The sequence below is a fragment of the Balaenoptera acutorostrata genome, chromosome 7, assembly GCF_949987535.1.
Source record: "Balaenoptera acutorostrata chromosome 7, mBalAcu1.1, whole genome shotgun sequence".
Lineage (NCBI taxonomy): Eukaryota > Metazoa > Chordata > Mammalia > Artiodactyla > Balaenopteridae > Balaenoptera > Balaenoptera acutorostrata.
Genome location: NC_080070.1, coordinates 61,741,396 through 61,885,574, shown reverse-complemented (window position 1 = coordinate 61,885,574; position 144,179 = coordinate 61,741,396).

Sequence of the window (144,179 nt, the reverse complement as noted above, 5' to 3'; positions counted from 1 at the left end):
TCAACCTTAACCTTCGACTGTTTGTATTCACATTCCCTGCTCCTGCTTTTGACCTGATGTCAGTGGAGCTCTTCAAATCAGTAACATCTTTATATTGACAGCTACATTTTAGTTCTTGCAGGAGAATCGGAATAATTTTTCCAGTTTTCCTAATTTCTTAACAGATTTTCCTGGAGATTTAGAAAAACACATCAATAGCCCAAGAACTACTAGGAAGGAATTCCTACATGGATGTGCTACCCAAGCCTGACCCCTCCAGGACCGACCAGGGCTGCTCCTTGTGGACCCAGGCTGGGTGGAAGGCAGTGACATGACGGGGCCCCACAGGACTGGGCTTCAGGAACCCTGGGTTTTAATCCTGGTTGATCCATTAACTATAGCTTTGGAACCTGGAGTCAGTTTCCTAACTTCTCAGGACCTCAACTTGCATCTTTAAAATAAAGCCCTCTCGTTAGTTTAAGAGAAGCTGAAAGTGTATAGGAGAAGAAAAAACGCTTCACGTCTGCGAGGCCTTGAGGTCACTGTGAGGGCAGAAGAACAAAGGTGTGTCAGGAAAGTCTCCTAGGTGGGAGAGGGGTTCTCCAAGCCCCTGGAGGAGAGGCTGGTGGCTGGTGTTGGCTCCACCGTACCTCGCTGGGTGTGCTCCAGCCAACTGTGCAATTGGGAGTGCAGGCTGCAGCCAGCAGCAGACTCCAGCTCGCCCAGCTGGTTAATTTCCAGCTTTCCTTTTCCTTTTCAGACATTTTAGGATCCTCTGTGCTAAATCCAGACCACAAAGAACCTTATCTGTTAGTATATGAAATAATGATAAAATAATAATAAAAATGTCTATCATTAAGACTAAGTTCCGAAGTTAAAACCAGCAACAAGTGTGATTACCTCAAATGTTTCTGTGGATTTGACAAGGTGGGGTGGTATGGGGAGCAGTGTGTTTTTCTTCATAAAGGTAAGGGGTTGGTGCTAAGTATAATTCAGTGAAAATTAATAATAAACATGTCAATTTGTTTCTGGGAGCAACAAGTATTGTTTAATGTAATTAGGTACTGTTTGCTAATTCTAGGTTTGTCAACTTAACTTGTTTTGAGTAGGAGGAGTCCTGAGCAGTGCAGGAGGAGCTAGATTAGAAAAATATCTTGGGAAAGAGCTATCTAGTTATGCCACATTTAAATGTTTAAATTGCTATAAAACATTTACCATCCACAGAGGAATTAAAACTTCCTGGTGAACAGTCTCAATTTCACATACATATTACTGAAGTGGATTACACAAAATACACACACACGCCCACACACACACACATGCACACCCTACATTCCCCATCTAGCCTACTCTTTCTCATCCTTCCAGTCTCTGACGGCTGCCTAGAGCCCCCAGGTTCACATCAGGCACCTCCTGGGTATTCCCTCAACACCTTGTCCTTTGTCCAACAGAGCGTGAATCCCAAAAGGCTGCGTGTTCTCTGAGAGCACAGACCCCAAGCTGTCCATTTCACAGCTGTATTCTTACCATTACACACAGAGACTGACATAGAGAGTGAACTCAATACATATTTACTGTGGGCCAGATGCTGAGCCAGACATATCACATACAAAATCTTATCCAATCCTCTCAACAACTTTATAGAAGAGATTATCATTACAATTTATCAATGAAGAAACTGAGGTCTAGAGAGACTAAGTAATTCATTGATGATAACAGGGCTAGTAAGTCCCAGAGAACTGATTTTTGAATATGGTTCATTGGCCATATGACTGTATTTGCTGCACTGATTCAAAGACATGAAGGACGTATTCACTGGCCTTGAAGAGCTTACTCCTGAGTAAGAGTTCTGTGTACATATTCTGTCATAGTTAATAATTCTTGAGACTAAAATAAAACATCTGATGTGTTCTTGAGAGATTTTTAAAGAGGCACACATTAGGAACATTTTGCATAATAAATTTTTTTCCATAGGTTTCCTATAGGTGGGGTAACTATTGCCTTTGTAATTTTGTTATAAATTTTTCAAGAGGATACCACATATTTGGGCCTGGACATATATTGACTGATTCTTCATAGCTCATTGACATTTACTATTCTTTCTTAAAATCCGATTTTGATTTTATCAAAATCTGCTCCAACCAACTTAAATGAAAAAGCACAGGATGATCAAGTTATCTAGTTACACAAAAGAGCACATGTTAATAATCACATTCATAGTTGGATATTTCATGATTACTTTTGCTCGTAGGTGCTGAAAGTAGTTTTTTAAGGTGATATGATAAATTTCAGAAGGACGAAATCGATAGCATTTTGCAAAAGAGGTATTTTTTCAAGAGCTAGTTTAGTAAGTAAGGAGGTTTAGGGGCTCAGGAATCAAGACTGAATGGAAGAGGATTTAGAGATAACCCTGTTTCTTGGGGAGAGAACCAAGTCAAGGAAAAGAGTTAAGAGGCCACTCTGGGATGATAATTGGAGATTTTTTTAAAAGGGCAGAAGCGCATGCCTTTCAAAGGACCTGTCTTTTGAACCTGGGGCAGAGCTTCTGACCTTCATAAGCCTTCCTTCATGATGAGTGCTATACACAGCAATTCACCCAGCTGGCTTTGGTCCTAGTTACTGTACCTTGCTTCTTGTAAATCCATGTGGCTTTGGATTAGATTTCCCACTCATGAATTTGCTCTAGGACTCTCAGATTCTAGGCTGTTTGGAGTTGAAGTGTCCTAATAATGTGGCCTGGCACAGTCCATATTCAAGGCTATTTATTTCATTGGATGGTCAATGTTTTATTACCTCATGTTTGACCTCAAGCAGCTGATCCAGGCCTTCCCCTGGGTCAGGTTTTTCCTCTGCTATTTTGTAGCAGATAGCTCTTAGGGATTTCATTCTACCTTGCTGACCATGATGGAACAGTGCAGGTCTGAAGAGGGGTGTCACCATCTAGAATGGAAAGGTTGGAATTCAGAAGTATTTCAAATGAAAAGTTAACAGGATATTGTAACTAATTAGATGTGGGTGGTAAGGAGAAGAATCTTTGTAAAAAAAGGTTTTGAGCTTAAGAGACTGTGAGGAAATGGTGCCACCTATGAGAGAAGTAAGAAGGACTTAGTTTGGGGTAAAAGATATTGACCTTGAGACTTCTTGTCAGGTATGTATAGCAGGAATTTGAGGCTTTACATGGAAGCCTGAAATAATATTTTCTGGAGATAGAGACTGATGATTGCTGATATTCTACGGCTGGAAGGGATTTCAACTAAAAGAAAGGGGGAGGTGGCTTATGGTGGAACCTTGAGGCATGCTCACACAATGAGATGCAAAGAAGACAGGAGTCTTTGAAGGAGATTAAGCCAATCTTGTGAGAAAGAAAAGAGGAGAGCAAAGTGAGGACTTTGTAAGAGAATCTGAAGGAAAAGGCAGTGTCAAAAAGTAAATGGCCAAATGTCAAGGACTGCAGAAAGCTCAAGCAGGAATCTAATGATGGGGAAAGCGCTGATCAGCTCAGAAGAGCAGTTCCAGGAGAGGGCCACCTTAGTTTATCTTGGTGCCCTGGAGGAATCAGCTCTTCCAGGAGGAGAGGGAGGACAAGAGCTTGGAATGCTATCCCAGGATGAATCTGAAACCAGCATGGGTGGCCATGGAGAGTGAGGTATCATGTGGGTCGAGGAAAATGAAAGCAATACATAGCTAGCCTTGAGACAGAAAGCCCCTAATTCTATAAAGTTAGTATTCTTTAACCACTAAGCCAAATAAAGAGCAAAAAGGTTGGAAGCCAAAAGAGACATTGCAATGGCCTTGTAATATAAAGTTAGCCACACACAGTTATTGTTATAATTTAATCTGTTTATTTTAATCCAACGAATCGACACATTTCCAAGAATAAGCAAAAGCAGTTATACAAATTTGCATAAACTTAAGATCCAGGGCCAGAAAGGCTAGGCCCAAAGATTTCAGTTGGAAATGATAGGGAATATAAATGTTAATGATGAGTGAAAACTATGTGATCCTAGCCTGAGATGCATTCTTTGGCCTTTTCTGAACTAAGAGTATTGCAGAGATCATGCAACTGCCATGGATACTGCAGCAGGCACACACAGTAGCATTTGATTAGAAGTCGATATGACATACATGGCTGGTGACAGGCAACAAAATCAGCTGTGTTCATGTTATGACTCGAGTAAGCGTGGGCAGAGATTTGATGGCTATAGAAAAAACACCAGCTCTTTTTCACCATTGGGCAAGTGGAGGTCACACTGTCACTTAACCTCTCCAGGTTAAATTTTCCTTGAAAGAAAAATGAGGAGGTTGGACAGATTATCTCTAGTTCCATTCCAGAAGTAAAATTCTGTGATTTTCTGACTCTAAGATTCATCTTCTTATATCCATTAAAAATTCAACATAAGATGTTTGCTGAGCTCTTGATTAATTTAAGTCTGAGAATAGGATGGACTACAGCAGCTTTTGTAGACAGACAGACATTTACGCAGAACGCTAGTCCTCAAAATTCTTGATTTTGCACCTCTATTGTTAAAAATACTGTTTGAGCACAAACTTCAAATGTATGCATATTTATTTATAGTTACATATATATATATACTTTGGACTTATACATACATTACAAAAGAGACACAAAAAATGAGAAAAGTATGACATAAGAATAAAAATAAATCTAAAGCAAACATCTAAGGATCCTTCCCTACCCTACATCTTAAGGTATTATTTTGTGCACTCCATTGGGCAAGCATGGTCTTTGGAGACCATTTAGAGATAGGTATTTGCCACCTTACACTAAAGACTTAGTAGTGTGGGAAATAACTTTTCCAAGTCAGCAATTATGCTATTTGATAAGAAAGTCTTCCTAAAACCTAAATATATTAAATTAGGAAATAAAAGGAAATTAATAAAACACAGTAATCCCTTGCTTTTCAAAAAGACAAACTCTTCTAGACAGCATATCTGAAAGTAACATGGTGAATCTGATTTTTACCAAGCAAAGTTAGCAAGAGAATCTGCATTCAAATGAGGAAAAGCCATATTAATAACGAAAAATCTCCCCAAATCTCATCTGCTACACTTGATTGAAAATTATCGAGTAAAGAGGTTTAGTATTATCACATCTGTTGTGTAATAATTATTATTAATCACCAGAGGGGTCATTTCTGTTGGTAGGTCGATCTGCTTCCTAGACATTTCATTTTCCTTGCTAACTTTTGTCAACACTGAGCTTGTTCCGGTGCTGTCAGCCATATCTCTGCTATGAATGTTCACATTTGAGATTTCAGATTATGTAGAACAGAGTCACATTCTACTCTATTATAGATGGGGGCACTTATGGAGTCTAAGCTATCTAAACTGTTAATGACCTTCAAATCCTGTTTCTAATTCTCCTGTCAGAACCAGAGGAGGCAAGAATGATTTTCTCACAAATCAAATACAAAATGTAAATGGTAGAAAGAAGGTTAAGTTTACAGGTCATTTCTTTAAACAAATCTAAATAACTTGACTCAGACAAGAAGAGCTGATTTATATCTACCACAACAAACATAAGACACATATCTGTACCATCTCTTGAATGGCTTTAAGAAGCCATTAAACCTGTTGGCCCTTTACTCTAAAAAACAGTAGTTTAAGACAAGCTCTATTAAAAATAAATTGCTGTCGTTAGCAAATATTATTCATTAAACAAATAACATTCATTAAAGTAATTGATTCTCTATATTAGGATTCATCCTCAAAGCATGTAACTCACTTGCTGCAAAACAGTATTGACAAGAATGGCTGGGTCTGTTCGGGGACCCAGCATCCTGGGCCAAGGAGATGCAAGGTCAGTTCAGGAACCACATAGGCTCCCTCCCAACAGTCAACATTGATGCATTCTGACCTACTCTGACCCATCCTTACCCACTGTGGTCCATCTTTCTTATGGAGAAAATAACATCTTCCATGTTCTATGGCACAGAACTTGAAGGTCTCAGTTGAAGACATGTGCAAGGATGTGGGAAGAATAAAATCTCTTTGGGGAAATGTACTATATACTGTCTTTGGGCATTTGGCATCCATTTATATCTCACTCTCTGTCTCCTTCCCCTATACTGAAGGGCTGAGGGTAAAATTTGCACTTTTCAGATTCCTCAGCAGCTAGGATTCTGGATGTATTATGATATGCGCTTGGAAGAGATTTGGAAAGTAGATGGAAGTTGAAGGCTGTCTTTTTGCAAGAGTGGCAGCGGACATCTAAGCTCTGGACTCTACATTTCTCTTAGTCAGCAGCTTCATGAGTGGGAAGCAGCCATGTTCACTGCAACAGATGTATGAGTAGTAGCAGTAATTTCCTAAAAGCTGGTTCACAGCTGACCATGAAACCAAAAGACCTGTGGCAATCCCCTGACTTATGCTTTTCTAGCCCTTCCAATTATTGTATGATCATCTGGTTTCCTGTACTAAATCCCTTTCTGCTGGAAATACCTAGAGTGGTTTCTGTTTCTTGCATTAAATACAGAGAGTCAGAAAGACTTTTGACCCTATGCATAGATAACCTCTGAAGGCCACTCTGTGGCTTGGAGTGACTCTCTCTTTAGGCACAAATACAAGCCCATTGGTTTTCAGAGCAAAATGTCAGTTTTGCTACATCAGATCTTTGTTGGGATATTAAAACCTTGAATGCATGTTCTCCAGTACCTACCAAAAGCAAATTTACAAAACATATATCTGAGAAAGATATGTTAACTCTTCTTTCCTCTGATCTTTTAAGCTTTATTCCTGTAATATAATTTTAATTGAAGTTACTGAAAGTTAAGTAAGAGTTTTTCAAATAACCCTTATGTAAGAATCTGAGTGACCAATTTCTACTAGCATTTATTGCCGGAAAAGCATTTGTTTCTTTTGGTGATCTTCATAATAAGAATGATGTAACCCTCATTTTCTTTCCCTTATTTTGCTCTCTCAAAAGCTCAAAGTCAAATTAGGAATTAATTGTAAGCACTCTTCCTGGCAAAATTACTTTTATCCTCTGTCCTCTTGGTTTCCAATCATTTACCTCTATTTTAATTATTGTACCCATTAGGAAATGTGTACATGGAATTTACTTAGAAATAAGGAATAAGGGATATCTGTACTATATATAAATAAAAATAGAACCATTTCCTCCCTACTCTGTATTAGTAACTGCTATTAGCCTTAGTGCTGTTTTCTATGTAAAGTCTAACAACATCATTTTATATTTCTTAGACATTGATGCAAAAACCTCTTGGATGGTGTGTCTTACGCATGAAATAAAGAGTGCCAAGGAGCTCTTCTGAAAAACAATTATTTTCTCAATGCTTTACAATTCTTTAGTCCTAAAGCTGATTCAGAAAACCATGAGTCAAAGCAAAGCAAACAAGAGTACTGTAAACAGCAAAGAGTTAACTTGAAAAGGATGAGTAACAATGAAACACAAAAATCCCCCTCAGCTTTTTTCTTTCTAATATTCTCCACACACAATTTCCTGTTAGTCTCTCTGGCTTTTCTGAGAGATGTTATTTTCCTTTCCAGTACCAATTTCAGCAGTGATGGCCTAAAAGGTTCTGGTGCCCCAAGTGAGACTAGATTATAGGACTCCATATGGGGTCAAAGATAGGAGGGTTCCTAAGGATTTTTACCAACAAAACAAACGCGGCGGGGTTTCACGTCACTTTAAGTAAAGATGCCAATACAAGCAAATTCTCCTCTTGTCATATTGATAAAGAAGCCAAAGACTCCTCCCATCACACTGGTGGGAGCACTGATAAACTGAGTGGGGAACTGAACTATGAGCTGGGGTGTTTTGTGAAATTCTCCACTCTGATGTATATACACCAAGTGGAGAATGTACACACACACATACAGATATTTGAGATCAAGAAAGAGATTTTAATTTTTTAAACAATATGTGACCTTTAGTAGGTGTCCAGGAAGTCTAGCATAAGCACAAGAAGTTTCTGGGAAGAGTTCACCATCAATGACGAATTTACTTCCCGCCGTGACATAAGGGATTAAACGATCATAAAGGGGAGGTGGGAAGCAATGAGAAACACACTATCTCTTGCCTATTTTTTCTTCTTGAAGGGCTCATGCTTTCTGTGAGTTCCAGTGTCTTGCTGTCTGAGGACCAGTATGCAAAGGGGCTCATAGACTTCTTGTACCTTTGTCTTAGTACTTATTGTCTCCATACAGGCAAGCTGCTTCTAACAATTGTTAGTAATCTCACTCCTTGGACTGTTGTAATCTTGAAGGAGGGAGGAAGTAATTAGTGCTTTTCAGGATGTTGGAGAAGTGCCAACAGAATATTTGTATTCATTTTTCCACTCCAATGTCCTGAAAGCCAAATATGAGTTCCATGAACTATGAATTGTTCCCCTTCACGTAACAGTTGTGTTCTCAATTCCATAATAGGTAGAATCAACACTAATTCAGAGAAGCCTTGCTTGCTCTACAAAACACTGCTTTACTTCTTCAGGATCAGGAGGAAATGGTGCCTAGGGTTGTGACCAGAGGCTCTGTCTGGCTGTATTCCTAGCCGGCAACAGCACAGGCTTTGCAATCAAGCAAACTGGGTTGGTGTTCTGGCCACTTCACATCTCTCTGTAAACCTCAGTATCTTCATATGAGAAATAGGGACAGCAATTGACTCTCATATGGCTGTGAGGATTAAATAAAATGATGCAGGTAAAGTATTTAACCAAAGCCCAGCACCCACTAAGACCTCATTAAATATGAGCTTCTGAGGTAGCTTCAGGGACTAACTCCTGCTGCCTCCAATCTCCTGCTCATGGTGTCTTGGGTTCTGTCTGTAATGTACATCTGTGCCTTGCACTTTGCATTGCTGACTGGCTGGTTCTTCCCATATGTTTTATTTAAAATTAAGGATTTAATTGTGATTAGTCGACAAAGCTAATTACCATCTTTTTACTGAGTGAAGCCCTTTCAGATCATCTGTCAGTTAAAGGTAATTTTATTACAAGATACTTTATTCTGGGACCATTAGAAAATGCCAGTCAGTTATTATTAATTCTTCCATAACCTCTTCTATTAATTAGTCTTGCTTATTCAGGTCTAAGATTAGGATTATGATCTGGATAGTATTTGTATTATTTTAAAGACTTGTTTCCACCTGCTTGTGTCTAATTTCAGGGCCAGTTAGAATGCTCTTTGTTGAGGATCAAACAAGGGGCACCAACTCTTTAGTAAACTGCAGCATAGACTCTCTTTAGAACTGGTTCTAGCCTAACCCTTGACTAGAAACCAGGCCAAACTCTACTCCCTCATCGTGTTACATTTCTAATTAGCTGCAGAATTCTTTCTACTCCAAATGGCCCCAAGCACCCAAAGGCAACAGCAATCTAAACTAGCTTTTAATTTTTTGGAAGTCATATTAGTGAAGTTCTTGTTATGTCATGTGAAATGTTGCCCAGTTGTTTGCCAGAGATGTTTAGAGGCAGCCTGTTACTTTATGGGTGGCTAATACCTGAGGTAAAGTCAAGGAAACACGAAAGTTCTTATATTACTTGAGGTTAATTATCTGTGTGGTAAGGCTTAAATATTCAGTTTAACATTTCTGATTTGTTCATCTCTCCATCTAGATGGGCGTTAACTTGAAAACTGAAGGCATGTTACTGTCAGTGGAGTTTTGGGTACTGATTTTTATGAGTGCTATGGATGATGCACTTTTATTTTTTTTGTATTGTGTTTTTTGTACAACAGAGCAGCCAAGAAATAAAGCAGGAGTCCGTGAAATTTCACATATATGAGAAAATCCAAAGCATCTTCATATTAGGGTTAGGATAATTTCCATTTCTCTGAAAGTAAAAAACCTAAATCTCAATTTCCTTAATGTACCTAATGTCTTTATGTAATGTATTTAAGGGAATTATAGGAACAAATCAGTCATTTTAATTGCCATTAATTGTTCTTATTTTTTACACGAGATATGCATTGATTTCTTTGTGGCATTATTAGTTTTAAAGTTGAAACAGCTAGGTTTTAGCTTTAGTATCTGGCCAGGAGTTAACACACAGCTGGGTAACTATGCAATCATCTTAAGAGAATTTATCAGGTTGCAGGAAAACTGTGAAACCAATGGATATTTTCATAAAACAGATTATAGACTCCTGTGGAACTTATAGATAAATATTATCAGGAAGGTTCTGAGTCATCTAAAGAGAAAGTGTTAACCAAATCAGCACAGAAATGTCTAGTTGTTTTTCTCTTCTTGGTATATAGAACTAAACCAAGGATGAGGGCTATGTGGGCACGGACTGTCTCTACTTCCCCTTACCCCACAGATAACAATTTGTGGACAATATGAAATTTAAATGAAAACTAATATGAGTGATAGTGATTCTTTATTTCTTATACCTTTGCTGAAAGTCAGCTTGGAGTAAAATGGCTCAAACGTTGACTTTGTGAAGAAACAGTGGTCACAGAACTGATGGCAATTAGGATCATGACAAGTGTTGAGAAATTTTAAGGATTCTGCCATGAGCTTGTCACTTTCACAGCAGGGCATGTCATGCCATTTGAGTTGGATTTTAAATGTACAGTTTGAAATATTCAGAATCTTTTTTGTCTGAATATGGGTCCTAAGAATGTCTCTGATGTGAATGAGAGATGGGTGAATGCCATGGCTTAGAATGCCTACTTTGGAACTGTTCTATTTTTTCATGTTTACTGCACGTGAACACAATAACTCCCCATCTAAGTAGGTGGAGAGCTGAACATAATTTAGGTGAAATCTCACTGCTCATTTTTGTGGACACTGGTATCACCAAAACATCAGTGCTCAGATGAAGCAACTGGGGAAAATAACCAGTGCCAAATAGGTCTTGGTTGGGAGAGACTGCAGAGCATAATTGAATTTGTTCCTGTGGCCTCCAGAAATCTCAGTCACCTGAGGTCTTCAGTGTTAACTTTTCCATTTTCTCTTTCAAGAAATCAAACCCGAGAAGAACCAATTTAAAGATGTTTCTGTTAGTGATGATTTCTTTGCCGAGATGTATACGGTTTTCCCATCTAAAAGAGGCTGCCCAGCATGGAATTGGGTGGAAAGGTAAGGGAGGGCAGGGAGATTATTAGGTATGTCCTTCTGCTCCTTTCTGAGTGTTATGAAATAGTCGTACGGACAGTAATAGTGACAGGCGAGCCTAGCAGAAAAAACCCAAATAATATACAGAAACACACAGTACCCAGAATCTATTATTTTTCTGGTGTGTGTGAAAAAGATATGCAAGAAGAAGTCACACAGCCTGCTTGTATTAAAAAAAACAACAACAAAAAACAAAATAAAAAAACTCCACAAACCCTACTTCCTAAAGAACAAGCTAAAAATCAAATATATGGAAAACCTACAGGAGTTAGTACAGATTTTCCTATTTATCTTTTCTATGTCTATCTCAGTTTCCAGGAGCATGAGGAGTATCTAGTCTGAGAATACTGCAGCCAAGCTTAAATGATGGTCCATCACACGAAAGTCCCTCTAGTCTGGCCGCATATTTTAATACCTGAGCAGAGGAGGCACAAAGGAGGGCCAGCTGCTTGACACTGTGAGCCATTCCCACCTGATGTTTTTTCAACACCCTCTGTGTGTGTAGCTCTACTAGGACTTTGGCAAAGGTCAGCTTTCTAAAGATCTTTTGTTGGCAGGAGACTTAGAGAATTTACATTCTAGAAAGTGCACATTGACTAGGAATGTAAGATCAGCTCGACTTCCCTGCTCCTTCATCTTGCTTTTGCTCCTCTAGCATCTCCCCCATCAGCACATAGCTGTCTCCAAACTGCTCCAGTTCCCAAACCAATCCTCACCAAGGCAGGGATGAGAGCAGCAGCTTTCAGTGGTGGAAGGAGGCTTTGCAAGAGTCAACTGCACTTCTAGAGTTAGGGTCTAGGGGTCCAGACACAGCCTTAGTTGCTACCATCAAAGCTCCTTGGAATCACCTCTCCCCCAAACACACTCATACCGTGGTCACTGAGCCTCCTTCCTGACAATTAGACCCAGCTGCTGTTCCTTAGGCCTGGGGCCTCACCTGAACTCCATCCGTCTCAGCTTGCAGGGCTACTGCTCAATAACACATTTCCTGCTGAAAACTGCTCGCCCTCCTAACTCCTCTGCACAGAGCATGGGCAGCCTCCCCTTCCTCTAAATGGCCAGGGTGCTTGATCTTTTCTTTGCTGGTGGAATTTATCACACTGTACCTTATAATACAACTATTCAAATTTTAGAATGTCAGTTTGTCAATGACAATACCATTTCATCTTTGATTCCCACACAGTGCTACTAAGGAAGGAGCTAAAATTCTCCATGTCTTCTCTGGGCCTAATCTGTGCTTTACAGGAGGAAAGGTACAAAAAAAAATTGCTAAATAAATGATTTTTATGTCCAAGTGTTCCTTCAGCCTCTGGTTCTCAAGCCTTGCTAACGGCTATGAGAAGGTAGTTGATCCTACATGCAGAGTTTTAAGGAAATAATTAGGTGTTCGAATGCATACTGTAGAAATGAAATTTTAGATTTTCAAACTCTCTAGCCAGGGACCATCTTGGAGGAGTCAAGAGTGAGTAGATGACTGACAGCAGGAAAATGAACATTCATCCTGATGCTTTATTGTACTTTTGCAAGAAAAAATGAAGACACTATAAAATTCACTGTGGTATTTAGGCACTCATTCATTCACTCATCCATTTACAGGTTACTCATGAAAAATGATTATTTATCAGCTGGTATTATACAATGTATTAGTCACAAGTTTAGTTCAGCATGTTAAGAATTCCAAGGGTTATTAAATGATTCAACGTGTGCTCCGTGTAAAACAGTTATTTTTCCTAGAAGGGTGCATCTCAAACTTTAACATGCATACAAATCACCTGGGTGGTCTGGTGAAAAGGCAAATTTTGATTCCACTGGATGAGATGGAACCTGAGATTCTAAATTTCTGACAAACTCCCAGGTGATACTGATCCTGTTGGTTCATGAATCATACTACTAAGAGGGAAGCCTTTAGAGGAATTTGTTCTGCTCTGAGTAACTTTCTTTAAGAGTCTAACAGAAGGAAGACCTGTGCATGATCTAGGTTTTTCCTTCCCAGTATAACGCCGTGGGCAAAAGAGCATCAACTCTTTGAGCATCTATAAAATGAGATAAAATCAACTCTGCCTATCTTAAATGAGTTGTTACGATTGTATGAGATGTATGTGAGTGCACTCTACAAATAAAAAGCACCATGATTAATGTTGATAATGACAATTAAGTACTAATTTCACACTTCAGTTGAAATGTGGAGTCCTGAATAATGAAAACTTCAAATGCGAAAAAGACAAAAGGTTTCATAACACAGATATCTCACTGGTCTGATTTCTTGACTGACAGTAAAGTTGGGTGGCTCTGACACAGGGTGGTGCTTGGGTAAGAGACACATTAAAGACTGTTTTCAGAAAGCTTTGCTGTGTGCTGAGTGGGGGTGATTTTTCCTTTGTTGACACGTAAATAGGACGTCAGTAAAGAAACAAATTCCATACAAAGGCTTTGGTGTTAAATTTTGAATTTACATTTTTATCTCATTTGACTTGCACATTAACCCTAGGCATTGATATTATTTATTCCTATTTTAAAGATAAGGACCCAAGAACTCCATGAAGGCAAGGGCTATATTGTTTTGCCCATCAGTATATCCACAGCAGTAGCACAAAGCTGAAACATAGCAGGCATCCTAAACTATCTGCTTAATGAATGAATCAGACTCAGAGATGAGGTGCCTTGCTTATGGTGACATGCAATTAAGTGGTAGAGCAAGGCATTGTCCCAGATCCATTTGGCTTGATCCCTGGAGTTTCTCATTCAGCAGGTCTAAGCTGAGCCCAATTATTTGTGTTTTTATGAGTCATCCCATTGGATCCCTTTGACTCAATCATTTTTGAACATGTATTTATTAAACACGTAATATATATCAGTCACATTCTAGGCGCTAGGGCTCCATCAGCAAACAAAACAGGCAAGAACCTCTGCCCTCATGGAACTTAAGTGCCAGTGGGACATCAGGCCAGTTTGAGAAACTCTGCATTACACTGTGATGATAATAGGTTCTGTTTATTCAGTTAAAATCAGCATCCAAGGGAGATTTCATTCACCCCTTCACCAAATTTGTTGTGAGAGCTGAGCATTCTGGGCAGATGAAAGCAAATACAAAAGGTCTTCTTTTGATAAGAAGTCAGGGCTTTTGGGGTGGAGCAATCTTTTTTTCGTGGGCCTGTTTGGCATCCCTGGCCCCTGGCACTAAATGCCATGAGCACCCCCTCATTTTCAGTTGGGACAACTGAAAATGCCCAGTCCCCCTTTCTTGTTGAGAACCACTGGAGGCACTGAAGGAGGAGTGTACTGGTGGGAGGAAGCTCTGGCTGAGCCTCAGAAGGCCTTTGAAGTCTTTGAAGGACTTTCAGCCCCTAGAGGATTTTTTGGTTCCCCCTTCTGGGGATCAGGCTCTATTTCATTACGTGGAGGTACTTTATTAAGACAATGTTGTATTTTAATTATCTGTAAAGCTCCCACAGATCATCATTTTAGATTTTTGAATTGTTGCATGAAGGGTCTTGATTGCTACCATTTAACATGCATTGCCTCCCTCCCCCACTCTCTTATTCAAAATGATGAATAGAAATTTCAGGCAGGTGAAAGAAGGGGGCAAATGACTCCCTGAGTTTTAAGTGTCTGCTACTTAAAAAACCTGTAGTTACTTATTCGTTTAAATGAGTAACCTGCATAATTGCCATATTTTTAGTCCTTAAAAATCTGTTTTTGCAATGGAAATCTTCATGCAATCAGTATAATCAATTGCAAAATTAATAAACCTGGGAGATCCTCAACACAGCTTTTTTTGCTTTGAGAAATGAGGGGAAAAATATCTCCATGTGTGGTTTAGACCTGGAAGATTTTTAGTAAATTCTGAATTTTATGGCCTTACTTTGAAGTTGCTGATGACGCTCATTTTTCTGTCATTTTCTTAAATGTTTTCGGTGCCAAACTCAGCTTTTAAAATGGACAGAAGGCAGCAACTCAGGGAACCTTTTGCAGTGGGGTGGGGGGGGGAACCAATTTCTGAAAGAACTTTGCATAAAATTTCTGTATTAACTATTCCTTATTTTAGAAAAATAGCAAAGCTAGTTACATATTCATGGAAACGTGGAGGTAAATGGGAAATCAACTGTTCATCTCAAGATTTTCATCTTGTTAAATAAGAGGTGTGCTTCATTCACTGTCATAATATCAGGAACAAAGTTGTTAATGTAGGTGTTATACAACAACACAGAAAGTTCAGATGGTTGAGGACCGTGACTTCCTATTTGGAATCTAAGCAAGCATTTAGTGGGGTTTGTGCTGGGTGGGTGGCAACTCATATTGCTCTAAGAAATGCAATTAGTTGCTGAAAAATGGCTCTGTTTAAACAGTCCCAGTGTAACCACTGCCAAAATGTCTTTGTCTGGAAGGCACTATCCAAGTAATGCTATCGGAAATGTCATAAAAGAGGCAAGGGAGGTGTTTTTAGTTCTCCCCGGGCATTGCTTGTTTTGTGAATATTAATTTATTGCTTATTGCATGATGTAAAGCGAGTCAAGTGTCCCTCACTGAATGCTCCATAGTCTCGTCCTCCTGAATTTTGCTGGCTCTCACGTGGTACTGGAGTGCCTACTCCTGAATAGGTATAGCCTGCTTGAAGTCACCATGGGGAAGCTAAGTTCCATAATTTCTTATAGTCCGCGTGTAGTCTGAAATCAAAGTCTGCAGAAAATTTTAGACATCTATATCTATAGTTATAGTATATATAAACCTGGTCAAATGATATAACATATTTTTAAAGGTCTTTTTTCATCCAAGTCAACAACAAAGCATGCTGTCCAAATGAAGAACACTTTAATTGTCGATTTTTTGAAGTTTTTGTTTACTTTTAGTCACTCTCTAAGTGAAAGTAATAAAATGAAAAGGGAGGGGTACATTTTCTGTTCATAATGGGCCTCATTTTGTTTGGCATAGCACAGAACTACCTCCAGTTTAAGTTCTGTTAATGAAAAGTCCAGTAGTGTAAAAAGACAAACTCAGGAGTAGTTTGCTATGGAAAACCTAAGTCAAAATTGGTTACATCCACAAAAGAGTTGGTTTTCATTTTGCTTGGTTGGGGAAAGAAAGAAAGTAAATTAATAATCCAAGCCCTAAGCTCAACTGCTAATACTGATATTCTAAAAGCGTTAACTAAGTAGAAATTTGCAATAAATATATATGTAATCATGATATATTTTATAGAGTTGAAATTTAATTTTGAATTATTTTTCTATTTAATGCCAAATAAGAAACACAGTAAATTAATGGACAGCACCTTTTAAAAATACAGCCTAGTGGATTTTTAAAAAATCTGTTCATACTATTGGAAATGTGAAAGTAAAAATAAGGTTTTTTACTTTACAGTTTTTTTCCTTATTTCTTTCATGTCTTTGAAAGCAGAACTGTTTTTTTCATGAACAGTTAAGACACAGGACACAATGAAATACAAGTGCTATGTAAAGACATATCCTCATTTAACAACTAGCTGCTATAAAAATAAATTATACCGTATGACTCAGGGAAGTTGTTAATAATTCTACTTTGTTTACATTATGCTTAGAAAGCAACATAGCTTAATGAGATCAGATATTAAGCTAACAGTGTATCTTGGAGTCATAACGTTTTCAAGCTCTGCCAAAACCATAGGCAGATTGAATGTGGGTAGTTTTTCCTGATAGCGTTTTCAAAAGCGGAAATGAATAAGGCCCTACTTGGTATAGAGGTTATGCATTCATTACCTAGGAAAGAGTATGAAGTACACACAAATTACTAAGCTGCTTTGAAAGGACACAAATAACATAAATGGGGAAAATTCAAGAACCATGGAGGTATTTTTATTTAAGAACTATGAATAATAATCATCATAAAAACCTATAGAAAGCCCATAATAATAAGTGACCAAGTAACCAAAAAAATTATGTGGTCATGTTCTAAAGCAGGTGACCAGTGTTTAGAATTCCGATTTTCTACAAAATAAAATTTCTTCCTACTCCCAGAGCTCTTTGGATGAATTAGTTAAAATGAAGTGGGCCATAGTCAGTTTTTCATTTTTATGGTTCAGAGAAACATTACACTTCTTAACCTTGGAGTTGCCTACTTGATGTTTAAAATAAATGTGATATTCAAGTAGATAACACTCACTCTCATCCACCTTTTATTAAGGGCATGACTGATTGTTCATGTGCTAGAGCAATTTCTCATTGTTTTCATGAAAAATGCAAAAGTAAAAGTTGCTGGCTGTAATTTTAGTTGCCATAAACCTGGATGTCTAACTTATAACACTTAATTAGAGCACAACCACCCAGCACAGCAGAATATCTAACAGCAAATTCTTTGCAGGTTTGTTTTTTGCTTTTTCAAAATCAACTTGGTATTATTTCCTCTCTCTCCTTACACTCAAGCTTTGCAAAGTGCCAAAAAATAAAAATAAATAAATAAAATAAATAAAAAGAAGCAATCCCAAACACCCACTTTGCCAAATTAGTGAGAAGGCAGGATCTGTGAAATGTAGAAATTATCCGTTTGCACCAGTAGAACACGTCAGCTGTATGCGCACAGCTGCCGTGTCAAGCAAATGCACTTTTTCTAAAGGAAAGGTACGGCATGTGTCAATACTTTCAGCTTTACATAAAAATAAATACATTTCAAAATAAGTAAGACAAGGGCAACAAGAAAAATGTTTTGCAAAGCTTCTTGCTAACTATTGAGAGATGACGTGATGCTACCTTGTTCTTGCATCCAGAGAGTGACAGAATTTCTAGGGATGGAGGGAATGTACATAGTATAATTTAAATTAGTTCTGGATCCAGAAAGGCATTGCCTATCTTGAAGACAATGCTGTCAGATGAGTATAAGCTGGCAAAATTTGGTGCCGTAAGATGTGTGTGTAGGTTATTAAGCCATATTACCTCCCAATTTTTCTATGAAACTAATTCTAGTTAAAGGAGCAAAAGGAAGTGAGTGTTATGGATGGTGGTTAGTCCATCATCCCTTCAATTCCTATCTTGTTGGTGATTACAGAAGTCTCAGAGAAATGAATTCATAGATAGTCTCTTCTTCTTTATAGAACGGTATCTGTTTTGGTTATTATTGCTGCATAACAAATCACCCCAGGAAGTTAGTGGCTTAAAACAACAACAATCATAACAAAATCTCATAGTTTCTGTGGGTCACAAATTTGGGATAGGCTCAGCTAGGTGGATCTAGCTTGCAGTCTTTTACACAGTTATAGATAACTAGTAGTTGGTGCTGAAATAATGGTCTGGAGCAGTTGCTGGCTGGCCTGGCATATCTCTTCCTATCTATCTCTCTATCTTTCCATCTGTCCATCTATCTATTGTCTTCACATAGCGTCAGGGCTCCTCCATGTGGCCTCTCCTGGTGGGCTAAGTTGGGCTTCCTCACAGTATGGTGGCCTAATGGCAGTCTGACTGCGTACATGGTTGCTTAGGACTCAGTATGAGTGTTCCGTCAAACAAGGTGGAAGATATAACAGTTTTTTTTTTTTCTGACCTAGGTTCAGAGTCACACAGACTTCTACCACATTTTATTGGTTACAAGGAAAGAGGATAATTAAATTCCACTTCTTGATATGGGAGTGGTAAGGTTTAGAAGATCTTGTGGGAGCAGAGATATTGGGATGGCCATCTTTGGAAAATACTGCCAGTGTTTTTTACTCTGAAAAGGTTATTTTTGCAAAGTTGGGGATGGTGATATTTTGAGTAAAAGTAAATGTACTCTTTGCTAGTAGGTAACTGATGATGAATTATTATAGTAAAAAATTAAAATAATAAAAGGAATCTAGTAGTCTCTTGACTGCTTGAGGCAAGATATGTTATTTGTTAGTGATACCTCTATTCCATGGAAATTCTAGTAATTTCCCTCATCATTAGTAGGTCTTTGTTATTTCTTCTGCCTCAGGCCTGCCAGTAGGTCTGGAATTACACCCTTAGTTGAAACAGATTCACTTTTATTACAAAGATCCAGCAACAGTGGGAATAACAGAGAAGTAAAGGCCATTTGGCTCAGTTAGGTTAGGAAACAGGAGAAAACTCATGTCGACATTGAACTGACAGAGGGGATAAACTATCTTATGCCAGTCTGGTAATCTCTCTTGGTGCAACTTTCCCCTTCTGTGAAATAGAAAGGAGCACTCCTGACAAAACAAACGTGAAGCAAAGCTAAGAAAAATATTTGGGAAACAGTTTGCAAATACCTGGTTCTATCTGATTGCCAACTGGAAGATGCAATTATAGCTCTTGGATTGGCTTGCCTACATGTCTATGGCATGGTTTTTGTCTTTGGACCATGGACCCATCACCAGGACACTTCCTTTGAATTTTTTTTTCCTCTAGTTGGGTTGGATTTCTGCTAAGACACCCACATTCCTACCTGGTCTTCCTCTCCAGCAGTGGAATGTCCTCACTTGGTAGCTGGCAGGGTGAGCTAAACCCCTACTAAGAGGAATAAAATACTCTGAATTTTCTGACACTTTGGTCTATTAACAGCAAATTTTCACTAAGTGAGAAAAAGAAGTCTGATCACAAAGGTCTGCAAAACCTCCAAGGCAAATGCCTACTGAAATGTGATATAAACTTGAGAGTGAGCAGTACATAGGCACTTGCATACTTGAAAGCAGAAGCAAGAATGTGGTAGTGTAAGAGGAATGTTTAGTCCACAGGCATCAGAAGCCTACCTTAAAAGGGTAACCCAAAAGGACAAAGATTGTTTCACTACTTGGAAGTCAGTGAAAGCTCATACTCTGCAAAAGGATTTGGTGGTGCCCAATGAAGGGCTACCTGACTGATTATAGTACTACAGAATATATGAGTTGGAACTCATCTCTTCAAGATCATCAGGGCTGGCAAACGGAAGCTCTTCTGAACGTGATGTTCTGAGATGAACATTGCTCCAAAATTCCAAATCTATGGGATATCTAAAACACATTTACTGCAAGGCCTCAGAGGCAGGTTGCAGTCAGCTTCATGCTACAGGATAGGAAAGGTAATACTTCTTGGTGTTTAGATAAAGATGACCACTTATCTTTGACACTCTCAGCTACCTTTCCATTCCCATTAAATAATTCCTGATTTTAAGATATTTGGAAGGAATCAAACCCCAACCGATCTTAAAAAAGCATATTAGAGATATAGTAATTATTGCCCAGATAAGGAGATAAGAAAAGTTTCCTACAATCCTTTAAGTCAAATTATTTACCTGCAAGAGGCTCACCTGTATGGCAAGCACAGCTTGGTGCTTTTGTAAAGTCCTCGAACTCTCTTCTAAAAGAAGCCGTGTTTAAGTAATCATCCATTTATACCATTTATACTGGCAGATAACTGCACACCAAGCAACACTTTGTACTTTTCAGAGAAAATCTGAAAGAAACAGATTTTCCTAAAATGGGATTTCAGTGATATTTTGAGTTAAACACAGTGTTTCTATTGTTTCTGTACTTTAGAGTCTTTACTACCAGTGAGCAAAGAAAAGCAGTGATTCCAGAGACTTTCATAAGGCAGATAATATAGATGGTATTCACTCTTTTGCATTGTTCCTAGTGAAAAACTTCCACTGGGCTAATTCGTCTTGGAAAAAATTTCAACTGTGTACTGCACTGTTGAAAACTGGGCATAAGAACAAGTAAGGTCCTCCTTGAAAACATAATATTTCATGGATTCAAGATGCATCAAGGAGGCATAATCCCAGATTGAAAGACTGAGTTGCTCTGGATAGAAAATTGATACAAAATGTAGAACTTTGAAACCAAAAACCTGCCTACTTTTGCTTAGCAATTGCATACTGTGGTTTCTCAATGTGAGCTTTGTATAAACAGATTAACTTTGTTTTCTAAGTGTTTCCAAAGAGCCTGGAAACTAAGGATCAAGTACTGCTTCTGCCCAGCCCTCAAAAACCAACGAACTCTTCCCCAAGCTCAACACCTGTTGTTGAAAATCTGCCACACAGTGGCCTTCATCTTCTATGCCAACAGATGTGAAGATGCCCAGAGGTACCTCAGATGTTTGTGCTTCTAAGTCTCCTGGGGCACCAGGAAGGGGAGGGAAAATGATTCCGGAATTCCAAAGGTCACTGCTGGATCAAAATAATGAAAATTGCCCACATGTTGGAAAAAACTCAGATGTGATTACTGGAAAGTCTGGCAATCAGACCAAGAAGAACTAACTGGGTTAGAGTTTCATTTATACTTAAAAAAAAGGGAGAGAGAGAAAGAAAGAAAAGAAAGGTGTGCCAGGGTGAGAGAGAAATAATTATCAGCCTTCAGGCTACCATAATTAACAAATTCAAACAGAAAATGGAAGAACTCTTAAGGGATCAAGTGTGAATTGTCACACCTAAACAATTACTCATTTCTGAAAATAAATTTAAGAATTTAAGTGATTGAAGAGAGTGAAAATTAGAGTATTTTTTTTTTGCAATAAAGGAAGACTACAATATATATTTGAATTTTCTTTCAAAGCACTTATAGCGTCTGATAATCATTTCCTTACAACTATTTTTTTTTTTTTTACAAACAACATAAAATCTTTTAATGTAATTTATAGCATTATCAGGTTGAAGGAGAAATAGGATCATTTCAATAGATGCAGAAAAATCCTCTGGTAAGATTTAACACCTATTCATGATAAAGACTGTTGGCATGGAAGGAATAGAATGGGATTTTCTTAACATAATAGAGGATTTTTAAATCAAAAATATACATTATTGTGAAACTCTAGATCCTTACAACTATTTTATTCTAAGGACAGCTTTTCTAATTTCTCACTACTCTTTACTTAGCAGTACTGGAGCTCTGCATGGTGATGCTAACATGATTATATATGTAAAAATATGCACTTTCTGCATAAAATAAACTTGATGATTATATGTTACAATCTCTGCTTTGAAATCCTTTTACTCTGGTTATTTAGGAGGTTACCTAGAGGCACCGTGGGGTAGTACCCACGGGGTTTGGAGGCTTAGTCAGAACTTGGCTCTAATCCCAGCTATATGGTCTTGGGTACAGGTTTTCCTGTATGTATTATTCCTTCACCTAGCAAGTAAAATAGGCACCTGAGAAGCGACAGGGTAGGTGTATGTGCTGTAGTTACACAGAGGTTGCCACCTTACCCTCACAGAGCTTTTAGGCAATTTCACTTCAGTGTGCCCCATTCTAGAATAGAAGCATGACCTGGAGGTTCCCAGGAAGGGCCGCTGAGCGCTGAGGGTGGGATGGGGTGGGGTGGGGTGAGGAGGGGAGGTCAGGGAATACTCCTCAGAAGATAAGACTGGGACCAGAGGCTCTAGTAGGAGTTAGCCAGCAGAAGAGCAAGGAGGGGTTGTGGAAAGAGAGCTTTAGACAAAGACAACAACATGTGAAGACCCAAAGGCACTTGATCTGCAAATACTTTCTGAGTGGGCTTTCAGCCTAATATATGTGTTTTGAGACAAGAAAAGACAAGAGTTTTGTGGAGAACTAGAATCTTTTGGAGACACACTGAAAAGATGATAAACTTTTGAATAGTATCTGTAGTAGTTATCAATGGTTTTCATTTTTTTTAGTCCAAAGGTTTCATGGAAAAGCACACAGGTGAAGGCCCAAGGCTTTGCTTAAAGTGACAAGTGGAAATTTCTTATATGACACCAGCACCCCTGAAGCTGGTGAGGATGCAACCCAGGCTTCCCCAATGTCTGATGCATTTTCCAAAATAAACACATATTTTAGGGTGAGGCTTCTAAGCTTTTAGTTTGTATAAAAATCACCTGGGGGTTTTGTTAGAATGCAGATTCTGATTCAGTCTGGGTGGGCCTAAGACTGGGTGCAGACTTCTGATACTGAGACTCTGGGTAGGCCTCAGAGTCGCTATTTAAGTTCCCAGGTGATGCTAATCCCTGTGATTGAGGACCTCACTTCAAATAGCGAGGTCTTAAAGCACTTAAGGAAGGCCCAATTCAGGGAGATCAATGTACTGAAAGTTTCAGTATTTTGAAATAATTTACCTAAAATACATTCTGTCATTCTTTCTCTCTCTCTCTCTCTGACACACACACACAGGTGTACATACTTAAATTCATCCTGAGGACTATACACAAATGTATAACAACTAACCAACCAATAGAGAATGTAGCAAATTTTCTGGTTATTATTATCAGTCTACAAATGGGTTGAACACATATCCTGTCGACCATCACCCTTTTTAATGTTTATGCACTTATACTTTTCTTTCTGTTTTGTTCTAGTGTTATTAGTATCAGAGTAACACAAATACATGTTGCCTCCAAAGTCCAAGAAGGTCCACCAGGTGTTGTTTGTACCTTTATCTTTGTAGGGGAAGGCTCAAGGTGCATCAGTATGTCTCTTCTTTAGAAAAAATATCCCAATATGCCCCAGAACACTGAACTCACAGAAACTTCCCCACGGGGCAGACCTGTGAACTTTCTTTACGTCCCCCTCTCTGGCACACATATCTTATTAAGGCTTTCAGATCCTTGCCTTTTCCCACCCATCAGATCCAATTAGTATACTGTCCCCAGAAAATGGACTGGGGTGATGTTTTGTGGGATACCAATTCAATCAAGGTCCCTGTGAGAATGATTCAGAGATAAGTGGGTATTTAAAGCTATCAGCCTTGCCTGTGTTTCTCCAAATATCCCACCCCAATCATGAAAGCCCTACTCCTTCCCAGCTAGTCTCCCATGTTAGCAAAAGAGACCTGGTGGCCTGGTATATTTAAATGAAATAGCAATTCCAACTCTTCCAGTCAAGCCCTGGCCTGATTCTCAGCCAAGTCTGCCTTTCAGCTACATGAGATGAGGAAATTATACTGCACCATAGAGGCTTTCTGGTTCTCTACAACTGCCTTGGGTTGGAAATTGAAGACTTTATGTTTATCTTTTTCTTTACATACACTCTCCAGAGCAGCTGTAAGTAGTCGCCATTCCCCCACCCCCCAACATCTTGGTAATCACTAATATTACCACAGCCACTACCTGCCAGCGCCTTGGTCTCCATCTTCACTCGAGGCCACAATTGGTGATAATCTGAGTGACTGTGATGCTATGCTGTGGATTACCAGTGTTTTCTATTCCTCTGACACTCTGTGCACTCTTCAAATAGGAGCAACTCAATCCCAGAATCCCATTTTGAGGATCTATTTGTCACGCCCCCATACCTGGTACCAATTACTGCCTCGGTCAGAGTCCCAGCAGCAAGCACAGCACACACATGAGGTTTAATGGTAGTTTAAAACAGGACTAACCCAGTTGTCTCCAGAAATGCCCATCAATCTGTGCTGGCTGCAAAGAGCCAACATTTTCTTCTATTAACTATATAGTATTACCTTTCACAGGTAAGTTTTATAAACCATCTAGAATTCACTTCTGTATATCATACAGATTCATTTTTTCTCCATAGAATAAAGCCAGTTTATCATGAACCTTCCTAAAAATCATCACTGATTTGTGATGCCACCTTTGTCATATATCAACTTCCCATTTATGCAAATGTCTGTTTCTAGGCTCTGCATTTTATTCCATTGGTCTATTTGTGTGTTGCTTTTATTATTCTGGCTGTGTAGTGTGCCTGAATATCTGGTAGACAGTTCATGTGCCTTACAGTCATATACATATATGTCAGATTCAGTATATTATGATCGTCACACAATCCTTCATGCTCAATTACCAACAGATGATTTTAAACTACCATGTAGAGAGGATGAGGGGTGATCTTTAGTACTTCTGTTTTGCTGAGTAAGGTGTACAACAAAAAGATAAGCTGAATTACTCATTGGTCATCTGTGATTTTCCTTCTCCACCCTTTCCTACACAGTGCTCCATCTTTCCTTTCAATAATACTGACTATGGGCTGAATTATGTCCTCCCCCCAATCCCCCACCCCCGCCAAAAAATGCATATGTTGAAGTCCTAATCCTAGTACCTCAGAATGTGATATACTTGGAGATAGGATCTTTAAAGAGGCAATTAAGTTAAAATGATGTCATTAAGGTGAGTCCTAATCCAATATTACTGCTGCCCTTATTAAGAAGAATAAATTTGGACACAGAAATGTACAGAGGAAAGACAATATTCAGACACAGGGGGAAGCTGGCCATCTACAAACCAAGGGGAGAAGCCTCAGAAGGCCTCAAAACAGTTGACACCTTGGTCTTGGACTTCTAGTCTCCAGAACTGTGAGAAAATAAATTTCTATTTTTTTAAGGCACCCAGTCTGTAGTACTTTGTCATGGCAGCTCCAGCAAACTAATACAACCAGGTATTGAAAGAATATCAGTTTAAAGGGGTGCACCAGAAAAGTTAACTATGTGAAGTGATGGATGTGTTAACTAATCATATAGTGGTAATTATTTCACAGTCTGTCTGTATGTCAAATTGTCATGTTGTATACCTTAAATTTACACAATGCTACATGTCAATTGTATCTCAATAAACCTGGAAGAAAATAGTCATGTTAAAAAAATAAAGAGGTGCACCAAACTTTAGTCTAGTTATCATGCCCATATACCTTAATCTTGCCCTGTCCAAACCTATGGCTCTATTTTGGTCTTTTTTCTGAGGAGTAGACCCGCTCATCAACTGTATTTTTGCCATTCCTCCATGGATATCTATCTAGTACCTGGAACTCAAGTGCTCCAAATCTAAGTCGTGATGTTTTCCTCCAATTCTGCTAATCTCTGGTTGTCTCTATCTTACATAATGGCCATGGAGAGGCCTAAGAGTCATTCTAGACTTCTGCTCCTGCCCTCCTATACATCCCTTTGAATACACATCAAAAGAGTCAGTTTATCCTACTTTGGATCTTTTCTCAGGGTGTGCTGTTATTCCCTTGATAGGGAGGGTCTAGAGCCTCAGCAGGGTGTGAGACGGGACTTGCTCTCTGCTCCTTGGCTGTTGCTGCCCTGTCAGGGGCAGGGTCTGCTCCCCAGTTGTTGGAACGAAGCCCTAAGGGTTGGCTTGATCAGGCTCTGTTGCCCTTGAGTGCATGCTCTGCCCCAAAGGAGGCGATTGCTGTAGCAAGTGAGGCCCTTGCGCTCACAGAGAACCTATGCACTGCTTGTGTAGGCGCCTGTGGCTCTGTTCAGAAGCAGCCCAAGGCTGCATCCCTTCCTCTGTTGTGCCTGTCCCAGATCTGGTGCAAAGCTGTGGTGTGGAGTAGGCTGGGGCTGGGGGTTGAGGCACTGTGGCTGTAGAAATTGAGGTGGCTGTGCTTCTGCCAGAGATCTGGGCTGCCTCTGTGGCAGTCTTGTCCCAGCACCTATTTTCCCCAGATCCAGCACTAAGCTGCAGTGTGGAGTGGGCGGGCAGAGCCGGGGTACTGTTGCTGGGAGAGGAACCGCTGTGTGCTCCTGTGGGCACTGACACTGGCCACTGCCGCCCCACCCAGGTCACAGTCCAGAACCCCTGGTCTGTCTCTGCATGACTAGACTGCCTCTTTTCCCGGGGCTCTCAGTTGGCCCAGATCTTACAGCAGGCTGTGGTGTGGAGTGAGTGGGCCTCAGGTGTTCACCCTGTTCAGACTGGGAAGTGCAGTGAGTCGGCTGCCGCCTGTGCAAGGCTCTCTCTGCCTTGATTGTTGGCGAGCCAGGACGCACACACTCCTCACGGGTGGAGTCTAGGCTTCACCAGCCCTTCTGTCTGTCCCAGTGATTCTCCCAGCAGCCACGGGGGCTTGTCTCCTCCACACAGGATCCCAGGACTGTGATGTCCAGATTGTGGCTTGACCTGTTGGCTCCCCAGGGTGAGGGTCCACCCATGTGAACCTTCTCTTCCTTACAGACCCTTCCCTGGGGTGCAGCTCCCGACCCGATGCCTCTTTTCTGTCCTACCCAGTTACATGAAGATCTTTCTTTTTTTTTTTTAAGATCTTTCTTGCAGCTTTGATTGTTTAGGAGTTCTTCTGCCGGTTTCCGGTTAGTTTTCTGTGAGAATTATTCCACACATAGATGTATTTTTGATGTGTTTGTGGTGGGAGGGAGCTCCATGTCCTCCTACTCCACCATCTTGATCTATGATTCTATTATTTAAATTAAAAAGTTCGAATTCCTCAGCAAGGCGTTCAAGGTCTTTTATAATCTGGTCCAAACTACCACTTCATCATTTTTATTACCACATCTTCCTCTTGGCTAAGTACCCTTCACTCCTGCCACACCAATAGATTTTTTTACATCCTCCAGTACAAAATATATTCTCACACTTTGTTTTTGGTCATGTTAGTCACTGCCTGAGATGCCTTTCATTCCCTATTTTACTGTTAAGACTCCACACATCCTTTGAGGCCCAAATAGATGGGTATTTTCTCCAAAAAACCGTCCTTGTAAATTGGCACTTCCAATTGTGATTGGCAGTTTCATACTTTGCACCTCCTATTGTACTTTTTGAATCCCATTTCCTTCATATTTATTACATTTTGTTTTAGTTTGGTTTCACTGGCCTTCCCCAGGAGGTAGGAAGCTTTGTGAAAGCAAAGGCAATTTTTTTGTTCATTTTTCTATACCAACCCACTATATAGTGTAGGGCTTTGTACACTATAGGTGATCTTTAAATGAGCTGAATGAGTATAAGAGTTTGCCAAGTATCAATTCTATAAGAGTTTTGAGTTTGAAAACATGTTACAATTTAATTAACTTTAGTTCACTTATTTTGTGGAAAATATGGTTTACTTGTTCACAGACCCAAAGGCTGATTTCTCTTTTTGGCCATAAAGTAGATCTTAGAAAATATTATGAAAAATGAAGTGCAAGTTAATCAGAGAAGTGAAAATTAAATTTTCCTTGAAATGTCCTCAGAATTAAAATTCAGAGAAACCATTCAGAAGGCAAAAATGTGGTTACATTTACCAAATCTAAAATATTTTTAGTAATATTTTATGGTGATTGTCAATCTTCTCAGGGCTCAGACACAGACTATGGAAGAAGCAGGTCTACTTTTCTGAATCTAGAGAAAATGCTATTTGGAATTGAAAGTGGCCTTGCAATTTGAGAGACTATATAGCAAAACATACAGCACTTGAGATGTAGCCAACACTAAGTAGATTCAAACCTTTCATTATCTTTACCCTTTCCCCCAATTATTTCTGAAAGCAAGTCTGGTATAAGTACCATTTACTCCTAGGACAGGATCCTGGGGAGTCACTGCCTAACCCATTACACACTCTCAAGTTATGGTATCCTTTTGCCTTAGATTTAGTTGTTGTGTTTTTGTTTCTTGCTTTAAGGAAGAAACTTCTTAAAGTTTCTTACTGTAGAGTTGTGTTGGAGAAACAGACGCTGTTCTAATTTAAATGTCTAATATGATTACTGTGTGTGCCTTTTAAGGACTCCTCAGTGATGCCTTTTAGAGCCCTGGGTCTTCAGAGTCCACGATTTGAAAATTGCTGACTTAATAATTCAATTTAGCTTTATGGAGGAAACATAATAGTTATTTTGCTCTGACAGCATGAGTTCTGAATGTTTCCACTCCCTAGAAGGTGATAAGGCAACTCTTCACTAGATTTCTTAAAACTCAGCAAGGAGAATCTCTCTTAGTGGTGGTTAAATGAAATGCAGTTAGAAAATTTGACAGGAGAAGGTAAAATATTTGACATCCTCTACATACTCATATATAATGCTCTCCACACATGTGGATTCCATTTCTCCACCCAATTCCATATTAAATGTATAGAGTACTGAGTAGAGTTCTCTTTGCTATACAGTAGGTCCTTAGTAAAAATACTTAATGTTTTAAGTTGCCAAGGCTGTGAGTGGCTGGAAGGCTCTCACACTGCCTTTGGTTTATCTCTTATGTTTTCTCCCTTAGAATGTAAATTGCTCAAGTACATCTACAAGTTCTGGACTTGTGCAGTGAATAACAGGAAGCGGTGCAACATACCTTGGGCTAATCCCTCTGAAGTCCCACCGCCCCCCTCCATTAACTTCCTTGTGCTATTTCTAGTTGGCAGCCACTGCTCAGCATCTCAAAGAGATGGTAACTGGATTTAGTGGGACTTCTCTAAATCCCACAGTCATGGTGTCATTAAACTCTCATGATTCTATTTCCACTTATATTTATCCTTTATTCTCATAAATAATATCAAGACACTCTGTTGAATCAGCTATGGAGGATATTAAAAAAAATAAACACAAAGCTCTCACTGGATGCATGACGCCCTTCCTTAGGTTGGCTTTTACATTCTGAAACATACATGGAAGAGTGCATATAATGTAAATGTACAGTACAAAATAATAAAATGAACAGCAATATACCCTCCACCCAGTTTGAGAAATAGAACATAACAATACCTCTGAATTTCCCTATGTCGTGGGTCCCTCCCTAATCCTATCACCTCTTGCCTTTCAGAGGTAACCACTATCCTTAATACTGTTTTATTAATTCCCTTGCTTTTCTTTATGGTTATACCACATATGTATGTATCCTTAAATAACAAATCACTTAATTTCATGAGCTTCTGAACTTCATGTAAACTGCATCACATCTACGTGTATGCTTCTGTGACCTGCCCTTTTTTGCTCAACATTATGGCTTTGAGATTAACCTGTGTTGTTGTCTAAAGCTGTGTTTTGTTTATTTTTATTGTTGTATTTAATCTATTGTTTGATCTCAATTTTTATATCTATTCTCTTATTGATGGACATGTGGGTTGTTAAATTGTATACACTAAGATTATACATTATACCTTACATTAAGATATTAAATAGAAAATTTCTAAACAAAATACTTTCAAATTGTTTAATCAGATTTCCTTTTTGCCTGAAATGGCTATATGCAATTCAACTGAGCTTTTCTCTAATTCGTAAACTGCTCAGGCATTATCATAGCAGTCACTTTGAAAAGATACTAGTGATATGCCGCTAAAAGGGCTCATCAGCCACAGACAGACAGAAATATATTCTGTAGTGGGTTGAATAAGTGTTCCCCCTGAAAGTCCATGCCCACCAGGAACATCATTATGTGCACTTATTTGGAACTAGGGTCTTTGCAGATGCAACTAATTAAGATGAGGTCATACTGGATTAGGGTGGGCAGTAAATCCAGTGACTGGTGTCCTGACAAGAAGAGAGGACACAGAGAGACACAGATGCATGGAGAAGAAGGCCATATGACTATGGAGGCAGAGATTAGAATAATGTAGTTACAAGCCAAAGTATGCTAAGGATTGCTGGGAGCCACCAGAAACTAGGAAGAGGCAAGGAAGGAAGGAGTCTTTCCTAGAGGCTTCAGAGGGAACATGGCCCTGCCAACTGATTTCAGACTTCTAGCCTCCAGGACCGTGAGAGAATAAGTTTCTGTTGTTTTCAGCCACTCAGTTTATGATCATGTGTCATGGGTGCCCTGGGAAACTAAAACACCCTCTATGAGTAAAGATGGATGAGATGCACCTCATGGAGCTTTGTATTCTAGAAGACCCTGCCTAGTTTCCCAGCTTCAAAACTCTCAAGTAGCTGCGTCTTGGTTTGCATGTGGGGCTCCTTGGGCACCAGGATCATGACCTCCTACAACAGTTCCACAGGCTGAACTGCTGTCCACAATGGTCCATCTGCAGTTGGCTGACGGAGTTGATGTCAGGTTGTAGAGCTCCTGTTGGGCTGTACTCAGTGAGCTCAGGCAGTGGTGAGCGGCAGCTGACATTATAGGGCTTGTCCTCTGCAAGGACTGTGGGCCCACCCACTCACTGTGCCTGAGCAGTCCTCCTCAGTCCTGGAAGAGGCCGTATCTGGATGGAGGTGATTAGCCTAGTGGAAGCTCTGGCTGCCCCAAGTCCAGCAGATCACCCCAAGGGTTGACAGGATTTTCACACTGGCTGGGAAGCTCAGCTCTCAGCCAGAAAGCCTCAGCAAGTACCTGTAGGGCAAAAGTTGCCTCCAGTGTTTAAACAAGCACTGTTGGCTCTGTTGGCTCTTATTTTCTTATTTCTGGCCTCTCAGGGAATCCTTTACTTCTCAACAGCTTTGCTATAGATTTTAAACATTTTAAATGTTTTATTTAGCATATTAACTTGTGCTGTACTAGAAGGTTTTCTTTGGACATTTAGTCTATCATTTGAGCCTAGCCACCGAGGGCTAGAATTTAGCTGTCCCTTGCAAAACGGCATTAGTGGTTAACCAAGAATCACATTCTACTGAAGAAATATAGGTATTGTAATCTGTTAGCTGTCCATGTTCATTCTTTAATTCAATAGTCATCTATATAGGTAAGCCAGTGTACTAGATATCGTTAGGAATCCAAAGACAATAGAATCGACCTAAGCCTAGCAGACTATCTATAAATCAGATAAGTATCTGGTAATTTTTTTTTTAAATTTATTTATTTTTGGCTGAGTTGGGTCTTCGTTGCTATGCATGTGGGATCTTCCTGGACCAGGGCTTGAACCCATGTCCCCTGTGTTAGCAGGCAGACTCCCAACCACTGCGCCACCAGGGAAGTCCCAGTATCTGGTAATTTTGTTTATAGTTTACCCATGACATAATTCTGTGTATTAATTTATTTAATTACAAATTTCAAAATAATAAAAAGAATTTCCTTCCATTGTTGTTAAAGGAGAAACATCTAGATATGGCTATAGATTTGATTGATCATAATGTCTAAATTTGGGATTACTTATGAATTAATCTGCCAGTTACAAAGATATCTGTAACAGGGAATGCCCCTACTTTAATTTTATTTTTTATTGTTTTGAAAAGTTAAAAATTCCTTAATTTTTTATTCCTGGTACCACTACCACAATTTACAGGGAAATATACCTGATATAATGAAAAGAAAAAGGACGAGACAAAGCTACAACAGATAAAAGACCTCAGGAATGTACATCTACTTGACACTACATTGCATTAATCAACAGCTGCACTTTTTGCAAACTGTGGCTATGACAGTCCTGAACAAGAAGGGTTTCCTGTTAAGCTGTAGTGCCTTTTATAACTATGGATCATCGTTCCTTCTGTGGCAGATTTTTACAGTTGCTCTAATGCTTTTGGGACGACTGTCTCAAAGTAACCTGCAGCTTTCTTGACAACTCCTTGCTCTCTCTCCTGCTAAGAACCGTAGCCCTTTTCTTCTGAGTTTTTAGAACCTTCTGCTACCATCCACCACTTCTACCACCAGATCTATAACCACCACCATAGGGACTGCCCAAGCTTCTTCCACCAAAACTGTCCCCCTTTATGGGTCCATAATTTGATTGCTGTTGTCCACTATAATTTCCAAAATCATTATTGTTCCCAACACCACCATAGTTACCTCCAAAATTTCCTCCTTCATTGTAACCATCATATCCTCCACCACTGCCTCCGTATCCACCACCTTGGTTTCCATATCCAGGTCTACCACCACCAGCCTCCTCTTCCACCAAAGTTTCCACCACAGCCAAAGTTACCTCCACCACCTCCAAAGTTTCCTCCACTACCCATAAAGTTGCCAGATCCACCTCCACGAGCTCTTTGTGATCCAGCAGACTGCATTTCTTGTTTAGAAAGGGGCCTTTTTCACTTTACAATTATCCCCATTAATAGCGCGGTATTTCTGAACAACAATTTTATCAACTGTATCATGATCATCAAAAGTTACAAAAGCAAATCCTCTCTTTTTTCCACTCTGCCTGTCTTCCGTAACTTCTATGGTTTCAATCTTGCCATACTTTTCAAAGTAGTCTCTCAAATTATATTCTTCTGTACCTTTTTTTTTTTTTAACATCTTTATTGGAGTATAATTGCTTTATAATGTTGTGTTAGTTTCTGAGGTATAGCAAAGTGAATCAGCTATACGTATACATATATCCCCATATCTCCTCCCTCTTGCATCTCCCTCCCACCCTCCCTATCCCACCCCTCTAGGTGGTCACAAAGCACCGAGCTGATCTCCCTGTGCTATGCAGCTGCTTCCCTGTATCTTCTTTAATACCACCAACAAAAATTTTCTTCACTGTTAGATGGGCATCAACCTTGTGTGGCTGAGCACACATTGCTGCATCCACCTCTTCAACACAAGAGTTAGTCACAAAACCAAGGCCCCTGGAACGTTTTGTTTGGGGGTCTCTCATCACCACATAATCTGTAAGTGTGCCCCATTTCTCAAAATGTTCTCTTAAGCTATCATCTGTAGTTTCAAAGCTCCGACCACCAATAAACAGTTTTCTCAACTATTCTGGTTCCTTTGGATCATGGCCCTGCATTTTGAGACTGGACTCACCTCTTCCAAATTGAGTTCAATATCGCCTCTACTTTAAGTGTAGTCAAGTAACTTAATTTCATGTAGGCAGCTTCCTTTTTGCTTGTAGGGAAAGTAGGTGTTGGCTCTTGTATTCTTTTTGAATGTTATTTCAAAAGCTATTTCTGTGTACCATCTGGTACACCATTATTCAGTTTCTTTAACAATAAATAGCAAAGTTGTCACTAACCTACAGAAATGAGGGCTGTTGCAACTCCGCTTTCCTGAACTTGAGGCACCAACTTGATTAGAGAAGGGAAACTAAAGACTCCACTTCTCTCCCCTCCTATCCCTCATCACAGCTGATCAAAGTCCTTTCTCCTGTACAATCTACCAATGGGGGAGGGGTACTGGTTTGCATGAAATTGTACAGTGAGTGATTGAGAGATCAGTCTCTGAAATTCAAGTCCTGGCTTTGAAACATCCTAGTTGTGTTACTGTGGTAGGCTCTAACTTCAAGCCTGGGTTTTCCTCATGTATAAAACTGGGTGCAATAGCATGTTTTGCAGGAGTCGAGTAAATATTAAATAGGATAATGTATGAAAAGTGATTACATATATTATCTGGCATTAGTTCAGTGTTAAATAAATGTTGATATGAAGCTATGACACATGTGGTCCAGTCTTACAGCAGTATAGCAGTCAAAGCCTGGAAGTTGAAAAAAATCTAATATGCTCAGTCTCCTTACTTATACTTAACCAACCCTCTGAAGAGGACACATAGCCTTTTGCAACACTTCTTAAACCCTCTTTGCTTTCACACCTACTCAGTCAGTTATTTGACTCACGTTAAACTCCTGCCCCATAGACAAAGAGCCTCTCCTCCTTTCAGTCCTCCCTCTTCTCCCAATTTTGAATCACCTAATAGCAAGGAAAGACACTTCTATAGGGAGATCTGAAGAAGAAAATGAGTGGGCAAAATCAAAATTCTCTTAGTGGTTGTTAACCACTGTTTGTTTGATGGTGATAAAATGGCCAACATACTAATATACAAAAACTGCTTTCTCCCAACATGTTTTATCAACTCTGATGTCCTTTTAAAAAGTATCATTCATTCACACATTATTGTAAGATTCTGCAGCCAGAAAACTGAATCACTGACCAATCAGATTCAAAGGACTCGTAGCTTTGATGGTCAGGGGAGCAGGTAATTTTGGAGCAAGATGCTCCAAACATAGAGTGATAATAAGAAAACCATAATATCATTTAAAGTATGATGTACATTTGTATTACACTTTACAATTTTATGAGTGTTTTCACATAAGTTATTTAATCTGATTCCCCACAAAAATCTTGTGAGGTTGGCAGACTGAGGATAATTATCTCCTTTTTAATAAATGCAGAGACTGTAACATAGGAGACTGACATGGGAGGTGCTGCAGTGAGTGGCTTCAGACAGTCAGAGAGTCAGATGAGAGCCCTGGTCACCCAGGAGGGAGGCCGATGAGGGGCACAGGAAGGGAGGGCCCCTCTTAGCCCTGCCATGGACCCTGAGGAGCAGAGCATCCCATTTGGTACTGATGCCTTAGCTTGTTGATTCTTGCCGTATATCCTTCCAGGCATTTTGTGGCTATCTTATGATGTTGGCACCATAATGGAATTTTATCTGCAAAACACGTTAGCCTAAGAGAAAATTCTATTAACGCTTGCCTTTCCTTTCTTCTACGCGGATATAAAAAAAAAAAATGAGTTAAAGAAAAATTATGTGTTTTTTTTTAAGAAACAGGAAAGATTTTCTTAGGTTGATTTTTAATAACTAAGGATTGTTAAACATGTCTGTTGTGGTTTTTAGAGCACAAGGTACCACAGTCAAGTAAGACCTTTTATCCCCCAGTAGAGAGCAATGGTACATTTTATTCAATACATTAAATTATGTAGACATTAGCCACAACATGTTGATTCAGCTTCACAGGAAATGAAAATCAATACCATCTGTGTGGATAGCGGCTCTACATTACCACAGCACACACTGTAATGTGTTCATTGCGTCTCAGCTCCGAAACCTCACTTCATTTAGAATGACATTATTGTAAGATTTTTTAAAGTCACTTTAATATGCATATAAAAATCCAAATCAAGAAGTCAACAGATTTTGAATCCAGATTTTAGAAGCAATATTCTCCAGCTGCTTTGAATTTACCTAGAATCTGATAAATTTTGAAACTGTCATGAGATACAGATCTTCAAAGGCTGTGAGATATGGCCCAAGTGCCTAGCATTGAGCCCGGTACACAGCAGGTGCTCAAAAAATGTTTGTTGAATTAATGAATCAGAACAAGATGTACTATCAATTTCATAACATATTCTTGGGGGACTTCCCTGATGGGGAAGAATCTGCAGTGGGTAAGAATCTGCCTGCCAATACAGGGGACACAGGTTTGATCCCTGGTCCAGGAAGATCCCACGTGCCGCGGAGCAACCCAGCCCACGCGCCACAACTACTGAAGCCCGTGTGCCTAGAGCCTGTGCTCTGCAACAAGAGAAGCCAGCACAATGAGGAGCCCGTGCACTGCAAAGAAGAGTAGCCCTAGCTCGCTGCAATTAGAGAAAGCCCGTGTGCAGCAACGAAGACCCAATGCAGCCAAAAAAATAAATAAATAACATATTCTTGGGAAAAAAGAAACCTTAAAGTAAATGTACCCATTGACTGCAAGATGCACAATGATTTAATTTTTTAAATATTTATTTATTTATTTATTTATTTGGTTGCCCCGGGTCTTAGTTGTGGCAGGCGGGCTCCTTACTTGCGGTTCCAGGGCTCTTTAGTTGTGGCTCGCCAGCTCCTTAGTTGTGGCATGTGAACTCTTAGTTGCGGCATGCGTGTGGGATCTAGTTCCCTGACCAGGGATCGAACCCAGGCCCCCTGCATTAGGAGCATGGAGCCTTATCCACTGCATCACCAGGGATGTCCCACAGTGACTTTTAAAATGTGAAAAAAACTGTGATTAAGAATCTAGGGAGGGACTTCTCTGGTGGTCCAGTGGTAAAGAATCCGCCTTCCAATGCAGGGGACACGGCTTCGCTCCCTGGTCGGGGAACTAAGATCCCACATGCCGCGGGGCAACTAAGCCCATGCGACACAACTACTGAGCCTGCACGCCTCAACTAGAGAGACTGCATGATGCAAACTACAGAGCCCACGCGCTCTGGAGCCCAGGTGCCACAACTAAAGAGCGAAAACCCGCATGCCACAAGTAGAGAGAAGCCCGTGCGCTGCAACGAAAGACCCAGCATGCTGCAGCAAATATCCTGCGTGCCACAACTAAGACCCAACACAGCCAAAAATAGTAAAATAAATAAATAATAAAATAAATAAATATTAAATTATGTTTAAAAAACAAGAATCTAGGGAAAGCAGTAGTTGTTCTAGGAGAGGCAAGTATAAATGCATTGGAAGTCTGAAGGACAAAAAATTTAATTTCAGACAGAGGGACCAGATAATTTTTTTACTATAATTATCTGGAGGCACTGTTAGGATGGGCCCTTTTTTGAGAGCTCCAGAATTCCTGAGTAGGAGTGGCTTGGAGGAAACAATCTGGTTGGGAAGAGGATGACTGAGCAGCTAAGGGACTTGTTCTAAAAATGCATATGTTTAGCGAGCACACTGATTTCTTTAGATTGTATGTTTATTATCTGGAGGGCCTGGATTGGACTGGAGGTGAGGAGGGGTTGATGGTGAGTATGTAGAATTTAAAACTTTTCCATTTTGGGCATATAGGAATTTATGTCTAGATCTGTATCTTTATCTGTCTACTCTCTATCTGTCTACTTGTCTATCTCTCTTTTGCTTTTCTAGTGAAAGCAATAGACTCAAGTTATCTGTCTTTATTGAAAATAATCAATGTTTATATTTATTCTATACTATTATACTTCATCATCCTCTTCCATATTCAGGGAATTTCCTGACTGAGCATCTTTGTCTTCTCCATCTCCATACCCACAGCATTAGTTAGCACAGAGCCTGGCTTTCAGTAGGTGTGAAATAAAGTTATTTATTGAAAAGGAATGCCCTTGAAAAGCATAGATGGTATGGTTAATTCTTTTCAGCATGATCACATATCAGGTCATCTTTCATTTTGTAGACAGAATGATGAAGCAAGATTAGAGGCCCAACTTAGAGTCATAAATAAAAGTCAGAAGAAGAAAACCTGAGCTAGAATCCAGAGGATTCAAGTCCCAGTAATGTATTTTGCATCATATTCTCCAAGTTCCAGCAAAAATCACATGGATGTTCCTTGCATATGAATATGTCCTTTGTGGGAATTGGGACCGTTTTATTATTATGTCAAACCTTGAAAAGTCAGACATGCACTTTAAATTGATTTTGGGGGGGGGCAGGTTTTGACCTCTCTTGTTACTACTGTCACATGCATGTGCAAGACGGCTGATGGGAGAGGATGTGTACTTGCCTCCAAGTAATTACATGCTATGGATCCTCATCATTTCTGGTTCTTTAATCCAAACTTCTTAAACAACTCCTTTCAAACTGGATCTTTAGTACAGCCATTCCAATTCTATAGCTTCAAAACAAAGTCATTTTTAAGCTATTTGAACTTAAAATATTTGGGAAAAAAATCTGAACGATTTCTGAAAGCACAAAGCAGGTATTTTCTTCAAACTCAAGTAACTGAAATAACTGAAGAGATTTAGTTCAAACTGCAAATAAATTCACCTTTGGATTGAGATGAGGCAAGAGAAATATCAGACCCAAAGGTCAAAAGGAACATTTTGGTGTAAGTTATAAACAGAAAATAGGGATTTAGAATGGAAAAGATGAACTCAACAATAAGATGGGGTCATGGCATCTTGGTAAGTATATTTTATTATTTTTTAAAACTCACTGTGCTAACCCAGGACTTTATTTTCACTGACTCTAATTGAGAATATTTTAGTGATTTTGTGTGTGTGTGTATGTTTAAAGGACCAGGGAATGATACTCTGTACTTTGTTATGTCTTGGTTCAGAGAAATTTAAAGCATATAGAAATCTTGGGCTAGATCTCTTCTCCATTCCCTGACTCTCCCTAGAACACTTATGCCAAAAATTACCATTCTCTGTGGCTAGTATGGTATCAGATTCTCAGGGAGAAGTAACTGTTTAGAGGAATTCATTTTCCAAATGCCCAAATTTCACCAGATTCAAATAGTGCTGATGTAAATAAATAAAATTGTAAACTTGAAAAGTGGATAAGATGATTAGATGTGCCTGTCGATAGGTAATTAGCACAAGCACATTTGTGATTTATTGGAAAGTGCAAGGGCAACTGGAATGACTTCTGTTATTCTGCAGTTGCATGTTGGAGTTAAATCCTGTGTTTTCTGGAGCTGCAAAAGTCTGTAGTATGATATTCATCATCATTTTAAATGTGTTTATTGAGTGGGAGGTCTCTAATTAGGAATCTGCTCTCATTCCAGTTGATGCTGGGTTAAAATTTACTTTTTCACCAGCTACTTAAAAAGAGTTCCTAATCCAGCAACTCCACTCCTGGCTATTTATCCAAAAAACAAAAACAAAAGCACTAATTCAAAAAGATATATGCACTCCTGTGCAGCATTATTTACAATAGCCAAGATATGGAAGAAACCTAAGTGCCCATCAATAGATGAACGGGTAAAGACGATGTGGTATATATAGATATACACACACACACACACACACACACAAAATGGAATATTACTCAGCCATAGAAAGAGAAGAGATCTTGCCATTTGTGACAAAGTGGATGGACCTAGAGGGAATTATGCGAAGTGAGATAAGTCAGACAGAGAAAGAAAAATACTGTATGATTTCACTTATATGTTGAATCTAAAAGACAAAACAAATGAACAAATATAACCAAACAGAAAGAGTCACAGATACAGAGAACAAACAAGTAGTTGCCAGAGGGGAGGGGAGTAGGAAGAGGAGAGAAATAGGTGAGGGAGATTAAGAGGTACAAACTTCCAGTTACAAAATAAATGAGTCATAGGTATGAAGTGTACATTGTGGGAAATACAGTTAACAGTTATGTAGTATATTTGTATAGTGACAGATGGTAACTAGACTTATAATGGTGATCATTTTGAAATGTATAGAAATATTCAATCACTATGTTGTGTACCAGGAACTAACAATGTGTTGTAGGTCAAGTATGCCTCAAAAACAAACAAACTCACAGAAAAAGAGATCAGATTTGTGGTTACCAGAGGGGGGTTGGGGGGGGAGAGGTAACTGGATGAACGTAGTCAAAAGGTACAAACTTCCAGTTATAAGATAAATAAGTACTAGGGATATAGTGTACAACATGATAAATATAATTAATACTGCTGCGTGTTATTTATGAAAGTTGTAAAGAGAGTAAATCTTAAGAGTTCTCATCACAAGGAAAATTTTTTTCTATTTCTGTAATTTTGTATCTATATGAAGTGATGGATTTCACTAAACTAACTGTGGTAATCATTTCATGATGTATGTAAGTCAAATCATTATGCTGTACATCTTAAACTTATATAGTGTTGTATATTATATCTCAATAAGACTGGAAGAAAAAGAAAAAAGGAAAAAGAAAAAGTTCCTAAAGCCAATCATCAGTGTAAAAAAAGATTTAGGAGAATATCAAATAATATTTGTTGACTGACTGAACGGAGAGGGTTGGGTCGGAACATATAATAAGTTTACCATTCTTCCAACTCAAAAAGTCTACACCCTATCAGGTTTATACTTTATCTATCCTCAGTGGAAGTGGGGTGGCTCTTCTCACTTTGCAGTGATTTGTCACTCTGCCTAACTAACTGGCCAGTCTCTTGTGATTTTCCCACAATTGCACTGTAGCTTCTAGCAATACCAGGTGTCTCACTTTTCTGCAACCTGTCTCCATGCCTGTACCCTTGCTGTTCTTTCTCTGTCTGAAGTGTCCTACTCATTAATCTCAGCTTTGAGTCAGGACTCAAATGTTATTTCCTGGATAACTGGACATTCTCCTCTCACTCCCAGCATACGCAGGTAAGGTAATCTTCTGATTGTATTTGCTGGCTGGTTTGCATGTCTGATTCCTCAGTAGACTGAAACATCCTTGGGGGCAGGTGCTTTGTGTGTCTGCATTTTTGTAACCCTGAAACCTGGCATAGTGCTTTCACACATGGTATGTGCCCTTGAAATATTTACTGAGTGAATGAGTATATTCCTTGGTATAAATCATAAACATAACTTTATACTGCCCATATATCTTGTAAGATTTCTCATGTCTATCTCTTTCAGGTATAATTTTCTTTATATAAGTGATGTATGCCTAAAAACATATTTTTAATTTTGTGAATTTAATAAAATTCTAGATCCATGCTGCATTGTCCTATAAAGGAGTTGCTAGCCACATGTGGCTATTTAAATTTAAACCAGTGAAAATTAAATAAATTAAAAAAATTCAGTTCCTCAGTAGCACCAGCCACATTTTAAGTGTTCAATAGCCACATGTGGCTTGTAGCCATTGTATTAAACAACACAGACAGAGAACATTTCCATCACTGCAAAAAACTGTATTGAACAGCGCTACCTTAGAGAAACTGGTTACCTTTGGTAATGTTTCAAATTCTTCTGTAAAGTAAATAATCATATTCAAACTAATTACCTTTGAACATCTGAATGCTAATATAGCCAGGTTTTAAAATACTAGTCTTAGATATGTTACATTCTCTGGTACAGACAAACCTTTTACAAATATTTTAAACAGTCTATATTTAAATGTAAAAAGTGTTCAGAAAAATAAAATATTGAGACCAGTGAGTCACATGATGACCTAGGTGCACCATTTTCTTACTTCTCCCTCCTGAGACACCAATAAAACTACAGCAAAAAAATGTTTTAAGTGCTCTCACTCCACAACATGAAGAGAGTAAGACAAGGATCATCAGTGGACAAGGGGATTCAAGAGGTTTATGAAATATAGAAAGTTGATGAAGCATATTGGAGAAAGTGGCAGCCTACACTCTACCTGGAGGAGTATTAAGTCACCACACTTGGAAACATTTGATGCAGAGGAGGTCAGGAATGAGTTGTGCAGCAAAACAGGAAGATTTGTTAAAAGTCTGTCAGTTGGAGAGAACCTACAGCCTGGCACAATAAAGGAAAAATTACCTATATCTGTCTCATTGAGGCATTTTAAAACATCAAGGGTAAAGAGAGTATGGAGAGAGACAGAAAGAGGCACCTACAAAATAACTGCCTGGCAAGAAGCTTCTCATCAGCAGCACTGGGTACTGGAAGATAATGGAGCAAGGTTCTCAAGGTTTTTTAACCATTAGGTAGGAGGATAGAATACATTTTCAGACATGTTCCATACATCTTTTCTTAGAAAGTTACTAGAGGGTATTCTCCACCAAAACAAAAGAGTAATGAGTAAGGCATATGCTCCTTTGGTGGACTGGACTATTGCTTCCTATTGTTCACATCTCCCCTGTCACTGACTTATACATTCATGTCTACATTTCCCTACTCCTTTGATGTTGGGGTTGCACATATGATTTGCTTTGGCTAGTGGGACACTGGTGGATGCCGCATGAGCAGAGGCTTTCAGTATGCTTATTTGGTGTGTCTTGGTCTTTCTCTTTCTTCTTCCATCTTCCATGAGAAGAGCGTGCCCCAAATAGCTGCTGGTACCACATGAAAGACACATGGAGCAGTCCTGAATTTAACCCACATTCTGAAGCAGAGTGAGAACAGTAAATGTTTGTTGTTGCCACTGAGATGTCAGGGCTGCTTGTCAGGCAGCATTATGGTTACACAGCATTTTTGTAGTAATAATTATTAAGAAGCTTTCAGGAACAATTAATCCAATTTGAGAGTACTGACATTCCTCCTCTAGAATGGTAACTGTGCAGCAGACCTGAGAGCAACTGGTCCAGCTGGGAATATGAGGATTAGTGGCTCTGGGAGGGAGATCTTCAAGAAATAAGAAGAATCAATAGAACAGAAGGTATGATTGAGACCTTGGGAATATAGTTAAGGCAAATGGAAGAGCACAAAAATGGGAAATCCATTCCAACTGAATTGTAGGAGCACAGCAGTCATGATATTGGACTCTTTAGAAAAGGGGTCTTGATCCTATCAGATTATTAGCTCTGTAGTGAACACTATTTATATAGATGTAATTAAGTAAGCTCCATTTATAGTTTCCACCCCCACCATGGGTATACACTTATATCCAAACTCATCAGGTTGTGAACATTAAATGTGTACAGCTTTTTGTATGTAAATCATACCTCAATAAAGTGGTTTAAACAAAAAAAAAAAAAAAAGAAAAGAAAAAATGAGAAAAAGAAAAAACAAAGCAGAAGAAAAAAAAGGAAACAAAACAGACAAAAAGCCAAAGAGGGAAAAAGCTAACTATGGTAAAAGTCCCTCAGGTCATCAAAAACCAACTTCCTGAGCTAGAAGGACCAAAAACCTAGGCCCAGCCAGGGATTTGTATAGGTGCTTGGGATTCCATAAAAATGGCTCTTTATGAGGTAATAGCAAGAAATGAATATCAAAGCTAGGGATAAAACACAGTGGTTTTCTCACTTTTTGGTCTCAAGACTCTTATTCTTTTTTGAAAAAAAGGGACACCTGAAGCGCTTTCTTTTTATGTGGGTTATAGCAATTGGTATTTACCTTACAAGAAATTAAAACCTATAGGATGCTTCAGTGGTCTTTTCATTTCTAGTTTGAAAACCTATTATAATTTTTGGTTTTTAAAGAGCTCATTAAAGTCTACACTTAAAACATTAATTCTTTTGTCCTTAAACTCTGAATGATTGGTCTCAAAGGACGACTTAGCTGGCATCATGATACTATATGAAACTGTTCCATTGTGTAAGACACAATAAGGTATATCATTAACACCTGTAAAGTTAAGAGGAAGATAGCTTTCAGCATAATTTTATTTCTTATTTACAGTTTTGTCCAGTTTCTTGCAGTAGATTCCTTTTCCATGAGCCCAGATAGCCTGCTATGCCCATTCCTGTATCTTTATTTATTTATTTATTTTTTCAATAGGTTTGTGGGGTTTTTTTTTTTTTTAACATCTTTATTGGAGTATAACTGCTTTACAATGATGTGTTAGTTTCTGCTTTATAACAAAGTGAATCAGCTATACATATACATATATCCCCATATCTCCTCCCTCTTGTGTCTCCCTCCCACCCTCCCTATCCCACCCCTCTAGGTGGTCACAAAGCACTGAGCTGACCTCCCTGTGCTATGCGGCTGCTTCCCACTAGCTATCTATTTTACATTTGGTGGTATATGTAAGTCCATGCCACTCTCTCACTTCGTCCCAGCTTACCCTTCCCCCTCCCCGTGTCCTCAAGTCCATTCTCTACGTCTGTGCCTTTATTCCTGTCCTGCCCCTAGGTTCCTCATAACCATTTTTTTTCTTTTAGATTCCATATATATGTGTTAGCATATGGTATTTGTTTTTCTCTTTCTGACTTATTTCACATTCCTGTATCTTTAAAGGCAGAGGTTGCAGCTGTGGGGCAAGAAAGCAGCAAGTTGTCTCCTCTTTCTTTTTAAGCCCAACAATTCATCGTGCTCGTGTCTGACTTATTCAGCATGGGTAGGGGAATCTGGGTGCTGGGCATGGCTCCAGTACCTCAGAGAAGGGAACTGAGAAGTCCCTTTATTTATTCCTTCACTAATGCTCTTCCTTTCTTCATGTAGATCTGAGTTTCTGACCTAATCATTTTCCTTCTCTCTGAAGAATATTTTTTAACATTTCGTGCCAGACAGATCTATGGATGACAAATTCCTTCAATTTTTGCCAGTGAAAGTCTTTATTTTTCCTTTACTTTTGAAGGATAATTTCACTGGATACAGAATTCTAGGTTGGTGGTTTTGTTCTTTTCTGCATGCATGGTTTCTGAAGGAAGGTCTGACGTCATTCTTATCCTTGTTCCTTTATAGATAAGGTTCCTCCCCCCACCTCTCTGGCTTCCTTCAAGATTTTCTCTTTGTCTTTGATTTTATTATAGAGTTTTAGGTATTTTCCTAAATAGTGTTCTCTGAGCTTCCTGGATCTATGGTTTTCTTTCTGTCATTATACTGCTCTTTATTATGAAACTTTATATCAGATTTAAGTTTTTAAAACATAACATGTAAAACTAATTTATTTTTAAAGTAACTACAGCATTTTCCAACCGAATAATGTTCTATAACATCTTTCCATATTTAACATTCTTTTTCAATCTTTTTAATGATTCCCTTCACATAAATATCTATAAAAACACCTAATTCACTTTATTGTTTCTTAAGAGTCCAAACCCTCACAGTAGTTAAATCTGAGTCAGTCACTTTCCATTATTTTGCAATAGCCAAAAAAAACAAACAAACAAACAAACAAGAAAACAAAAACCCTCTAGGCTGAAACTTGACTTAAATTTATTTTAGCTGCAAAAGAGCAAAATAAAAATTTCCTTTTTTGTATTGGCAAAATTTAAAAATATCATACAATCAAGTTATCCTTATAGTTTTAAAAACATGATTGTTTTTAATGTTGCAGTAGTTGGATGTTGGGTAGCCCATGGGAACAGGTATCAGGGTAGTGGGGGAGGTGGGCTCTTATTCAGGTCTGTTCGAAGGGGAGTATCCTCTTGAGCCTTGGTTTTCCATCTGTAAAATATGCATAGTGCCTACTCTGACTCTTCACAAAGAAAGAAAAGAAAAATTCCTGATTTTTGGAGCTGTAATAGCCCTGAGAGATCATTTTGTCAATTTTGATGAGAAGACAGAGGCAAAAGTGGGTTGAAAACTTGCTCAAGGGCAAATATCAAGGGAACACATAGAATCACTGTATTTACATTTGGCATTGACAGTGCAAAGCTAATGTTTTTATTTTTATAACCCCAGTGCATCCTGTGTAAACTCATTATAACAGTATGAGCCTTATGGGCCACTTACATTACAATAACATATTTCTCGGACAGAAATCTGCCGGTACGGAAAATGTCTGCTTTTTAAATGGGATCAATCTCCAACTCCATAAGCTGTCCAATAACTGCATTATCAGTTCCTACATCTTATCTTTTCTGATAGTTACCAAAAATCTTTGGGTATATTTTTCATAATATTTATAAGCTGAGTCAGGGCCTGTGAGTTGAAAGCTGAGGTAGGAGTTAGCAAGATGGATGAGACGGGTACTCTGGACATAACAACCCTGATGGTTGAAGGCACTGAGATGGGAAAGAGTAGTGTGTTCACTACATTACAAGTAATTTGCTTCTGAACTCATCCTCTTTTGTTAAAGCCATTCATCTGTGCTCTCCTTCCTAGAGGCACAAGGAAGAATTTGGTGGGTGGGTGGGTGTGGGCATCCTCGATTTCTCACCCTTCTCACTTAACAGACGTCCTACTGATTCTGTTAAAGATTCTGGAATGTGCCCCCTTGTGTTGTTGATTTTACCACAGTCTTAGTTCAGGTCAACACTTTTGCTTAAATAACTAGTTACTAGATTACAATTAGCCTCTTAACTAGCTCACTGCCCTCACCCAATTGACTCTCCACAAACATCATTATGCTTCTCAGTCACTTAAATGCTTTCAACCTAAAGATAAAGACCAAATTCTTTATTGTGACATTTAAGGCTGATTCCCAGTGCCCGCTCTGGCCTTGCCCTGTGCTCCTGCCCTGCGAGCACTCACACTGCTCTAGTTTACTGGCCTTTGCTGAGTCACCGGCTCTTCCGGTGATGCGCTCCTTGTCCTCCCCCTTTTCTCACATGGCTAATAACAAATTAACCTTTTCTCTCCCTCCTTCTCTCTCTCTCTCCCTCCTTCACTTCTTCATTCCACAAATATTTATTGACACTCTTCTATGTGCCAGTCATTGAAGGTGCATTAGTGAGCAAAACAGGAAAAGCTCTGCCCTCAAAGACCTTACACCCGTGTGTTTGTGTTGGGGGTGACAGAAATTAAGTGTATTACCTAATAAATAATGCTGTATGTTAGAAGATGATAAGTGTTGTGGAGAAATAGTAAGCTGTAAGTGGAAGGGGAGGATGCAGGGAGAGATGTCATTTTAAATAGAGTGGTCAGAGTAGGTCACACACACAGAAGATGGCATTTCAGCAAAGAATAGGATGAAGTAAGGAAGGGAGCCATTAGGTTATTTGGAGGAAGGATGGTTCAGGCAGAGGAAGCAGCCAGTGCAAAGGCCTGGCATGTTCAAGGAGCAGCAAGAGAGCTAGTGCATCTGGAGCACAGTGAGTGAGGAGGACTCACAGAAGAAGAGGTCAGAGAGGTTCCTGGGGGACCTGACAGCCATCTAGGTAGTGGTAAAGACTTCAGTTTTTATGCTGAGAGAAACTGGGACCCAGTGAAGGCTCTGGAGCTGAAGAGAGACATTATTCGACACATGTTTGAAAGAGAAGAAGTAGGGAGACCGGTAAGAAGGCTACTATAGGGGCTTCCCTGGTGGCGCAGTGGTTAAGAATCCGCCTGCCAATGCAGGGGACACGAGTTCGAGCCCTGGTCCAGGAAGATCCCACATGTCGCGGAGCAACTAAGCCCATGTGCCACGACTACCGAGCCTGCGCTCTGGAGCCCGCGAGCCACAACTACTGAGCCCATGTGCCACAACTACTGAAGCTGGCACGCCTAGAGCCCGTGCTCTGCAACAAGAGAAGCCACTGCAATGAGAAGCCCGTGCACTGCAACGAAGAGTAGCCCCTGCTCGCCGCAACTAGAGAAAGCCTGTGCGCAGCAACGAAGACCCAACGCAGCCAAAAATAAATAAATAAAATAAATAAATTTATATAAAAAAATAATGCAATAGATAGATGGTGGTAGCCGGGACCAGGTGGCAATAGAGGCTGATGAGGATTGGTCAGATACTGGGAGTGTATATATATTTTTTGCATTTTAAACAATTTTAAACAAAATATCACTGAATAAACTTGACTCTTTTTGGTGTACAGGTCAGTGAATATTAATACCCATACAGATTTAAATAGTTACCACCACATTCAGAATATAGAACAGTTCCTCAAACTCCTAAAACTCTCTCAACCTAACCCTTGTCAAACACTGTTCTCTATCACTATAGTATGGTATTTTCAAGAATGTCATATAAATAGAATCATATAGTAGGTAACATTTTGAGACTGGCTTCTTTCACTTGGTACAATGTCTTTGAGATTCATTCAAGTTGCTGCTTGTGTTCATAGTTTGTTCTTTTTCATTAATTAGTAGTATTCCATTATATGGCTGTACCACAATTTGTTTATCCATTCACCTGGTAAAGGACAGTGGGTTGTTTCCAGTTTGGGGTGATCATGAACACTGCTACTATAAAGTTAGTGTATAGGTGTTTGAATGAACATACATTTTTATTCCTCTGGGATAAATGCTCAATAGTACAAATTCTAGGTCTTATGGTAATTGCATATTTAACTTCATAAGAAACTGCCAGACTATTTTCCAGAGGGGTATACCATGTTACAGTACCACTAGCAAAGTAGGAAAGTTCTAGTTGCTTTATATTCTTGTCAGCACCTGGTGCTGTCAGTATTTTTTATTTTAGCCATTCTAATAAGTGCATTAATAGTTTTTCATCATGGTTTATATTTGTGCCTCCCTAATTCCCTAATTTGGGAATTAGATGGCTTCACAGGCGAATTCTATCAAACATTTAGAGAAGAGTTAATACCTATCCCTCTGAAACTATTCCAAAAAATTGCAGAAAGAAGGAACACTCCCAGCCTCATTCTATGAGGCCACCATCACCTTGATACCAAAACCAGACAAAGATATCACAAAAAAAGAAAATTACAGGCCAATAACACTGATGAAAATAGACGCAAAAATACTCAACAAAATACTAGCAAACCAAATCCAACAATACATTAAAAGGATCGTCCACCATGATCAAGTGGGATTTATCCCAGGGATGCAAGGATTCTTTAATATTTGCAAATCAATCAGTGTGACATATCACATTAACAAACTGAAGCATAAAAACCATATGATCATCTCAATAGATTCAGAAAAAGCTTTTGACAAAATTCAAAACCCATTTACGATAAAAGCCCTCCAGAAAGTGGGACTAGAGGGAACTTACCTCAACATAACAAAGGTCAAATATGACAAACCCACAGATAATATCATTCTTAATGGTGAAAAGCTGAAAGCATTCCCTCTAAGATCAGGAACCAGGCAAGGATGTCCATTGTCACCACTTTTATTCAACATAGTTTTGGAAGTCCTAGCCATGGCAATCAGAGAACAAAAAGAAATATAAGGAATCCAAATTGGAAAAGAAGAAGTAAAATTGTCACTGTTTGCAGATGACATGATACTATACATAGAAAACCCTAAAGATGCTACCAGAAAACTACTAGAGCTCATTAATGAATTGGATAAAGTTGCAGGATACAAAATTAATATACAGAAATCTCTTGCATCCCTATACACTAAAAACAAAAGATCAGAAAGAGAAATCAAGGAAACAATTCCATTTACCATCTCATCAAAAAGAATAAAATACCTAGGAATAAACCTACTTAAGGAGACAGAAGACCTCTACTCTGAAAACTGTAAGATGCTTATGAAAGAAACAGAAGATGACACAAACAGATGGAGAGATATACCATGTTCTTGGATTGGAAAAATCAATATTGTCAAAATCAGTATACTACCCAAGGCAGTCTACAGATTCAATGCAATTCCTATCAAATTACCAATGGTGTTTTCCCCAGAACTAGAACAAAAAATTCTAAAATTTATATGGAAACACAAAAGACCCCGAATAACCAAAGCAATCCTGAGAAAGAAAAATGGAGCTGCAGGAATCAGACTCCCTGACTTCAGACTATACTACAAAGCTACAGTCATCAAAATAGTATGGTACTGGCACAAAACCAGAAATACAGATCAGTGGAACAGGATAGACAGTCCAGAGATAAACTCACACACCTATGGTCAACTAATCTATGACAAAGGAGGCAAGAATATACAATGGAGAAAAGATAGTCTCTTCAATAAGTGGTGCTGGGAAAACTGGACAGCTACATGTAAAAAAAATGAAATTAGAACACTCCCTAACACCATACACAAAAATAAACTCGAAATGCATCTAAGACCTAAATGTAAGGCCGGACACTATAAAACTCTTAGAGGAAAACACAGGCAGAACACACTTTGACATAAATTGCAGCAATATCTTTTTTGATCCACTTCCTAAAGTAATGAAAATAAAAACAAATATAAACAAATGGGACCTAATTAAACTTAAAGGCTTTTGCACAGCAAAGGAAACCAAAAACAAAACAAAAAGACAACCCACAGAATGGGAGAACATATCTGCAAAGGAAGCAACCGACAAGGGATTAATCTCCAAAATATACAAACAGCTCATGTGGCTCATATGAAAAAACAAACAACACAATCAAAAACATGGGCAGAAGATCTAAATAGACACTTCTCCAAAGAAGACATACAGGTGGCCAAAAAGCACATGAAAAGATGCTCAACATCACTAATTATTAGACAAATGCAAATCAAATCTACAATGAGGTATCACCTCATACCGGTCAGAATGGACATCATCAAAAAGCCTACAAACAATAAATGCTGTAGAGGTTGTGAAGAAAAGGGAACCCTCTTACACTGTTGATAGAAATGTAAGTTGGTACAGCCATTATGGAGAACAGTACAGAGGTTCCTTAAAAAAACTAAATATAGAACTACCCTATGATCCAGCAATCCCACTCCTGGGCATATATCCAGAGAAAACTCTAATTCGAAAAGATATATGCACCTCAAATTTCACAGCAGCACTATTTACAAGAGCCAAGATATGGAAGCAACCTAAATGTCCATCGACAGATGAATGGATAAAGAAGATGTGGTACTTATATACAATGGAATATTACTCAGCCATAAAAAAAACAATGAAATAATGCCATTTGCAGCAACATGGACGGACCTAGAGATTATCATAATAAGTGAAATAAGTCAGACAGAGAAAGATAAATATCATATGATATTGCTTATATGCAGAACTTATTAAAAATGATACAAATGAACTTATTTACAAAACAGAAATAGAGTCACAGATGTAGAAAACAAACTTATGGTTACTGGGGGGAAGGAGTGGGAGGGATAAATTGGAAGGTTGGGATTGACATGTATACACTACTGTATATAAAACAGAAAACTAATAAGGACTTACTGTATAGCACAGGGAACTCTACTCAATACTCTGTAATGACCTATATGGGAAAAGAATCTAAAAAAGAGTGGATACATGTATATGTATAACTGATTCACTTTGCTGTACAGCAGAAACTAATACAACATTGTAAATCAAGTATACTCCAATAAAAATTTTAAAAAAGAAACTGCCAGACTCTTTTCCAGAGGGGCTGTACCATGTTACAGTCCCACTAGCAAAGTATGAAAGTTCTAGTTGCTTTACATTCTTGTCAGCACCTCGTGCTGTCAGTATTTTTTATTTTGGCCATTCTAATAAGTGTATAACAGTATTTCATCATGGCTTAACATTTGCGCCTCCCAAATTCCCTAATTTGCATTTCCCTGTGCACCTATTAGAATGGCTAATGATGTTGAACATCTTTTCATGTGATTATATGTTATTTATATATCCTCTTTGGTGAAGTTTATAGTCAAGTCTTTTGCTCACTTGAAAAAAAATTGAGTTGCTTGTTGTACTACCATTGAGCTTTGAGAATTCATTACATACTCTGGATACAAGTTGTTGTTTGATATAGTTTTATAAATATTTTCTCCCAGTCTCCAACTTGTCTGTTCATTCTGTCAACTTCCACAGAGCAAGCATTTTTTTTAATTAAATTTAAAATTTTGAGATAATTGTAGGTTTATACACAGTTTCAAGAAATAATGCAGAGGAACCCCATATGCCCTTTACTTAGTGTCAGTCAATGGTAACAGCTTGCAAAACTGTTGTACAATATACAGCCAGAATGTTGGTATTGAAATAATCAAAACACAGCCATTCCATCACCACAGGTTCTCTCATGTGGCCCTTCTGTAGCCTTACCCACTTCCCACCCAGTCCTACCTCCTCCTTAACCCTGATGACCGCTAATCTCTTCTCTATTTCCATACATTTTGTTACTTCAAGAATGTTACATAATACAGAATCATACAATATGTAATTGTTAAGATTTACTTTTTTTTCACTCAACATAATTCCCTGGAGATTCATCCAAGTTGTTGTGTGTATCAATAATTTGTTCCTTTTATTGCTGAGTGGTATACTCCATGATATGCATGTACTATAAATTTGTTTAACCATTCACCCACTGAAGGACATCTAAGTTGTTTTCAGTTTTATTATATTATATTATGAACAAAGTTGCTATGCATATTTGTATACAGTTTTTATGTGATAAGTTTTCATTCCTCTGAGATAAATACCCCCAAGAGTGTAACTGATTGATGACATAGTGGTTGCATATTTACTTTTTAAAGAAACTACCAAACTGCTTTCCAGGATGGCTGTACACTTTATATTTTCACCAGAAATACATGAGTGATCTAGTCTCTCTGCATCATTGTCAACAGAGAGTGCTCACTATTTTCCATTTTAGTCATTCTGATAAGTATGTAGTGATATCTCTTGTGGTTTTAATTTGCATTTACCTAATCACTACTGATGCTGTGCTTTTGTTTGCCATCTGTATATCTTTTTTGGTGAAATGTCTATACATGTCTTTTTCCCATTTTCTAATTGGATTGCTTTCTTTTTTCTGTTGAGTTTTGAGAGTTCTTTATCTATTCTCAATAGCAGTCTTTTGTCAGATATGTGGTTTGTACATTTGTTGTTTGCATTCTCTTTAATAGGGTCTTTCATAGAACAACATTTAAAAACTTTCCCCCTCCAGCTTTATTGAGATATAACTGACATATAACATTGATAAATTTAAGGTGTACAATGTGATAATTTGATGCATGTACATATTGCAAACATTTTAAACCTTGTTGAAGTTTGATTTATCTAATTTTTTTCCCTTATGGATCACGTTTTTGGTGTCAGGTCCAAGAGCTCATTGCTTAAACTCTGATCATGAAAAGTATCTTCTAAAATTTTTATAGTTTTACATTTTACATTTATATCTCTGGTGCAGTTTGAGTTAATTTTTGCATATACTATGAAGTTCAGGTTGAGGTTCATTTTTGGGCATATGGATATCCAACTGACCCAATACCATTTGTTGAACACACTATCCTTTCTCCATTGAACTGCCCTGGCAACCTTGTCAAGAATCAGTTGGCCATTTATTGGTGTGGGATCTAGTTCTGCATTCTCTGCTTGGTTGCACTGATCTATGTGTCTGTGATTTATCTCTTCATCAACACTACACTGTCGTAATTACTGTAGCTATATAGTAACTTGTAAAATTGGTTAATATGATTCCCTCAGTTTATTCTTCTTTTTCAAAATTGATTTTGCTGTTCTAGGTCCTTTGCCTTCCCAAAAAACTTTTAGAATAAGCTTTTCTATATCTAAAAAAAATCTTGCTGCAATTTTAACTAGAATTTTATTAAATCCCTAGATTAGTTTGGTAGAGAACTGACATTGTTAGGATATTTATTCTTCCAATCCATGACCACTGTAGGCCTTCTTTGATTTCTTTCATCGGCTTTTTGTAATTGTCATCATACAGGCTCTGTCGTATGTTATACTTAGGTATAAATCTAACAAAACATTTAAAATCTAACATTTTTCTTGAAGCTATAATAAACATATATGTATTTAATTTGTCAATACATATATAAATTAAAGTTTTAGTTTCCAATTGTCATTGCTACTAGATAAAATATATTGATTTTTGCCTGTTGATCTCATATCCTGCAACCTTGTTAAAGTCACTTATTAGTTTTAGGAGATGTTTTGTTTTATTTTTAGAATCTTTGGAATTTTCTTATAATCTTCATATATAATCATGTCATCTCAGGATAGAAACAGTTTTATTTCCTCTTCTGTAATGTGTATGGCTTTTATTTATTTTTTTTCTTGCCTTATTACGAGTGGCAGTATGAGTGGTGCTCACTGACATCCTTGCTTTGTTCCTGATCTTGGGGGAAAGTATTCAGTCTTTTACCATTAAATATGATATTAGCTGTAGGTTTTTGTAGATGTCCTTTATCAGGTTGAGGAAATTCCCTTCTAGTCCCTATTTGTTGAAAAATTTTGATCAGAAATTGATGTTGAATTTTGTCAAATGCCTTTTCTGCATCAATTGATATGACTATGTGGGTTTTCTTCTTCGTACTATTGATATGGTAGATCACATTGATTGATTTTAAATATTAAAACTTCAGCCTTGCATTCTCAGTTTAAAATCCACTTGTTCATGCTGCAGTATTCTGTTTACATATCGATAGATTTGATTTGTTAATATTTTCGTGTCTGTGTTTATGAGAAGCTAACTTTGGCAAGCCGTTTAATATTTCTGAGTTTCAGTTTCTTCAGTTCTAAAAATTAATTTTGTTGCCCCTACTTATGTCACAGGGTATCTGTAGACGCAAAATAGAGATCAGCTAAATGATAGCATTTTTTAATATGCAAAGTGCTAAAAAAACACAAGGAATGAGGATTGCTACTTTAACCTTTGATTTCCCTCCTCAACTAAATAGCAAGCCACTTTTTGTAGTCTCCTTAGGAGTGGCATTCTTTTTTGTTGTTGTTGAAAGATCCCTATGGGAGTGATAATCTGTATAAACTTCTCAGCAAATCTGAGATAATTAGGGCAAGTCACCAGGATCTTGGGAAATAGGTATAGAAAGCTTTGGAACTCCTAGGAGACCAGGAATAACATTTCCAAGTAAGGAAAGGACATAGTGGTCCAGGACACCTTTGGAATGTGGTGTCCCTAGTAATGCAGGAAATTTACCTGGAGGCTGTACTGTAGAAAGGCAAAGATGGATGCCTTACTGTGCTACTCTGGCTGACTCTCAGCAGGGAAGAATACAGTGAAATGCATCACTGGGTGGTGTCTCTCAAACACCTCCAGCCCAGCCTCTGTGAACTTGCTTCAAGGCCTTAATCAGGAGGGATTGTAAAAGCTAAAAAGGGCCAGCATTTGATCTGGGCCCATGAAAGAGTTTAATCACTGTGGAAGCATGTACAGGATTTGGGACAGTGATGGGAACTGCTCACACCAAAAAACCTCTACCTTCCTCCTTTCACCAAAACCAAAACTTTCATGAAAATCAGTACAGACAAATCAACTCCTCTAGGACTTGTACCACCACAGCTAACAGGAGCCTAGTAGCTGCAGCAGCAACCTCAGCTAATGCCCCTCTACAAGCATTTTTTAAAGTGGCAAAATATCTGTTATATTGAGCAGTTTGTCAGTTATTATGGTTCTTTCCCCATCTAAAATGATTCTAAATTTATACTCAGAGATCCATGCCAATTCCTTTGTTAATCAGGATGGGAGGACAGGTGTACAATCTTTGCAACATCATTATCCACAGCATCACTGGGAATTTAAAATCCAATGTCACTATAAATAAAAATAACCAATAAAATGATGCAGGAAATAAATTCTTAATCTTGTAGAATAAGGTAAGAGAAGGCACAAACATGTGAAGCTAATTTCTCCACAGGTTTACATGGAGAATGCCCCTCTCTGGATGAAAATCAAAGACTAGTGTTTGCTTCCTAAAGCATACTGGGAAATTGAATTTAATATTATAATTGCTATTGTTTTGGGAAAAATTGTTGTAACTTCTTTTAGCAGCGCTCTCTTGCTAGAAAAAAAAAATTTTATCTTCTTGGTTTCATAAAAAATCCAAAGGTTTTAGTAGAGGAGGGAGTTTTGAAAAGAGGATGTGCATTTTACCTAACTTCTCTATTGTTAGCTGGAATCTATATCTATACCTATATTTAGCTATTTTTCTTTTAAAATCTTTCTTGTCCTCTTATGTTTCCCACTTTTTCAATTTTATCTGTTTCTCTTGTACATTGGCAAAACAAACACAACTTTAACAAAATTATCCAAACCATCTCTCTGAGAACCCAGGATCTAATAGTAGAGGCAGTGTGACTGAATTGACTGAGCAGGATTTGATAGAAGAGGGGATGTTTCCAGATTCATTTCTTATCAGAATATCAACCTACGTGGCCATCCAACTGACTAAGAAATATTTTGCTAAAGACTCTTACTTTAAGGTCCCATCTTAATACATAAGCAACTTTGTCATTTTCTGGTTGTTAAGGGCAGTGTGGCTTCTTTAGTACCAAAGGGCTATGGAGGGCTGCATACTCTGATATCCACTCCCTTGCAAAGCAGAGGCATGTTGGAGGAGATCATTGTTTAAGGGAACCAGGTGTGCCAGAGGGAGCCCTTGGGATGTCAGACCTACCACTGAGCTCTTATGAGATGTGAGGGGGTCCAGTTGGCTCCTGACAACTCACAAAGTGCAGATTAAGTAATAGAGGCAGAGTGAGCACTAAATTCCTTCTGTACTTTTCTTTGGAACTACTGGAAATGTGGCAGAATGTGTAAACAAAGTTTTTAAAATACAAGTAAATAGGACAGAGTTCAGAGAACAAAAAAATTGATAAAGGGTTTGTATAAGTCAGCCTCCAGAAAAGGAGGTGCAGCGTATTAAGCATACTCACTTGAGAGGGGAAAAAAAAACTGAAATGAGACATAATAACAGTCTATAAACACATTCAAGGATGTTAAGAGAGATTCCAATTACCCTCATTAGTCAATAATGGGCTTAAACTTTAGAAAAGTCACAAAATGTAAGATATTTGGAAACAATGATCTTTTAGAGACTCAAAGACAGGAAAAAAATCCTGCAGTTCTCCAACTGAGTTAGTTAAATTAGGAGCTACACATTTAGGTTTGTATGTTTTTAACACATGCAAGATGAAGAATATTTAGGTTTATGGCTCAGCGTTAAATTACCTATTTGCTTAAATAGACATTGTGTTGATGAAAACTACAGTTTGGAGGAAGGAGAAATACAAACTCATCATCCACGGAGATGATTTAAAATCTTAGAGTCATAGAGAGCAGGAGAGTTAAAACAGGACCGAAGCATATTGAATATTAGTACAAACTAATCAAAAAGAAGGTTAAGAAACTAAGCAGCATGGAAACAATTATGATACTGAGAGTTCCCGTAAAGGACAAGAGAAGTTTATTCACTGTAGAGAAGAAAAACCCTTGTAAATTCATTAAGGCAGTTAAAAGTTACAGATGCAAGAATCTTAGACCTTTGCAAGAGTTCTTAAGCCCTATAATGGCTGTGAAAACCACGCTGAGAAAGTGACACTAATCGTCTACAGTAGTCTAGATTGTAGGGAAAGTCAAGAAAGATGAATAAACCACAGTGTACAGCTGAAATGAATCCTAGAAGCTGAGCAGAAAGTGGGTCAAAAAATTGAACTTGACAGATGTTTCAATCAGATTGGAAGTATCTAAACAAGTGCAAAATGGAACCATAAAGAAAATCACAAAAGAAAAGCTAAAAATCAAAAGGTTTTGAAAACCTACAGGATGCTATAGAAAGGAAAGGATATTAATACAGACTATTACAAAGGACGAGTCTGCAGAGCTGACCAAGATTACAAAGAAAATCTCTCTGGAGTGATAATGGTGAAAAGGGACACAAAGATTCAAGGATATGGGCTCAGGGTATATAGTCAGGGGACTTTGAGTAAGCTCACCACATGCAGGGAATTAAAGAGAGGGTGGTTGACAGAAAAGAATAAAACGTTATTAGGGAATGTGTCTCTTTGTGCCAAGTGCTATCTTCTGAATCCAAACAAGTGGATGAGTGAAGGGAAAATTTGCAGTTGGATGAAGAGCCTGTAAAAGGCACATGCCTGAATCACAGAAATCAGACCCTGGCAAATGTCTGTTGGGTGACGGAGTTCACCTGCTATCTCATTGCACTGTCACTCCCAGCATGTGGTTGGCAAATGCTGTGTCCAGTCAGGTTCCAGGCTAGCAGAACAGAGTCTTGTGCACAGCAGGCAACCTTTCAATTACTATATAAAAAAAGGGACGTTAATACTCATGTATTAACCATTTTTGACAGACAGAATAGAAGTTTAGGCCCTTTGGAATATCAGTAGAGAGTCTCTAAGGAAAGTGCTCGGGGAGACAGTGTACACTCACTATAACTGGAAGTGAAAACAAACAAAAGGCCAGGAACAGAGGAGGATACCTGAGGGAGTGGTCAGAACTAAAGGACTGGTGACTTCATAGGTGTCTCGGTGAAACTATAAGTGGGCAGATATTTAGTATAGTGGAAACGACTCCATCAACATTGACAACTAACTTGAATGAAAGACTCATCCTAAAGCAAAATAAAATCTAATCTGGAATTAGATGAGTCCTCCAGTCCATGCATATTTAATGTTGTTAAAGAGGAGGTAACATGATATACTGTTTATTTAAAATGACAGTGGGGTGGGATCATGATGTGTACTTGTGGAATTTTAGTTCTGTTCTAGAAACTACTCCCCCTCCCCCCTCCCCCCAAGGTACAAAATAAATCCTCTTCTATTTTGCACAGGGAGAACACAGAGGGAAGTGGTTACAGCAGTGCTCTGAGCAAAGTTAAGGCAAAAAATAAGAGAGCAGGCATTCCTAGCCTCTTATGTAACCAAAACAAAATTTTCCTGAGGAAGTTGGGAAGAAGCAAACATACTTAAAATACTATTAATAGATAATATAATCCCTGTTTCAAGGGAACTTGGAGCAACTGCAGCTTCAATGACTGAGCAAACCCACCAATAGTTACAAGAGCCCTGATATAAGAAAGAAAGCAGCAGAACCAGAGGAAAAGGGAACCCAGATCCCAGGGTCTCCCATTAACCACTCCTAGCTAAGAGTTTTACAACTTCCTCGGCGGATAGGAGCACTGGAATCATCAGAATCTCATTTGAAGTAAAGCGTCTGAAAATAATTATTCATAAATACATGTGTATATACATATATTGTATACATATTTATAGCATATGCATAGTTATTATTCCTTAGGATAGGAACTTTTGTTGTCTTCATAGCAAAGTCATCTATTGCTGAAAATAAGTATCTGAACTGAGCAAACTCTGATTATAGCAGCTAAAATTCTATGTAGAGGTGGAAAAGCTTAGGACTCTATTGGAACTACAGGTTGTACTGTGACAAACTGTGACTAAATTCACAATCTTGTCAGTGGGAGAATTTTTTTAGCAAATGACAGCATTGGTTTCTTGGGACATTAGTTTTACTTTTATCTGTATTAAAACCCAACGTTTAACAAAGACCTAGAAAAATTAAAGAACAAACATCTAGAAGAATTAAAGAACAAACAAGAGAGATGAACAATACAATAACTGAAATGAAAAATACACTAGAAGGAATCAATAGCAGAATAACTGAGGGAGAAGAACAGATAAGTGAGCTGGAAGACAGAATGGTGGAATTCACTGCCACAGAAGAGAATAAAGAAAAAAGAATGAAAAGAAATGAAGACAGCCTAAGAGACCTCTGGGACAACATTAAACGCAACAACATTCACATTATAGGGGTCCCAGAAGGAGAAGAGAGAGAGAAATGACCCGAGAAAATATTTGAAGAGATTATAGTCAAAAACTTTGCTAACATGGGAAAGGAAATAGCCACCCAAGTCCAGGAAGCGCAGAGAGTCCCAGGCAGGATAAACCCAAGGAGAGACACGCCAAGACACATAGTAATCAAACTGACAAAAATTAAAGACAAAGAAAAATTAATAAAAGCAACAAGGGAAAAATGACAAGTAACATACAAGGGAACTCACATAAGGTTAACAGCTGATTTCTCAGCAGAAACTCCACAGGCTAGAAGGGAGTGGCATGATATATTTAAAGTGATGAAAGGGAAGAACCTACAACCAAGATTACTCTACCCAGCAAGGATCTCATTCAGATTCGATGGAGACATCAAAAGCTTTACAGACAAGCAAAAGCTAAGAGAATTCAGCACCACCAAACCAACTCTACAACAAATGCAAAAGGAACTTCTCTAAGTGGGAAACACAAGAGAAGAAAAGGATCTACAAAAACAAACCCAAAACAATTAAGAAAATGGCAATAGGAACATACATATTGATAATTACCTTAAATGTGAATGGATTAAATGCTCCAACTAAAAGACACAGGCTTGCTGAATGGATACAGAAACAAGACCCATGTATATGCTGTCTACAAGAGACCCACTTCAGACCTAGGTACACATACAGACTGGAAGCGAGGGGATGGAAAAAGATAATCCATGCATATGGAAATCAAAAGAAAGCTGGAGTAGCAATACTCACATCAGATAAAATAGACTTTAAAATAAACAATGTTACAAGAGACAAGGAAGGACACTACATAACGATCAAGGGATCAATCCAAGAAGAAGATATAACAATTATAAATATATATGCACCCAACATAGGAGCACCTCAATACAGAAGGTAAATGGTAACAGCTAAAGAAGAGGAAATTGACAGTAACACAATTAATAGTGGGGGACTTTAACACCTCACTTACACCAATGGACAGATCATCCAGACAGAAAATTAATAAGGAAACACAAGCTATAAATGACACAATAGACCAGATAGATTTAATTGATATTTAATTGACATTTAACTGACATTCCATCCAAAAACAGCAGATTACACTTTCTTCTCAAATGCACATGGAACATTCTCTAGGAAAGATCACATCTTGGGTCACAAATCAAGCCTCGGTAAATTTAAGAAAACTGAAATCATATCAAGCACTTTTTCCAACCACAACGCTATGAGATTAGAAATAAATTACAGGGAAAAAAATGTAAAAAACACATACACATGGAGGCTAAACAATACGTTACTAAATAACCAAGAGATCACTGGAGAAATCAAAGAGGAAATCAAAAAATACCTAGAGACAAATGGCAATGAAAACAGGATGATCCAAAACCTATGGGGTGCAGCAAAAGCAGTTCCAAGAGGGAAGTTTATAGCAATAAAATCCTACCTTAAGAAACAAGAAAAATCTCAAATAAACAACCTAAACTTACACCTGAAGGAACTAGAGAAAGAAGAACAAACAAAACCCAAAGTTAGTAGAAGGAAAGAAATAATAAAGATCAGAGCAGAAATAAGTGAAATAGAAACAAAGAAAACAGTAGCAAAGATCAATAAAACTAAAAGCTGGTTCTTTGACAAGATAAACAAAATTGATAAACCTTTAGCCAGACTCATCAAGAAAAAGAGGGGGCTTCCCTGGTGGCGCAGTGGTTGAGAATCTGCCTGCCAATGCAGGGGACACGGGTTCGAGCCCTGGTCTGGGAAGATCCCACATGCCGTGGAGCAACTGGGCCCGTGAGCCACAATTACTGAGCCTGCGCGTCTGGAGCCTGTGCTCCGCAACAAGAGAGGCCGCGATAGTGAGAGGCCCGCGCACCATGATGAAGAGTGGCCCCCACTTGCCACAACTAGAGAAAGCCCTCGCACAGCAACGAAGACCCAACACAGCCATAAATAAATAAAAATAAATAAATTTAAAAAAAAAAGTTGTCTTAAAAAAAAAAAAAAGAAAAAGAGGGAGAGGACTCAAATCAATAAAATTAGAAATGAAAGAGAAGTTACAACGGACACTACAGAAATAAGAAGCATCATAAGAGACGACTACAAGCAACTCTATGCCAATAAAATGGACAACCTGGAGGAAATGGACAAATTCTTAGAAAGGTATAACCTTCCAAGACTGAACCAGGAAGAAGCAGAAAATATGAACAGACCAATCACAAGTAATGAAATTGAAACTGTGATTAAAAATCTTCCAACAAACAAAAGTCCAGGACCAGATGGCTTCACAGGTGAATTCTATCAAACATTCAGAGAAGAGCTAACACCCATCCTTCTCAAATTCTTCCAAAAAATTGTAGAGGAAGGAACACTCCCTAACTCATTCTATGAGGCCACCATCACCCTGATACCAAAACCAGACAAAGATACTGCAAAAAACAAAAAAGTTACAGACCAATATCACTGATGAATATAGATGCAAAAATACTCAACAAAATACTAGGAAACAGCATCCAACAACACGTTAAAAGGATCATACACCATGATCAAATGGGATTTATCCCAGGGATGCAAGGATTCTTCAATATATGCAAATCAATCAATGTGATACACCACATTAACAAATTGAAGAATAAAAACCATATGATCATCTCAACAGATGCAGAAAAAGCTTTTGACAAAATTCAACACCCATTTATGATAAAAACTCTCCAGAAAGTGGGCATAGAGGTAACCTACCTCAACATAATAAAGGCCATATACAACAAAACCACAGCAAACATCATTCTCAATGGTGAAGAACTGAAAGCATTTCCTCTAAGATCAGTAACAAGAGAAGGATGTCCACTCTCTCCACTATTATTCAACATAGTTTTGGAAGTCCTAGCCATGGCAATCAGAGAAGAAGAAGAAATAAAAGGAATACAAATTGGAAAAGAAGAAGTAAGACTGTCACTGTTTGCGGATGATATGATACTATAAACAGATAATCCTAAAGATGCCACCAGAAAACTATTAGAGCTAATCAATGTATTTGGTAAAGTTGCAGGATACAAAATTAATGCACAGAAATCTCCTGTATTCCTATACACTAATGATGAAATATCTGAAAGAGAAATTAAGGGAACACTCCCATTTACCATTGCAACAAAAAGAATAAAATACCTAAGAATAAACCTACCTAAGGAGGTGAAAGACCTGTACTCAGAAAACTATAAGACACTGATGAAAGAAATCAAAGATGACACAAACAGGGCTTCCCTGGTGGCGCAGTGGTTGAGAATCCGCCTGCCAATGCAGGGGACACGGGTTCGAGCCCTGGTCTGGGAGGATCCCACATGCCGCGGAGCAACTAGGCCCGTGAGCCACAATTACTGAGCCTGCGCATCTGGAGCCTGTGCTCCGCAACGAGAGAGCCCGCGATAGTGAGAGGCCCGCGCACCGCGATGAAGAGTGGCCCCCGCTTGCCACAACTAGAGAAAGCCCTCGCACAGAAACGAAGACCCAACACAGCCATAAATAAATAAATAAATAAATATTAAAAAAAATCTATTTATTTAAAAAAAAAAAAAAAGATGACACAAACAGATGGAGAGATATACCATGTTCTTGGATTGGAAGAATCAATATTGTGAAAATGACTATTCTACCCAAAGCAATCTACAGATTCAATGCAATCCCTATCAAATTACCAATGGCATTTTTTACAGAACTAGAACAAAAAATCTTAAAATTTATATGGAGACACAGAAGACCCTGAATAGCCAAAGCAATTTTGCGGGAAAAAAATGGAGCTGGAGGAATCAGACCCCCTGACTTCAGACTATACTAAAAAGCTACAGTAACGAAGACAATATGCTACTGGCACAAAAACAGAAATATAGATCAATGGAACAGGATAGAAAGCCCAGAGATAAACCCATGCACCTATGGTCACCTAATCTATGACAAAGGAGGCAAGGATATACAATGGAGAAAAGACAGTCTCTTCAACAAGTGGTGCTGGGAAAACCGGACAGCCACATGTAAAAGAATGAAATTAGAACACTCCTGAACACCATACACAAAAATAAACTCAAAATGGATTAAAGACATAATGTAAGACCAGACACTATAAAACTCTTAGAGGAAAACATAGGAAGAACACTCTTTGACATAAATCACAGCAAGATCTTTTTTGACCCACCTCCTAGAGTAATGGAAATAAAAACAAAAATAAACAAGTGGAACCTAATTAAACTTAAAGGCTTTTGCACAGCAAAGGAAACTATAAACAAGATGAAAAGAAAACTATAAACAAGATGAAAAGAAAACAACCCAGTCAAAAAATGGGCAGAAGACCTAAATAGACATGTGTCCAAAGAAGACATACAGATGGCTAAGAGGCACATGAAAAGCTGCTCAACGTCACTAATTATTAGGGAAAATCAAATCAAAACTACAATTAGGTATCACCTCACACCAGTTAGAATGGGCATCATCAGAAAATCTACAAACAACAAATGCTGGAGAGGGTGTGAAGAAAAGGGAACCCTCTTGCACTGTTGGTGGGAATATAAATTGATACAGCCACTATGGAGAACAGTATGGAGTTTCCTTAAAAAACTAAAAACAGAATTACCATATGATCCAGCAATCCCACTACTGGGCATATACCCAGAGAAAACCATAATTCAAAAGGACACATGCACTCCAATGTTCATTGCAGCACTCTTTACAAGAGCCAGGTCATGGAAGCAACCTAAATGCCCACTGACAGACGAATGGATAAAGAAGATGTGGTACATAGATACAATGGACTATTACTCAGACATAAAGAGGATGAAATTGGGTCATTTGTATAGACGTGGATGGACCTAGAGACTGTCATGTAGAGTGAAGTAAGTCAGAAATAGAAAAACAAATATCATGTATTAATGCATATGTGTGGAATCTAAAAAAATGGTACAGATGAACCGGTTTGCAAGGCAGAAATAGAGACACAGATGTAGAGAACAAACATGTGGACACCAAGGGGGGAAAGCAGGGGGAGGGTTGTGGTGGTGGTGGGATGAATTGGGAGATTGGGATTGACATGTATACACTGATATGTATAAAACAGATAGCTAATAAGAACCTGCTATATAAAAAATAAATTAATTAAATTAAATTAAATTAAAATTAAAACATCCCATTTTCCTAAATGTAAGGAGAGTAGGATTAAGTTAAATAATCTTTAAGGTTTTTTACTTTAAATATTTAATGACTTCAATATATGTCATGGTGCCACTTTCTTTTTCTTTTCTTTCTTTCTTTCTTTTAAAGCAAAGAATTGTTCCTATTTTCTCAGAAGCCTCAAAAGGCAAAGGAAAAATCAGTGTATTAATCCCTACAATGGATTCCAATGTCATCCTAGTTTCAGAAGGTGTCCAGTTACAGAGAAATATTTTAGTAATCGTAAGGTTCAGACAGACCTTACGTGACCCTACTCATTCCTGACCAGCAAATAGTTTTTGTTTAATTTCGAAAGAAACCAGACAAACCCTGCAAGGTTACTTGTAATCATGACACCATTCTTAGAATTGCCATGTGCTGGGAACATGCCTTCTCGCTTCCTCCTTCTATCTACAGTGTAAATCTGAAGGACTTTGTTGTGGCTCTTACACTTGGCACATCTCAGGCCTATTTAGAACATCAACACCATCAATCACAAAATATGGGGCCGACCAGCTGGATGAACCCTGGCTATCATGCAGGGTTATTTGTCATCTGGGCATGTCTGTTTGGTATATAACACTCCTTCAGTCCCAGAACAATTTTCCCCCTCCAAAAATATTCTCTTTCATTCAGGAAACACGTGATTAATAAAGGACAAGGGTTTAAAGCTGGAGGTCAAGGCTAAAAGTCTTAACCAAACAAGTGCATTGCTTACTTACGTTTGCATCAGCAGTCAAAAATTCCCTTGAAGAGCCCCCGCACTGAAGAAACACAGTCTTAAATGCCATAAATTTCAAGGGACTCCAGCAACTATATTCATCTTGAGGGATTTATTGTAAAATAATGTTGCACATCTGAAAAATGTTTTGCTGCAGAATAATAACACTGCATCAAGCATTTAAAAGGCCCAAACATTTACAATTTAATATAAAAAATTAAGGTTGAAAAGACATAGTTTAACCAATACGATATGCAAAGGAAGTTTGTACTATAACAGTAGAACAATTTGCATTAAAAATAAATTGTTTTCTAAGATGTCTGTTTATACTAAAATGGATTTAAAAGCAACACTCCTTCCTTCATATTTTTTGTCTTATTTATATGTCAATCTACAATACTTTATGGTACTTTTCCATTAGACAGTTTTTCTTTTATCCTTGTTTTCCCTTCTTCCACCAAAAGAACCTTGTTACTTGTTTATAGAATATTGGGTTTTCTTCTTTCTAGGCAATTGTTACAGTTCCACTCTGTCTTAATATTTATTTGATATTTATGAATTGTTTCTGTGTGTGTGATGACATTAAAAAAGCAAACTTTAATAACAAAAATGAAAAAATTGTTGGTTAAGCCTTAAAATTATCCTAATATTGACTTAACTGGAATCAACTCCATTTCTCAATATGGAAAAATGGATTAAACAATGTTTATTTCCCCGCTATTCTAAAGGGAGTCACACACTCCCACTGGACATCTAAACAGAATTTCTCAGAAGGAAAGTGATAAGTAGACTGTATTATAGGGCTGATGATGTTGCAAGGCCTAAGGAGCACATATCAGTCATCACGTGATTCATCTTGTACAGACTTCTGAGCTCCTGCACATGTGCCACCTGAGGTAACCAGACTTGCTGGAATTCAGTTTCTTTATCTCTCTGCCAAATGCCAAAGTAATAAAAATAGAAACTCAGTACAAAACATACTGTATTAAAACTATGTTTCCATTGAAATTCATAATGGCAATGCATTTATCCTGTACACTGCCTTAGAATCATAGCCTTGGGGGCATAAAGAGGCTTTCAAAGTCATCTGGTCTGACTTCTCATCCTATTGCTGTGTAAACTGAGCCTTAAGAGAAGAAGTGGCAGAGGCAAGACTAGCACCCTTGTCTCCCATTTCCCTGTCCAGTGCCCCTGTGCCATGCTATAAATCCTTCTTATGGCTCAACTGTTGGTGCAGAATCTTTGGATAAATCTGACTTGCTCACAGCTGGGCAATCTGTCGCTCCACTACTTATGCTAAAATGATAACACTGTATATTTGACTGTTGATGGGGTCTTCTTGGCGCTGTACATGCATAATGCTCTCAGTTAACTCAGCTGACCCTGTTAAACAATGACAGTGTGTGTGAGGCCTGAGTTTGTTAGCATTCATTGTTACAAAAACAGGGTTACTGACCTTGTCATATTGATCAGCACAGGGCAATGTGGATCCTGAAGGCAAATAAAGAATTTCTGGTGGTGATGTAAGAACTATGCTAATTAGTTTCTCCCTCCATTCTGCTCCTAGGCACTGAATAACTGTACGTTTCAGCTAGAAGACTCACTGAGCCCTGGACTAATAAAACCTAAGAATTTTTATAAATAATAATAAAAAAGTTTCAACATGCAATTTCCTTTCAGAACAAGAGTGGCTTTTGCAGAGCAGTGTGCCTGCGGGGAGGGACCACTTTATTTTTTGCTGTTGCATCCCTGCCCCCAGCAGAACTGAAACAACAATGCATATGGACTTCTCCCCCCAAAATCCCATTAAAATAATCATCTACCTATATTCTCTTAAAATTATTTTCTTGAGAATGAGTTTTCAAAATGCTACCACACTATGACTAAGACAAGAACTGTATGTGAGACCTAATTTACATATCTAAGCATTTGGATGTGGGTAGTTTTGCCTCAGTAGAAAAACAAGCTAAGTTAATTTTTTAACAATACAATATTACCTTGGTACATCTTGTTCTCCCTTTCCCTCGGGGTCTTACACGAATGAATCAGAAAATTGCTCCCTTATGTTAAGCCTGAGTCTGCACCTGTGTTACATTCACATGGAATTGGAATTGGGGGTGTGGGGGTGGGGATAAATGTCAGAGAAACTAATAGGATGATATATCTAAGTCTGAATTCTCAAATGGACTAGCCTCCAGTGCAGAGACCATCGATGGGAACATCTGTGTAGGCATATTGCTTCACATCTAGAATTGAAATTAAGGATATATAATATATAGTCATGTTGATTAGCTGTCCTCAAGTTCTCAAGTTTAGTATTAGAAGCATCTGCCTCCAGATTTTAGGAAATTCAGATTACCGGGTATTCTGGAAATTTGGGCATGCCAAAATTTCTACTTTACTTTCTTTGGGTATCCTAGGTCACTTTCCAAGTATTAAAACAATCTCCATGTTTTAGACATCTTAAGAGAGATCATGAAAAATAAGCAAGTCACTGAAACAAAATATAGACAGCAGTGAAGAGCTGAAAGAAGGGGAGAGATGAATGACCTTTAGATTTGCAAAAACAAGGGGACTTTTGGATGTTGTGGACAGATGGGTGAGTGGGAGGTGGAGAGAGCATGGGTCAGTATAAAAGTGAGAGGAATTAAGTGAGGAAAACAGAGATGTGGAGAGAGTTGTGTCCATATTCTAAGTCTGCTCTTATGGAGATGGTTGGAAGGAGTCCGTTTGCCTCACAGTGAGGCAACCTTGTTAATGAAATTTCACTTCTGCTTGTTTTATGTTGTGCAGTACAGCACTGACGTTTTTAGGCAATATTGGCCAGCATTTGAGATGCATTCTGGATGAAGACATCTATCTGTTTGAAAGGTTTTGCTATCAGAGGAAGGAAGGAAATGAGAAAGAAGTTTGGGGCTCTGAGAATAAGACACCTCAGTTTTATCAGCCATGAAGTACATACCACGGAGGACGATTATTTGCATACTGCAATGGAGGCTGGTTAAAGTCCAATCAATTGAATCCAGATGTGAATTTCTTTTGAGATTTTTTTTTAAGTGAGGGTTGCCAAAACTTCATGGGAGCAGAGACCACAAGCTATTATAAGCCAAAGGACTCTCAAAGTACAAGGAACGGTTTTTGGCTTATTAGAAGTCCTACTTCTTTAAGGTTGGTATTTGAAATCGAACAAGTTTGTCTGCGATAAATTAGAGGATATTACAAATAGCTGGCCCTTGCCTAAATAACATCTTCCAAAACAAGTCTACAAAAAGTGTTCCTGATAATCATCACATATTTAGGGAACACCACAACTGATAGTTTATGCTCTTTTGGCAGGAGGCAAATTCTAGGAAAAACAATCCATGAGAATCCATCGCCTGGCACATACCGGTAATGAATGGAGTTTGAATAAAATGCCAAAGGTATGCTTTTAAAAAGGTATAAATGTTCACAGGAATCTTAGACCTCTTAAGAAACTAACAGGAAAGTCCACTAATCTTAGAAATTGATTAGTTAAGAATATTAGGAAATCATCTGGTAGGGGAATTCTGTTGTTCTTGTGTTTTCTTTTCAAATGTGACTAATTTTGATTAGTCAAAACCTTACCCTTCCCTTGCGACTGACTAGTATTCGTGAAGGAATAGTATACTCGAGGACTAAAGTAAGTAGCAGTATGAATAGAAACATTTCGTTTTAGCTTATTTCCTAAATGTACTGAACACAAAAGTAAAGAAATAATTTTTCTATAACCCCATAATCCTGACAAATCAATGTCTTTTCATATCTCTACATTCTCTTCAAGTCCATATCATGCATTTTTTAAAGAATATTACACGTGTGCTAGGATAGACACTTTTTCCCTAAATAATAACTTAATGGAAGCCTTGTCATTTGACCATTTAAATATCATTCAATGTCTTGAATTTATGGAGTTTCACGTATGTACTTATCAATCTGGCTAATTATCATTTGGTAAGAACATTTTGTTTGTGTTGGACTAGAACTTTTTTCCTGAAGTCGCAAATAAAACCCAGAATTCATTTAAACTCATTTTAGAGCTTTGGCTTTTTCCTGTATTTGTTTTAGGTCACTTAGTGTTACTTTAAAAATGTATAACCAAATTTGGGAATGAGAAACTCAGAAATTAGAAAAGTGCTTCCTTAGAATAGATAGAATCCATTTCAATTCCATTGAATTTAATTCAACCCCAAATTTATTTTCATGTGCTAGGTATTATAAGGACGCAATCAGATGAGGCTAGCTTGTCTCCCAGGGCCTTCTGATGTCTATAGTCCAACATGCCTGGGTTGCACTAAGGCAGAGTTTAAATACAGGAACAAGCAAAGTTCTTGGAGAATTTCCACCCGAGGAAATAGAGGGGTTAATTCAAAAGCAAGGCTTATTGAAGTAGATGGAAATTAAGCTGGGTCTTGAAGGATGAGAGGGCATGGTTTATTTTTGTTTGGATCCTTTGATAAACTCATTTTGATAAGTGACAGAAGTCCTACGAAGGCACTGAATTATGCAAGAGTAATTTTAAGCTTCCTTTAATGAACGGGAATGGAGAGAGACACTCTTGTTCTGAACTCATACTGTGTATCAGGCTGTGTTAAGTAAGTCTTTCTTAGGCTATTTAGCCGTGAGCAGTGGCTTCATGAGCATGAGATCAGCACGTTCGCAAAGGACACTATGCTCAGAAGGGCCCTGTACTTGGGGCTTAATGCTCTGCAGTTAGTGTTTTGAAATTGTTAATAATTTTATCTTTGAATTTGTGGTTTGTAGGTGAAATCTGATAGAACATTGAAGTATGCGCTGGGGACCTGAAGCCTGAACTCACATGCTGTCCCATGTCTCACCACCTCCACACCTCTCTGGACAGGTTCTCAGACCCCAACTCCCCACTACCTGGAGCTGCATGCAGCACTTGACCTCCCCCTTCCCCCATCCCCGCACATAGGAAATAAGCCACCCTTCTGCGGTGGCAACCAGGTTGCATCGACAAGCAGAGGCTGTGATCCATCATTGCCGTCTGTTCCTGCTGGAGACCTGGACATGACCATGGGGGAGGATCATGGTCAGGCGTGTGTCCCCTGGGGCATCTCAGTGCAGCAAGGAGGTAGCTGGCAACTGGAATGACTGGCTGGAGGCCTTTCGCCCAGCCCTGATCCAGGTACTACCTGTGTTCTAGTACAGAGGTAACAATCCCTTGGGTGTTATCCATTTGCCAGTGGGTTGGGAAGACTGACATCCCCACCCCAACCAAGGCCCCACATTTTCATTTTGCTCTGAGGTCAAAAATGTATGTAGTTGGCCCTGACCCTGAGGCAGGTATTACTGTCCTACTTCAGATGTAAAACTAGAGCCTAAGGAGAGCTGGGAAGTGGCAGAGAAGGTGGTCTCACGCTAAAGCCCATCCCCTCTTCACCATGGTGTGTCATACCACCTCCCTTGAGGTGAATGAGAGGGGTCTCCAAGTGCTGACTTTCTGTGCATGCCCATTCCCTTGGAGTGGCCTGGAGGTGACAAGGAGCCCTCATTTACGAACACAGATCTGCACTTAAAGGACTCAAGGTCTTTATGGTTTCTTCTGGTGGACAAGTGTGAACATTTAAAGAAAAATTTGAGCTCCAGGCTCATTCTTATGACTGAATTTTGTCCCTCTAAAATGTATATGTTGAAGCCCTAATCCCCCAGTTCCTCAGAATGTTACCATATTTGGAAGCAGGGCCATCAAAGACATGATTAAGTTAAACTGAGGCTGTTAGTGTGGTCCCTAGTCCAATTTTACTCATGTCTTTATAAGAAGAGGAAATTGAAACACAAATTGCTGAGTGTGCACATGAGAAATACCATGTAAGGACAAAGCAAGAAGATGGTTATCTGTAAGCCAAGGAGAGAGGCCTCACAAGAAACAAGAAACAAGAAGAGGCCTCACAACAAACAAAAAACAAGGAGAGAGGCCTCATAAGAAACCAAACCTTGATTTTGGACGTCTAGCCTCCAGAACTGTGAGAAAATAAATGTATGTTGTTTAAATCACCCAATCGGTAGTATTTTGTTATGGTAGCCCTAGCAAATTAATATAACCACTGAGACCCTGATATATTTATTAATCCATCAATATTTGCTGGCCTAAAAAAGCATAGGAACATGATTCTATGAAGTGTTATAAAAATGAAGAGGTATCTATAAAAACCCCTAGGAGAATGAGCAAGAGAAAACAGGATAAGGTGAAAAGAAAAAAATTAAGATACTAATAAGGTAAGGAACCATTAAGTGTTGCTCTTCACCTTTATTTATTTTTTATATAAATAAGTGATATGTGAATAATATATGTTCATTGTAAAAACATTTTTTAAAAGCCTAAATCAGTGCAGTAAAAAAATCTAGGTCTTTCTTTTCCCCTTCATTCCCCAACTCACTTTCCACTTCGGAAGTAACCACTGATAGGAATATTCTCTCAGACCATTTAAAAAATGCATTTAAGAATATTTTCTGTATATGCGTAATGTTGATTATGAAATAAATGTGATTATACAATATGTATTGCTTTGCAATTCGTTTCTCCATTTAACAATATGTATTAGGGATTTTTCTCTATCTACCACACTCCTTTATCTTATATAATCTCCCTGTCTACCACACACCATGGTATGGTGGTTGTATAATTAACCTAACCATCATCTTACTGATAGATATTCAAACTGTTTCCAATTTCTTATGATCACAAAAAATACTGCAATGAACATTTTTGTAAATATATATTTGTGACATTTAGATTTCTAATCGCCGTATTTCTCAGTCACTCCCCTGATTCCACTTTTACTTCTGGATTCCTTTTTGGAATTTATGGCTAAGACTGTCTTTTCCTATCTGAACTAGGTATGTGAAAATAGGCTGAGATGCTTTTTCTTTAATGCCAATACATCCAGAATTATGTATGATTTCCTGTTTCCTTGGTAGAGCATAAAGAAAATACTTTAACTGTTAAAGCCACACTGCACACTGCACCAAGGGCCAGGAGTATGCAGTAGGCCACAGAGGAAAGTTTAAGCTGTTGAGCTTAATACATAAATTCTCTGTGGTTTGAGGTGGAAAGACAATAAAGCTTTGAACTGGGGCATGACTCAGTCTCCTCCATGTACCCAAGGGGACCATGCCAATTTAGGATGACACTAGGGATTTTCTCTGGGATGGACATGCATGTATGATCTTTATTACTGGGAAGGTGTAGGAATACCCTGATAAAGCCTGGGCTGGGCAGTTCTTCCCAATTTCAATGTTCCAGTTCAAGAAGCCCCTGCCCAATGAATAATGGTGCCTTACTTTATGGCTGTATGAAGCAACTAGTGGGACTTTCCCAAGAAGAGCCAAGTTAGTGTCACTGTGAATTGGTAAATACAGTCTTTTGGCAAAAAAAATAAATACCTGGAATGACTTATTCTAATAGCCTAACGGATGAAGAAGCACACATATTAAAGAACAATATTTAAAAATTGTAAGCATTTAAAGATGGGTTAAATATATTCTATCACTAGATTTTGGCCCTTCCTTCTTAAGTCTACAAAACAATAATTCTGAATCCCTTCTGTGTCTGAAACCTTCCAGTCTCTGTTCTCTTTGGCAGAACTTCCTGCCTCTTGGCTTCAGGCAGCAATTTTTCAAGAAAGCTTGCCATTTTGGCTTACTTCACCTTTATTTCTCGTTTCCTCCATCCACTCAGGCTTCAAAAGCCTCTAATTAGCTGTTTACCTTAATTATTCCAACTAGGACTTCATCTGGTCTCAGGTTCTCCCACTTCTGAGGATCCAAAGTGCCAGTGCCTCCCTTTCTAGGAGAATCTTTCTGCTTTTCTGAAAAATGCATTTCCTCACCTCCACTGTGTCTTGTGGCTTCCACAGCAGGGAAGGGGGGAACAGAAAGAAAACTGGCAGTAGTCTTGGGTGCCTGATTCTGAGCCACACCTATTCCATTTACAGAAAACCGAAATCTCTTACATAGACCCTAGCAGAAGAAAGGGCTTCCACTCAGGCCAGAACTCACAGACTAGCTACTGTGGCAAATATAAGACCTCAGCACTGCATGGGATTAGCTCACCTCTAGGATCCCCAAGACATTGGCGGTACGGTGGGTTGGTGCCCTTTTTCTTTACCAGACATCCTTTTCTATCATGTCTTTTAGCTCATGAGCGTATACAGGCAAATTAAGCTGCCATATAACTTGAGGACAATGTCTAGTAGTTGTGAAGCTGGTTTAGGTCAAGGCACTACCACGAATAGACAGAGATTCCCTGGGGTGACCTGTGTTGCTACTTACCAAATAATTAAACATGTGATTCTGGGTTTTCCTAGGCTGTCCAGAAACAAACCAGACTCATCATTTTACATAGATGTATTTGCTTACTAATGAACTAACTGTTAGCATCTTGATAAATAACACTTTGTATTTAAACTTTTACATATGGAAATGTTTTGGCAAAAAATATTGTCACTAGCTTGTGCCCTGATTAACCTAAGAACCATCTTTCTCAGTAGGTGCCATCGTGAGCTGACACAGTCTGGCCAGTTACACGTTTAAATCTGATAGAAACAAAAGTCTCTGCCACAAAGCTTCTGAGCATCTTGGTATTAAATTTGAATTTGGAATTGACTAAGCCCAAGATAGAGTATGAAATGCAACACTTAAACCTCCTCAGGCGACATGGAGCATGAATTCTATTTACTATCTTCAAAAAGAACCAACTTCTTGGTCTACTGTGAGACTGTCCGCCTAAGCTTTCCGAAGGGTGGTCTGCCAATCACACCAAAAGGAAAGACTCTGAAGATTATTTTAAGCATGATGGGTTATTTTACTTGGAAGTGTTCTACCACTAAGTTCTTTAAAAATGCTCATATATTTTAAAATGTATTTAAAATTCAGATTCTCTATTTCTCATTTTATCACCACTTTAATTAGGCATAGCAGATTAAAATTAGGTATCATAGAATAGCTTAGCTTGTTGAGACTAACAATACTGCAGTTTATTCCACGTGATGATTTTTTTCTCCCCCGTACCTGTCTGAGTCACCAGGCATAAATGAATATGCAAAGAACAGGCCTTCATACTTTTGGATTCTCAGATTCCGAAATAAGAAAATTAGTCATCTAGTTCCAAGACTTGTGAACCAACAACAAGTGTAGAAGTCTTTATTTTGTGCCTAATGACTGAAAAGCAAGTTTTGATGTGCTGCTGGAGAAGCACTCCACAAAATAACTGGTGTGGATAAAATATAAATAAATAAAAAAGGGTAAATATGCCACAAGCTATTTGCATATGATAATTTTATAAAACATTCCCTGTGAGAAATACCTGAGTGGAATTAGTTCATAATCAGTAGGAACCCAGTGGGAATGTGTTCGTCGAAATAAGTAATCCAAAATTATTCTTGGGCTGTGAAGTTTGTTTACTGCCTTAACTAAAGTGTGTATCAAACATAAGTGCATCGGCACTGGCTGAGGGTTGGGGGAGTCACGCACAGCCTTTACCTCCAGTGTTTTTCATCCATTCTGTTTATATTTCTTGGCAAGAGGTCCAAGCCACAAAAAGGTTTGTCCCAATATTATGTGTGTGTGTGTTTTGCATAGTGATGGACACTGCTCCTTTTCAGAAGGAGCCTCAAAAGTGCAGGTGAATTCTTGAAAACTAAATAAGAGTTGCCAATTTTAAAAATTATTTTAAAACTCAACACCTCTATAGGCAAAGACCAATGAGTATTCTTCATCACAGAAATAAAGAACATTTCTTCCCACTTAGAAATTCCCAGGCTCCTTTCCACCCTTCAGATTATCCATACCTGTATGTACCTATATGTATGAATGCCTTGTTTATTAAGCACCTTGTGCCTGGTGTTGGGCTACAAAGAACTTAGCAGACATTGCTTCATTTAATTCTCACAACAATGTTGAAAGGTATGTATAATTATTCAGATTTGAGAGCTGAGAAGACAGGCTCAGAAAAGTACCTTGCCTATGGTCTCACAGCTATGGAGTGGCAGAAGCAGAATTTAAGCTCAGATCTGTCTGGATTCCAGAGCCAATGTTCCTAACCACAATACACTCCTTCATTCCTTGTACTCTTCTCAGGCTGCATAACTCTCTTTGCAGAAATCTTTCCCTGTTTTTTGGGTTTTTTTTTGATTTTATTTATTTTCATTATTTTTTTTTATTGGAGTATAATTGCTTTACAATGCTATGTTAGTTTCTGCTAAACAGTGAAATGAATCAGCTATATGTATACATATATCCCCTCCCTCTTGGACCTCCTGCCTTCCCCCATCCCACCCATCTAGGTCTTCATAGAGCACTGAGCTGAGCTCCCTGTGCTATACAGCGGGTTCCCACTAGCTATCTATTTTACACTTGGTAGTGCATATATACGTCAAGCCTAATCTCCCAGTTCGCCCCACCCTCCCCTTCCCCCTCATGTCCACATGTGCGTTCTCTATGTCTGCCTTTCTATTCCTACCCTGCAAATAGGTTCATCTGTACCATTTTTCTAGACTCCACATAAATGTGTTAATGTACGATATTTGTTTTTCTCTTTCTGACTTACTTCACTCTGTATGACAGTCTCTACGTACATCCACATCTAAGAGGATGATTTTGAAGCCAGAATGCCTGGGTTTAAATCCTTACACTAATGTGTGATCTTGGACAAGTTATTTATCTCCTCTGTGCCTCCACTTCCTTATCTATACAATGGGCATAATAATTGTACCTGGTTCATAGGACTGTTGTCAAAAAATATGAGTATATATACTAAGTACCTGGCACATAGTATGCACTCTTTAAGTATTTGCTAGTAGTAGTAGTATAATGCTTTGTATTTGATCATTCCTCTCTCCTAATATCTGACTATGGTCCTAAGTAACCTGGTATTCATTGACATATAACTCTTGGTACCTCCTTAGTAGTTTTGGGTTACTTTGCACTCAATGCCCCTGCTATCAGCCTACAACCTAATCATTCCAATCACAGACTGAATGTGTAGCTGAGCTTTAAATATCTAGTACTGAATCCCTTCTCCATGCCCAAACTGGGAATAAACGTCTGGCTTCAAACTATCTTCAAGGGCTGGAATATTTCTCCTTTGTGAAAAATAAAGCAAACAACAACAACAACAACAATAATTATAGCAAGGAAGGAAGGAAAGAAGCAATTTTAAACAAGAAAGTGAGAGTGAGAAAGGGAGGGAGGGAGGGAAAGAGGAAGGAAGGAAGGAAAGGGGAAGGGAGGGAAGCAGAAAGGGAGGGAGGAACAAAAGAAGGAAGGAAGGATATGTTAGAGAGCAACACAGCAGGGAGCTTGCAAGGGGAAAGAAGAGTCTAATGCATGTCAAGTTTCTGTAACAGTCTTTAACAGGCTCAGAAACATACTATTTGTGACTACCTGTGTACTTCCATGATGATGCCCTTCTAGTTATCAGAAGAGTTTGAAAGGGAAACGAACACCTTCTGGTGCAAAACATTAGTTTTTCCTCCTTATTATTCCTAGAATGTTTTCTCCCAAATCATAAACTTCCATTCAATCTAATAAAAGAACTGGAGATTTTTTTTTTTTAATTTTGAAAAGTTTTATTTTCATTTTCCTTCACCCCAAAATATTTCCTAATTTCCCTTGTGATACATTCTTTGACTCATGAGTCATTCAAAAGTGTCTTATTTAATTCTCAAATACTTGGGAATTTTCTAGGTGTCTTCTTTTCATTATTTTCTAATTTAATTTTCTCTGTGGTCAGAGACACCTGTGTATGATTTTAATCCTTTAAATTTATTGGTTTCGAGTTTTGTTTGCTTGCCCAGAATATGGTTTCTTTTGCTGAAAATCCATATCTGTTTAAAAAGACAAGCGTACTTTGCAGTTGTTTGTTATTCTTTAAATGTTAATTGAATATTTGGTTGATAGTGTGTTCAGTGTTTGGAGATTTTATTGAAAGACCCGACTTCACAAATTTAAGGAGCTATCTAAATTTCAGTTTGGAAATCTTGGAGGCATCAGAGAATACACTCTGGGTGCTTTACTCTTACTGACATTCAGTTAAATTCAACACTGTGAAAAAGCTCTCTAAGGAAATCCCATTAATATATTTTTGCAAATATGATTGTCCACAAATCAATGGAAAACTACATTTAAAACAGCCTCACTAAATGATTCTCTTTTCTGCTAGTTTTTATTATAAATCTAAGCAGCAAAAAATGAAGAAAAATGATGATGAAGGAATAGTTTAAGACAACTGCATGACTAGGATTTATACTTAATTTCTATCAGACTTCACAAAGAAGCTTTCTCAGTTAATTCATGCCTCTGTATTTTAGCTTTACTCAATCATGTAAAAAAGCAACATCATTAATTACACAAGTGAAAGGAGGCATTGAAAAAATTCTGCATCCTTTCATTAACTTACAAAAATACAATTAGTAATTATGAGTGATTTCCTGGAGAAAGTCCAGAGCTGAATTAAAAATATCACTAACCACAGAGATCTTTATTGGTCCCTTAGAGGAAAAAATGCACTGCTATGAAGCTTATCTGCTGTACTTGCTTTTAAAACATTAAAGGACTAATTCATAAGGCAGCCACACAACTTTTGTAATGTTTTAAATTTTCTTTTGTGATCTCTGGGAAATGTGAAGAATGTTCCTTTCTCTAAGTAAAATGCATTTAGTCTAGAATGAGAATAGTTATTTCTTCATTCAGAAGTCATGGATATTCTGCCCCCAGAATGAGATTTTTGTTTTATTTTATTTTTTATGATTCTTTAAAACTTTAATAAAAAAATTTATTTATTTTTCATCGAAGTATAGTTGACTTACAATATCATATTAGTTTTAGGTGTACAACACAATGATTTGATATTTTTATAGATTATATTTCATGTAAAGTTATTATAAAATATTGACTATATTCCCTGTGCTATATATTACATCCTTGTAACTTATTTATTTTATAGCTAGTAATTTGTACCTTTTAATCCCCTTCACCTATCTTGCCCCTCCCCCACCCTTCTTCCCCTCTGGTAACCACTGGTTTGTCTTCTGTATCTCTGAGACTGTTTCTCTTTTGATATATTTGTTTATTTGTTTTATTTTAATGAGATAGTTTTTTTAAGGTATGTTCTTTTTTTTCAGTTTTGGCATATCAGTTTTTTCTTTTTTTTTTTTTTTTTTCTCACTGCAGCATTCAGGATAAGTGGAAGGAGAGAGACCTATGAGGAAGTACTGTGATAGCAGAGTGGTTTTGTTTTTTTTTTAATAAGTTTAAGCTAACTTTTATTTATTTATTTATTTATTTTTGGCTGTGTTGGGTCTTCGTTTCTGTGCGAGGGCTTTCTCCAGTTACAGCAAGCGGGGGCCACTCTTCATCACGGTGCGCGGGCCTCTCACTATCGTGGCCTCTCTTGTTGCGGAGCACAGGCTCCAGACGCGCAGGCTCAGTAGTTGTGGCTCACGGGCTCAGTTGCTCCGCGGCATGTGGGATCCTCCCAGACCAGGGCTCGAACCCGTGTCCCCTGCATTGGCAGGCAGACTCTCAACCACTACGCCACCAGGGAAGCCCCGGCATATCAGTTTTTAATGGGCAACTTGTTTATGCTGATTTGAGAAAGATAGAAACAAATTTCCTAAAATATCTAAAATCACTAGGGCCAATTGTACTACTTGTGTCAAATGTTATTCAGGATCTTGTCATCTAAATCTGTTAAAATTATTAAAATGGGTTGTTAATTTCAACTTGGTGCAGTTGTGGAGACAGGCTCCTGGGTATCCAGTCAATTCTTCCATGTTGATGCTTTGGGACTGTCCCTCTTTGCATCCCTGTTTGAAGAGACATATGGTACAGACTTTCCTCAGGGTATGGCAAGAGATGAACTCTTCCTGTCAAATGTATGGCTCATTGAAGGCAGCTGTGTTTTGACTGGGATGAAGCAGGGTCAGCAGAGCTCTCTACTGGCATCAGGCAGAAGGGGAAGTTTGGGGAGCATTTGGAGCAGGACTCCAGAGAATTCTCTTACTCATATTCATCTGCTTGCTATTTATGTAAAATTTCAACCTGTTTGATGATCTCTCTCCTTTTTCTCTATTGCCTTTTGTAAAAACAACAAACTCAGTGTTGGGAGACTGCTGAACAAACTATAAAGTTCAGTCAATTCCTGATTTTTTAGAATGCAGATGACCTGCTTTGCTGTTTCTCTGGCATCAGGTTTTAAGCTCAGTTTATATTCTGTCTGTTGTCAGCCTGATTCCCTGCTCCATTTCTTCAGTTGGGGGGTTGAAAATTTAAGGTTAGATGAGGAAATGTCAGGAAGTTAGTCTTCTACCCACCTCGAGGAGGAGGAGGAGGAGAGGAAGAAGGAGAGGAAGAAGAATGTGACAGAAGTCCTCCTTACACCCTTCACCCTTCACCCATTCCAAACTAAATATAGAACTGTCCTATGGTCCAGCAATCCCACTCCTGGGCATATATCCAGAGAAAACTCTAATTCGAAAAGACACATGCACCTCAAAGTTCACAGCAGCACTATTTACAAGAGCCAAGACATGGAAGCAACCTAAATGTCCATCGACAGATGAATGGATAAAGGAGATGTGGTACTTATATACAATGGAATATTACTCAGCCATAAAAAAACAATGAAATAATGCCATTTGCAGCAACATGGATGGACCTAGAGATTATCATAATAAGTGAAGTAAGTCAGACAGAGAAAGATAAATATCATATGATATTGCTTATATGCAGAATCTATTAAAGATGATACAAATGAACTTATTTACAAAACAGAAACAGAGTCACAGATGTAGAAAACAAACTTATGGTTACCAGGGGGAAAAGGGGGGGTAGCATAAACTGGGAGATTGGGATTGACATATACACACTACTACATATAAAATAGATAGCTACTAAGGACCGACTGTATAGCACAGGGGACTCTACTCAGTACTCTGTAATGACCAATACGGGAAAAGACTCTTAAAAAGAGCGAATGTATGTATATGTATAACTGCATCACTTTACTGTACACCTGAAACTAACACAACATTGTAAATCAACTATACTCCAATAAAAATTAAAACAAAAGAAAACAAAAACAAAAGATTTGGAATTATCTGTTTTTCACTTGCCTCTGTTGGCTGGAATTTAATAATTAAAACTTAAATCTTTGCTAAGATACACCAATATCTATCCCAAACAAAATACAAAGCAACACTGCGTGGTTGAGGTGGGATTCTATAGTGAGGGCTGAAAAGTGAGGTATCACCAACTGCACAGGGACGCCTACCTCACGGGTCTAGACACAGTTGCTGGCAGGAGAGGAGAGGAGAGGTACAAAGTGTGTTCAGAACAAAGGCCTTTTTGAAACCACAGGGTTTTTTTTTTTTTTAATTTAATTCTAGGGACTAAAATTAAGGCTTCCTTAGTGTAGTTTTACAACTCTGAAAAGAACTGATTGTTCTAAAGCCACACCTTGGTTACTTCCTCAGCAATTATTACAATGAAAGATCATTGTCAGATGCATGTTCAGGAGGAGGAAAGATACCCACATTGTAATAGGCCTGGATTCGACAGGGGCTGGTGCCGTGAGGCAGCGTATCTCACACAGACCTGACAGTCCTTTGGGCATGCATCACAGCGCTGCTGCATGCCCTGCAGCCGGCAGACCCTTAGAGTTGTGAGCAAGAGCTTTTCAGTCTCAGAAATAGAAAGGGAAGTCAAGAGGAGTTTGCTGTCGCGCACACACACACACACACACACACACACACACACACACACACACACTTCCAATTGCTTTTAGTGGAGAAAACATTTTATTTTTATCATGTAGACATGGACAAAATTACAAATCTTGCAAGAAGATGCAGCTTCTGCTCAAGAAGCATTTGTTCTTTTATTCTCCGATGGAGGTAAGTGTATACAAGGGTCCTTAAGATGCTATGACTTGAATGCAAGTTCCTGCTTGGAATAACTACTGGTTTTGAGGAAATGGAAGAAATATTACAAAAGGGAAGCAACTCCAGGCTTTTTTTGTGGGTCATTATAAAAAAAAGTGCCCAAAGAGGACACACCTACTCTAGACAATGAAACTTCAGTTTAAGTTCCAGTTCTACAATGAACTGGTTGTGAATGATTTTTTTCAATTAAAATTTTTTTTTTTTTTTTACCTTTTTGACCCCCTGCACCCTTTCCCCCCCACCTCCACAGCCCCTGCCTCTGGCGACCACCAATCTATTCTTTGTACGTATGATTTTGGTTGTATTTTTTGTTTGTGCTTTTTTTTTTTTTTTAGGATTCCACTTATAGGAGAGATTACACAGTATTTGTCTTTCTCAGTCTGACTTATTTCGCTTAGCATAATGCCCTCGATGTCCATCTGTGTTGTCATAAATGGCAAGAGTTCATTCTTTTTATGACTGAATAATATTCCATTGTATATATATATATGCCACAATTTCTTTATCCATTCATCTACTGATGGACACTTAGGTTGTATCCATATCTTGGCTATTGTAAATAATGCTGCAATGAACATGCGAGTGCATATATCTTTTCAAGTTAGTGTTTCTGCTTTCTTCAGATAAATACCAAAAGTGGAATTCCTGGATCATATGGTAGTTCTATTTTTAATTTTTTGAGGAACCATCATACTGTTTTCCATAGTAGCCACTAATTTATATTCCCAACAACAGTGCACAAGGGTTCCCTTTTCCCCTCAACCTCACCAACATTTGTCTTTTTGATAGTAGCCATTCTAACAGGTGTGAGATGATATCTTATGGTTTTGATTTGCATTTCTCTGATGATTAAAGACATTCAGCATCTTTTCATGTACCTGTTGGCCATCTATATGTCTTCTTTGGAAAAATGTCTTCAGATCTTCTGCTTATTTTTTAATTGAATTGTTTTTTTGCTATTGAGTTGTATGAGTTCTTTATTTATCTTGGATATTAGCCCTTATCAGATATACGATTTGCAAAATACTTTCTCTCATTCAGTTGGTTGCCTTTTTATTTTGTTCATGGTTCCTTTGCTGTGCATAAGCTTTTTAATTTGATGTAGTCCCACTTATTTATCTTTGCCTTTGCTGCTCTTACTTTTGGTGTCAGATTTAAAAAATCATTGCCAAGACTTATGTCAAAGCTTACAACGTCTGTTTTCTTCCAAGAGTTTTATGGTTTCAGGTTTTACATTCAAGTATTTAATCCTTTTTGAGTTAATTTTTGTGCATGGTGCAATGCAGTTTTCCTGCTTCATTCTTTTGCATATGGCTGTCCAGTTTTCCCAACACCATTTATTGAAGAGACTGTCCTTTCCCCTTTGTATATTCTTGGCTCCTTTGTCATAAGTTAACTGACAATATATGGGTGGTTTTATTTCTGGGCTCTCTATTGTGTTCCATTGATCTCTGTGTCTGTTTTTATGCCAATACCACACTGTTTTAATTACTATAGCTTTGTAATATAGTTTGAAAACCGCGAATGTGATGCCTCTTCTTTCTCAAGCTTTGTTCTTCTTTCTCAAGATTGCTTTGGCTATTTAGGGCCTTTTGTGGCTCCATACAAATTTTAGGGTTGCTTTATTGTGAAGAATACCACTAGAATTTTGATAGGGATTGCACTGAATATGTAAATTGCTTTGGGTAATATGGATATTTAAACAATATTAATTTTTCCAATGCATGAGCACAGAGTATCTTTCCATTTATTTATGTCTTCAATTTCTTTCTTTAATGCTCTGTCGTTTTCAGTATACAGGTCTTCTGCCTCCTTGGTTAAATTTATTCCTAGGTATTTTATTCTTTTTGATGCATTTGTAAATGGGATTGTATTCTTAATTTCTTTTTCTGGTAATTTGTTTGTAGTGTATAGAAACAGAACAGATTTTTGAATATTGATTTTGTATTCTACAACATTACTGAATTCATTAGTTCTAACAGTTTTTTTGATGGAGTTTTCAAGGTTTTCTATATATAATATTATGTCCTCTGCAAGCAATTACAGTTTCACTTCTTCCTTTCCAATTTGGATTACTTTTATTTCCTTTTCTTGCCTAATTGCTCTGGCTGGGACTTCCAATACTATGTTTAATAAAAGTGGTGAGAGTGGGCATCCTTGTTCTTGTTCCTGATCTTAGAGGAAAAGCTTTCAGCTTTTCACTACTGAGCGTATGTTAGCTGTGGGCTTATCATATATGACCCTTTTTTATGCTGAGATGCGTTTGCTCTACACCTGCTTTGTTGAGAGTTTTTATCGTAAATGGATGTTGAATTCTGTCAAACATTTTCTGTATCTATTGAGATGATCATATGATTTTTACCCTTCATTTTGTAATGTGGTGTATCACTTGACTGATTTGCAGATGTTGAACCAGGCTTGCATCCCTGGAATAAATCCCACTTGATTATGTGTATGAGTCTCTTATTATATTGTTGAATTTGGCTTGCTAATATTTTGTTAAGGATTTTTGTATCTATGTTCATCTGGGATATTGGCCTATAATTTTCTTTTCTTGTGGCATCCTTGTCTGTTTTTTAAAAATTTTCCTTAGACTGTTTCATTATATGTAAAATAGGCACATCAATAACCTTATAGGTACTTCCCAAAGTTGTCGTGAAGGTCAAGCGCAGACCACGGTGTTAAGAGTTCTCCAGAGAAACAGAACCAACAGGATATCTATATATCTATGTCCCTATCTATCTATCTACCTATATACCTATAGATAGATATAGATAGAGAGACAGATATAAAGATTTATTATGAGGAATTGGCTCATGTGACCATGGAGGCTGAGAAGTCCCATGATCTGCCATCTGTGAGCTGAAGAACCACAAAAGCCAGTGTTGTAATTTTAGCCCTATTCCAAAGGCCTGAGAACCAGGGGAGCTAATGGTATAAATCCTAGTCCAAAGGCAGGAGAAGACCAATGTCCCAGCTCAAGCAGGCAGGCAGGAAACAAAAAGACAAATTCCTCCTTCCTCTGCCTTTTGTTCGATTAAGGGCCTCAAGGGATTGGATGATGCCCACCCACATTGGGGAAGGCAATCTATTTTCCTGAGTCCACCTGTTCAAATGCTAATCTCATCTGGAAACACCTGGACATACCTGGAAATAATGTTTAATTTGGGCATCCCATGGTGCAGTCAAGTTGATATAAAATTAACCATGGCAACCATCCAGGCTGAAGTATAAACTAGTTGTCTATGCCCAATCGTACCTTAGTAGTAGATGAAAATTGTTGAAGAAGTGAAACTGGCAATTTGCTCTACTGTAATTGGATGAAACCCTGAACATACATAATGCAGTTTCAAGGAAGACAACTTTGTGCCTTGAGATCAACAAACAAACACATAAACAAATGGAGTTCCTCATCTAATACTAGTCTCCAAATAGGTAAAACCTGGAGCTCTTTTTCTATGACTTATTGACTCACTAATAAAACAACCTTTTGCCATTCTGATATGTAATGACTCTTGCAGATACTCTTGGGAGAAGTCATGTATTTTTATTCATGGAGCCAGTCCCCAATTGACATTAGGAGGCTAGCCTTTATACCCTCTGAGTTCACCAGTCAGTACAGGTGGGCTGCCCCTAGGGAGGAGACACAGCCTAGGGTAAGACAGCTTCCTTCTGTGGAGGAAAAATTCCTGAAAAGGGACACAGCTGTGAGCCATCAGCAGGCAACACTGCTGGCAGCTGGGTGAAGGAATGCTTCAGTCAGCATCCCTCTCTTCCCTGGAGGGAAATCCAGGGGGGTAATCACAGATTCCACTGCAAACAGTTTCCCAAAAGTCAGATTGCTAATTAGAGAGTGTAACTATATTTTAATACATGTTTGCAGATTATTGTCCTTAAAAGTTATTGTAATTTGCACTTCCATCAACAACGTATGAGAATGTCTATTTCCCTGAACACTCACTAGCACTTGATATTGCTTTTCAAAATATTTGACAATGATACATTATTGTTATTTTAAGTTGTATTTCCCTGACAATTACTGAGATTGAAAGTCTATTTATTGGTGATTTGCATTTCTGCTTTGATAATATTTTTGTGTCTGTAAGTGTATGGCCTTTACTCATTTTTCTGTTGTGTTTCTACTCAATTTATAGAAGCTCTTGCATATAAATGACATCCATTGTAATGTGTTGTGGTAGTCTTTCGGCTGCCTCTTAAAATCTAATTCTCCACTTCTTTGCCTTGGCACATGGCTAGAGTACATTCCCTAGTCTACTTTGCTGTAACGTGTGTGTGTGTGTGTGTGTGAGTAACTGTATTTATGTTCCAGACAGGGGATTATGAGCCGAAATGTCTGTCATGCCTCCAATTTGTGTTTTTATCCTCTTCTACTGGGTGCATGCAGATGACAATGGGTAGGGTGGAGCCCCAAGATAAAAGGAGCCTGGGTCCCTGAATTACCATGTTAAGTAGCTGCCTGCCAGCCATGAATCCCCAGTCTGGACTGTTAGGTGAGCAGGAAATAAACCTCTGCTATATTTGAGCTACAATACATTTTGGGGATGCAGTATTTGTTTTGCAGGTTAGCCAACAGTAATGCAGGCCTATTGTCTATTTTCTTCCCAGTCTATCATTTGTAGTTGACCATACATCCATGGTGTCTTTTTAAAGACTGCTTAGGGAAAGATGCACATGCAAAGGAGTCTCAGAAGAAAGGCCAGAGAAATGGAAGGAAAACTAGGATAGTTTGCAGAAAACTCAGCATCAAGGAAACTGAGGGAAAAGAGGGCTTCATGAAACCAGCCATGATCAGTCATATTTCATACTGGGAGAAAGGTCTAGTCTGAGGAGGCCTGAAACCTAGCAGATCCTTCGATGATTGGTTGGTGCCAAGATGCCTCTGGAGGCAGGATCCCACCAGAAAAGCACAACTGTCCCTCAGTATTCAAGGGGGATTGGTTCTAGGACACCCCGTAGATTCTAAAATCGGCAGATACTTCAAGTCCCTTATATTAAATGGCTTAGTATATTAGAAAGTTTTCCTGTATTGAAGATACCTTATTTAGAAAGTGAATGCTGCCCTAAATGTCCATCTTCTGGTAATGAATGTGTCAAATCTGTAAAAAGTCTGAAAGGTGACCACCCATGCCCTTGAACAGTAGTAAACGCACAGTTCAATCCTGAAGTGTTGATTCACACATGTCCTTAGGCCTGGACATCTGGGTGATTCCAGCTCAGCTCACTAGAATTAATCAGCAGACAGGTCCTTTGAACTGTTGTTAATAAGTCTAGAGAGCCTAGCTGGCCATTTACACCTGAACTAGCTGGGCCCTTCCTAAAAAGCACAACATTCACAAGCCTACTATTCCCTGCTGTCTGAACATGACATATCAACTTTCCATTTTTCACCTACACCTTATTCAACTCTCTTGTTTTCTCAGGTGAGCCTCTAAAAATTACTTCTAGGAACAGAACATTCTGGGTTACTGAATCTCAGGACAGAAATAAATTTTTTTGCTTGCAAGATAAAACACAGTAAAATTCTATTGCACAATCCCAGCTAAGGGATTAAAATAAGAGGAGGTATATTTTGGTTAATCTTTTAAATTAAGTGGCCATGGAGATAATTTACCCACTATAAAAGTGAGAGATGGAAGAAAATTTAGACACATTGAAAGACATCAATACATGTACTTATTAAAAGTATATGGTGCTGTACTTTAAATATCTAGAACTGATGACTTTTCTAATTACCTATGACATGTGAAGTCAATTGTCCTTACTACACTCAGAATGACACATTACAAATGAGTAGATATTAGACCTTTCTGCTCTGCTGCTCATAGAAACATCTGATGAAGGACAAGCACTTGGATATGTCACCTTATGTCTTAGAAAAACAGAAGAATGCAAAGATTACAATAGGAAAAGATAGAGTCGTTCTATGCTACATGCCTTTAGTAATTCTGAGCATAAAATTATTCTTTGAAGAAAAGTTTTATGTTTCTTAATTTAAAGTATATAACAAGTTTAAGCTACAGAGTTGAGAACCTTCAGTCTTACTTAATTCAAAATGCTTATTGGTTCCTGGCAATTAAACAGCATACACACTATCCATTTTAAGGTAATTTATCTCTAGTTTCTTCTTACGAACATATTTAGAAAACCACATAAAATCTAGCGGGAGAAATAAAAATAGGGTCTATTCACCTACTTATGCCTGCCCATTATATGCTATTAAGGCTTGAAGACATATGTTTTCTTCCATAGTCATTCTATAGTTTATTCCTATTAGTTATTAGCAAACAAATTAAGTGAAAATTCACATTTCAAACAATGGAGATTATCCAGGATTCCAAGACACTCACTTATTCCATATAATTTTGAATAGATTGCCCATAAAATTGTTTTGTTTTTGTATCTACAGAGTATCTGTATAATGTGAAAACATAGGTAAATAATCAAAATGTCATCAAAATATCTTCAGTCTGTAAAAAAATTATATCAATGTTTCTAGACTATATGTATATCCTGCACATTTGGTCATATCTTTTGTGTGGAGCAGAATATCATGGAAGGCAAAAGCATGACAGTCTGTTGAGTCTAGACCTGACACATGGTTTGTAAATAAATACCATCTTCTGAATTCCACTGCACTTCATCTCTTCTTCTCTTGCATGTGATAGCCACTTTCCACGCTGTATTCTTGTATTGTCAAATATTCTCTCTTCCTCTCTGGAATGTGAGCACTTCTAGACAGACCATATTTCACTCTTTACTGAGTCCCCCACGTGCTGTGCATGTAGTTGGCTCTCAGCACACTTTTTTTTAAAAAATTTATTTAATTTATTTATTTATGGCTATGTTGGGTCTTCGTTTCTATGCGAGGGCTTTCTCTAGTTGTGGCAAGCGGGGGCCACTCTTCATCGCGGTGCACGGGCCTCTCACTATCGCGGCCTCTCTTGTTGCGGAGCACAGGCTCCAGACGTGCAGGCTCAGTAGCTGTGGCTCACGGGCCCAGCTGCTCCGTGGCATGTGGGATCTTCCCAGACCAGGGCTCGAACCCATGTCCCCTGCATTGGCAGGCAGACTCTCAACCACTGTGCCACCAGGGAAGCCCCCCTCAGCACACTTTTGTTGAATAAATGACTTCCAAGTGATCTAAAGCATATTCTATTTTGCTTTTTTTTAAAAAAAAATAACACATATAGTTTTATATATAAACAATTTCCAGTGCTTTCCCTAGAAGAGGTATTAAAGCACTATTTCTAACCCCAATTAATTGGATTAGGAACAAGGAGGAAAATCCCAGTAAATAATTAGGCATTATTAGCTTTGACACCAGAGTAGACAACAGTTTACATAGGATTATAGGGGAACCTAACTATGGAGCCGATTTTGTCAATACTTTTTTTACATTTCCACATTGATCTTTAGAAAAATCGTAAACAGGTTTGCACAGTGTGCAGAGTTGTTCTTTATGGTTTGTGGTGTTTTTTTCCAAATTATCCACTAAAATATTACGGCCATTATACAGACACATTATAAAGGTGTAATGTGTTTTTATTTAATACAGTTCCTTCATTCCTTCATGTTTTCCTACTCTCTTCCGTGTCAGAACATCTGTATCTCTACATATATAACTTTCTAAGCACTCCTCCCAACCCAAATCCAAAATAGTTCCCTGTACTTTTTGGTTTTCTATAAATATTACAACTAATTGCTTAACATACAAAAAGGTTTCCCAGATGTTACTAGTCTGAAATTTTACTCACACACCCCCCCATGCCTTAATATTGATACATTCATTGTAATACCACTTTTTGTATACTAGAACCATGAATGATGTTGTTTTGGGGGACACACACTATAATAAGGTCCTTTCTAGCACTTCTTATAAATAAAGGTCACTGGATAGGTTCCAATAAAGATGTTACTGGTGTTATGTCAAGTTTCATTCTATGACAAATTATGGTACAGTAAAGCTTTGGTTTTTCCAACATCAAACCACTGGGGTTCTTTTTGTATGACTGAAACATTGTTGTGCTGATGGCCTTGAAACTACTTATCCTTAGCTACATTTATAAGTTGTATGAATACCTTATGGAATTGCAATGGTTAATTTTACAGGTCAGCTTGACTGGGCCAAGGGATACTTGGAGAGCCGGTAAAACATTATTTCTCGGTGTCCTGTGAGAGTGCTTCTGGAAGAGATTAGTATTTGAATTAGACTGAGTAAAGAAGACCCACCCTCACCAATGCGGGTGGGCAGCATCCGATCCACTGCAGACCCAAACAGAACAAAAAGGCAGAGGAAGAGTAAATTCTCTTTCTTCCTGAGTTGAGATGTCCACCTTTCCTTGCCTTTGGACATCAGAGCTTCATTCCCCCTCTTCTCAGTCCTTTGGTCTTGGAATGGGAGTTTCACTATCAGCTCCCCTGGTTCTCAGGCTTTGGACTCAGTCTGAATTATACCACTGACTTTTCTGAGTCTCCAGCTTGTAGATGGCATATTGTGGCATATCTTAGCCTCCATCATCACGTGAGCAAATTCTCGTAATAAATATCTTTTAATATATTTTTATATATCCTCTGGGTTCTTATTCTCTGGAAAACCCTGACAGAAATTCCAAGCTATATGATTCTAGAGTTGAGCGTCCAGAAAGATAATTGATCACCAGAGGCTGTGAACTACACCACTCTTTTGTGCATCTTTAACAGCCCCAAAACTCATAGAATTCCAGGCCTGAATGGAGTCTTGAAGGTCATAAATTCATCCCACCTAATGCTTGAGTAATCCAATTTTCACTCGACAGTCCCATCTTTCAAATATCCAAAGAGACTTCTCCAACTCAGATTAGCAGTTAAAATTGTCAATTTTTCCTCATGTGATGTAGATTCAAATCTCCTCACCCATCCAAGTTACTGTCCCTGGGAAGTTCTCTAGTTCACATTGAAAAGGCATAGTCTGGACAAGTGTAGGTACTTTCACATTCATTTTTTCGTCCAATAGCTGTTGAGGGTCTCCTGTGTGCCTGGCACTGTACTGAGTACTGAAGAGACACAGATAAACACAATACACACAGCTTCTGCCCTCATGAAGCCTGCTACCTAGATATAATCAATCTGTCAATACAGGGCAAGAGGTAAGTCAAATTTTTGCCACACCAGAAACTTAGTTTGGGGATTAAATAGTAAATGTAAAGGAGTAGAAAGAACATAGGTCTTAAAGTCGAGACAGACCTGGATTAGAATGCTAGTTTATAGTTTATTATACATTACACATTTATTTATTGTAAATTATATATGTAAAACTGGATGTGAGAACCTCTAAGTATTTTTAACCTGTAAAATGGGTATAATACTTATCTCACAGGGTTAAGAGGATTAATTCAAACATTCAATGCACACAGCTGGTGTTTAGTAAGTATTCAATTCCTTTCCACCTTTTTCAGTGATTTGTAGAATGCTAGTGTTACATGAAGCAAGGTGTTGTGGTCAAATTAGTTGGAAAAATAAAAACAGTTAAGCAAAGTTACTTAGGGTTTCTTTTTAATTAAAACTCTTTTCAGAGCTTTTAACATGCTAAAATGTTTTGTGAATTTCTAAAAGAACATGGTTTGCAGCATTTCCCAAATTTATTTGACCACAGAACACTTTCTGGATAGTACACAGAATAACATCTTGTGTTTTTTTCTGAACATGGTGTGAGAAATGTTGTCCTAGTGGGATCTTTGGATATGTTGCTCTGCCCCCTGGGCCTGTCTGGAAGTATGATTGTCCCTCTGGGTCCTGGGAGAGGCCCATGCAGGAAAATTTATTCCGAGCAAACACAAAGTGGGCAAATATTTTCCCTCTGCTTCAAGTAACAAAATGGAGTCAGCAATGAAGTAAAGGCTTAAGTCATTTTCTTCACCTATGATGTTTAGGTATAGTCCTCAGGTTTTGGAAACCCTGAGGAATTACTGTAGTGAAAATACCATGAGAAATAAATTACCAGGAAGGAGGAAAAACTGAAGATATTATGTAGTAGGCTGGGCAGAGTCAAGCATGCTGTCCCCTTTCGTGAAATTAAATATTTCTGTTTATATGATGGAAAATCTGTGCTGATTCATTCTCATTAAGGCTCTAGCAAGTTCATCAGAAAAACTTTATAGAGACCTTAGGGAAAACTCAACAGGGGGGAATTTCCTGTTGGGGGCTGGAGGTGGGGACACAGTATTTTCCCTTTATTGGGGTTTGCTTTGTTAATTGGTGTTTGAAGAAACCCCATTTCTTTCATAGTTGAAGCTAAGCAGAATTAACGTTAATTAAAAAATCATGTTGGTGTTCCCAGAGCACATTCAAGCTGTTAGTTGGGAAAAGGCTTTTCTCATAGCTTTGTTTGCATGGGGAACTGTAGAGTGAGCAGTTTCAACAGGGCGAGAGAGGGAGCTGCCAGTTTATTTCTGGAACACAGCAGGATGTGTTTCAAAAGGCACTCAAAATAAAGAGCACACTAAAAGTACCAAAAATGATCTACTTTTTTTTTTTTTTAACCAGGAATAGAGCCATCTTTGGGACTTGCAAAACAGGATGCTGTATGAAAGTGTGTGTTGCTGTGTGGCAATGCGGGTGGAGGAAGGTGGGCTTGTATTCATGATTATCAGTATTCTAAAGAATGTACAGTTTTAAAGCCTTATTATTTGAAGTAGACTGCATTTTTGTTTTCTTGTATAAATCTGTACTAGGGTCTTTCCATCGATTATTCTTTAAGGACTATTTTACTTCACCCAAAGAGAACTTCACTAAATAGATACATTGCCATCAAATCCCTGAGGTCTATGGACTCCCTTGGGGTATAATTAACTTGGATGGCTCACTAGATCTAAACAACTATCTCAGACAGTACAAGGGAAAAAAAGCAAAATACTGTATATATATTTTCTGCAAGTTCTGGAACGCTCTGATTATTTTTTTAAGGTGTGAGTTACATACTGCAGAATAAGAATGTCTAAAACTGAGTTACATTTGAGTACAAGTAAACCATCACTAACAAATTCTGAAACATGAAATGACTTTCAAATTCAATGAAAATAATTATTAGGTTATTTGTTTATTTATGTATTCCTCATTTCTTTCTTAAAACATATGAAGTAGCTTATAACCAAGATCATATATAAAATAAGTCTGATAAAATAAACCCAGGAATTGGAAATGGGATCTGTGAAAAGAGGCAATAGAAAGTATGCTAACTTCACAGGCTAGTACAGCTGTTCTGTGTGAGCATCAATTTTGATTCTGAGTTTCCTGAAAGGCAGAATTCAAAGGGAAGCATCATGAATTATTATCATTAGAAATGAAGACGCATATAAACAAATTCCTTTTTGAAGGCAAAGTTTCTCTGGCACCAAATTCTAAAGGAAAGAAATTTCTTTGCATGTCCTTTTCTTTCAGCACATAACTTCTCTTTTGAAAATTATTTTTACATGCACAAATTATTCATGAGTACATTTTAAAACTACAGAAGTATACAGATTTAAAAGTTCAAGTTTTCCTTCACCATTTCAATCTCACTCTCCCACTTGGGGGCTACCTCTATTAAGAGTCTGGTGTATATCATTCCTGACCTTGCTCTAAGACCTTGTTTCTCCCTCCCCACTCCATGTATGAGTCATATGGATTATTTTTTAGCTTGCTTTTGTCTATCTTTATATATTTATTTATTTATTTATTTATTTATTTATTTATTTATTTATTTTTGGCTGTGTTGGGTCTTCGGTTCGTGCGAGGGCTTTCTCTAGTTGCGGCAAGTGGGGGCCACTCTTCATCGCGGTGCGGGGACCGCTCTTCATCGCGGTGCGCGGGCCTTTCACTATCGCGGCCCCTCCCGTTGCGGGGCACAGGCTCCAGACACGCAGGCTCAGTAGTTGTGGCTCACGGGCCCAGCTGCTCTGTGGCATGTGGGATCTTCCCAGACCAGGGCTCGAACCCGTGTCCCCTGCATTAGCAGGCAGATTCTCAACCACTGCACCACCAGGGAAGCCCTATCTTTATATCTTAAAGATCATTCATAACAATATAAATATTTATATTTTGTTTTGTAAAACTACTGCATGGATGTTCTAAAATTTATCAAAACCTTCTCCAATATTGATTCGTATCTGATTTTTTTAATATTATAAACAATGCTATAAGCACTATATGCACATGTTTAAATATTTTTGTGCAGTGGATATGATCAATACGTAGAAATGGAGAAACAGAGTCAGAGGACACACGCATAACAAAATCCATAATTCTCAAACTTTTGGTGTGGGAGTGTTCCCGTAGGTGCCGGTGCTCTTTGGGGAACCCTATCCCATACTGCTGAAGATAATTCCATCATATGAACACTTTTCCTATCACATATGACATTTTCCTATCACATGATATGACAACATTTTATGTAGGTGATAGGATAACACACCACAATCTCACATGTCAAAAAAGCTAAGCTGGCACACAAGGATCAACTCTTTTGGAGGATCTTTGTTTCTAATGTTTTGCAACTTGTTCATTTCTCTTTTTTTCCACCTTTATTGAGATATAATTGATATATAACATTGTGTAAATTTCAGGTGTTCAACATGATGATTTGATACATGTATATACTGTGAAACGATTACCACAATAAGGTTAGTTAACATTGCCATCATCTCACATAACTGCCTTTATGTGTGTGTGTGTGTACCGAGGATATTTAAGATCTACTTTCTTAGCAACTTTCAAATATACAGTATAGTATTATTAACTATAGTCACCATGCTGTACATTACATCCCCAGAACTTATTCATCTTATAACTGGAAGTTTGTACTCTTTGACCAACACCTCTCCATTTCTCCCATCATCCAGCCTCTGGCAACCACTATTCTATCTCTTTTTTTCTATGAGTTTGTTTGTTTTGTTTTGTTTTGTTTTAGATTCCACATATAAGTGATATCATACAGTATTTGACTTTCTCTGTCTGACTTATTTCACTTAGCATAATGCCCTCAAGGTCCATCAATGTTGTCACAAATGGTAGGATTTCTTTTTTTCTAAGGCTGAATAATATTACATTGTATACATATATATTTTATAAATATATATATATGTATATACCACACTTTCTTTATCCATTCATTTGTTGATGTGTTCATTTATTTCTTGACTATTAACATTCAAGAGCAGATAAACACATTAGTAAATAAATAATAAGGAAAAATTTAAGTAATTTTTCCATTCAGAGTGAAAAATCTTACTAGAAAAACTTAAGTTTGGCAAGTTCCAAGGGAAAATAGTTTGAGAATCAGTGCTCTAGATTGTCAATCACAAAAATAAGAAACAATTTGTTATATATAATACCACCACTGAAAGAGCACTTTTACATTTTTAGCCAGTTACCCTTCAAAAAGATGTGATGTCTAAAAGGAGCTTATAATGAATTACTGATAAATCTCAGGCCGAACTTATTCTTTTCTTGTTTATATGGTTCTGAAATTTACTTCCTGCTTCTACATCAGTGCATTCGAACATACACAAACAGGTTTTGATTCTGCATAGACACACTCATGTTTTTAGCTGATTTTTCTGAGTTTTAAAAAATAATGCCTGAGAAGCAGAATGACTCCTTCCAGCCAGGGATCTAACAATTTTAAAGAAATACTGAATAAAGAGAGAACCACTGAAGCAAATTATAGTCTGCTTAAAAACCCTGAAGTTATCAGGAACAAGACAAGGTTGTCCACTCTCACCACTATTATTCAACATAGTTTTGGAAGTTTTAGCCACAGCAATCAGAGAAGAAAAAGAAATAAAGGGAATCTGAATCGGAAAAGAAGAAGTAAAGCTGTCACTGTTTGCAGATGACATGATACTATACATAGAGAATCCTAAAGATGCTACCAGAAAACTACTAGAGATAATCAATGAATTTGATAAAGTAGCAGGATACAAAAATAGTGCACAGAAATCTCTTGCATTCCTATACACTAATGATGAAAAATCTGAAGGAGAAATTAAGGAAACATTCCCATTTACCATTGCAACAAAAAGAATAAAATACCTAGGACTAAACCTACCTAAGGAGACAAAAGACCTGTATGCAGAAAACTATAAGACACTGAGGAAAGAAATTAAAGATGATACAAACAGATGGAGAGATATACCATGTTCTTGGATTCAAAGAATCAACATTGTGAAAATGACTATACTACCCAAAGCAGTCTAAAGATTCAATGCAATCCCCATCAAACCACCAATGGCATTTTTCACAGAACTAGAACAGAAAATTTCACTATTTGTATGGAAACACAAAAGACCCCAAATAGCCAAAGCAATCTTGAGAAAGAAAATGGAGCTGGAGGAATCAGGCTCCCTGACTTCAGACTATACTACAAAGCTACAGTAATCAAGATAGTATGGTACTGGCACAAAAACAGAAATATAGACCAATGGAACAGGATAGAAAGCCCAGAGATAAACCCACGTACATATGGTCACCTTATTTCTGATAAAGGAGGCAAGAATATACAATGGAGAAAAGACAGCCTCTTCAATAAGTGGTGTTGGGAAAACTGGACAGCTACATGTAAAAGAATGAAGTTAGAACACTCCCTAACACTATACACAAAAATAAACTCAAAATGGATTAAAGACCTAAATGTAAGGCCAGACACTATCAAACTCTTAGAGGAAAACATAGGCAGAACACTCTATGACATACATCACAGCAAGATCCTTTTTGACCCACCTCCTAGAGAAATGGAAATAAAAACACAAATAAACAAATGGGACCTAATGAAACTTAAAAGCTTTTGCACAGCAAAGTAAACCATAAACAAGATGAAAAGACAACCCTTAGAATGGGAGAAAAGGTTTGCAAATGAAGCAACTGATGAAGGATTAATCTCCAAAATTTACAAGCAGCTCATTCAGCTCAATATAAAAAAAAAAACCCAATCCAAAAATGGGAAGATCTAAACAGACATTTCTCCAGAGAAGATATGCAGATTGCCAACAAACACATGAAAGGATGCTCAACATCACTAATCATTAGAGAAATGCAAATCAAAACTACAATGACGTATCACCTCACATCAGTCAGAATGGCCATCATCAAAAAATCTACAAACAATAAATGCTGGAGAGGGTGTGGAGAAAAGGTAACCCTCTTGCACTGTTGGTGGGAATGTAACTTGATACAGCCACTATGGAGAAGAGTATGGAGGATCCTTAAAAAACTAAAAATAGAACTACCATACGACCCAGTAATCCCACTACTGGGCATATACCCTGAGAAAACCATAATTCAAAAAGAGTCATGTACCACAATGTTCATTGCAGCTTTATTTACAATAGCCAGGACATGGAAGCAATGTAAGTGTCCATCAACAGATGAATGCATAAAGAAGATGTGGCACATATATACAATGGAATATTACTCAGACATAAAAAGAAACAAAATTGAGTTATTTGTAGTGAGGTGGATGGACTTAGAGTCTGTCATACAGAGTGAAGTAAGTCAGAAAGAGAAAAACAAATACTGTATGCTAACACATATATATGAAATCTAAAAAAAAAAAAAAAGTTCTGAAGAACCTAGGGGCATGACAGGAATAAAGACGCAGACGTAGAAAATGGACTTGAGGACACGGGGAGGGGGAAGGGTAAGCTGGGACGAAGTGAGAGAGTGGCATGGACATATATACACTACCAAATGTAAAATAGATAGCTAGTGGGAAGCAGCCACATAGCACAGGGAGATCAGCTCGGTGCTTTGTGACCACCTGGAGGGTTGGGATAGGGAGGGTGGGAGGGAGACGCAAGAGGGAGGAGATATGGGGATACATGTATATGTATAGCTGATTCACTTTGTTATAAAGCAGAAACTAACACAACATTGTAAAGCAATTATACCCCAATAAAGATGTTAAAAAAAAAAATCCTGAAGTTGTTCCTGGTACAACTTGAGCATAAAAGAAATAGATCTTCAATCTTAAGGTAAACACTAGAATCTTCCAAATGCATGCTTCTTACTGTCTGAATTTGCTATCTTCTAAAACTCACATTCAAAGTGAGTTGTAACCCGCAGAAATCTTTGAGATTCAGAAATTCAGAAATTTCAGAAAAATTTGAGATTCAATTGTTCAAACGAACAATTCCACTGATCCAGTTCTCCTCTTCCAGCCAACTCACACAAGCTTCCTATGTCAGCCTCATTCATCAATTATTCAGTTCAAACTTTGAGTAAAGGAGGAGAAAATGCAATGGCAGTCAATCACTTCAGAACTACCGGCTTTACAAAGTAGACAAATGATGGGTATCCCACAAGCACATTTATTCACAACACCCATAACTATAAAATAGCTTCAAAAATTTGCCCTTGGCCTTTTTATTTTCCTAAATTGGGATGTATTTGATTGGATTTTTAAAGGATTTTGCATGTTAATAGGAATGAAAACATCTTGTCTTTTATCCTATCCGCATTTCCACAAGATATTCTCAGAGATTTTGACTTGGGAGATCTGAGGTGGGAAATTCTGAGGCAGGGTCCAAAGACTGTACTTTGACTACATTGATCCCACTGCGACTTAATTCCTAGATTTCTGATTTCTTATAGAAATCATTCTCCTCATCTGAAAGGGAACCGTTGTACACTGTTGATGGGAATGTAAACTGGTGCAGCCATGGTGGAAAACAGTATGGAAGTTTCTCAAAAAACTAAAAATAGAACCACCATATGACCCAACAATTCTACTCCCGGGTATATATCCAAAAAAAAATCAAAACCACTAATTTGAAAAGATACATGCACCCCAATGTTTATAGCAGCATTATTTACAATTGCCAAGATATGTAAGCAACCTAAGTGTCCATTAATAGATGAATGAATAAATATATGAATGGATAAAGAAGATGTGCAGCAACATGGATGGACTTGGACGGCATCATACTAAGTGAAATAAGTCAGACAGAGAAATGCAAATACTGTATGATATCACTTATATGTAGAATCTAAAAAATACAACAAACTAGTGAATATAACAAAAAAGAAGCAGACTCACAGATATAGAGAACAAAATAGTGGTTACCAGTGGGGAGGGGGAAGGGGCAATGCAGAAGTACGGGAGGTGGGAGGCACAAATTATTGGGTGTAGGATAGGCTCAAGGATGTATTGTACAACATGGGGAATATAGCCAATATTTTGTAATAACTATAAATGGAAAGCAACCTTTGAAAATTGTATAAAAAATAAAAAAAATTTTAGAAATCATTCCCCTCATCTGGTTAGCCTTTTAAGAGCAGAATCCAACAATGATTATAAGGAACCAACGAGAGGGAACAGTATCACTTATTCCTTTTCTTCCCACATTTCCTTGGATTTGAACCCTAACTTGGTCATTTGAATCCTAGGGCATGGCATTCCTGAGAACTGACTTTCATGTCTGCATGCTTTTACTAATATTACCCATGTTCCCCCTGGGCTACTACTGACCCACCTAAACAGGTGAAACCTGATTTGGACTTAATTCTAGATGTACCACAAATTCTAGGTCATGTGTTCCACCACAACCATGGCACTGAGATTGATATGGATCCTAGCAGATCTTAAATATCCTTTTACGGAACTGAATCTACAACTGACTAGCAAATTCCAAAGTTTCTGTGATGGAGCCACTAGCAATGCGTTCCTCAGAGATGTGTTGTAAATATTAAATGAGGTAATGTATAGAAGGAGCTTAGCATAGTGCCTTAAAACAGGGTAAACATCCAACAATAGTTAGCCAGAAGAAAAAAAAAGCCAGATACAAGGCAACTCCAGAAGTTCATTGAGGCAGATGTGCAGTGAAGGCTCATTTCCCCTCCTCTCTCCTGTTCTTAGGTTTAGATTCTTCTTGTGTAATATAAAAGTGAGCAAATGAGGTTATATAAGACAACTGATTCTCAACACCATCACCATCTAATACTCCCCAATTTGTAAGACTGATAATGTACATTAATTGTTTACACAAAATAACCTCTGGGGGGCACACAAACTAGTTTGAATCCAGAGAGTGTGAAAGCAAAGTTACCCTTTGACTCAGTACAGTCATTATGAGTATAATGCCATTAGGAATGATGTGATAGACTGGTCTCCAACAGTTTATAAAGAATCTCTTTGATATTATCTTGATTTACTCATAGGACCTGGCCCAGCATATTGTGCATATCTACATGGTCTGGGCCAGCCTCCAGCAGTACAAGTTACAAGGTAGGCTAGGGAAGTGTTTATTTGTCCAGGCAGAAGTCCAGTTTCTGAGACACAACATCAATCTCCTGGGCATCCAGTTAGATCCCACAAGATCCTTACCCTCCTCCAACTTAAGGTCTAAGGTGCTCCAGCAAGTTCTGGATTTTACCAGCTAATGCAAACAGTTCCTGTCCCACATCTTCACCATGACTACCTTGCTCAGCATAAGAAGAATTATGCCTTTTCTTGGCAGTCTAAAGCCAGCTGCATCTGAAGACCTAAAGAAACTATTGAGGTGACTGATTGGGGACAGGGGACAGAGGAGGAGGAGTTTGACACAAAGCTTGGTGTTAGAGCTAAAACACAAAAAGTAGTTTTGAGAGAACTCTGACACTCAGGAACTAGGTATAATTATCCATCTAATAAATTAATAACTTTCTACATGACCTGGTAAGAAGCTGGGTGCATCCATCATAGACCCCTTATACATTTCTTATCACCCATGTCTCACCTTGTACAAGTTTTCAGTGCTGAATATTGGAGCGCTTTTAAAAAGTACCAATACCTGGGCTTTATCCCACTCTAATCTCTGCAGGCAGGACCTAGACATTGATGTTTATTAAAATCTTGGTGACTCTAAAGTGCAGCCACTGATCCAGTGGTTTCCCCAAACTCAAAAGGTTTACTACTTATTTCATTGCTTATTGTTCTGCTTGGCCAAACACCATACCTGCCTCTTATACTAGTAAAATAAGAAAGAATTTGAGGTACAGGTATTTGTGTGCTCTTGGTTCTGAAGGAGAAAAACCTTAGCCCTCAGAACCCAGGAAAGGTGTGGTCCAGAAGGCCAAGCCTGAACTTTCCAGTCATACTAGAGGTCTTCCATGACCAGTACTCTCACCAAGCCTTGTTCCATTAGGGGAATCCTGGCCTGGCAGGGTAAAGGGGTAGGATTTGAGGGGAGTTTAACGGCAGGGTCTCAAGTGAGGACATGTAGTGTGAAGACCAGCACCAGCTTTCTCAGTTGACTCGTAAAACTGGGAAACACACAGTTGAAAATCATCTTCAGAGAGCAAGGTGCATTAGTTCCCTATGGCTGCTGTAATAGAGTACCACAAACTGGGTGGCTTATAACAAGAGAAATTTATTCCCTCACAGTTACGGAGTGACAGTTATAGAAGTCCAAAATCAAGCTGTTGGAAGTGCCATGCTTCCTCTGAAGGTTCTAGGGAAGAATCTTCGCCTCTTCCTAGCTTCTGGTGGTTGCTGGCATTCCTTGGTGTTCCTTGGCTCGTAGCTGCATAATTTCAATCTCTGACTTGATCTTCATGTAGCCTTCTCCCCTGCGTATAGCTGAGTGTCCAGGTTTCCCCCTTCTTCTAAAGACATCAGTCATTGGATTAATGCCCACACTAATCCATTATTACCTCATCTTAACTCATCTATATCTGCAAAGACCCTATTTCCAAATAAGGTCACATTTACAGGTACTGGGGGTTAGGACTTAGACACGTCATTTTGGGGGACACAACTCACCTCACAACACAAGGATTAGCTGTGTAATCTGCTTCCTTGGAGAAATCCCTCCTGCTGCCTTTAACTAACCTCTTGACTTTTCAGGTTTTGACCTCTGCTTACTGACTATATAATTGCCTTTTCTGCCATCCCTCAACACCAACTGTCGTCTCCATATCTCAGAGAAACAGATTTTTTTAAAGTAGGAATAATTTTTACAGAGGATGTCCTCTGTATGTATGCATTAATAACACGTGAATTTTACAAATGAGGACACAATAGCCCAGAGAAGAACAGAACCTACCCTTCCCTGTCTATCTACTCTAGAAAGGAGTCTCTAACTTTATTCTTGTTTTAACTTCTGACCTGAGCATACCACAGATATCTCTGTTTCAAAATCTGCCCCATTTGGCCACCACTTCTTTTTTACTTGGTTATCTTCCCACACCTCCCTAATATCCCAATTAGCCAGTTTGACACCGTGCTTTTTTTTTTTTTTTTTTAACTAATCCACCAACCTCATTTCTGAGTACTTACTGGCAAACTTTATTAATCCCTAAATCTTAGCCCACCTTAGACTCTGGTTTAAACTCTACTTTTTCACAATCTAAGAAAGTCCCAAAGATAAAATTAAACCAGATCCCAATCCTGTATGGTGACCCTTTATGCCATCAGTTTATTTTTCAGCACAGTCATAAAAAAGGACCCCAGAGATATGGACCTATTCCATAATCTGTATAATCCATTCCCTTGAACCCAGACAGACTTCCTCTGAGCCAAACCTACTTCCTTGTTGACCCAAGGCTCTTTATCCTGGTTGCTGCTTAGAATATGATTCGAGAACTTGGGACTTACTACATGAAAGGCAGTCTTCTATTTTTATGTTTGTTCTTCTGCATTAGAAATCCTAAGGGATGGTCTGTTCACGCCTCGCTGGGCCCATAACTGAAATACCACTGGGAGCTTTCCCCTACTTACTGACAGTTAGATTAACTGCTGTCTATTTCTGGCTCTGAAATGACTTTTCCTTTCTGTGAACTTGAACAAATAATTGTTTTAACTGTTTCTCTTTCCTTATAAAATGATATGCTTATTGCCTGTGGATGTTGTTAGGCTTAACAAGGTTGTTACCAAGTGATTATATATCAACCTAAATTATAAAACATTTTATGCTTATTTTATTGGTTATGCTGCAGTACACATCAATTCAGGAGGCATTTATTTATTAATTGGGCACCTACTATGTACCAGCATTGTACTACATACTTGTTAGGCAAATAGTAAATGCCCAATATAGGCTTGACTGATCAAAGTATAACATATGATCCCCACTTTCAAGGAATCTAGAGCTTCTGTGGTTAGGAGTACTTTGCTTATTTTGAGTCAAAAGCAATGTACTTAAATAAATTAAATGTTCTGAGGCAAATCTACGCATGAATCAGCAAGAATAAGAGCAAAGAAAAGGACAAGGAACTAATATTTATTAAGCACTTAACGTATACTAAATACCAACATTATACTATAATTTTTAAAAATTTTATTATGGTAAGAACACTTAAGATGAGATATAGCCTTTTAAATTTAGAAGCAATTTTTAAGTCGGCCGTACTGCTTCTTTTTTTTTTTTTAACATCTTTACTGGAGTATAATTGCTTTACAATGGTGTGTAAGTTTCTGTTTTATAACAAAGTGAATCAGCTATACATAAACATATATCCCCATATCTCCTCCCTCTTGCATCTCCCTCCCACTCTCCCCATCCCACCCCTCTAGGTGGTCACAAAGCACCCAGCCAATCTCCCTGTGCTATGTGACTGCTTCCCACTAGCTATCTATTTTACATTTGGTACTGTGTATATGTCCATGCCACTCAGTCACTTTGTACCAGCTTACCCGTCCCCCTCCCCGTGTCCTCAAGTCCATTCTCTAAGTCTGCATCTATATTCCTGTCCTGTCCATAGGTTCTTCAGAACCACTTTTTTTTTTTAGATTCCACATATATGTGGTAGCATACAGTATTTGCTTTTCTCTTTCTGACTTACTTCACTCTGTATGACAGACTCTAGGTCCATCCACCTCCCTACAAATAACTCAATTTCATTTCTTTTAATGGCTGAGTAATAATCCATTGTATATATGCGCCACATCTTCTTTATCCATTCATCTGTCGATGGACACTTAGATTGCTTCCATGTCCTGGCTACTGTAAACAGAGCTGCAATGAACATTGTGGTACATGTCTCTCTTTGAATTATGGTTTTCTCAGGGTATATGCCCAGTAGTGGGATTGCTGGGTGGTATGGTAGTTCTATTTTTAGTTTTTTAAGGAAGCTCCATACCGTTCTCCATAGTGGCTGTATCAATTTACATTCCCACTAACAGCGCAAGAGGGTTCCCTTTTCTCCACACCCTCTCCAGCATTTATGGTTTGTAGATTTTTTGATGATGGCCATTCTGACTGGTGTGACGTGATACCTCATTGTAGTTTTGATTTGCATTTCTCTATGACTAGTGATGTTCAGCATCCTTTCATGTGTTTGTTGGCAATCTGTATATCTTCTTTGGAGAAATGTCTATTTAGGTCTTCTGCCCATTTTTGGATTGGGTTGTTTGTTTTTCTTGATATTGAGCTGCATGAGCTGCTTGTAAATTTTGGAGATTAATCTTTTGTCAGTTGCTTCATTTGCAAATATTTTCTCCCATTCTGAGGGTTGTCTTTTCATCTTGTTTATGGTTTATGCTACTTTACCAAATTCACTGATTATCTCTAGTAGTTTTCTGGTAGCATCTTTGGGATTCTCTATGTATAGTATCATGTCATCTGCAAACAGTGACAGTTTTACTTCTTCTTTTCCCATATGGATTCCTTTCATTTCTTCTTCTTCTCTGATTGCTGTGGCTAAAACTCCCAAAACTATGTTGAATAGTACTGGTGAGCGTGGGCAACCTTGTCTTGTTCCTGATCTTAGTGGAAATGGTTTCCGTTTTCCACCACTGAGAATGATGCTGGCTGTGGGTTTGTCATATATGGCCTTTATTATGTTGAGGTAAGTTCCCTCTATGTTACTTTCTGGAGAGTTTTTATCACAAACGGGTATTGAATTTTGTTGAAAGCTTTTTCTGCATTTATTCAGATGATCATATGGTTTTTCTCCTTCAATTTGTTAATATGGTTTATCAAATTCATTGATTTGCATATATGAAGAATCCTTGCATCCCTGGGATAAACCCCACTTGATCATGGTGTATGATCCTTTTAATGTGCTGTTGGATTCTGTATGCTAGCATTTTGTTGAGGATTTTTGCATCTATGTTCATCAGTGATATTGGTCTGCAGTTTTATTTTTTTTGTGACATCTTTGTCTGGTTTTGGTATCAGGGTGATGGTGGCCTCGTAGAATGAGTTTGGGAGTGTTCCTCCCTCTGCTATATTTTGGAAGAGTTTGAGGAGGATAGGTGTTAGCTCTTCTCTAAATGTTTGATAGAATTCACCTGTGAAGCCATCTGGTCCTGGGCCTTTGTTTGTTGGAAGATTTTTAATCACAGTTTCAACTTCAGTGCTTGTGATTGGTCTGTTTCTATTTTCTATTTCTTCCTGGTTCAGTCTCGGGAGGTTGTGCTTTCCTAAGAATGTGTCCATTTCTTCCAGGTTGTCCATTTTATTGGCAGATAGTTGCTTGTAGTAATCTCTCATGATCCTTTGTATTTCTGCACTGTCAGTTGTTACTTCTCCTTTTTCATTTCTAATTCTATTGATTTGAGTCTTCATCTTTTTTTTCTTGATGAGTCTGGCTAGTGGTTTATCAATTTTGTTTATCTTCTCAAAGAACCAGCTTTTAGTTTTATTGATCTTAGCTATTGTTTCCTTCATTTCTTTTTCATTTATTTCTGATCTGATCTTTATGATTTCTTTCGTTCTGCTAACTTTGGTTTTTTTTTTTTTTTGTTCTTCTTTCTCTAATTGCTTTAGCTGTAAGGTTAGGTTGTTTATTTGAGATGTTTCTTGTTTCTTAAGGTAGGATTGTATTGCTATAAACTTCCCTCTTAGAACTGCTTTTGCTGCATCCCATAGGTTTTGGGTTGTTGTGTTTTCATTGTCATTTGTTTCTAGGTATTTTTTGATTTCCTCTTTGATTTCTTCAATGATCTCTTGGTTATTTAGTAGTGCATTGTTTAGCCTCCATGTGTTTGTATTTTTTACAGATTTTTTCCTGTAATTGATATCTAGTCTCATAGCGTTGTGGTTGGAAAAGATACTTGATACGATTTCAATTTTCTTAAATTTATCAAGGTTTGATCTGTGACCCAAGATATGATCTATCCTGGAGAATGTTCCATGAACACTTGAGAAGAAAGTGTATTCTGTTGTTTTTGGATGGACTGTCCTATAATTATCAATTAAGTCCACCGTGCTTAATGTATCATTTAAAGGTTGTGTTTCCTTATTTATTTTCATTTTGGATGATCAGTCCATCAGTGAAAGTGGGGTGTTAAAGTCCCCTACTATGATTGTGTTACTGTCAATTTCCCCTTTTATGGCTGTTAGCATTTGCCTTATGTATTGAGGTGATCCTATGTTGGGTGCGTAAGTATTTACAATTGTTATATCTTCTTCTTGGATTGATCCCTTGATCATTATGTAGTGTCCTTCTTTGTCTCTTGTAATAGTCTTTATTTAAAAGTGTATTTTGTCTGATATGAGAATTGCTACTCCAGCTTTCTTCTGATTTCCATTTCCATGGAATATCTTTTTACACCCCCTCACTTTCAGTCTGTATGTGTCCCTAGGTCTGAAGTGGGTCTCTTGTAGACAGCATATAGACAGGTCTTGTTTGTGTATCCATTCATCCAGTCTATGTCTTTTGGTTGGAGCATTTAATCCATTTACATTTAAGGTATTTATCGATATGTATGTTCCTATTACCATTTTCTTAATTGTTTTGGGTTTGTTATTGCAGGTCTTTTCCTTCTCTTGTGTTTCCTGCCTAGAGAAGTTCCTTCAGCATTTGTTGTAAAGCTGGTTTGGTGGTGCTGAATTCTCTTAGCTTTTGCTTGTCTGTAAAGGTTTTAATTTCTCCATCGAATCTGAATAAGATCTTTGTAGTGTAGAGTAATTTTGGTTGTAGGTTTTTCTCTTTCATCACTTTAAATATGTCCTGCCACTCCCTTCTGGTTTGCAGACTTTCTGCTGAAAGATCACCTGTTAACCTTATGGGGATTCCCTTTTATGTTATTTATTGCTTTTCCCTTGTTGCTTTTAATATTTTTTCTTTGTATTTAATTTTCAATAGTTTGATTAATATGTGTCTTGGCGTGTTTTTCCTTGAATTTATCCTGTATAGGACTCTCTGTGCTTCCTGGACTTGACTGACCATTTCCTTTCCCATGTTAGGGAAGTTTTCAACTATAATCTCTTCAAATATTTTCTCAGTCCCTTTTTTTTCCTCTTCTTCTTTTGGGACCCCTATAATTCGAATGTTGGTGTGTTTAATGTTGTCCCAGAGGTCTCTGAGACTGTCCTCAATTCTTTTCATCCTTTTTTCTTTATTCTGCTCTGCAGTAGTTATTTCCACTACTGTATCTTCCAGGTCACTTCTCCGTTCTTCTGCCTCAGTTATTCTGCTATTGATTCCTTCTAGAGAATTTTCACTTTCATTTATTGTGTTGTTCATCATTGTTTCTTTGCTCTTTAGTTCTTCTAAGTCCTTGTTAAACATTTCTTGTATTTTCTCCATTCTATTTCCAAGATTTTGATTCATCTTTACTATCATTACTCTGAATTATTTTCACGTAGACTGCCTATTTCCTCTTCATTTGTTTGGTCTGGTGGGTTTTTACCTTGCTCCTTCATCTGCTGTGTACTTCATTGTCATCTCATTTTGCTTAACTTACTGTGTTTGGGGTCTTTTTTCTGCAGGCTACAGGTATGTAGTTCCCATTGTTTTTGGTGTCTGCCCCCAGTGGGTAAGTTTGTTTCAGTGGGTTGTGCAGGCTTGCTGGTGGAGGGACTGGTGACTGTGTTCTACTGGATGTGGCTGGATCTTGTCTTTCTTGTGGGTAGGACTACATCCGGTGGTGTGTTTTGGGGTGTGTGTGAAATTATTATTATTTTAGGCAGCCTCTCTGCTTATGGGTGGGGTTGTGTTCCTGTCTTGCTAGTTGTTTAGCATAGGGTATCCAGCACTGTAGTTTGCTGGTCTTTGAGTGGAGCTGGGTCTTAGCATTGAGATGGAGATCTCTGAGAGAGCTTTTGCCATTAGATAATACGTGGGGCCAGGAGGTCTCTGGTGGACCAATGTCCTGAACTCGGCTCTGCTACCTCAGAGACTCTGGCCTGCCACCCAGCTGGAGCACGAAGACTCTGTCAGCCACATGGCTCAGAAGAAAAGGGAGAAAAATAAATAAATAAAATATAATAAAATAAAATAAAATTAAAAAGTTCTTAAATTAAAAAATAAAAATATTATTAAATAAAAAATTCAAAAGTAATAAAAAAAAAGACAGAGCAACCAAACCAAAAAAGCAAATCCACCAATGATAACAAGTGCTATAAACTATACTAAAAAAAAAATAATAATAATGGACAGACAGAAGCCTAGGACAAACGGTAAATGCAAAGCTGTACAGACAAATCATACAAAGAAGCATATGCATACACACTCACAGAAGGAGAAAAAGAAAAAATATATATATATAATAAAGGAAGAGAGCAACCAAATCAATAAACAAATCTACCAATGATAGTAAGCTCTAAATACTAAACTAAGATAAACGTAAAAGCAGAAACAAATTAGATGCAGAAAGCAAACCTCAAGTCTACAGTTGCTCCCAAAGTCCACCGCCTGAATTTTGGGATGATTCCTTGTCTATTCAGGTATTCCACAGATGCAGGGTACATCAATTTGATTGCGAAGATTTAATCTGCTGCTCCTGAGGCTGCATGGAGAGATTTCCCTTTCTATTCCTTGTTTGCAGAGCTCCTGGGATTCAGCTTTGGATTTGGCCCCGTCTCTGCTTGTAGGTTGCCTGAGGGCATCTGCTCCCTGCCCAGACAGGACAGGGTTAAAGTAGCAGATAATTAGGGGGCTCTGGCTCACTCAGGCCAGTGGGAGGGAGGGGTACAGAATGCGGGGCGAGCTTGTGGTGGCAGAGGCCGGCATGACGTTGCAACAGCCCGAGGCACAGTGTGTGTTCTCCTGGGGAAGTTGTCCCTGGATCATGGGACCCTGGCAGTGGGGGGCTGCACAGGCTCCCAGGAGGGGAGGTGTGGACAGTGACCTGTGCTTGCACATAGGCTTATTGGTGGCTGCAGCAGCAGACTTAGCGTCTCACGTCCATCTCTGGGGTCTGCGCTGATAGCTGCGGCTCATGCCCGTCTCTGGAGCTCGTTTAGGCAGTGCTCTGAATCCCCTCTCCTTGCGCACCCCGAAACAATGGTCCCTTGTCTCTTAGGCAATTCCAGACTTTTTCCCAGACTCCCTCCCAGCTAGCTGTGGCACACTAGCCCCCTTCAGGCTGTGTTCACGCAGCCAACCCCAGTCCTCTCCCTGATGATTAGTGATGTTGAGCATTTTTTCATATACCTGATGGTCATTTGCATGTCTTCTTTGGAGGAATGTCTGTTCAAGTCCTCAGCCCATTTTTAAATTGGGTTATTAGATTTTTAGAATTGACTTATAAGAATTCCTTACATATTTTTAAGATAATTCTTTTATCAGATATATGGTTTTCAAATAATTTCTTCCATTCTATAGGTTTGCTTTTTGCACTGTTGATTGTTTTGTTGTTGTTGTTTTGCTGTGTAGAGCTTTTTAGTTTAATGTAGCCCCACTTGTTTATTTTTGTTTTGTTGCCTGTGATTTGGGTATCATATCTGTGAACTTATTACCAAGACTAAGGTCATAAAGATTTTCCCCTATGTTTTCTTCAAGGAATATTACACTTTTAGGTCTTACATTTAAGTCTTTAACCCATTTTGTGCTAATTTTTATGTATGGTTTAAGATAAGGGTCCAATTTTATTCTTTTGTGCGTGGTTATCCAGTTTTCCCAACATCATTTATTAAAAAGACCACCTTTTCATCATTGTGTATTCTTGGCTCCCTTGTCAAAGATCAGTTGACCATATATGTGTTGATTTATGTCTGAACTCTCTATTCTGTTCCATTGTTCTATATGTATGTTTTTATGCCAATACCATACTGTTTTGATTACTGTAGATTTGTAATATATTTTGAAATCATGTAGAGTGATGCCTCCAGCTTTTTTCTTCCTTCTTAAGATTGCTTTGGCTATTTGGGGTCTTTTGTAGTTCCCTATGAATCTTAGAATTGTTTTTTCTATCTGTAAAAACTGCCATTGGGATTTTGATAGGGACTGTATTGAATCTGCAGATTGCTTCGGTTGTATGGACATTTTAACAATATTGTCTTCCAACTGATAAAAAAGCTCTCTTTCCACTTGTTTGTTTCTTCTTTAATTTCTTTCATCAATCTGTTGTAGTTTTCAGGATATAATTCTTTCGCCTCCTTAGTTAAGTTACACCTAACTATTTTCGTTTTGGTACTATTTTAAATAGCACTGTTTTCCTAATTTCCTTTTCAGATAGTTTGTTGTTAGTGTATAGTAATGCAATGGATTTTTGTATGCTGACTTTGTATCCTGCAACTTTATGCAATTCATTTATTAGTCCTAGAAGTTTTTTAAAACAGTGTCTTTAGTATTTTCTATGTATAAGATCATGTCATCTTCAAAAAGGTTACACTTTTACTTCTTCCTTTTCATTTTGGACGACTTTTATTTCCTTTTCTTGCCTAACTTCTCTGGCTAGGATTTCCAGAACTATGTCAAAGAGAAGTGGTGAAACTAAGCCCAAAGTTAACAGAAGGAAGGAAATAACAAAAACAGAGCAGAAACAAACAAAACAGAAAATAAGAAAACAACAAAAATGAAACTAAGAGTTGATAAACCCTTAGGTAGACTAAGAAAAAAAGAGAGAAGACTCAAATAAAATAAAAAATTGAAGAGCAGACACTACAGTTGATGCCACAGAAATAAAAAGGATTATAAAAGACTGCTATGAACAATTATACACCAAGACACTGGGTAACCTAGAAGAAATGGATAAAACCGTAGAAACATACAACTTACCAAGAGTAAATCAGGAAAAAATAGAAAGTGTGAACAGACCTGTAACTAATATGGAGAGAGTCAGTAATCAAAAACTTCCCCCCAAAATAAAAGCCCAGGACCAAATGGTTTCACTGGTGAAATCTACCAAACATTTAAAGAAAAATTACTGCCAATTCTCAAATTCTTTCAAAAAAACTGAAAAGGAGGGAATACTTCTAAACCCATTTTATGAGACCAGCATTATCTGATATCAAAGCCAAAGACACCACAAGAAAAGAAAACTGCAGGCCAATATCCCTGATGAATATAGATGCCAAAATCCTCAAGAAATACTAGCAAATAGGACCCAACAGCATATTAAAAGGATCATACACCACGACCAAGTGGGATTTATTTCTGGGATGTAAGCATGGTTCCACAAAAAACAATTAATGTGCTGCACCACACTAAAAGAAAAAAAAAAAAAGATAAAAATCACATGATCATGTCAATAGATGCAGGAAAAGTGTTTGACAAATTGAACATCCTTTCATAATTAAAAACTCTCAACAAACTAGGAATAGAAGGAAAGTATCTTCACATACTAAAGGCTATTATATATAAAGCCCACAGCTAACATCAAGTATACTCAATGGTGAAAAACTGAAAGCTTTTCATGTAAGATTAGGAACAAGGCAGGGATACCCAATATATATATTATATTTACATATATGTACAATTTTAATATCTTCCTGGCAGAATGACCCTTTTATAATTGTATAGTGTCCTTCTTTGTCTCCTATGACAGTTTCTGACTTAAAGTCTATTGTGTCTGACATAACTATAGCCACCCCTGCTCTCTTTTGGTTACCATTTTCCATCCCTTCACTTTCAGTGTATGTGTGTTCTTAAACCTAAAATGAGTTTCTTGTGGTGATCATCTTGAAATATACAGAAATATCAAATCACTATGCTGTACACCAGGAACTAACATAATGTTGTAGGTCAATTATACTTCAAAAACAAACAGGCTTATACAAAAAGAGACTAGATTTGTGGTTATCCAAGGCGGGGGTGGGGGCAGGGTGAAGTTGAGGAATGAGAATTGGATGAAGGTGGTCAAAAGGTACAAACTTCCAGTTATAAGATAAATAAGTACTAGGGATGGGATGTACAACATGATAAATATAATTAACACTGCTGTACTTTATATATGAAAGTTGTTAAAAGAGTAAATCCTAAGAGTTCTAATCACAAGGAAAAAATTTTTTTCTACTTCTTTAACTTTGTATCTATATGAGATGATGGATGTTTATTAAACTTATTGTGGTAATCATTTCATGATGTATATAAGTCAAATCATTATGCTGTACATCTTGCACTTATACATTGCTGTATGTCAATTCTATCTCAATAAAACTGGAAGAAAAAAATAAAGTGAGTTTCTTGTAGACAGCATATAGTTGGGTGTTTTTAAAAATCCAGCCAGCCACTCTATGTCTTTCCTTGGGGAGTTTAATCCATTTATATTTAAGGTAATTATTGATAGGGAAGGATTTACTATTGCCATTTTGTTAGTTATTTTTTAGTCTTATAGTTCTTTTGTCTATCTTTCCCACTCTTGCTGTGTTCCTTTGTGTTTTGTTGATTTTTTGGTATTGATTTCCTTTGATTCCTTTCTCATTTCCTTTTGTATAACTTCTATAGGCTTCTGTGTGTGTGTGGGGGGGGGGATTACCTTGGTGCTTCCATAAAATTTCTTACAGTTATAAGTCTATTTTAAGGTGATAATAAGTTAGATTGCATATAAAAACTCTACACTTTAACTTCTCCTCCAACACACAGTTTTTTTTTATTTCACAATTTACATCTATTTATATCATGGATCTTTTAACATATTTTTATTTATAGCTATTTTTAATACTTTTGTCTTTTAACTTTAATACTAGAATTAAAAATGATTTACCCATCCCATTACAATAATATAGTATTCTGTATTTGTCTATGTATTTATCTTTACCAAACAACATTATTATGCTTTATCCTCACCACAATCCTCTGGGGCAGGTATTATCATTCCCATTTCCAGATGAGGAACGGAGGCTCAGAGATATTTTGAGGACTTACTCAAATTTTCACCAAGTAAGTAGGGAATGAAAATTTAAATGCACTGGACGCATTGAATGTAGGTCTGTTTAACTCTAAAAGTTGGTGCCTTCATTACTACACTAGTTTCCTAAGGCTAGATGCCACAGCCTGGTGCATGATCCCATTGTTTAGTCCTCTTTGTTGTTGTTGAATTAGAGGTCTTCAGGTTCTCCTGCCAATACAAGACCATTCTCTGGGAGGAAGAGCTTAGCCTACACCTAAAGAGTGACGATCCAACTTCTTAGCTTTATGGTGCAATCTTCTTTTCTCACTTTACAGGATATCTCTTGCCTGTGTCATCCATTCCAGGTATTCTCATTATCCTCTTACCTCTCCTTCTCACTCCCAAGGTTAGGGAAACCTTGCTTCTTCTCCTTTTCTTTCTTCTTCAATGTCAAGGTCACCATCAGCCAAGGTTGTCCAACATGGGAATTTCATTTTTTGGTTCTTTGCTCTATTTCATTCCTTCACTCATTCAACAAGTCACCAAGTCCTATAGATTCACCCACAACATCCCCCCAACCATCCTCTTCCATGTCTTCATTGCTATTACCAGAGTTCAGGCTTTCACTTGGACACTTACAAGAGCTTCCTTATGGGTCTCCCTGGTTCAAGTCTCTCCTTGTTCCATTCTACCACTCCCCAACTCCACCCCCCTACACATACTGCTGCCCTGGCTTGGATCATAGAGCCAGACCTGAGCCAGTCCCAATCAGTTTTAGCAGCCTTACCAGTCCACCTCTACCCTGACAGTTCTAGGCTCCAGTGAGGCCAAATTTTCTTGCTATTCTTTGAAGGCACCAAACTCTTTTGCACCTTGACCTTTGTACAAACTGTCTTCTCAGCCTCTAATAAACATCCGTTTTTATATTTCTCCCAAATAAACATCTATATGCCCTCAGAGAATAAACCCAAATGCAATCACCTAGTGAGATATTCCTTGACTCCTTGAGACTGTTTTTTCTACCCTCTTCTGTGTTCGTCTTCCTACCTCATACATGCCCCTATTACTACTTTTAACGCACTATGAAAATTTTTTGTTTGTACTTATGATGCCCCTTTAATCTGAGAGCTTCTTAACAGAAGGGCCACTTCTTAGCATCTGTTTTATTATGAAATATTTTAAGTATTAGCAAAAAGTATGGCTAATAATATAATGAACACCATGAACTCATCTTCTGGCTTTGTCATATTTATTTCAGATCTTTTTTAATAAACAGAATATTACATATAGATTGAAGACCTCTGTGTACCTTCTTCCATCCCATTCCCTCTCTTGCCAGAAGTACCCACCACCCTGAATGTGCTCTCTCTCATGCCCACACATATTTTTACATTTACTTCATGTGTATGCATGTATGTATCCATAAACAATAACCTTGCAAGTTTTTAAAGAAAGGTTTTTAAAAATATCATACTGTGTGTATCCTTCTACAATTGAATTTTTTTCTACTATTGTGTTTTGGTGGTTTAGCCACTCCTTCATTAGTTTTAACTACATAGCATAGTATTGTTTTATAAACACAGCCTTATTTATCTGTTTTTCATTGATCTTTAGGCCTTTTATGATTTTTAAAGTCCATGTCTCCTTGAGCACATATGAGAGTTTCTCTAGGATGCAGAAGCACTGGGTTGCAGGTTATGAACATTTCTAACCACAGGAAATATGGTCACATTATTTGCCACAGTGGTTACATGTATTTATGCTCCTCCCAGCAATGTAGAGTTTCTTCTAACTCCCTTTTATTCCTATTGCTTAGCAAGAGCCTGGCACACAGGAGGTGTACTGTATCTGCTGACAGTGACTGAATAAATAAGTGAATGATGCTTGAATGTATAGAACGTGAGCTAGAAGAAGCAAAAATACAAGTACTTTAAGTGAAATCACCAATAGAAGGTCTAGACCTGTGCTGTTTAAATGTAAATTAATCAAAAATCAAATTAAATAAAAGATTCAGTTCCTCAGTTACACATTTTGAGGGCTCAAATGTGGCTAGTGACTACTGACTACTACAACAGACAACACAGATAAAGAATCCTTCTCCATGACAGAAAGTTCTATTGGACAGTGCTGGTCTAGAAAACAGATCTTTCTCTTTTCCTCTCTTTCCCCCTCTTCCACTTCCAACCCTCCTCAAGCACCTAGTACTTTCTTAGTCCTTTCTGTATTCTCGGAATTCCCACTGCACTTGCCTTCTTGGGCTGGAATTCGTAATTCATGATTTCTCATCAGATTTTTTTCAAACTGTGATAAAATACACATAACATAAAATCTACCATTTTAACTATTTTCCAGTGTACAACTTAGTGGCATTAAGAACATTTACATTGTTAGCAACCATTAACACCGTCCATCTCCAGAACTTTTTCATTTTCCAAACTGAAACTCTGTGATTGTAAATAACTGCCCATTTCGCCCTTCCCGCAGCCCCTGGCAACAACCATTCTACTTTCTGTCTCTATGAATTTGACTACCCTAGGTACCTCATATGTGTGGAATCATACAGTATTGTCCTTTTGTATCTGGTTAATTCCACTTGGCATAATATCTTCAAGGTTCATTCATGTTGTATCATGTATCAGAATTTCATTCTTTTTAAAGGCTGAATAATATTCTATTGTATGTAAATGGCACTCTTTATCTGATTTTACCTTTGTCTCTGTCCCTAGCAAACAAATGCAAACCACAGCATTAACAACTGATACAGGTTTAATACAGGGGCCCTAGATGCAACACTGGAAAGAACAGTGCACCAGGAATGAGGAGTATTGGGTTTTGGGTTCTGGTACCCACTTGCTACATGATAGCTGGGTGGCCTTGGAAAGTTACTTTAACTCTCCAAGCATCATTTTCCTCATCTAATCTAAAAAAGTAAGATCTTTCTGTCATCCTAAAATCTTGTGGGTTTAAGAGTGTTCTTCAATGCATTGATTCAAAGTCAACAAAGAAAGTGGATTTGAAGGCTTTGTAGTAAGGTGAGTAAGGGACATATTTTGGAAAAGAGTGGCTTCTAAAACTTTCCAATTCCACAAAAAAAGAAAAGAAAAAAGAGACAGGGGGGAGAGAGGCAGCTTATACTATGAGAAAGGCCATAATGCATTAGATACGTCTGTGTATGATGTCTCCCAGTCTAGAGCTGAGCATGAGTCTTGGAGAATGTTTACCTATCTCATTTAATTTTCAACTAGGTCTCTGAGACCTTCTATATCTTGTTATTTATTAAAACTTAGTCCCATATAATGTTTCAAAAGAGGAATTAAAGTTCAACATTTTGTATATTATCAATTTTCTTCTATATTGTTATTATTCTCTAGTTTGTTTCTTTTTACTTTTTCCATTTGTAAATGATTATGATCCTCTAACCTTTACCCTTTAGAGATACGTTTGTTCCTAAGTGCAATTAAGGACTACCCCAGAAAGTAGACAGTAGCAGTGTGGCCAAAAAAAGTAGCAGGGATTGATTACATTCCTCTTACTGTACTCTGGCTGGGGAATGACGTGAAAAGGAAGGACAGAACTCTGAAGGCCTCATCTTCCCATGCTTCCTAAATTTCATCCCTAGCCTTAGTACTTACTTATGTTATCACTGTTGTTGTCTCTGAATATTATTCCATGGACTCTAGGCAAATAAACCGATGTACATTTTTTTATGCCCATTTTCTTTATGTATGTGTTTTGAGGATTTAGCCATGTGGGCACATATGACACTAATTCACTAATTTTAACTGCTGCATAGTATTATGTTTTATGATCACAGCACAGTTTACTTATCTGCTCTTCCATTGATGCTTAGGCTATTTTCAATTTGTCATTGTACATTTCTCCATGAATACACGTGAGGATGCTTTCAAAACCCTCCTGCTTGAGCCAGGTTTAAGAAATTTGCTTTCCTTATTTTCTGATATAAAATTTCTATGAACCCCAAAGAGTTTATTCATTCAACAGAAATAAACTGAGTTCCTGCTGAGTGCAGAGACACCAGGTGAAGCAGAAACTAAGTCCCTGTTCTTGAGGAGGGGTCATTGGAATGGGATAATTATCAAGTAATAGTGCAAATAAATAGAACATTACAAGTGTAATGCTTGAAGGAAAATAAATAACTTGAAGGAAAAGTCTGTCATCCTATAACCATACAACAGGAGAATGTGTTCTTGGTTCAGGGCATCTGTGTTGGTTTTACTGAAGTAGTGATGCTTGGCCTAAAAGGGAAAGAGAAATGAGAGAGAACTAGCCTGGTAAGGGATATGCAGTTTGGGCCAGGTGGGGGTAAGCAGAATCACAAGCAGAGGGAACAGCAGATGTACAGGCCTTGGGCTGGAAGAGAAACTGGCCATTTTAGAGAGAAGGCCTATGTGACTGGGACAAAGAGTGAAGGGAAAGAAGGTGTGAGAAAAACTCGAGAACTATTTGGGCCAGAGCACACAGAACCTTTTGGCTTTTAGCTAAGATAAAGGAATACCATGAACTGGTTTTAAGCTAGGAAGTGATACTATCGGATTTGAATTTTGAAACAACAAATTCGCTGGCTCCAGTATGGTGGAGCCTTTGTTTGGATTCCTGCTTCAGTTTCTGCTGGATCCATGTGATTGAAGCTAAACATCTTATATCACTGGCAGGACTCAGTCATTCTCCTGAAGAGTGACTGAAATGAGGAAATGCTCTTAAGTAGGAGGATCTGCTCTTAGGGCAGGATGCACAGCAGAGCGAGGAAAAGGGTTGATATTTTCATCAAGTGGTGAGAATCTTTAGAGAATCAGGAAATGTAAAAGAGGAGTCAAGGTAGGGGAGAATCTGTCTAAGGAAGAGAAAAGGAGGGGGAGAGGAAAGAGAGGCTGAGAGCCTGGCTTCATAAGAAACCTCTTGGTCAAGCCAGTGGGTACAGAGATCAGAATGAAGCAGGCAAAACCCAGGGGTAAGGCATTAGCAGAGACTTCAGTTGAAATGTGGAAGGAAAACATAGCTCTCTAGGCAGTCCAAAGTGGACCAAATAGCCCACAAATTGCACAACACAGCAACTAAAATCCTCTAGCCTCTGGGAGACCTGAGTGCGCCTAGACTCAGCCCATGATCAATCTCTCCTTCTTCTTAGAAAATCAGAGCCATGATCTGTGACTTGTGGTACCAACATCATAATGGCTCCTGCTGGGTAATTCTCACACGCCACTCCATGCTCCCCGGGATGTGGCCCCGGTCTCAGCTCAGAAAACATAACTGACAACACTATCATGACTCTTAAAGAACCAACTTTCACTTCACCTATTATCTAGCAGTATGTTTTTCCTTCTCATGCTTTGAATAGATGTTTACTTTCTAAGACAAGGGGGAAAGAAAATGAATTCCGAGACTCAGTTTGCAGTTGGTGAAATGCTTTGCAATCAGAGGGGGGAAAGAACTTTTCTGGAAAACAATGATTTTATTTGGCTTTTTCAAAAAGTATGTATTACCATAAGAATGACTCAGCCGATAACACAAACACAGTTGCAGAGAAGAACCTGATTGAAGCATAATTGATTATGTTGGACAATTACAAATGTCCTTATTAAATAATCGCATTTAAACCACATGATAGTTTTACAACTGATTTATAAAAACAAAATTGTGAAAGTTTAAGTGACATAATTGTTCTCAGTATCACTACAATTTTCAAATGAAGCAATTTAGCTTTGGAAGCAATTTCACTTCTCATTGCAATGTTATTTTGGTGTCAGGCTGCAAGCTTTTGTTCCACTCCAGAGTTCGAGGAATGATGGTTAACACTTCCCTCTCCTTGGTTAAGGCAATGATGCATTTTTCTAATATACCAGTCCTTCACATTCTGCTGCAGATCCAGCAGGTTATAAAAAGAATGATTTGTAGGCCTCCAACTATTTACACGGTTTCCATTTAATGAGACTATTAGCTTCTGCATGGATGTGGGAAATGTAAATCTTTCTGAGACTGGGGGTATTGGTGAACTCAGAATAAAAATGGCAAAAACAAAGTATCTTGTGTTGGAAGGTATCGACCAATAACGTTAAGACTCTGCATAGTTTTCTCTCAGAACTATATCCCTACCGGAAGCCATAAGGGAAATGGCCCGCTATCTCCGGCACATCTCCTGGAATGTTAATCAAAAGTCTGTATTTGCAGGTGCATGAATAAAGACCTTGAAACATTCAACAGACAAAAGCCAATGCCATTAACATTCCTTTATTTAGTTTCTGTGAATTAAATGGTTTCATACAACTACTGTCTCAGTATCACACTCACAACTCCCAAGGCATGTTCTATACTGGTAATAAGAGCTAAACCTTCTGTATTTCATTTCAGTCTTGCTGATAGCATTTATCAGCAAAATCTGGCTAAAAACAGAATATGCAACTTAAGCCTGATCATAACTGGGCTGTAGAGGAGGAAAGTGGGGGATTATCTGGAGACTGGGAGCACAACTATAAGATTGTATTGTCATTGTGTGCTATAGGTCTTTTACAAACTATAGTGTAAGCCCCAGCTGACAGGCCTTTTCACAACTGACAGAGGAAAATATGAAACTTAAATTCTTCATGACAGATAAATCTGCTGAATGAAAGGAAGACCAATAGGATAATGGTGGGACAAAAAACGTATTGCTTTTGGGTAACTCCCTTAAATCTACCTCTTTTGTAAATATACAAAATAGGCATTCAATGAATATTTTCTAAACTCCTACCTATCAGCTTTGCTAAGCAAGCTGTTAAGTTGGAATGATAAAAATAAGCATCTTTTCTTCAGCAGATGAATACAGAGTCTTATAAAACAGGGGTGGCAGATTAAATTTAATATGTGGGCATGAAAGATGCTTCCTGGATGACTATCAACTGGAGCGGATTTCTTGAACCAAAGTTGACATATTACTATTGTAGAAGGCTGATTAATTGGGATATTAAATATACCTAATCCACCATGATTGGGATCTTTGTCAAAGTTTTTAAAAATATGACTATAAGTAATTGCTCTTTTCTGTCAGTGGGTCCCAAGTCCATGAAATTTAACCAGAGACCATCTTTTAGGATTAATATCATTGGCCTTTCCAGTGGTGATACATACTTTTTACCCTTGTCAAGGGCCCTTAGGGTTCTTTGCCTTTCCCATGCTAGTTTAGTATTGGCATTTTTCCCTAGGAAAATTCACCCTGGTTGGCTATACTAGTTCTGCCCAATTCCAGTGGTGGCCAATGGTAAACTACCTCAAACCATGAGAGGCCAGATTAAACTGAAAAGTACAGTTTCTTGTATAGGTTTTTAATCCTTGTGGCTATTTAGCTATTTATTGTGTCACCTCACTGCTCCTGGAGGAAGCTTTCTGAGCAGCAGCACTTCTACGGGGAGAGGAGAGATTAATGCAGGTTCCTCAGTAGAGGCTGCCTCTCCTGTTAATGGATGGCTGAAGTACCTTGGCAAATCCTAGGTTGAGTTCATAGACAGGTCTTGTTGAGATATCCTGAAGCAAGCTACAGTACCCAAGAGCAGATCTGCCTTAAACTGTCACTTTCCATGGTTGCCAAGTAATTCATGGCTAATCTTCAGCACTGAAATCAAGGTGAGAACTAGAGAGGCAGGGAGGGAGGGGGGGGGCGGAGAGAGAGAAAGAGAAACAGAGGGAGAATGAATGACTGAAAGAAAAGATGAAACAGGTTAAGAGTGCTGTGGGTCATTTTTCTGACCAGTATGGGTTCTTCCATTAGCCAGACAGTCCTGGAATGTCTGGCAGCAGAACTAGGACATAGTCTCAGGCCATGGGAATCTCCCACTGAATCACAGGGAAGAGGAAGAAAGACAGTGAGAGTTAGACTATGAAAAGGAAGAGGGCGTGGAGGAGGAGGAGGAGGGGAGCCAGCCTGGAGTCTGAGAGAAGAATCCAGGCGCCATGGTGTAACAGCTGCCTCAGGTATGCTAGCCAGTCTCAGCTCGTTCCCAGCTCTTTCTGGCAAGCCCCAGGCTCAGGCACACACACAACATACTCGTGCGCGCACACACCCGCGCGTGCGCGCGCATGCACACACTCACACACACTCTCAGAGCCGTGTCTGTTGTAAAGAAGCTTCTGGCCTGTCCGCAGTAGTGTCTTTCAGATACTCACCGAGAGAACTGGGCTTGCTGGGCACTTTTTTCCATAACTGTGGTAAAACTGCCTAAGACCTTGGTAAATAACAAAATCTACTCAAATACAAAGGGATTTAACTTACTCTAAAGGTTATTATGTTTTGTCTGCTGGATTAAAATTGCTTCCAAAGTTATTAGAGAAACTTAACATTAGCACTTACTTTTCTATAAAGAAACAAACCACACACACACAAAGGTGCAGCATTATACAGTAATTATCCAAAATGCTACCGCTTGGAATAATAAGGATGCTGTGTGTTTACATAGCATCTTTCTTTTCCAAAGAATTCAAATAGCTACACCACTCATATCCTATTATTCCTATCAACAGTCTTCTATGAGCTATGCGGGTGGCAAGGATAATTATCTACATTAGATAGGAGGAATAACTGAGGCACAGAGAAACATTCAGGATCACACAGTAAGGAAACAGCAATTGTGGATTTACTAAATAAAACATTTTACCTGTCTAGAGTTTTGCTGTTTAAGTAAAATATATATTTCTCTTTTCCATCTTGATTCTCTAAAGACAATTTGCAGCATCTTTCCTTTTTGGGGACTCATCTCTGACCCCTTCTTTGTGTGCAGTCTCTACCTTAGCACTTATCTGAGTTGTAATACTTCATTTATTTGCCTACCTCTTTCCTGACATTATATTCTTCTTGAGGGCCAGCACTTGCTCATCTCTGTACCTCCAATGCTTGAAAAATAGCTGATGCTTCTTAAATGTCTGTTGGTTGAATGAATGAAAGAAAAAAGAAGGAATGAATTAATGGACAATCTTCTAAGAAGAATTTCTGACACGGTAACAATAAATGCAAATTTGGGCTTAAACTAAATATGTCTCATCTGATTTTACCTTTGCTGTGACAAATATGTCCACCTCACAAGTCTTTTAAAAATCCAGTGAATACATTTAGAGCTGATTCCTTCCCTGCCTGAGCTGTTGAATTTACTGTTTGGAACAATAAACTGAGACTTGCGAATATAGTAGGGCTCCAGATGGTTTATTGTAATTATTTTCCCCATAGTCTTCTTTTTTTGATATCTAAGAGAAAGCATTTAGATATGGAGGTTTTGGGGAGTGTTAATATATAGTTATTACGCTGTCCCCAAAACCCTTTCCTCTGTGTATTGAATCTTAAAGCCAGATTGTTACTTGGGGGAGGGGGTATAAACCCCAAAATAACAATAGGAACAATGATTGCTCTTCAAGGAGACTACAAATTTAACTCTCTTTTATACATTTTTCAGTGATCAATACAAAAAAGGCAAGGTAATATATGTTCATCTTTACCAGATGTACTTTATGTATCCCCTTACGTTGGAAGCCTAGCAGGAGTAGAATGTCACAACAGACATTTACTGAAATACCTGGGGAAATGTAACAAAAAGTGTTAGAGGAAAATGGTCTTTCAGCTAAATTACCTAATATATTTGCTAATGGTATCTGATTTAAAAGCCATAAAAATACCAAGTTAAAAGCACATTAGAAGATGTGTTATATTTATAAGTGTTTGTCACCTTGGCAACAAAAGCTATATTCCAAATCTAACACTAGCTATGATGGGCCAAGACCTTTTAAAATTGGTAAATACTCTTTATGGCAATGATCTGCTTTCAGCTACTGAATGTTAGAACTAGAAAAGGCAAGTTCTTCATTGCATAGCAAGTTTTTTGTTGTTGTTTGTTTGTTTGTTTTGCTAGCTTTCTACTACGGGTAAGCTTTTTCTTTCTATTAGTAACTATGGTTTATCATTAACAAGAAAAACATTGCATTTTCGAATAAAGCATCAGTCTTAATTTTTCCCTTCTTGTACTCAGAAATGCAGATATAATAACTTGAAGGTTCCTAAAGATGGAGTTTATCTATCAACTTTACACTTCAGTTCATCAACCACATCACGGACCTTGGTCCATGGATGAAATACCACAGGTGTATACTATAAAATCGACCTTATGCTACAAAAATCATCCTCCTAAACAGCTGGGTGGAATATTCAGTTTAATAGGGGATCTTACACATGTAAGTTTTCATACACCTTTACCTTCCTAGTGAGCTGCATGAGGACTGAAACATTACCTTTCACTGTGTCTCACTAAAATTCTGCTTCCTACATAAAACTAGTAAAAATGGATGATTTGGTAATGGAAACCCATGTTTTAAAAGGTGGATTTCAGATGGACCTGAAGGAGGTTTAGATATGGACTCTTACCATTCTTTGCTCATTTCCTAAGCTCCAATCTGATTTCCAAATCCTATTTTAAAATGTTTGGGCTACGTGCCAGTCAAAGATTATAATTCCAAGAGTCTAACTAGATTCCCATGTGGTTGAACCAATTTTCAGAAGTAAACCATGGAAAAGGTCTGGGTAAACACACATTCTCTGTGGGCTGTGGCTATTCACTGAGAGCCTAGACAAGTTGTCTCTGCAGCCAGCTTGGGAAAACCCAAGCCCAACTCGTGATTTGTAATCAGGCTCAGCAGGTTCTCAAATAGACGGGCAACTCAAAGGGCTGAAGACTATCCCTCCTAAGTAACCTTCTCTAACACAAGGAGAGCATGTCCTTCTGCCCAGAAGAATCAGTAAAAATGCCCTACCATAAAAGCAGAGGCTAAACAGTGCCAGGAAGTATATCATTGCTTTCTTTTTATTTTCTAAAGAATAAGGTCTTCTGGGCTTCCCTGGTGGCGCAGTGGTTGAGAATCTGCCTGCTAATGCAGGGGACACGGGTTCGAGCCCTGGTCTGGGAAGATCCCATATGCCGCGGAGCAACTAGGCCCGTGAGCCACAACTACTGAGCCTGCGCGTCTGGAGCTTGTGCTCCGCAACAAGAGAGGCCCGCGCACCGCGATGAAGAGTGGCCCCCGCTCGCCACAACTAGAGAAAGCCCTCGCACAGAAACCAAGACCCAACACAGCCAAAAAAATAAAAATAAATAAATAAATAGCGTTCCCTTCAAAAAAAAAAAAAAAGTACGATTAAAACAAAAAAAAAAAGGAAAAAAAAAAGAATAAGGTCTTCTCAGTGAACACAGAAAATAAGGTTTAGTTTATGAGACAGGGACATTAATAGTGCAGAAAGAGAATGTTCTAAAAGAGAACATAAGCCTCCAGCTTGGAACTAACAAATTAAGGTTGCAGCTTTGAGTTCAAATATAAACCTATAAACCATGTGAACAAAGCTGACAAAATATACTCAAACTTAGTTAACCAGATTTACCTTCCATTGACTGAAGCCGAGGAATCACATGGATTGACATGTATTCTAGCAGTTAAACACATTTTTCATTTGACTGATAAATGTAACTCACCTCTGGAGAATGTGTTCTGGTTATATCACATTACCACTAAGCCCTTTGTTTAACTCCTAACAAATCATTTACCAAGTCATAGATCTGTTGGCAAAAAAATTTGTCCATTTTTGCCTCAATATGATTTTTAAATAGCTTTGATGGAAAATTACAGCACCTTGTTTTAAAATCATCATATATCATATTATTTAAAGTGCTGACTACGTAATCTCATTTTACACTCCAGAAAATACAAGCAAAAGGCTACTGATGGCCTGAATTTCACCAAATGTAAAGACACAAGATACTTCAAAATAACTGCCTTAGCTGAGAGAAAAATACAACATGTAGCATCATTCAAATTTCTTCCTAAGGGGATAATGAGCCCACGAAGGAATAGACTGGTTTTTTTTTTTTTGCTCAAATTTATATCCTCTACATAGTAGGCAAGCAATAAATATTTGTAGAATTGAAAATGAATATTACAAAGATGAACTTCAGTAAGTCTATTTTATGCATTCCACATGCTATCCACAAATTAAGGAATGGTTGTCTACACAAATATGTAGCCAAGAAAAGATGTCAGAAGTAGGAGTAAAATAAAATAACATGATCCTTTTCCATTTTGTTGATGTTTTTGTGTGGACACGTTTGCCTTTTAGACCTGAAAGATGAGTAAAAATTAGGTAAAGAGGATGGGGCCATAGTAGTGTAACCCAAGGTGGAAAGTGAGAATTAGAATGGCAGGAACATTAAGGAGACTTGCCTTTCTAGAGTGAAAGTTGTAGGTTTAAGTGAGGAGGAAATGTATTTAAGTAGGTAGGGTGGGGCCAGTTGTAGACCAAGAACAGAAACTATTTGTGAAGAGCCAGGCCTTGCACAGTTTCCCTCAGGTGATTCCTCATGACACAACTTTGCAGTGGGTATGATTTTCCTTAATTACAGATTGGAGAGAGTCTCAGAAAGTTTAAATGCCTAACCTGGTGGTTCTCTGCAAGTAAAGATGAGACATAATCCAACATTCTTTCCACTACACTGTATTGTATTGAAAACCTGGCAGACAGACATAGAGATTAACATGCATAGAAAGCGACAGCATTTAAACCAAGTCCAGAAAAATCAAATCTAAATAAACAATTAAAAAATACAAATGGCTCGAGAGGGCCCCTAACTGCCCTGGGATTTTTCCACGTGTGAAATGAGCAACATCAGCGCATAATCATGTTCTTAACCTCAACAGGGTGACCTGATGAACTTTCAGTTACACATTTCAAAGTAGTACTGATTAAGACTTTGCTGCTTAGAGTGTTACTGTTCATCATTCCAGAAAACCTCAGGTCTGATTTGGAAAGCACGAAATATTCTAAAGGCGGATCTGGTTACAGAAATTTAGACATTGTCTTTTACTGGCAACCTGACAAATCTGCTGCCTACTCTCCTCCCTTTGTGGTTTGCATGCTGCTTCCATACACGACACTGGCATCCCATTCGGAAGTTGTTTGTTGTGCTTTGGTTTATGTTTCATACAACAACTTCCCTGAGCCACTTCTGAGAGAGGATAATAATGACAAATTTGAAATTTTCTCCCCAGAAAAGGAGGCTGTGGTGAAAATGTGAGACGACATTTAAGCAACTACCATTAAAGGCATTTTAATTTTCTGTTGACAAACACGATTTTCCAAATGATTTACAGTGAAGTTTCTGGGCTGACAGCCATACAGCCTGTCTAGGACTACGTTTTCTGGTTCTACCAAAGTGCTAATGAAATCTTCATTTCTTCTGCTGGTTACTTTCAGTGGGGGACCTAATAATGTCTTGAAAATCACAGTGCTATTTGGGTTCCTGGTTCCGCAGCTTGTGCTCTCACCTTCCTGGAGTGCCTCGCCCTCATCTCTTAGACCAGGCTCTCCTAATCCCAAACGCTAATGTCAGACCTGAGAGAGGAGTGCTTTAAGGTGCACTGGCCCCACGCTCAGCAGTACGCATATCCTCTCAGCAAAAGCGGCCTAGTTCTCAGGCCCCAGTTCTGCAACCTGGAGTTTTATCTTGTTTCAGATTCAGTCTCCACTAACTTTAATGTTTTCCTATGTTGGGGCAGGACAGGAATAAAGATGCAGACGTAGAGAATGGACTTGAGGACACGGGGAGTGGGAAGGGTAAGCTGGGACGAAGTGAGAGAGTGGCATGGACTTATATATACCACCAAATGTAAAATAGATAGCTAGTGGGAAGCAGCCGCATAGCACAGGGAGATCAGCTCGGTGCTTTGTGACCACCTAGAGGGGTGGGATAGGGAGGGTGGGAGGGAGATGCAGGAGGGAGGAGATATGGGGATATATGTATATGTATGGCTGATTCACTTTGGTATAAAGCAGAAACTAACACACCATTGTAAAGCAATTATACTCTAATAAAGGTGTTAAAAAAAATGTTTTCCTATGTTGAATGCCATCTGTCTTTTTAGCTTGATAGATACCCAGTCTCTCTTGAAGAGTGAAGCTCTATCGTGCTCTTGTTACTTTTTCCCCTCTGGCCTCCTGTTATACACAGGTTCTGCAACTTCCCTGGTGCTTAATGACTGCCCTTCTACTTGTCTAGATTTTTAGTTTTGTTTTCAGTATTATTTTGTACGATACCCTCATTTTACAGACAAGAAAATCAAAACATAAGAACGTTGGAAGGTTTGCCTAAGGTCTCAACACTGATGACTGGAACTTAGGTCTATGAATTTTGAGGCATATATGCTTTTATATATTGTTGGGTTAAGGCTATTAGATGTTTCCTTTTAAGATATTATTCACTTTTACTTGCATTGTATCTAATATGTCAAGAAATCTTTGGGAAAGTAAGTTGTCCCCAAACTTAAAAAAATGTTAAAAATAAAAAGCAAAATACCTACCCTTGTTCAAGGATATTAGTCCATAGGAGGTTTAGTTTATATAGTTTTAAGAAGCACAGTTTTTAAAAAAGCATGAGCTTGTTTTATCAGTCATCCTGTTTCTAAACTGTTATTATGATAGACCTCCATTTTATTAAAACGTTCTCTTTCCCTTTAGAAGAATTTTTGCTGTAATATAAAAAGTGAGGAATTGTTTTCCATTTCAAAAGTTGGTTTTTACTATTCTGGTGTGTGAATTCTAGCTGAGAGCATGCCCATTTTTATTTCTCCACATCTATGTCTCACCCTATTATTTCCCTCTTCGTCCCACCTAGAACAGTGCTATCACTCCAATGGAAGAATTTTTTCACCAGTTTCCTCCCTAGGCCATTAATATGTCAATAGACCTCTGCTAAGTCTATTACAGTTTAAGACACCTTACGTTATGTTAAAATACAATTAGATACCCAGTTATTTTAAAAAATCAATAACTATGTTAATGTTTTAAATGCTTCATATTTATGGGAACTAGAGATGCCATATGTTCTTCAAGGGTTTTCACTGAACAGAATTTATAATAAATAAAGCCATAAAACCTTATCACTATGGATCATTTAATAGGAAATGAAAATAATAAGACATTACAACGAGACCTGAAATGATGAGAATCTTTGTTGAATTTTATCCCTCCCACATGTCCTGCCTTTTTCTGGAATGGTAGCAGGTGACACACAACTGGCTGCTCACATTTACAAACTGGGTCTACACAAAACCTTTTCTTAGTCCTTAACTCTGTGTTCCTGTTATGTCCCAGTCATTTGGATGTGACCTGCTGCCACGTATGGAGAAACAATCTCTGAGGCATCTGACTTTTAACTGACTAGATATCTATGTTTTTCAGAAAATAACTGCAGTCAAAGACAAAGCCAGTCTTTTCTTTTTTTATGGTTTTTGATTTTTGTATCTTGTTTAAGAATGTCTTCCCTACTCAACCCTGCTCAGAAGTCTTAAAGCTATTCTACTGTACTTTCTTCTCAAAGTTTTAAAATTTTGAAGTTTTGCCATTCATGGATAAATCACCAAACCATTTTGAAGTGTGTGTGTGTGTGTGTGTGTGTGTGTGTGTGTGTGTGTGTGAATAGAGTGAAGCAGGGCTTTTAAAAAATTCCTGTAACTAGTTTTCTCAACATATTGGAGTGACTAGTTCATGCTTTCCCAATTGAGCCTCATTGCCAGCCCTGTCATATAGGAAGTTTCCATACTGTGTGAGTCTCTTCCTAGCCATTCCATTCTGTTCTGTCAGTTTCCCCAAAGTAATAATATCACTTTACCTTATTTGTGATTGCTTTCAAATACATGTATATCTGGTAAGGCAAGTCCCCTCACCTTGTTCTTCTACTTCTTCAGGAGTATCTTGGCTATTCTTTGTTCTTCCAAATGAATTTTAGAATCAAGTTTTCAATTAAAAAACTATCTGCTGTAACCATATTAATATCAGACAAAAATTATCATGAGGAAGTCTCCTTAATTACTTTGTAAAATTTGAATTCTTATAATGCAGCACTTATCTCATCTACAAAATTTTATAGCTCCTGTATTCTTGATGACATAAGTACATATTTGTTGATGAGTATATAGAGGAAATACAAGTACAAAATTAATTTGATCATCCTTGTTCTATATTAGATTTGCATATTCCTACCTAATTGGCTCATGTGATCCTCTTCTAGATCATTTATATATTTGTATAAGTTAGGGTTCTATGTTAGTCAAGATTCAATGCAGGAAAGAGAGACCACTTTAGCTATTTATAAGCAGGAAGAATTTATATAGAAAATGAGTTCTTATGAAATCATCAGAAATGTGGAAGGATCAGGCAGTACTCTGGGTCTTTAGAAGGGATTTCAGAATAATACAAAACTGATTCACAAGCTACTACCACTGAGGCACTATTGGAGCCATGCATGAGTCAAGAACCTGTTACCACTCTGCTGCCACTGCTGCTCTGGCTTCTGGGTACCCAAGAAGCTACAATGCAGGGATTAGATCAGAGCAAGCAGCCACTGCTGCTGTTGCTGCCATCACCACCAGTTCTTCTCACCACGGAAGCTGCAGATGGACAGTACGACACTGTTACAGAGAAATGATTTTCACAACCATGTTTATCAGGAGAGAGTCAAAAAGGGACAGAAAAGTGGCCTCTGCCTCACTTCAGTCTAAATCCTATACTGAGGTCTCAAAGTTTTTGTAAAACCTTGAAAGTGGAACACATTTAGTTTGTCAGAATGATAGATTTGAATATTTTAGTATAGATCTTTCGGTTATATAGGTAAGTTTTGCTTCATGTTTTAAATATCTCATTTTACAGGTATAGAAAATAAGGTACTTCAAGGAATATAAAGGGTTTCCTTTGCATAATGTCACATAAATGGATATAGAACCAGTTATGGAAGTCAGTCTTTTGTCAGTGTTCCTATACATGCCTTAATAATTAAAGAGCTCTGTCTTTAACTGGCTTTCTTACATAGGAGGTATATTTTGGATCCTCATCCATATATAGCACTTATGCACAGTACATTTCAGAGAGCAACCTAACTTAACATCTACCTGACTTATCTGATGTTTGCATCTGTAAGGCCCCTAAGCTGTCATGATGACAGCACGATTCAAAATTAATGACAAATGGAAATTCACAGGCCCCCAGAAAAGAAAGTTTCTCTCACACTGTTCAGAAAAAACTTCATGCCAGTATATGGGAAAGAAAGTTGCTGCCAAAATGCAATTATGACCCAAAACAGAATGTGTTCCCCAAAGTCACCACCATGCTATTAGCAAGAATTCTTCAAAATAAAGTCTAATGAAGCTCCCAAAACCTTGTAAGGCCGAACATTACCAATATGAGTTCCTCATTTGCTTGGCTATGGGTCAGGGAAAATCTAAAGGAAATTATTTGTTTCCAAGTCTCTCTTACTCTCACTCCCCCTTCCACTTCACCTCCTGTGATGATGGAGCTACTGTTACAGTTCTTACTCTCTCTCTCTAGGGTCTACTATTTCCCCATTCTACTAATGCCCAGGATATGGGACTTCCTTTGATCAATGAGTGTTTATAGATGTCACGGGCACTTAAGCTTGAAGCTGTTATATGGTGGAGCTTGCTCTCTCTTAGGCCTCTGCCTTTGCCATGAGAGGAACATGCCTCGGCTAGCCAGCTATTCACAGAAAGATGGGGAACAGAGCCTCTTGGCTGACCTATAGACCTGCATTTTGAACCTGAGAAGCCCAGTAGATCTGAGCCAGCCTAGGGCAACTGATCTCTCCCTGATTTGCGTATGCATGAGCAAGCCTAGTAGAGATCAGCAGTTGACCTACAGATGTGTGGTAAATATATGATTATTGTTGTATGTCACTGAGATTTTGTGATTGTTTATTATTCTGTGTTATTGCAGCAGTGACTAACAGATCCACTCCTAATTCTCTCCTCTCTCTCCCTCTCTCTTTTTCTCTCCTTGTCTTTCTTTATCTTCTTCACCCTTGAGAAGTGTCCCTCCTCAGCTGGTGCTGGTCCCTTAGTTATGTCAGCTGTCTGCTAGATAATAAATCCCAGGTAATCTACTTTTGAAGTTCATTACGACAAAGGAAAGGAGTCCACATAAAAGGATTTGAGCAGGCAATTCTCATTAGCAATGCCTTTTTTCTAACAGGCATTTTTGAAATGTTTTTATTATTCACATGTACATATCGCTATCATTGTGATTAATTTTCACTATAACACCATATAGGATGAATCAAGGTATATAATAAAAATGATATTGAGGGTAACTCTGACTTGTAAGCCATTCGTTATCCCATATTATGGTATTTTCTAGGATATAATCAATTGTGAGAGGAGTCTCAAAAAATCCAAGCCCCCACATGCAATATATAACATCTTTTTTTCCCCTGATCTCGTTTGTTCTTTTTTTTCTTTCTTTCTTTCTTTTTTTCCAGCCTGTCTATTATGGAGCAGTTTGCCAGGCACAGAGTTACCATTCCCTTTTCTCCTTTACCATGTAAATGTCAGTTGAAAATGTGCCAAGTTCCAGATACAATAGAATCATAATACTACCACTGTGCTTCTGGATTAATTAATCATAATGAATGAAATTTTTTGTGATTTTGTATGCCAAGCCTGGAAGCATAATTTAATTTCATCTTTGACTTCTGTAGCCTGAAGCAACCACTTAAACTCAGCTGTCATAAAGCTTTTGGAGGGAAATCAAAAAACACTAAATAATAATAAAAGAAGATTGCAAAAAGGCATAAGAGGAAGTAGAAAAGAAATTCTTTAAATATATCAAAAGAAGGGCATATATGTATGTATAAAAGAAGGGCACAATACAATATTGTTTGTTTCCAAATATAAGAATAAAATGTGATGACATTACCTTAAAAAAATCTTTGTTTTTTTCCTCCCAAACCATCTGGAAATAGTGTTAGACATAAACAAAACCCACACTGGAACACTGAATGGGAACACTGAGAGCCTCAATGAAGACTAAACTAATTTGAAATCTATCAGAACTTATTTTCACCTTCAGAACCAGTAAATCATCATGAAAGCTCTAAGTTACCCCTGCAACATGGACTTTTAGTTCTGTTTTTGTTTTGTTCTCTTTGTTTCTAATGTAAGTCCCATCACCTTGAGGGCTCTCTGTATATGAAGTCAAATTGCTTGTGGTTTAATTTATAATATATAATATTCACTGTTTTCATTTATTGTGAAAATTAAAATGACCATAAAGAAAAATATAAGAATCCTCTGTAATCCAACCACTTTGAGATATCTCCAGCTAATGTTTGGGTGTAAATAATTTCATTCTTTGTTACCCAGGGTATGTGTGTGTATTCCTGGTGTGTGTATAACAAAATCCGATCATGGAATACACATTGTTTTTACTTTTAATAAGATAGCAGGAATATCCTTACTTGTCATAGTGTTCAACGCCCTCCTTTTAATGGCTACCTATTTCAGTCATGTTTCATAGAACCCCAAACTGCTCAGAAATAAATAACATTGATGAACATCTAGCAAGAGAGGAGAGTACTAGAATAAGCTCAGTTTGTGTTTGCAAAGACTTTGATTGAGAATACATCTTGGATCTCCAATATTATTTGAATGACAACCACAGAATTTTAAACTTCAAACTCATTCACCATGATTATAAATCCCTGAAAACTAGAAATTAATAAGCCTGGTATTTCTGAGAAAATAGTTCCACTTTGAGGATGTTTTTTCTGTATCCTCTGAAAATGATATCTCTGCATTCTTTGCCGCTTTGCTGCTGACACCAGTTAGACACGGTTTTCAGTAATACTCTAAGCATCCACCCGATCCCAGGCATCCATCCCATTGTGACATGACAGAAGCCTAGCGATTTAAATGAACATCTCCATGCTTCTTAGCGGCAAAGAACTGGAGAGAAGCAGTAATAAAGCAGCTGACAATACACAGAAAACATATTGAATAGTCAACACCTTCTATTCACCCGTAGGATGATTTCTGGGCAGGATTAGTAGGGAGGAGACAAGAGGGAGTACGTGTAAGTTTAAATCTGCAACAAAAGAGATCAGGCAAAGAAGCATGAGCAAGATGGGATGGGAATAATTATTTGATCAGAATGATGAAAATACAACACAAAAGCCACAGAATCTATTAGGGTTGAAGGGAGAAAATGTGAAAGAACCAAATGAGTTTCATTATAGGAACAGGCCTCAATCCAGAGATTACAGGTGCTTTGATGGTAACTGGGGACCCCCGGCAAAGCAAATCCATTTAATCTTTGATTACCACCTCTAGCCACAGTGGAATAACTGTGGATTTAATTTTAGGTTGAATCTACGACTTCAGGAAAAGTATTTGTTTGAATTTTCATCCCATTTAGACTTTTAATAATCATTTTATAAAATGGTGTCAACCCTGCCCAAACCCATCCTCCACTGATGTTAGCACACAAAGCACTGTATATGGTAGACATTTACTCATACTTTTTTTAAAATGGAAAACCAAACATCAGACTAGTTATAGTTACATATGTGTTCAATTTTCCAAGAAAAAAATTCCTACTGGTTTGTAAATTGGGAAACAATCATTGTGATGACATTTCCCACCCATCAACCCCAAAGTAGCTGTGAAACAATTCATTGTTCATTTGATGTAGCAATTTTCACAATACAGAACCAGTGGAAATCTGGAACTGTTTCTCAATGATACCTACCTTATGACTCTAAGAAACTTAAAATAAGTCCCAAAGGACACTCTTAAGGATTAGAAAAGTCTTCCTCTGCCCCAGGATGAGATTATTTACTTATACTGAGGCTTCAATCTGTTTCCAACAGAAAATAGCAGCCAATAGTGCTGTTGACTGACTAGCTAATTGTCCTAATGCAAGGTCTTTGTGCTATAGCACTTGTGTAGACATTTCTCAGAGATGACACCCGTAATCGAATAGAAAGCCCATGACAATACTTTTCCCCATGGCAAATACTTGGTAGCAACTCTGGCTCTATAATACCATAAGACTTGGCAACAAAGTCTACCGATAGAAATCTACTCTGGTCTCATGCATGGTTTGAGGGGCCACTTCTTCCCCATTAATCAACCTACAGAGGCCTCTCTTTTTGGAGTTTCCAGAGAATTGGGCTTTTTATTCTATTTCACTTGAAATGGAATTTTACCCGTCTAAGTTCTTCAAGGACAGGTGCCATAGTATAGGTTTTCTAGCCACAGTGGTGGGCGTGGACTGACTTGCTTACCATGTACTCACTGTGATTACTCAATGATGCTAAGACTTACATGTGATGCCTCCCTTCAGCATCCCTTTCTCTGCCCATCCTGGGAAAAGCATTGCTTGTTAGATGCTAGATAAGTTGCTCTTTACCGTTTCTGTCAGATATCATTCAATGAGGGACAGTAATGTGCCTTATGGAAATACAGTGAACTGCCTGTTTCATGGCACTAATTTGAAAGCATCCTTGAATTCAACTCAACAGCCTGACTGCCAGACGGCTCTTGAAACCATGTAAGAAAAATGAAAATGGGATTCTTATCTGGGAAGTGCCATACTAGAAACGATGAGCATGATATGCTGACTGACCGACTGACTGGTAGGTGGATTATGTTAACACCTGAAAAGCAGAAAGACATTTGCTGGGAGGAAAAAGAACATCATTTTACTTATTAAATTTGCCTACTTGTAAGTTTCCTAGTTCTTTTAAATAGAACTTTTTCCATTTTGTTAAAAAGATAAATGGTCTTAATCCAAACAAAACTGCAAAGTAGTTAAATTTATCTCTGTCACTCATCCCCTTTCTACCCACTCAGAGAAGCCACTTGTCCAGATCATGTTTATGGTTCTCCCACTTTATCTATGCCCCTCCCCATTAAATGTCATTTGAGGGAAGAATTTGATACTTTCATTCACATGGGATTGAAAAGAATTCCACTAGAATGTGAGCTTTACAAGGGCAAAGACATTTTTTTGTCTATTTTGTTCATTGGCACATTCCAAGCACCTAGACAGGACCTGGCACATAATACTCAGTAAATACTTGCTGTTGAATGATAAGTCTCAATGCTTTTCCTGACCCAGAGGTAACTGCAGTTTTTATTTTATATTCTTGTGTGTGTGTAAGAAAGAGGGAGAGGTCAACTGGGCTACCAGAAGCTGAAGACTTGAGATATTGTGAATCTCATACCTTTACAGGTAAAAGTAATGTGTACAAGACAAAATTGTGAGAATTCTCTCTTCCATAGCCTGTTCTCCTGCTCCTCTTGAGAGGGAGGAACGGGCTGCCTCAAAGGTACCCCAGGGAGGAGGCGAGGCCATGTTGTGGGAAGCTGCATGGCAACCATGCTGTGTGCCTGTCCACACCCAAGAAAGAAGGTGGTGTCTGAGATTGTGGCAAAGGCTGAACACCTTTAGTATACCATGACCTAGTAGAGCTAGAAGCTCAATGCAAATCACTTAGAGGATAAATGCAAGTTTCCTGGAAAAATTCTTCAGTACCACCTAGGACGTTAATTTCTGACATTGCCTAACCTTTCTTGGTTTCTGACTCAGTTTCACTCTCTCAGTTTCACTCTGAAGTCTGAATTCTAGAACAACATCAGACAGAGCTCCCAATATATCTACTGTGACTCCCTTTTCCCCTCCCTTGTCTCTGCTTCCCAGATTATAAATATAACCTGACTCTGGTCATGCAGGTGTGACGCTGTGCAACATATTCCAGGGTCTTGGCTCTGCTCTACCTCAGTGCAGGGGGCAGCGGGTAGGTTTAGGAATGTGGGGCTTTTATCTCTTAATTCCTAAGGAAAGAATACTCAAAATATTTAAAAATTTAATTTTCTTATAATTATTTGTAAGATTATCAATGATTTCAAATGTAAAAGGAAAAACTTTTTTTTTAAATTAATTAATTAATTTATTTTTGGCTGCGTTGGGTCTTCATTGCTGCGAGCGGGCTTTCTCTAGTTGCGGCAAGCAGGGGCTACTCTTCGTTGCGGTGCATGGGCTTCTCATTGCAGTGGCTTCTCCTGTTGTGGAGCACGGGCTCTAGGCACGTGGGCTCAGTAGTTACGGCGCACGGGCTTAGTTGCACCGCTGCATGTGGGATCTTCCCGGACCGAGGCTCAAACCCGTGTCCCCTGCACTGTTAGGCAGATTCTTAACCACGGTTATGTAAACAAAAACTACTATAATAAAAGTTAATGCAACAGAAAAATTTAGGAAATACAGAAATACTTTATAGTATATCATCTCTTTTGCAAAATCTTCCCCAACCCCCAAAGTGGACTGTGGATTTGGTCTGCCCAGCATCACCCCTCTTGGTCACAGAACAATCCTTGCCTTTTGGGGGAGCTTCCCCTCCCCTACAAAGACTCATGAATAATGCACATGGGTCTGGTCCCTCATATGACCCTAGCAGACCTCAACACAGCACTTCCCAGGGGGATTCTGTTGTCTCCCTCCATACAGTTTCTCTATGAGCTGAGAATTTGTTTTATCTTTGTTTCCCTAGTGCTTAGTACAGTGCTTGGTACATAGTAGGTATTCAATAAGCATTTGTTAAATGAATGAATGAATTCAGAGAGAGTCCCAACTACTTAGTCAAGATAGTGTGATGATGTTGTTAAGTTATAGGAAGAAAGCAGAATTATTTCATTCTTAATTTTCCCTTCATCTGTTTTGGCAAGAAAAATGATTTCCAAACAAAGTGGTAGATATAGACTCTAGAGCAGTGATTCTCAAAAACGTGGTCCCTGGACCAGCAGTATCAACATCACCTGGGAACTTGTTAGAAATAAAAATTCTCAGGGCCCATCTCAGATGCCCTGAATCAGAAACACTGGGAGTGGGGCCCAGGAATCCGTGTTTTAAAAAGCTCTACAGATGATTCTGATAATGCTGAAGTTTGAGGACCACTGGTCTAGAGAGGTAAGAGAAGCAGTAAGATAAAAGAATATAGTATCTGTCTATTTTAATGAGTGAATATGTCTGCTCCCAGATACTCTATGCTCCCAGGATGCTGAAAGAACTGGCAAGTGTGGTCTCCAAGTCAACATTAATTCTTTTGGGGACACTGTAGACAATAAGTGAGGGCTCTAAAGGGCCTTGATTTTAAAAGAAGGGTGAAGACGATCATTTTTGGAAATTATTTAAAATGTGAAGTTGATTTCTGGCAAAATATTAATTGTTTGCTAAACAGACAGTGTGTGAGCATTTGGGAAGTGATGCAGGAGTCTAGAACTCAGTGTGGATTAACTAAGAAAACTGATGCCTCAGTCATTATTTATCTTTTTTTTTTTTGGATAGGGTTAAACACATTGTTAGTCTATAAACCCACTTATTTTAGAAGTAAACATGCCAAAGACTCTGATGATTATTGTTCCTCTGATCACACTTTATTTTAATCTTTTTTTGTACATCTCTCTTCTCTACTAGATTACAGGCTTATTTGTGACCCCAATGCTAGCACAATTTCTGGCACATAATTTCACATTCCAAATGCTTATGTAACTTGAATAAAAAGATATCCTTGGGTAGAAGATAAAAAATATAGGCTGGATAATAATAAGTTTAACTGGAAATATAGCCAGGAGTATTAATGAATGCAATTTTATGTTTGGTACCTACTAAGTGTTTGATAAACAATTGTTGAATGAAATTATGTCAACCTGAAGCTAGTTGAATGTCACAACAATTTTTGGTCTGGTATTACTCAATATTTATACAGTAACCTGAATATAAAAGACCAATTTCTTCAATAGCTTAATGTGAAAGATGACAGAATATTCAAATTTATCTCAACAGGGAGAGACAAAGGTGGGAAAGAGAAAAAGCAGTACCATCTGCCTGATAAACTCTTATCTCCTTTCATTCTTAATCTAATTCCCTAAGAATATTACCCTCTTCTCTCAAAATTCCGAAACCCAAATCTTAGTCCTCCTTCCATCAAAATCTTACCCAACTGGACTTTTTAGGACTCTATTTTAATAAATGAAGAAAGCAAACTTCTGAGACTACTCTTCCTAATTTTGGGTTAAGGAAGCTCAAAGATGTTCATCTTAGCAGCCTGCCCACCGCCTAGTGCCATATCCATAATAAAGACTCAATAAATGTGTGACAGATGAAGGAAAACACTTTCCATTTGACTACACAACCTCTTGAACCATCAAATGATTTCTTAAAACATTTTAACAATCATCACCATTTTTTCTTATCTTTACAGCCTTAATACATTTATTTCATCAAAAAGCCAGCTAACTTTGGGGAATCTAGGCCCCAATACGTTAGAGAACAGGAATGATCTATCTCTGTCAGATATAGAAGGGACTCAGAATCAGGGGTTTGCAGTTACAAATGAATACAAGCCTCTTGGTGTTGAAATGCATTTACAGTTGGCAAATCATTGCTCCTTGTTTTTAGAATAAAAGTTTCTTTAAAAGGCTCAAAAAGCTTCTTTGACATCAACTAGCTTGTAAAAAACACCATTTTGATTATTTAAATTTAAACGAATCAAAAACACATGGGTTAAATTTCCCTTAAAATACATATGGTTTTCAAAATGAGAGGAAAAGGTGCTTGGCAAAAAGCAGCTTGGGTTTTATTGAACCCAAAACTTTTCAAAAATAGTTTAAGCTGCTTGATGGGCCCAAACCATGCTTATTTAAAATATGATTTAAAAAAAAAAGAAAGCCCAAAAGATATTTAATAAAAATACTCAAATTATAACTTTTTATAAAATATTTGTAATAAACAGTTTGACTTTAAGAGGGTTCAAATAATTCACTTAATGGATTCCACAGACCTATAAAATTCTTTGAAATTGTGACGCAGGAAAATTACATTTGGCATAATACCCTCACACCTGTTTTCTTTTCGTGAGCTATAGATCATCCTTGGCCTCTTTAAAGAATGGCAACATGCATTAACACTGGAAACATTCTCAGGCAATCTTAACACTTTGTGAAACTGTTTGTAAGGAGCTGTTATGGTTTATTGCCATTTTTTCAAAGCTTTTTTTTTTTTTTCAAAGAAGACATTTAATTAATCCAAATTGCTTGGCTGATACCATCCCATTCTCCTGTTCTCCTTATCCTTCTCCACTGTTCCCTTTCCCATCCTGTTCTTCCCCCTAACCAGAGAGTCTCTAAGAATATTTTCTCTAGGAAAATATGAATGGTGTTAATTTCATAGATTCATCAGAACTCGGGGAGAAAAAAATGCCTCTGTTTTCTACGGTCAGTACCATTATCAGTCATTCATTTGTCTAAGCATAATTTATTAAGTATATACTATTTTCAGTGTTGGGCTAGACCTACTGGCGGTACAAAACTAGGTACAGTCATTTAATTTCTTACAGGGGTTACTAGATGAACCACATATTCCCAAAAATGGCAAAGAGTTAACCTGGAAGTAGACTCAGAGTTCTGGTCTTTTCCACCTATCAACATCATCCTCTCTCTCACCTTCTCCTGCCTCTCATCCTCCCAGTTGAGGTTACTGTTGAGGAGAGATGTCTTTTTAGAAATTTGAGACATGCACCCCTAGGGCTAGCCAACACAAGTCCCATATTGCAGAGAGCATCACTACACATATGTGTGGGTGGCTGGGTATGTAATGTATTCATGTTTGTGTGGGGGCATATATAATGTACACGTGTGTATGTATCAGCTTAGCTTAAGTTATGTTGCAATAATAAGCAACCTTAAAATCTCAGTGACCTAGACAAAAAAAGGTTTTTTCTTGCTTATACTATTTATTTGTCACTAGCCACCTGAGACTCTGTACCCTACTGTCTTCATTGTGGGATCTCAACCCAACTGAAGGAACAGTTCCTCACCTGGGACATTCCCTGTGGCAGAGTGAAAAGAAAGAAGGAAAAGCCACCAGATGGCTCTTAAAAGCTTTTGCTCAGATATGGCATGTTATCATTTTCACCCATGTTTAATTGCCCAAAGTAAGTCACCTGATCAGGTTTGACATCAACCCGCATAGGAAAGGGATATTTTGAAGGATGATATACCTAACATACCACATGTAGACCCAGTTATGGTGTCAGAGGTAAAATCTGACCAAAGGTATATCTTAGGTCTAGTCTTCAAAGGGTTTGCTAATTTATATTTTGAAACTATATCACAATCTCCTTTCAGGGTTAAGTGAATGAAGTACTATTGAGCTGGTTACCGGACACTTTTGTACAGGGAAGGAGTTCTTCTTGGACAGCTGCTTTCCCCCTAGTATCTTCATTGTTCCCTAGCATAATGTTGTTGAATGAGAAGATTTTCTACTTGTCATCTACAGTATCCTATTAATCTTTCCCTCAAAAAGCTTAAATTTGAGTCAACAATACCCTAGACTAAAAAAATCTATTTTTGCAATGTTGCTAATTTAAATTTTCTCCTTGAGAATCATTATTATGCTCAGACTGAACTTATTTTATGTTTACATTAATTTTTAGATACTTCTATGAGGTTCTTTTTCTAAATCAATGAAAAGTATCCTTTTTTTTTTCCTTTTTCCATAACTCAACAAGTCTTAACTGATTTTATTCATTTGCCTTGGAAAAAAAATTCATCTTTTGGATTAAATCAAGCATGGAAAATCTTAGCCTCAAAGGAATATTTGGGAAGATGGTTATATAAACAAAAGAAAAAAGAGCTTGGGATTAGAAAGACTTTTAACATTTAACAACAACAATGCCAGCTTCAGGGCCACAGAATAAATAAAGAGAACATTGGTTTGTGCTTAGTGATGATAATAATAAAAATAGCTAACAATATATGCAACAGTAATAATAATAAGAAAATAGCTAACTTTTATTGCACACTTACCATGTGCCAATACTGGGTATATTATCTCATTTAATCCTCACATCAGTCATATGACATAGGTACTATTATTATCTGTATTTTACAAAAAACGAAACCAAAGCTTTAAGAGGTCAAGAAATGTAACCAAGATCTCCAAGTTAATACTATATGGCTGAGTAGATCTAACTAACTCTAGAATTTGAAACTAATCACTGGGATAGCCCAGTGGTTCTCAAGAGTATTTCCTAGAGCAGGAGCAGCAGCAGCACCTGGGAACTTGCTAGAAATTCACATTCTCAGGCTCCACAACTGACCTAGCAATCAGGAATTCTAGGGGTTGGTCCAGGAATCTGGCTTTTAACAATACAAGCTTAAGTTTGATACACACTGCGTTATCCTATGCTTCCTCCAACAATATTTTTTTTTACCAAAAACTTTGTCTTTCTTCTTTTCACTTTTTTATTGAGATACAGAATACATATAGTAAAGAATATGAAGTACACTATTTCCTGATTTTGGAATGTCTAAGAATTTTTGTTTGTTTGCCACTTATTATGGATGTTATGTTGTTTAGTGTTGGATTTTGTTACCTTTCTTTAAAGAGTGCTGGATTATTTTTGATAGACTGTTGTTACTTGCATTTTAGTTTGATCGTTAATGAGACTTGTTTGTAAGAATTTTTGGAGTGGGTCTAGAGTAGCTGTTTACTGTAGGGATAGTTTTGCCCCTACTACCAAAAATGTGACCCTTTTGGGATCTCTATTGAATGCTCCAATTAACCAGTGAGGAATCTCCAGTTTGGCTGACAGGAACAATTTCAAGCCCTGTGTGAATTTTGAGCAGTTTAGCTTATGGCTCTGTTGCTCTTTTCCTGAGCTCAGAGAGTTTTATCCTATGTGTGCAGGTCTTAGTGTTCAGCAAAAACCCAAGAGAAATTCTATGTAGATTTCTGAAGCTCTTTTTCTGTTTAGCTGCCTTCCCGCTGGCATTCTCTGCAACTTCTAGCCACCTCAGAATCCCTGAACTCTGCTGTGTTCTCTTTGACATCCTTCTTCCTGTTCCACAATTCAGAATGTGCCTCCAAGCAGTAAGCTGGGGTGATCATATGGCTTAGTTTATTTATTTCCCTTTTCTTGGGGACCACAGTCCTGTACTTTCTGTTGTCCAGTGTCTAAAAAAAATGTTTATGTATTTTGTAGAGTATTCCATGTGCTTTACATGAAAAGGTAAATCTAGTACCTGTTACTCCATCATGGCCACTAGTGGGATTTCACCACATCTTTTTAGAAAGGAATTGTCAAGTTGATTCCAAATTTTTTTGTAAAATCAAAGGATCTAGAATAGCCAATATAATTTTAAAAAACAACAAAGTTGGACTTAACACTACCTCATTTCAATATGGTCTATTAAGCTATAATGTGGTATTAGAATAGACTATGTATTCTCAGTGCGAGTGATATCACCCCTAAGAGGGTGGAAATTAGCTCCTGGAGGGAAATATTCTTATTCTTTTCATGTAAAAAGCATATATATATATATATACATATATATAGAGAGAGAGAGAGAGAGAGAGAGAGAGTGAACCTAAATATATTTCAGATATTAAAAATCCATGAGGGAGAGGGGCAATTAGGAATAAAAAAGTCTAGAACGACTCCTTAGGAGGGTGATAATAAAAAGAGGTTGAGAGACACTGAAAAAGACAATTAGATAACTGGAACAGAGGAGGAAGTCCGGAATAGACTCACACATAGTGGTCAATTGAGTTTTAGTCAAGCCACCAAGAGGAAAGTCTTGTTAAAAAATAGTGATATAACAACTAGATACTCAAAAGCATGCTTAAGGAAGAAAATGAACTTCAACCTCTCTCTTAATCCACTCACAAAAATATACTCACAATGGCTCATAGTTCAAAATTTAAAACCTAGAAACCCAAAGCTTCTCTAAGAAAATACTGAAGAATATTTCCACAAACTTGGGAAAATAAAAACAAAGATTTTTTTAAGGACACAAAAGTACTAACCATAAAAGAAAATACTGATAAACACTTCATGTCTTCAAAAGACACACCATTTAATAAAGTGGATAAACAAGCCACAGACTGGGAAAAATGTCTGCAACATACATATCTAATCAAGGGGTCATATGCAGAATATATAGAGAGGACTTACAAAAATAACAATTAAAATAACAATAGTGATTTTTAAATGAGCAAAAGACTTAGACAACCACTTAATAAAAAGGCAAATATATTTTAATAAAAACAAGAAAAGATGTTCAATAGCATCAGTAATCATGGAAATCTAACAAAACACTCTTTTACCCTCACTAGAATTGTTAAAATGAAAACGATTAATGATTAACAGTAGCAAATGTAGGCAAATGTGTGGAGCAACTAGGACTCTTCTGCATTGCTGGTGGAAGTGTAAAATGGAATGACCTCTTTGTAAAACTGGTTTTCATTTCCATATAAAGTTAAACATACATTCATAATATGATCCAGCAATTCCACTCAGGTATTTACCCAAAAACAATGAATACAAACGTTTATAGCAGAGGTTCTCAACTGAGGATGAATCTCACCACTGCAAAGCAAGAAACATTTGGAAATGTATGGAGACATTTTTGATTGCTACAACTGGGGACTATTACCATCTAGTAGGTAGAAGCCAGGGATGCTGCTTAAAAACTTATAGTACACAAGACAACCTCCACAGAAAGGATTTTCCACTCTAAAAGTCAAAAGTGCTGAGGCTGAGAAATCATGGTCTATGCAAAAACTTGTAAATGAATGTTCAAAGTAGCTTTATTCATACTAGCCCCTAACTGGAAAATCCCAAATATCCATCAACAGGTGGTTGTATAAACAAATTGTGATGTATTCATACAGTGGAACAGTAATTGGCAATATGAAGAAGCAAGCTACTGAAATATGCAACAATATAGAAGCATTTCAAAAATATTTTGTGGTGAAAACAGCAAGACATAGAAGAGTAAGATTCCATATATACGAATGTCTAGGAAAGACAAAACGGAGAGCAGATCAGTGGTTTCCAGGAACTGGAGGTGGAGAGTGGCAATTGATTACAAAGAGGCCCGAGGGAACTTTTTGGAACGATGGAAATGTTTTATATCTTGATTGCGGTGGTGAACACACTGGAATATACTTTTTTCAGAATTGTTGAAATGCACGCTTAAAATGAGTGCATCATATTGCATGTTTATTTTGCCTCAATAAAGTTGGTTTAAAATAAAAGTCTGCAGGGATAGTATAGTATCTGTAGATCAATTTGGGAAGAATGGATATCTCAAAAATATTGAGTCTTCTAATCCATGGGCATGGTTTATCTCTCCATTTATTTAGTTCTTTAATTTCTCTCAGCAAGGTTTTGTAATTTTTTGAGTAGAAGTTTTACACATCTTTGTTAGATTTATTATTAGATAGTTGATATCTTATGATGCTATCATAAATGGTATTTAAAAAATTTTCATTTTCCAACTGTTCACTGCTATGTCTGGTTGCTTTTAACTTAGAAAGCCCTGTAGAACTACTGATATGAAGGGGAAAAGCTTTAAATAGGTATAGCAGCACCATTCCAAAAGCATGAATGAAGAGATCTGGTTTTATTTATAGAAAGTAGTTCCAGCAAGTATTATGCATTGTATTTTCTATAATGTCTGCTAGGTTTCCAGCACATTTACTACCAGAGCGTATAGGCCAAAGTGTATCACTTATATAGTGAGGAGGCCTCATTTAGATCATGACATTTTGTGTGGCAGCCACGGAGGTTCCCTGCTTATATCTCCCTTCAAGAAATGGCTTCCTGTTCATCTGCAAGGAATGCAGCTAGTAAACAGAGTATCTGTATCTCGAACCAGGTATCTGTGCTCTGGAGCTCCCTGCTGGGTTGGCCAAGACTTTGTTGGATTTCTATCACGGTCTGAGGCTCTTCCTGCTGACCTTGGCTTCCCTGGGCCCTTTTCCTTGCAGAGGTATCAGAATGGTATCTCAGTCTGGAGGCTTTCCCTGCCCAAGTCAGATTCCTCCTCCTTTAACTTTCACATGTGTTCCTCCTCCACTCCCTTGGCCCCATAAGCCACTTGAACTCCACACCATCTCAGCATCTGCTTCTCAGAGGATGTAACTGACAACTTCACAGTACGTTTGAAGAAACTGGAATCTTTGTTTCAGTTACCCTTGCTATCAAGCCCACCAAATTTTAACATTCCTCTGACACTCAAGAAGCGGCCTTTCTCTTCCTTCAAAAGTAAGAGCTCCTCTTTCTTCAGCATTCGTATCTAACCATGGCACACCCTCCCTTCAGTTGAGGAGGTTGGTTCCTCTGTGAGAGTCTGCCTCTTTTTCCAGAAGAGAGCTCTGAAGGGTCCTTATGCATGGATTACAAATCTCATCCGACAGATTTGTCTTGCACGTGGATCCTTAGCTCTCTTCCCAAAGACTACATTTTATTTTACCGTGAGTCAGTTTACAGCTGCATAGCCCCCAAATTAACATCTCTGCCCATCATGCTAAGAAAACCACTCTCTCATTGGCTGGGAACACTGTTGAGTTTTCAAGCTCTCATTGTAAGAAGGCTTTTTTTTTTTTCAAAAAAAAAAAAAGTACTGCCAATTCTTTATGCTTGGTTTGAGTTGTAAGGCTGAGATTAAGAAAGGAAGAAAAAAAACATAGTATTTTTCTTTTCAAAAGTTCTTTCTTTAATGGAATATGTTGTTTGAAGGCTTTTGTCCAAGTCTCTGGGGTCTAGAGAGGTAGAAGATTTCTGGATTTCTCATCTCT